The sequence below is a fragment of the Barbatula barbatula genome (assembly GCF_947034865.1).
Source record: "Barbatula barbatula genome assembly, chromosome: 16".
Taxonomy (NCBI): domain Eukaryota; kingdom Metazoa; phylum Chordata; class Actinopteri; order Cypriniformes; family Nemacheilidae; genus Barbatula; species Barbatula barbatula.
The window spans coordinates 17,631,530-17,753,425 of NC_136779.1; the positions used below are offsets into that span (position 1 = coordinate 17,631,530).

Here is a 121,896-nt window from a genome sequence, read left to right on the forward strand (position 1 = left end):
AGGTGTGAATGTGACCTTTTTTACAATGTTATCTATTTGGTCAATGTAAATTTCACTATTCATGTATTTATGATGTATTATGTATGCTAACTTAACATCAGCCTGTCCAACAATCTACCTTACCTTAGCCAGCACATTTAAATTTTACTATGGTTGCTGGTGCCTCTTTGTTAACGTTCCGAACAATAGAATCACAGATAACTAGGGCACTTCTAGGTTTCTCAGTCGGTGCATCACTGAGTGGGGCAAACCTTTTCGATATGTTTTGACCTGTGACTATGCCGTCTCACAGTCACAAAGTTTACCAGCTGCGGGTGATCTTCAACTGGAACTGAGCTGTGCATGCTGTTGCTCGCATTCAAATGGTATGTGGATACTGAACTGGATATGTAATTTGTGTTACAGTAAATTCACAGTTTGTTTTTCTTGATGATGAAGAGAATATCAGTAATATTGTATGGTAGTTTCAATTAGACCCAAAAGTTCTTTAAGCAAATGGGGAAGATACTATTGAGTAGAGAGCTTAAGAATGCATTAAAATTCTGAAGTGATAGATTGATGGGGTAGAGTTAACAAATAAGACAAAAAACAAATATAACAAAAGATTGTTAAAAAGACACAAACTAGTTAAAACACAGGTGTTAATGTCATATTACTGACGGTCAAACCCATCAAATGATCAATGATGATACAGAATTGATTTATATCAAAATTTTTGTCTTAAAAGGAAGACATTTTCTGGCCATCCTGGTGCAGTTGAGGCATCTACCAGCAGGCTAACTGCTAATCAGCGAGACCCTGACCTCTTGGACATTCAGTGAGCTCTAAAATTAAAACTATTTACTTATCATTTCCCAAAATTTTCTGTTTCTCAGAAATGGTTTACTCCACACTTCTCTATAATTCTATAATTCACTTTTTCCATTATAGCAGGGAGCTCAGTGTTGCAAGTGTGCATGAGTCAGTTTAATATGTGTAGGAGGTGAGGAAGTGCAAGAGTAGTTTGATAAAGATAGAGATAAAATGACAGAACTGTGAAATCTTCAATGTGCCCACATTTGAAACGGATGCATTGCATTTAAAGTTGGTGTTTGTGTCTGTGCCGCTGGACAAATAGGTGTCAAAACCAATTTCAGCTCCCCTAACATTCTCATTGACCCAGGTGTGGAACTCAGAAACACGTGAATAGACTTCAGGGAAACCTTCTGTGGCACATAAAAGGTCATATGCGAGGACGTGCGAGTAAACGTGCTTCACCTCTCCCCTCTACTACAACACGGAATCAGGTTGTTGTATCACTTAACTTGCACTTCTTTCATATTAGTGTATTTTATTCATAGCATACATTGTTAATTATCACTGTCGTTGCTAACTTATCCTGATATCTCAATAACCTCTCCTGGTTATTTACTTGAAAATCTTAAACCAAAACACTCAGCGCCGTTAGCATAGCACAAGCGTGCTAGCGGGCTTTCTGTTTACACTGCTAAATATCATCTCGCCTTCTAGCTGTCTTGTGTGCTAACGGTTTCTCTTTAAAGCGTATATGCTAAGAATCACCGAGCAGCCTTGGTAAGTTGGAATTACTCTTCAAACCCGGTGAGTTATGGCTTCTTCTCTTATTATTGTCACTTGCACCTCATGTCATATGTTTAGCTTAGCCTTCTCTGTCAGCGGCGAGGGTTTTACATGCGATAAATGCAGGGAAATAGCTAGGCTGACAGAGAAGATCTCAGAATTAGAGTCTCGCATCCAATCTTTATCTGAGGATAGTAAGAATGTAAGGAGCTTAGAAAACACTTTGGATGCGAGCAATACTAGCGCGCACAGTTCGGTTCCGGTTGAACAACCCCCGCAGCTGGGAAACTTTGTGACTGTGAGACGGTGTAGTCGCAGGTCAAAACATCACTCAAACGTTCCGACTACAGTCTCGAACAGGTTTGCCCCGCTTAGTGACGCACCGACTGAGAAACCTGCTGAAAGTGCCCTAGTTATCGGTGATTCTATTGTTCGGAACGTTAACATAGAGGCACCAGCCACCATAGTCAAATGTTTACCGGGAGCCAGAGCGCCTGACATCAAGTCAAATTTAAATGTGCTGGCTAAGGCTAATCGTAAATTCAGTAAGATTGTTATTCACGTCGGCACAAATGATGTTCGACTCCGTCAATCGGAGATCACTAGAGATAATATTAAAGAGGTGTGTGAGCTCGCAAGCACGATGTCAGAAACTGTAATATTCTCTGGCCCCCTCCCCACTTATCGTGGTGATGAGATACATAGCAGAGTATCATCACTAAATGGCTGGTTGTCTGAGTGGTGCCTGCAGAATGATATTGTTTTTATAAATAACTGGAAGAGTTTTGAGGGCAGACCTGACCTGTTGAAAAGAGATGGTCTCCACCCCTCCTGGGCTGGAGCTTCTCTACTCTCTAGAAATATGGCACATAGTCTTAATGCTAAAACTTGACTCACTGGGGCCCAGGTCAGGGAGCAGACTGAATGGCTTAACCAACGGTCTGCTTGCCGTCTCACGTTGCAGAACACACATAATACACTACATGCGATAATACTTTCTCCCAAACATCATAAAATAGAGACTGTGTCTGTCCCCCGGATTAGTAAACATAAAATAAAGCGTAAACCTCTCAAAGGTAATTTAATTAACGTTAAACTAACTAAACATGAACATAATACAGATAATCAACTGTTACGACTCGGATTGCTAAATATTAGATCTCTCTCTAATAAAGCACTTTTTGTTAACGATATGATAACAGATCATAAAATAGACATGCTCTGTCTAACAGAAACATGGCTAAAGCCAGATGACTATATTGCGTTAAATGAGTCTGTCCCCCAAGATTACTATTATACACACGAGCCTCGCGTAAAAGGCAGAGGGGGAGGTGTTGCTGCACTTTACCGTAACTCTTTTAGCATTTCTCAGAAGTCTAATCCTAAATATAATTCTTTTGAAGTCATGGTACTTGATGCATCAATACCTAATATTAAGGACAAAACATCTTTAAAATTTATTCTGGCTATTGTATATAGGCCTCCAGGGCACCACACAGATTTTATTAAAGATTTTGGTGGGTTCTTATCAGAACTAGTACTGTCTGCAGACAGAGTCCTTGTTGCTGGTGACTTTAACATTCATGTAGATAATGATAACGATGCTTTAGGAATGGCTTTTAAAGACACTCTTAACTCCATGGGCGTTAGTCAACATGTGTCAGGACCTACTCACCTTCGTAATCATACTTTAGATTTAATTTTGTCTTACGGTATAAACGTGGTCGATGTTAAAATCCTTCAGCAGAGCGAAGACATCTCAGATCATTATCTGGTATCATGCTTGCTTCAATACCCAATGGTGGCAAATCAAACTCCAAGTTACAAATATTGTAGAACAATAACTTCGACTACAAAAGGTGCGTTTCTTGATAATTTGTCTGAATTGTCTCAAATCTCTAGCATGAGTAATAACGTTGAAGATCTTGACTTTACTATTGAAAATATTAATGCCACCTTCTCGGAAACGCTAGACATAGTTGCTCCCTTGCGCTTAAAAAAGATTAAAAATGACAGACCGACACCGTGGAAAAATGAACACACTCAGGCTCTAAAGAAAGCGGCACGAAAAATGGAGCGCAACTTTAAAAAGACTAAATTAGAGGTATTTCGTACTGCCTGGAAGGATAGTACAAAAAAATACAGGAAAGCCCTAAAAACGTCTCGATCCGCCTACATTTCATCACTAATAGAAGAAAACCAGCATAACCCTAGGTTTTTATTTGATACAGTGGCTAAATTAACCAAAAATAAATCATCAGCGACTTCTGATGCTGTATACCAGCATAGCAGTGATGATTTTATGAACTATTTCACAAATAAAATCCAAGATATTCGAGAGAAAATTATAACTATGCAACCAGATGCGAAACCCGCTGAACAAACGACTTACTACAGCACCCCTAAGGAGAAATTACGTTTATTTTCTACTATAGATCACGATGAACTATCGAAAATCATTAGATCATCTAAATCGACTACATGCATGCTAGACCCTATACCTACAAATCTTCTGAAAGAGATGCTCCCAGAAATTATAGATCCTCTACTTAGCATTATTAACTCATCTCTGACATTAGGACATGTGCCTAAAGCATATAAGGTGGCTGTTATAAGGCCCCTTGTCAAAAAACCCCATCTGGACCCTGGAGAACTAGTTAACTATAGACCTATTTCGAATCTACCTTTCTTATCTAAAGTTCTGGAAAAAGTAGTCTCAACTCAAATATGTTCCTTCCTCCAAAGGAATGAGATTAATGAAGATTTCCAGTCTGGATTTAGAGCACATTACAGTACAGAGACTGCTCTGATTAGAGTTACAAATGATCTGTTTATGGCGTCCGACCGAGGTTGTATCTCCTTATTGGTGCTGCTAGATCTTAGTGCTGCATTCGACACCATTGACCACAGCATGCTCCTACATAGACTTGAAAATTATGTCGGTATTAAGGAAATAGCTTTGAAATGGCTTAGATCTTATTTATGCGACCGTTTCCAATATGTAAAAATAAACAATGAGGTATCACGCAAATCGCAAGTCCAGTACGGTGTACCACAGGGCTCAGTACTAGGGCCTATGCTCTTCGCATTATACATGTGTAATAAAGTTCGTAAGAAGGAAGGAAGGAGGCGGGAACCGGCGAACATTCGAATAATAAAACTTTAATTAAACATAAACAAACAATAAACACGGAAGTGGCCGACAGCCACCTCACGGTAGACTGCCGGCCATAAAACCTACATAAACTAAACACATTTCCGGGCCCGGTCCTCTCTCGTCAACAGTCCTGCCGAACATCCATTTAAGCTCCCAATCTCCTCCGTGATAAGATGCGGGACCGGTGCGCGCACAGCTGATTGCACTTATCACTCACGCCACCGGCCCCGCGTCACGGCTCTCGTCCCGCCTTCCTCACCACATACCCCCATCACCCCTTACAGGCCGGGGGGCACCCCCGAGACTGTACCTACTCCCCCCCCGGGGAGCCAGTCTCGGAGTCGGCAGCGCCTGGGGGTATGCACCGGCGAGACGAAAGAACGGAGACGGGAGCCCCCGGAGCGACAGGGACGAGAGAGGGGAGAGAGGAAAAGAAAAAAAAATTGTCCGGTTCCCTGACACGCTGTCGCTCGGTCCTCAGCCCAGCCGAGAGGCTCTTCATCGCGGTGCTATGCGGTGGTGCTGGACGTCGGGGGGACGGCCCGATCCTCCTTCGCCTCCTGGCGGTTGGCGATGGCCCTCAGCGTGAGGGCAGCCAGCAGCGGGTCCCCCGTTTCCTGTTCCTCACCCTCATAGTTGTTGGACACAGGATTCCGGCCCACGGCCAACGGCGACGACCCCTCCGCTCCCTCCTTAAGGCCGCCATCCCACCTCGGCCCAGGAGCACGGCAGCGGGCTCTCCGTCCCAGCCGATTTTTCTTGCTCCAGCACCACCGCCTCGGGCAGCGCGCCGGCGGACATCCCTTGTCCGCGCTGCCCGAACTCCTCCGCACCACGATGCCTCTCGGCAGCGAGGGCTCTCTGACAGCATGTCCCTCCTTCCTCCCGGGTTTCGGCACCAATGTAATAATGTTCGTAGAATGGAAGGAAGGAGGCGGGAACCGGCGAACATTCGAATAATAAAACTTTAATTAAACATAAACAAACAATAAACACGGAAGTGGCCGACAGCCACCTCACGGTAGACTGCCGGCCATAAAACCTACATAAACTAAACACATTTCCGGGCCCGGTCCTCTCTCGTCAACAGTCCTGCCGAACATCCATTTAAGCTCCCAATCTCCTCCGTGATAAGATGCGGGACCGGTGCGCGCACAGCTGATTGCACTTATCACTCACGCCACCGGCCCCGCGTCACGGCTCTCGTCCCGCCTTCCTCACCACAACATGTTACCCCTAGGAGATATAATAAAGCGACACGGAGTAAGCTTTCACTGCTATGCTGATGATACGCAACTTTATATTTCCTCGAAGCCTCACGAAACACAGCAATTCCATCGAATAGTGGAATGCATTGTCGATATAAAAAAGTGGATGAGTAGCAATTTTTTATTACTGAACTCGGACAAAACTGAAGTGTTACTTATCGGACCGAAAACCGCCCTACGTAACAACCAAGAATACTGCTTAACTATTGATGGATGTTCCATAAAACCCTCATCTTCAGCTAAGAATCTTGGCTTTATATTCGATAGTACTCTGTCATTTGAGAACCAGGTCGCCAAAACCTGTAAGATTGCGTTTTTCCATCTTAAAAATATATCTAAATTACGTCATATGCTGTCATCATCAGATGCGGAGAAGCTTATACATGCCTTTATGACATCAAGACTAGATTACTGTAATGCACTATTAGGTGGTTGCCCTCCAGGCCTATTACAAAAACTCCAACTGGTCCAAAATGCGGCAGCTCGAGTTCTTACACGTACAAAAAAGTATGAGCATATTAGCCCGGTTCTGTCAACCTTGCACTGGTTACCTATAAAGCATCGCATAAATTTTAAAATCTTGCTTATTACCTATAAAGCCTTGCATGGTTTAGCTCCTCACTACTTGAGAGAACTTCTTACGTATTATAGTCCATCACGTGCACTACGCTCTCAGGCGTCAGGTCAGTTGGTAATACCTAGAATTTCAAAATCAAGTGCAGGCGGCAGATCCTTTTCCTATCTAGCGCCTAAACTTTGGAACAGTCTTCCCTGCAATGTCCGGGAGGCGGACACACTCTGTCAGTTTAAATCTAGACTAAAGACGCATCTTTTTAATCTTGCATACACTAGATTATCATAATATATGTATTTCAAAGATCTAGGCTGCACTAGTTAGATCAACCGGAACCAGGGACACTTCCAATAACAACTGATGCATTTGTTGCATCAAAGAGTGCAGAACAGTACTCTACTCTCAGCCAGTCTTGTCTCATTGTTCCAAGGTTACAAGAGCGGAGCGGGCAGGGCGCAATCCATTCCTAGACCTGACAAATGCTGGACGAAGGAAGTGACGTCCCTACAAAACTTCAGCCACTATTAGATTATTAATGATAATTTTAAATCTAATTTTTTTTTTATTTTCGCCTTGTTGTGCAAGCACTGTTAAGCTTGTGCAGAGGCTGCAGTTTTTGCCAGAGGGGAACTGGAATCCCCTGGTTAGGCCTGGTTTCCCTCCGAGGTTTTTTTTTTCTCCTCCAATGGAGTTTTGGGTTCCTCGCCACCGTTTGCATACTGTTTTGCACTGTTTTGCCTGGCCGGGGGGGCTGCTAGAATTTGATAGTCTTATTTAATTAACTCTGCATATAGTAATTTATTGTGTGTCTGATATTTGACCTGTGTTTTGAATTCCATAACCTTTTATGTTTTACTTATAGTCATTTTTTCTTGTACAGCTGCTTTGTAACAATGAAAATTGTAAAAAGCGCTATATAAATAAAGCTGACTTGACTTGACTTGACTTGACAGGGGACCCCAAAACTCATGATCGCAGCTTGTACCCACAGAGAACCCTGTTTGCATTGCAATGGACCACCAGAATCTCCCTGCCGAGGGAAACAGACAAAGAAGGGGACGTTTTTGAAACCCAAAATGGATCACTCACATCTTGCAGAAGCAACACTTCATTAAAAACTATTTTAACTATACAAAAAAAAATTTGGTTCAGTAACTCTACATACAAACATAAAATGATTAGCTACATAAACACGAAACTACACACAAATGTGAAACATTACTCTCTTGTGTCATTTTCTTGATCAGTGTGCTGTGGAGTACACAGGAGTTTGTCATAGCACTCATAATGAACTCACATACATTTATGCACGTATGTATGGGTCAGTGACAAAAAAGGGTTGGCAATATAAGAAAATCTAGAATCTTTTAAAACTGGTTGTAAAAGCATGCATCAGATATTTCAAAATGTACTTTTTGTATTTATGTTGATTTTGTGTTATAACATATAACAATTGTACAGTTTTTTAATAAACATTAAGACTGGAGGTACCTGAAAATGTTAAATAAATGTGTAACTGGCAAATAATGAGAAATATTATACATTTTATCCACCGGTCATACCGAAAATAGATTTAATAAAATTGATCACAAAATATAAATGTTAACATTAATTGGGACATTTGCTGAAAACACCTTTGTTTTCTAAATAATCTTGGACAAATTATGTAAAAAAGGCTAAAAACCACAATACACTTTTTTCAAATTGCTTAGACACTTAAAATTGATACTTGAGGCCCACTTCGTGAAAAAAACGTCTTGGTTACGGATGTAACGTCTTTGATTTGTATGTAAAGTCTCTGGGTTTCTCTTCCTAAGTACAAAGTCCATTTGTTGATGTCAGTGCAGGTGTAAAAGGAGTTAAAAGAAACAAAGACTGACTTTTTAAACAGCACAACATGTTCAACAGCGTCAAATTATCCAAACAACAATATTACATATAGTATTATAATTCTAAATACTACACTTAAAATAACAATAGGAAACCTAGAAGATTTTAAAGCATTATTTAAAATCACCTTGTTTACACGATGAAAAATAGAATAGTTTTTCTTTTGCGTTTTTGAAAAGTTTCACGTACACACAACAATGTTATCAAAAGAATTAGCGTTTTCACTGATCCACAAAAATGACCAAAACGCTGTATTACGCATGCCATGCCAGTAGTTCTGTAAAGAAAAAATACCAAAATCCCTGACGATTGATTGACGGTTTATTGGAAGGCAGACTTCCGTTGCTAAAGAGACCATACAATACAGAGCACTGCATTTCTCCTCATTCATAACTAAGAGAAGGGTGCGCACATATACAAACAAACAAAGAAGATGGCGAAAGGTTTGGACATTTCAAAGTTTCAACAACGCTATCTACTAGTCCTCCTGGGTCTGATCCAAAAGCGCCGTTCAAAACCCTTCGTCGATGTGAATGAGTGTTACGATTTTGCTGTAGATAAATAATAAGTCTCCGCTGGTGGTTATAGCACTGGTGTAGTAAATCTAGACTTTGCTGGAGAAACTTTAACAAACTATTGCGCAACACAAAAAAAGTCATATGATCTGCCATTGTTGTATTTGCATACTACAGCCAAAACCCAATGCACATGCGCGCGATGTCGTTTTCTCATTCTTGCGTACTTCAGGGTTTACACGGAAATGAGAATGCCCTTGGTTTTCAAAAACTTGCACTTTGAACCCCGTTTTCAAAAGTTTACGTTATCAGTCCCCTAAAACACAATTTCCGTTTAAACGTACAACCAAATCGCATACATTGTTCTGCGCTTTCACTTGGAAACGGTCTTGTGTAAACGGCCCCTTAGTTTAAAGATATAGTTCACCCAAAAATTTTATATTTTATATATATATCATCCTTATGTTCAAACCTGTATAGGAACACAAAATGTTTAAAAGACTGCTGGTAACCAAACATGTGCCCTATTGTATGGATGACTTCTTTTGTACAGGTGCAAAACCACTAACACATTTGTCAAAATAGTTTTTGTGAGTCATTTTCGAATTTCGTTCCCTTAAATTAACTTGAACATTCCCTAAAATTAAAGGGACCCTTACGAAACAATGCAGTGGGCAGCTGTCATCACCCATTGGCTGTGGATCAGAGTTCCACCACAGATTGGTCTACCATTCAAATGTACACTGACCTGCCAGGGCCAGTTGCCTGGTAGGGCAATAGTGCCACCCACAATACGTGTGTTCAGATGAGCCATTCCACAATCTGTAGCCAATAAATGATAGATAACAAATTGAAGACCACCCTTCAAACAATAATCACTGTGTATGAGTTTGTTTTGTGATTTTACCATTTAATCTCTCTGCATTTGAGCCTGATGAAAAAAAATTATTTTGTTCTTATTGTAACTTGTGTGCATTTACTTGTCATGTTTTAGTTTAGAAAACCATGTAAGAGGTAGAAGGCGAACCTTTTGCAATTACTGCATGTATTATATGTTATTCTCTTGAATCTGATTTGTTAAGTTTAAAATCATCAAACATAGTGTTTAAACTAATAACACATAAAACAACATAATATTATGTTTTTGGTACTTAAGGAATATATAATCTAAATATTAATTTTATAGATTTCGAAAAGTAGGTAAAATCTTATGCTACTAACCATGCCAACATTCGAAGAACATTTGTAAATTAGTGAACCTTGCATCCAATTTATGCATAAAGATGGAAGGTAAGGGTTGAATCAGTTTAGATACCCTCAGGCTACATGTACCTGGCTGTGAATCACTGCTTTACTTAACATAACATTAGTAACTGCATAATTCAACTCTTTTTAAGTACTCAGCTGATTTAACTGATTCAGAAAAAAGGCTCTATACATTTACCAGTAATTACTGCAAATGCAAATACAGAATGAGAAAAATAACTTTCAGTCACAATACATTTAATTCTATCAACAGGCATATGCACAGTCACAAGCAAACTTACCTGCCATGCAGAGCATCATGACAATAAAGCAGAGCAAGATCATTGTAGCATCCCTTCAACTTGGAAAAAACAGGCTTGGGAGTGTTTTCATACTGGTGTACTTTAATTCAGACGAGTGTGCAATAGCACCAACACTGTGAAAACTTAGGAAATAACAAAGGCAATTACAAAATAATCCCTTAACAAAGCACTTTAGCAAGCTAGCATCACATTTATAACAGCATAGCAGGCAACAGCCATAATGAGAAATGAATCTCGTTACCATTTACATGACAGTATAAATTAATTTAAATGAAATACATTACAATGGACCACATACCTCGCTCCGCATATCAAAGGGTGCTAAAGAGTGGTGATCCAGGGAAAGCTGTTGTCATTTACTTAACTTGGACTTTGGAGAACTAGCTAGCAACTTCATAAATTATTTTCCAATTATTACTGCCAAACAAATCAAGCACAGAGTGGTATAACACTTCAAAGAACACTTTAGTTACAGGTTACTGTAATATTTTCCGATCTCGGACTCTAAACATGCATCGTCTTGTTGTCACGGGGTGAATAAGCAGTGGAGGCAAAAGCAAGTCACAAGGAGTTTATTGCCAACGGCAAAACTCAACATACAAAAAGAGAATAACAAAGGCTCAGTCCATCCAGTAAATATAGTTCACGATTCGGCAGGACCGTAGCATAGGCTTGCACGGGACGACTCGGCAATCGTGGAACTGAAGAGTAGACTGGCGATCCTTGAGCACAACGCGAGCGGTCGGGAACCCGTCACAGGTAGACTTCTCAGCAGAGACGCGGGGGAAGACAGAAACTCAACAGAGAGTCCAAACAAACAAACGATCTGACAAACACAAGACAAAAGATGTGAGTATAAATACTCTAATGGTGATTAGAATCAGCTGGCACTAATTCTCCCGGAGGATCGTCAGCGACATCTCCTACCCATACACAACACACAGTGCACGGAAGAGTCAGTGAATTACCCAACCGTGACAGTACCCCTTCCCCTAAGAGCGCCTCCTCGCGCCCCCAGGAGATCCTACTTGCTGATTGTAATCATCAATAAGGGAGTGATCCAGGATTTCCCCAGCAGGAACCCAACTTCTCTCCTCCGGACCGTAACCTTCCCAGTCCACCAAATACTGAAATCCGCGTCCCCTCCGCCTTGAGTCCAGAATGCGATTTACCGAATATGCTGGTTCCCCATCTACGACTCGCGGCGGTGGGGGAACCGGGGCCGGCGGATTAATGGGGGAAAAAAATACGGGTTTTAATTTGGACACATGGAACACGGGGTGAATTCTCCTGTACGCAGGAGGAAGTTTGATTCGGACTGCCACCGGACTAATGACTTTGGTGACAGGAAATGGGCCAATGAATTTAGGAGCTAACTTATTGGAAACGGAGCGGAAAGGAATGTTCTTCGTAGAAAGCCACACTTTGGAACCAACGACGTACACGGGAGGTCTTGACCGGTGGCGATCGGCCTTCACCTTGGTGCGCGCCCCCACCTGGAGTAGAGTCTCAGGGGCTCTGGTCCACGTGCGGTGACACCTCTGGACGAGGGCGTGTGCAGAGGGGAGCGCGACTTCGGAATCCAGGTTGGGAAGAATTGGTGGCTGGTACCCTAAACTACACTCGAACGGAGATAGGCCCGTAGATGACACAGGTAACGAGTTGTGTGCGTACTCCACCATAGAAAGTTTTTGGCTCCAGGAGGAAGGATTCTTAGAAGCCACGCATCGCAACATTCTCTCCAAATCTTGGTTGGCTCTCTCGGTTGGACCATTGCTCTGGGGGTGGTAACCCGAAGACAGACTGACAGTCGCCCCCAGTAACTTACAAAATTCCTGTCAAAATTTGGACACAAACTGGGGCCCCCCGTCAGAGACCATGTCCTTCGGGAGGCCGTGTAAACGAAAGACGTGATCGATGACAGCCACCGCTGTCTTCTTGGCAGAGGGTGATTTGTGCAAGGGAATAAAATGAGCCGACTTCGAGAACCGGTCCACTACGGTCAAAACAACCGTCTTGCCTTAGGAGGGCGGGAGGGCAGTAAAAATTTCTAGCCCTATGTGGGACCAGGGTCTCGAAGGGACAGACAACGGTTGGAGTAACCCATCTGGGAGTCGATTGGACGTCTTAGCCATGGCGCAAGTCGATCAAGCCAAAACAAATTCTCGAATATCGCGAGCCATTAACAGCCACAAGAATCGTTGCTTAACCAAAAAACTTGTACGGTTGACTCCTGGATGACACGCCACGTTAGAACAATGACCCCATCGAATAACGTCAGACCGTAATCCCTCCAGCACGAACAACCGACTCTGTGGACAGCCAGGCGGAGGCGTTACCCCTTCTAAGGCCGTCTTGACCTTCGATTCGACCTCCCATGTGAGCGTGGAGATAAATAGGGTCTCAGGTAAAATACACTCGGGAGTAGACAGGCGTTCGGAGTGTTTAAAAATACGAGATAAAGAATCAGGTTTGATGTTCTTGGAACCTGGGCGGTACGATAGAGAAAAATCAAAGCGACCGAAAAAAAGTGCCCACCGAGCCTGCCTGGAGTTGAGTCTTTTAGCAGATTGAAAGTATTCCAGGTTCTTGTGGTCAGTCCAGACGATAAAAGGTACCCCCTACCCTTCTAACCAATGTCGCCATTCCTCCAATGCTAACTTGACTGCCAATAACTCTCTGTTACGTTCGGTTGGCGATAAGCGATGAGAGAAAAACGCGCAGGGATGCATCTTGTCGTCTGCGGAAGAGCGTTGGGAGAGCACCGCACCTACCCCCACCTCTGACGCGTAGACCTCCACCACGAACTGACGTGATGGATCAGGGGCTATGAGAATTGGAGCTGAAACAAAGCAGCTCTTCAGTTTGGCGAATACAGCCTCAGCTGTATCGGACCACCTGAACGTCGTTCTGGGGGAGGTCAAGGCGATCAGAGGCGCGGCTAGTTGGCTGAAATTACAAATGAAACGTCGGTAAAAATTGCCAAATCCCAGAAATCTCTGTAGGGCCTTACGATAATCTAGACTTGGCCAATCTACCACAGCATTAACCTTGTCAGGGTCCATACACACTCCTTCAGACGAGACGATGTACCCTAGGAAGGCAACCGACTGTGCATGAAAAGCGCATTTCTCCGCCTTGACAAAAAGTCCATTCTCTAGCAACCTCTGAAGCACTCGCCTGACGTGCTGAACGTGTTCCTGGAGAGACGAAGAGAAAATCAATATGTCATCCAGGTAAACATATATGAACTGGTCTACCATGTCTCTCAGCACGTCATTGACGAGTGCCTGGAAAACCGCTGGGGAGTTGGAAAGACCAAAAGGCATTACCAAATATTCAAAGTGCCCCCTGGGGGTGTTAAAAGCGGTCTTCCATTCATCCCCCTTCCTGATGTGGACCAAATGATAAGCATTACGTAAATCCAATTTTGTGAAGACTGAAGCTCCCTGCAATCTCTCGAAGGCTGAAGACATCAGCGGCAAAGGATAAGTATTCTTTACCGTGATGTTGTTCAGTCCTCGGTAATCAATGCAGGGTCGCAGGGAACCATCCTTCTTCCCCACAAAAAAGAACCCCGCCCCCGCTGGAGAAGAGGATGGACGGATGAACTTGGATGCCAGAGAATCAGAAATGTATTTCTCCATGGCCTCCCTCTCAGGAATAGAAAGAGAGTATAACTTGCCCTTCGGTGGAGACGTACCTGGCAGAAGATCTATAGCACAGTCATAGGGACGGTGTGGAGGAAGAGAAGCGGCTCTGGACTTACTGAACACTTCCTTCAGGTCGAGGTACTCTCCGGGCACGTTTGATAAATTCACCGGCTCCTCCTGCAAGACAGGACTAGACAAAAAAGGACCAGCAGACATTAAACAGGACGCATGACACTTAGTGCTCCAGGCAGATATGGAATTATGACCCCAGTCAACCCTAGGATTATGCAATAGGAGCCAGGGATGTCCGAGAACTATGGGGGTGAGAGGGGAGTCCAGTAAGAAAAAAGAAATTTCTTCGGTGTGATTGCCTGATGTGGTGAGTGTCAATTGGGAGGTGGTGAATGAAATAGTGGGTAGCTGTTCACCATTGAGTGCGTTGACAGAAATCCTGTTGGTGAGTGGTATGGTGGGTATTTGTAATTTGCATGCCAAAGACCAGTCCAAAAAGTTACCCTCCGCTCCAGAGTCGAGGAGTGCATGACACTGATGAGACAGAGTTGCCCAGCGCAATCTCACCGGAAGGAGGGTGGAAGAGGACTTCTGGAGAGAGACCCCGCCCGACAGAATCCTCTTCTTTAATGTCGGGCCCGATCTTTTCCTGGACAGTCATAGATGAAGTGGCCTGTACCTCCACAATAGAGACAGAGTCCCCGGGATCTCCTTCTCTCCCTCTCCTCCCGGGAGAGCCGGGCACTACCCACCTGCATGGGCTCGTGATCGTCGACAGGACTGACTGCGTCTCTGCTGCTGCTCTGAGGGAGTCTAAAAACTCTGGGAATCGGACTGGTACGGGGCCGTTGTTCCAGACGGTGCAGGCGAGCATCGACTCTCAATGCCAGTTCAATAAGTCCGTTTAGACTGGTAGGTAAGTCCAGAGTATATACCTTACGTTGGATGCGGTCAGCCAGCCCATGCAAGAACCTGTCCCACTGCTGAACGAGGTCCAGCGGCACTCTGCGACAAGGGTGCGAAACTCAATGGAATAGTCTGCAACAGAATTCTCACCCTGGTGGAGATCCACGAGTAGTCGTACCGCCTCTCTTCCCGCCACCGCTCTATCGAACACCTTCCTCATCTCCTCTGAGAGTGTCGCGAACGAGGAACAGCACGGGTGTTGATTCTCCCACACTGCCGTCCCCCACAGGGCCGCACGTCCAGACAGCAGCGTGAGTACAAAAGGCACCTTAGCATTCTCTGTAGCAAAAGTCTGTGGCTGGAGAGCAAAAACCATAGAGCACTTAGTTAAAAAGGCTCTACAAAAGTTAGGTTCACCCGAATATGCCTCTGGCGTGGGCAGTCTTGGCTCATGCTGTCGATCAGGTGCGGGAGGAGTGGGTGGAAGCGGCGGCGGGGGTGGCACAGTGGGAATTGCCAGCTGTTGTATCTGCTGGGTGAGCCCGGACACCTGTGTTACCAGTGCCTGAACCGCGCGACGAGATTCTCCTCCTGTCTCTCCATGCGAGCCGAGTTGTGCGCGAAAAAATCTGCGAGCTCGGATGCTCTTGCTCGTTCTGTCACGGGGTGAATAAGCAGTGGAGGCAAAAGCAAGTCACAAGGAGTTTATTGCCAACGGCAAAGCTCAACATACATAAAGAGAATAACAAAGGCTCAGTCCATCCAGTAAATATAGTTCACGATTCGGCAGGACCGTAGCACAGGCTTGCACGGGACGACTCGGCAAAATTGTGGAACTGAAGAGTAGACTGGCGATCCTTGAGCACAACGCGAGCGGTCGGGAACCCGTCACAGGTAGACTTCTCAGCAGCGACGTGGGGGAAGACAGAAACTCAACAGAGAGTCCAAACAAACAAACGATCTGACAAACACAAGACAAAAGAGGTGAGTATAAATACTCTAATGGTGATTAGAATCAGCTGGCGCTAATTCTCCCGGAGGATCGTCAGCGACCACGCCTACCCATACACAACACACAGTGCACGGAAGAGTCAGTGAATAACCCAACCGTGACACTTGTAACATGCCTTCTCGAGTTTTCTTGTGTTTTGTATTGAACGAGTGTGAGCGCGGAGTGATTAGCCCCCCCTACAGATAACATGAAGACAAAATAAAAGTCACATGAAATAAAAGGTATCAAACAGGATAATTATAATAAAACACTGATAGAGGTCATCTACAATCATAGAGAACCTCGTGGCTCAAGTGAGATACACACTGTGTTTTTATTTTCTTTAAATCACCATGGAAACCTTGACATGACGTGGTTGATTGACCTGTCTTTCTGGTTTCACACATACAAACTGAAGCAGGATTGTCTTGCTGTTACGCCCCATGGCTCGAAAAGGATGTAACAAAAACGGGGACACAAGAATGTGCAGAATTTATTAACAAAATGCACCTATACATAAGAAAAACAATGGAGCATGACATTTTCAGGTATCAGTGGTGTAAAGTTAAGTGTAGGCTTGAAGGTGTAATGAATCAAAATGTTAAATGTATAAAGTATCCAAAGTCAAATCAAACAAAACAAGAGAAACCAAGCCCAAAAGGGCCATGCTCCTCGTCAATGGCCATGTTGGCCTTTTTAAAGGCATGACCGGAGTTCAACGGCAGATGTCCTCAATAAACCCATCTGGGAACAATCAGTTACATACACAGTAGCGACAACGCATGGGCCATCACACTTGCCTACATTCACTTTAGAAAGAAAGCTTTTGATATTATGATGCCAGAAATTAATTGTTTTGTTCAGATTCTCCTGTGTCAATGTCGAGTCCAACCACAACCAGTGAAGATCTGCCTTATCCATTTGTGAAGGCTGATGTCCCATACAACCCAGAGCCACAAACAGAGAGAAAGAGAGAGTGCTGCAACAACTCTTCAAAATGATTGAGCTTCAAATGATTCATGTAGACTTCATACCGGGCTAGTCGAATACATTGAGCTAGAGGAAAATAACTGTAATTTTTGATAACTATTAGTCAATAAACGCATTGTTTCACAATATCTATGTAACCCCATTAGTCTAATGACAAATAGTCTAAACATTGCTGTTTGTTAATCATTGTGTATTAGTCTCTAATTCAGAGAGAATTTCTTTCATTTACTCTAATACTGTTACATTTCTGGGCACAATTTTCATTACGCCATCCTACGTAGGCTTGGTAGATATACACATGTGTAAAAAGTGGTATGTACGATAAAGTTTGCTAATAATGTTCGGTGATTGGATGCTTAATGGCTTTAACCTGCTTCCAATGTGAATGTAATGCTATTGGGTAATGAAGGGGTTGTCAAGAGATACTGAGGTGATGAGAGACAAGAAGTTTGTCATGGGTGAACAACATGTGAGATGTAAGCAAAACATGATTTTATTTCTGTTTAAAACTGGGTATATTCATTGGCCTTTGTCAGGCAACAGTCAGTTGTCCCCCTGAAACATTCAGTGGCTCCTGGTGCATATTGCCTCCTTGTTGGCAGTAATGCCGCTCGGGTTGGCGCATATGAGACTGCTTCAGCACCGACGTAAGAGTCGGGTTTCCGTCCGTTTCCTCAGCTGGTGTCCCGTTAGCAGGTGGCAATGTGTGTAGTGGTACGACACACCTCCCTGCTCGGCTGAGGTGCAGTGTGGAACAGGCAGGCATAGGCCCTAAGACTGAGCCCTGTGGTACACCGTACTGGACTTGCGATTTGCGTGACACCTCATTGTTTATTGCTACATATTGAAAACAGTCGGATAAATAAGATCTAAGCCATTTTAAAGCTATTCCCTTAATGCCGACATAATTTTCGAGTCTATGGAGGAGCTTGCTGATGTCAATGGTGTCGAATGCAGCACTAAGATCTATCAGCACCAATAAGGAGGTACAACCTCGGCCAGACGGCAAAAGCAGATAATTTGTAACTCGGCACGGATACCCTAGCGCACAGCTGGCCGCGGGACAAGCGGAAGTACGCCTTCCCCCCAGTGAGCCTCATTGCACAGGTCTGAGCAAGGTCAGGGAAGAGGAGCATCAAGTCTGAGTAGTTGCGCCTTACTGGCCCAACCAGACTTGGTTCTGGGAGCTAATGCTCTTGATGACAACTCCCCCCTGGCCGATTCCTCTGACGTTGCAGGGGAAGGGCACGTTGTGGTATCCGAGACCAGACCTCTGGGACCTCCATGTCTGGCTTCTGGATGGGACAATGAAACCCTGAGTGGTCTGCGCTAGAGACCATTACACAGGCAAGGGCCCAGGCCACGAGGCGGCTGTACGTTTTTAAGTGGCGCCTCTTCTTGTCCTGGTGTTCTTCTCGCGGAGAAGACCCACGGAAATGCTCGATCGGGTACGTGCTGTCCTTCCTACAGGAGAGGCTGGAGAGGAAACTCTCCCCATCCAAACTGAAAGTGTATGTAGCCGCAATTGCCACTCATCACAAACCAGTTGCTGGCAAGCCCCAGATATCCGGGTATAAAACGGGAGCCGGCGTGCTCATTCATTCACCTTTTGTGCTGAGGAGCCTGAGAGCATCTCACAATCGCTGCAGCGGACGGCTAGTGTTGTGGCATGAGGGACATCAGGGAACAGAGGTTACATACGTAACCGAAACGTTCCCTTTCTGTCAGTCTCTCGACGTTGTGTCGAACCGACAGATGGGGTTCCTATTGAAAACGCCACAGCACTAAGCCGCGTCACAATCTCTAGCGAAGCAACGTTGACCGGCCTGGGCGAGCCATACGTGAGCCCTATTGCAAAATTTGTAACCTTCCAGTGGGCAGGCAGGGGCTCCCAGAGCTTTTGGCAAAGATGAGTAGCACCTGCCCTCGGCCACCAACATGGTCTCACCAAATAGGGGAGAACTCATGGGAGGTATGTGCGGAATGCCGCAAGGTGGATGTCCTCCTGGGGGAGGTCATGGGTTGCCACGCGGGGAACCACCTCATGACGACATCTCAGACGGAACCACCCTAGTGGGGGTTATTACGTGTGGGGCACTAGGTCCGGTTAGAGCTATATATAATAACTCAGCTTGATACCCGGCCATAGGCGGCAGGGCTGCTCCGCCAAGCCCGCCACCCTGAGTGCTTATTGATGGATGGACAGACTGCCTATTCTTCACTCTTGGGGAAAGAAGGGAGGCAGCCCATAGCGCACTGATCCACCTAAGAAGGGGAATGGCGCTATGCGCAGGCATACGCCCTACGATCGCTGGTCTCACCTGTTGGCAAGACTCGAGCTGCCGGTTCCCCACGGAGGTTGCAAGCCTCTGCGAGGTATAGCGTAGCCCAACCCGCAACTCTACAGATGTCTGCCAGAGAGGCGCACTGAGCCGATGCCCACGAGGAGGCCACACCCCGAGCGGAGTGTACCGTCACTCAAATGGGCAAGGGCTAGGATCGGCACGCCGTAGTGACGGCGTGTGCGATCCAGCGCGACAACTCTCCTCGGAGACAGCACTTCCGTTGCTGACCTCCATAACAGACAAGAGCTGCTCAGGGCCTTGAAGCCCTCCGTGTGGTTCGAGTAGAGGCGCAATGCGCTTACTGGACACCCCACGTACAGGTTGGGTCTTTCTCCCGGTGTGGGAGCGCTTGCAAGTTCACCACCTAGTTCCCAAAGGGGGGCGGCAGAACTTTGGGCACGTAAGTCGGCCGGGGTCTCAGGATCACGTGAGAGTCACCGGGCCTGAATTTTGGCAATCGGTGGACACGGAATGCTTGCAGGTGCCTCACCCTCTGGATGGACTCGAGCCCCAGCAGGAGAGCCAACCCCCCTCGCAGAACGAGGAAGGGGGCTCTCCGCAGGGCCCGAAAAAAGGGGACCGAAAGGTCCACCTTAAGGCCCCAAGAGGGTACACGGCGCAGACGAGGCCTTAGCCCCTCGCGCCGTAGAGGAACCTAATAATCAGGTCATGCCGCCCCAGAGGCTCACCAGCAACTGGTACGTGATAACCGCGACAGTGGGTACCCACGCTCCAATGTGGAAGGGGAGATTACTCCCCAGCCTCTCCTGCAATAGGACAGCACGTTCCTGAGCGAGCAATTCCGCGGGTCTTCTCCTCGAGAAGAGCACCAGGACGAGAAGGGGCGCCACTTTAAAGGCATCCAGCCTTGTGGGCATGGCCCTTGCCTGAGTGATAGTCTCCACCACTGTGGGGAGTAGATCATCCAGGAACTCCTCGTCCCATCCAGGAGCCAGACCCAAAGGTCCGGCTCGAATCGCCAGGGGATTTGGCCAGGGGGAGTTGTCGTCAGGAGTATTAGCTCCGAGGACCAAGTGTAGTTGGGCCCGTAAGGCGCAACTAGCAGCACTTGATACTCCCTTCCCAGACCTTGCACAGGACCTGCGCAATGAGGCTCACTGGGGGGAAGCATACTTCCGCTTGTCCCGCGGCCAGCTGCTCGTAGGGCCTCCGTGTCGAGGGGGGGCCTCGTCCAGGGAGTGCCCAGCGGTACTGGGTGGTGTTCAGGGAGGCAATAAGCCGGCCCGCAGGGGTGGAGTTGTCACTTCCCACAAGGTGTCAACTGACGAGAGAGCGCTTGGCTGTCTGGTTCAGGACACCCGGTGGGCGTGTGACATGCAGGGGCTTTTCCACCTGCTGTCTCCACCAGGGGTGGAGTCTTCACTTCCCACGAGGTGTCAACTGACGAGAGAGTGCTTGGCTGTCTGGTTCAGGACACCTGGTGGGCGTGTGACATGCAGGGGCTTTGCCACCTGCTGTCTCCACGGGAGGAGGCGTTTGGGCGTGTTGCGATGACTGCAGCGAGCGAATGCCACCCTGAGGTTTAGTACGCTACGCCGGTCGTGCTGTCCGGGCCAGTATGCTGGCTCTGCACGAGAGGCCGGAGCCTCATCAGTGCAAGCAGGACAGCTAGCAACTTGAGGGCAGTGATATGCCAACGCAGACGGGGCCCGTCCAGCGACCCGACACTGCGCGCCCGTTGCACACCGCACCCGCACCCCGTAGGGAGGCGTCTGCCGTTACCGCGACCGGCCTCAAGACCTGCCCGGGGTTAGGATGCGACGGCAGCAGGCGTACTGACGATACGCCTACTGCCAGTCCGCTCTCTCCAGGGAACTCATCTCTGTAGTCAGTGCTGTTGCGGTCCCTTGTGCGTCAACCCGAGGGGGACAGGCCACCCCCGAGGACACCATGCCCAGGAGCCTCTGAAACTGATTTCAGGGGACCGCTGGCTGCTGCCTGAAAGTTCAAGCAGCTCAGCACTGACTGTGTGTGCTCGAGAGCGAGCACGCCGTCATGGAAACAGTGTTGAGTTCTCTACCAGGAAAAGGGGAGCTCTGCGCCAGGGAGAGCTGCACTTTTTCCCGGCTGACCCGTTACTGACATGCCAGCCCCTCGACAATGCCGAGGGAAACTGGACATGAGAGTATGCGGTCAGTTGTCATGAACCACTCCTGGCGCTTCTGCGCCTCCTGAACGGCACCCTTGCAAGGTGCTGCTCAAGGTATGCAGCGACCCCTGGTTTTGGGGATGATGAAGTGCGGCTGTAGAAGCCACTGGACATCTCGGCCGAGGGGACGGTTCGATCCCCTTCGCCAGAGAACATCCTTGCCTCTGCTGAGGTAAGAGGATGCCCGAAGTCCAGCGGAGGTCTGGCGAACTGGATCGAATGCCGAGACGGACCACACTCCCAGCCACCGTGATGGTTTGAAATGCTAACCAAGCACCCAGGGACCTCACAGGGGGGGCTACGATCTGCTTCATCAACCCGCGGGGGTTGGTTCAATGACTAGCAGTGCTGGTCCCACCCGGGGGGAACAGCTCCGCTAAATCACCTGCCAGGCGATGGCGCAGCTCGACGCACCGTCGAAGCGAGAGTGCTGAGGGCTGCTTTATACTCGCCATTGCGTGCCGCCACGATGCAACGTCGAGTTGCCGAACACCATCTTTCAGAGGGTGAGAGCGGCTGCAAGTGGGACCCAGAGAGAGACCTCTCCTTGTGAGAAGGCGGGCACTAGGCCCCCGGAGGGGCCCAGAAGGTCTTGGGACGCGGCAGGGACCGCCCCAGTCCGACCACCCAGCGACCAAGGCTGGGTCGGGCCCGATGGTTCAATCTCTCTAGGTGGTCCTTCTCTCGACGTCTTTTTCCGGGGGGACATCTGCGGGGCACCATAACCGGAGTCGACGCTGGAGAAGGCCGGGGCTGCTGGGGGGCAGACCACATGCGAGACCTCGACAGCCGAAAAGCGGCCGGGTCACAGCAGGCCGGTCTGTTTCTACACTGTCAAAAGACTGCTGGAGCAGTCCTTGACAGCGCCACTAATCAGCCGACCTTGCGAGAGGGGAGTCGGGAAAGTGGCCTTTCTCGACATCGCCCACCTGCACAAGATTGAGTCCGAGGCGTCTTTCTGGGCCACTGATGTGGACATCGTCCGACCCAGCCTGCGGTGCCACCGTGGTCCCCGGAGGGCCAGTCGGCGGCGGCACTACTTGGGTCGGTCTTACCCCGTGGGGCTCTCTTTAGCGCCCTGACCTGCAGGATGGCCATGGCATAAGAGTGGTGGCAGCTTGGCCCACGGCACTGCCAGCCTCAACACCAGAGATGTCGAGACCTTACATGCCCTGGACGGTGAGTCTAGGTCAAGCTCCCCAGGTGGCCGCCGTCTGCGGATACCCGCGACTGCATGCTCCACCCAGGGTGCATTGACATAGTCCCTAGCTGCCTCCCCTCCCCGAGGGAAGAGAGGGCGATAGAGTCAGCTAGACAGAAGCGCGCCGAAGGGGGCGCTCCAGGTCTTACTGAACTCCTTATGCAGCTCGGTAAAACTTGGCAATTGAGCCGGGCACGGCTTGGAGTCGCGCCCGCACCCAATGTGCGAAGTACCCAGCCGCGAGCGCCAGGGCTGCGGTGCACCGCAATCCGACACTCACGGCAGTCCGAGCGAGCATGGCTGACATCTTGACGTCTGCTCTCACCTGTGCTCGACCTCCCGAGGGAGGGAGCTTCAGGGAATTGCCAGAGTCTGATGCCAGCAGGTCGCGATCCGATGTTGCAAAAGACACCTCATCTCCACGGCTCGTGTCCGAGCGCGTGGCTGAGGAATAAGATGGCTTAGGACCATCCTTGGGGAACTGCTAAACAAGCGAGACGGGGCGCGAGCGGTCCGCGAGCCGGTCGGCTGACGGATTAACGCTCACAATAATCCCCACATCACCCTCGCTGCTCGCCGCTGCTGACGGCAGGGCCGTAGCCGCTGTGGTCACAGAACGGGAAGCAAACGAGGTGGTGGCTGGATCTTGACAGAACATAGCCACCGTGACGCAACGTCTGAATAGCCATCCGCCCGCAGTGCGGGCAGGACGAATCCACGAGGCTGCCATAGTGGTCTGACCCCCGAACACCTGCGGCAACCACCGTGTCCGAATTTAACTGTGTCACCGTGTCAAATTTAATTCGCCAATTTCATTGGCCTTTTCAAAATAGTCAGAAGATGATAGGTTCTCAGGGGCGAACCCCATCTGTCGGTTCGACACAACGTCGAGAGACCGACAGAAAGGGAAGGAGGGCTGTCTCCAAACAGAGGTTGGCGCACTGGATCGTGGACGACATTACGACGGCACACCGATCACAGGACTGCCCGTGCCCACTGACAGTGAGGAGACACTCCACTCGGGGTGTGGCCTCCTCATGGGCACTGGCTCAGGGTGCCTCTCTGGCAGATATTTGTAGAGCTGCGGGTTGGGCTACGCCTTCGCGAGGCTCTATAACCTCCGTGTAGAACCGGTGTCAGCCCGAGTCTTGCATGGTGCCAGCACGTGAGACCGATGGCCGGTAGGGTGTACGCCTGCAAAAGCACCTTCCCCCCCTACGGTACTGGACGGCTTCTCGCCATTAGAGATACAAGGGCTCCGTCTGTGGTGGCCGAGGGCAGGTGCCTCTCATCTTTGCCAAAGCTCTGGGACGCCCTGCCAAACCCACAGGATGGTTACAATTTCGCGCTCACGTCTGACACACCTAGGCCAGTCACCGTCGCTTCGCTAAAGATTGTGATGCGGCATACTGCTGTGGCGTTTTCAATAGGAACCCCATCTGTCGGGTCGACAGAACGTCGAGAGACCGACAGAAAGGGAAAGTCTCGGTTACGTATGTAACCTCTGTTCCCTGATGGAGGGAACGAGACGTTGTGTCCCTCATGCCACAACACTTGCCGCCCGCTGCAGCAGTCAAGAGATGCTCTCAGGCTCCTCAGCACCAAAGGTGAATGAATTCAGCACGCCGTCTCCCTTTTATTGTCCGGCATGCAAATTTCATTCGCCAATTTCATTGGCCTTTTCAAAATAGTCAGAAGATGATAGGTTCTCAAGTCAAACCCCATCTCTCGGTTCGACACAACGACTCAGGGAACGGAGGTTACATACGTAACCGAGACGTTTTCATGTGCTGACTCCTTTAAAGCATTTGTTTTATTTTTAGTGCATGATTTTTTAGTTGTCAGGTAATTGCCATTTATTTCATAATGCTACATATTTCTCATAAATTTTAATAAAGTAACTACTTTATGTTCTATAAAGAGACGTCCCTTCTCCATTACTTTTGTATTATTTCTCTCCTGAAGTGAGGTATGACATTCCTGTGCTGCAGGAAGCGCATCAGGATGAGAAGAGACGCCACTGACAGCGACTGTCGCCTAGTGATTGGTGCTCTTGCGTGAGTGACCGTGCTCACGACTGCGGGAGACCGGTGAAACGCGCAGCTGACACTCATTATCTCTCCCGCACAGTATAGACGTATCATCTTCCAGAGGGGGATTGTCGGCAGGCTCTGTGGAGAGAGGAGAGACAGGTGAGTGAAAGGGTTTGAGGAGTGAGACGTGGAATGAATCCCATATTGGGGTGGTAGCTTCACCTTATATGTAAACTCATTCACTTATCATAAGATGGGGAAGGGACCACCGAATCTGAGACTTTTTTGCACGGGGGTGTCTCGGCCGGTTATCTTTGGTAGAGAGCCACACTTGTTGTCTGGGTTGGTAAGTCGTTGTAGGGGCTCTGTGGGCATCGCCGTCCAACTGATGTCTCCTGATGTACTTTCTTTCATATTAGTGTATTTTATTCATAGCATACATTGTTACTTATCACTGTTGTTGCTAAACTTATCCTGATATCTCAATAACCATCTCCTGGTAATTTACTTGAAGATCTTAAACCAAAACACTCAGCGCCGTTAGCATAGCACAATCGTGCTAGCGGGCTTTCTGTTTACACTGCTAAATATCATCTCGCCTTCTAGTTTTCTTGTGTGCTAACGGTTTCTCTCTTAAGCGCATATACTAAGAATCACCGAGCAGCCTTGGTAAATTGGAATTACTCTTCAAACCCGGTGAGTTATGGCTTCTTCTCTTATTATTGTCACTTGCACCTCATGTCAAATGTTTAGCTTAGCCTTCTCTGTCAGCGGCGAGGGCTTTATATGCGATAAAAGCAGGGAAATAGCTAGGCTGACAGAGAAGATCTCAGAATTAGAGTCTCGCATCCAATCTTTATCTGAGGATAGTAAGAATGTAAGAAGCTTAGAAAGCACTTTGGATGCGAGCAATATTAGCGTGCACAGTTCGGTTCCGGTTGAACAACCCCCGCAGCTGGGAAGCTTTGTGACTGTGAGACGGTGTAGTCGCAGGTCAAAACACCACTCAACCGTTCCGACTACAGTCTCGAACAGGTTTGCCCCGCTCAGTGACGCACTGACTGAGAAACCTGCTGAAAGTGCCCTAGTTATCGCTGATTCTATTGTTCGGAATGTTAACACTGAGGCACCAGCCACTATAGTCAAATGTTTACCGGGAGCCAGAGCTCCTGACATCGTCAAATTTAAATGTGCTGGCTAAGGCTAATCGTAAATTTAGTAAGACTGGAGCTTCTCTACTGTCTAGAAATATGGCACATAGTCTTAATGCTAAAACTTGACTCACTGGGGTCCAGGTCAGGGAGCAGACAGAATGGCTTTAACCAACGGTCTGCTTGCAGAACACACTAAATACACAACATGCGATAATACTTTCTCCCAAACATCATAAAATAGAGACTGTGTCTGTCCCCTGGATTAGGAAACATAAAATAATGCTTAAACCTCTCAAAGGTAATTTAATTAACGTTAAACTAACTAAACATGAACATAATACAGATAATCAACTGTTACGACTCGGATTGCTAAATATTAGATCTCTCTCTAATAAAGCACTTTTTGTTAACGATATGATAACAGATCATAAAATAGACATGCTCTGTCTAACAGAAACATGGCTAAAGCCAGATGATTATATTGCTTTAAATGAGTCTGTCCCCCAAGATTATTATTATAAACACGAGCCTCGCCTAAAAGGCAGAGGGGGAGGTGTTGCTGCACTTTACTGTAACTCTTTTAGCATTTCTCAGAAGTCTAATCCTAAATACAATTCTTTTGAAATCATGGTACTTGATGCATCAATACCTAATACTAAGGACTAAACATCTTTAAAATGTATTCTGGCTATTGTATATAGGCCTCCAGGGCACCACACAGATTTTATTAAAGAATTTGGTGGGTTCTTATCAGAACTAGTACTGGCTGCAGACAGAGTCCTTGTTGTTGGTGACTTTAACATTCAGGTAGATAATGATACAGATGCTTTAGGAATGGCTTTTAAAGACACTCTTAACTCCATGGGCGTTAGTCAACGTGTGTCAGGACCTACTCACCTTCGTAATCATAGTTTAGATTTAATATTGTCTTACGGTATAAACGTGGGCTACGTAAAAATCCTTCAGCAGAGCGAAGACATTTCGGATCATTATCTGGTATCATGTTTGCTTCACTACCCAATGGTGGCAAATCAAACTCCAAGTTAGAAATATTGTAGAACAATAACTTCGACTACAAAAGGTGCGTTTCTTGATAATTTGCCTGAATTGTCTCAAATCTCTAGCATGAGTAATAACGTTGAAGATCTTGACTTTACCATTGAAAATATTAATGCCACCTTCTTGGAAATGCTAGACATAGTTGCTCCTCTGCGCTTAAAGAAGATTAAAAATGACAGACCGACACCGTGGAATCAGTGTTGCCAACAAATTTTCAGGGGAAGTGGCTAAAGGCAGATCGATTTGTTGCTAAAAGTTCCTAAATGACGTTGTGACGTCATTGCGCTATGACGTCATTACGTAATCGCAACACAAAACTACGCCATTATATGAAATACGTAGATATTATTGTTTATATTATATATATATATATATATATATATATATATATATATATATGCACGCACGCACGCACGCGCACACACACACACACACAGCATTTGTAAAAGTAAAACAAACAAACAACACGATTTTTTTCTTTTTAAATACAACATTGATATTGAACAGTTAAACACTTTTGAACAATTACAGTTTATGTATGCTAATTTACCATTGAAATTACACATTAACTGAACAATTAAAGCACTGTGGTAGTTGATATACCCAAAAACAACTTTTTTAATTTAATGATCTGTAAGACTGGGGCTTTATTAAAGCTGTTCATTTATTCAAGTAATTTGTTTTACATTTGGGTATAAAGTGTTTTAATTCTACAATATATGCTGTAAAAGGGTAAAAACGTCTCAGTGCAGTCCTTTTCAGGTTAAACGGTGGCTACTGCAGTTGAATTTTCCTATTGGAAGTTGTGATGCCCTTACCAGCTCACCACGCCCTTACCGTTTCATGTGTTTTTTGGATTAGAGTCACTTTCCAAAAGTTGCTAAAAGTTGCCAAATAGATAAACAAAATTGCTAAATTTGTTGCTAGGTGCTTTATGAAAAAAAGTTGCTAGGGTAGTCTGAAAAAATCCTCAATCTAGCAACAAAATTGCTAAATCGGCAACACTACGTGGAATAATGAACACACTCAGGCTCTAAAGAAAGAGGCACGAAAAATGGAGCGCAACTTTAAGAAAACTAAATTAGAGGTATTTCGTACTGCCTGGAAGGATAGTATTAAAAAATACAGGAAAGCCCTAAAAACGTCTAGATCTGCCTACCTTTCATCACTAATAAAAGAAAACCAGCATAACCCTAGGATTTTATTTGATACAGTGGCTAAATTAACCAAAAATAAATCGTCAGCGACTTCTGATTCTGTATACCAGCATAGCAGTGATGATTTTATTAACTATTTACCAATAAAATCCAAGATATTAGAGAAAAAATTATAACTATGCAACCAGAAGTGAATCCTGCTGAACAAACGACTAACTACAGCGCCTCTAAGGAGAAATTATATATAGATCACGATGAACGCTCTAAAATCATTATATCATCTAAATCAACTTCATGCATGTTAGACCCTATACCTAAAAAAAATTAGATCCTCTATCTAATTTTCAAATCTACCTTTCTTATCTAAAGTTCTGGGAAAAGTAGTCTCAACTCAAATATGCTCCTTCCTCCAAAGGAATGAGATTAATGAAGATTTCCAGTCTGGATTTAGAGCACATCACAGTACAGAGACTGCTCTGATCAGAGTTACAAATTATCTGCTTATGGCGTCCGACTGAGGTTGTATCTCCTTATTGGTGCTGCTAGATCTTAGTGCTGCATTCGACACCATTGACCACAGCATGCTCCTACATAGACTTGAAAATGATGTCGGTATTAAGGAAATAGCTTTGAAATGGCTTAGATCTTATTTATGCGACCGTTTTCAATAAGTAGCAATAAACAATGAGGTATCACGCAAATCGCAAGTCCAGTACGGTGTACCACAGGGCTCAGTCTTAGGGCCTATGCTCTTCGCATTATACATGCTACCTCTAGGAGATATAATAAAGCGATACGGAGTAAGCTTTCACTGTTATGCTGATGATATGCAACTCTATATTTCCTCGAAGCCTCATGAAACACAGCAATTCCATCGAATAGTCGATATAAAAAGTGGATGAGTAGCAATTGTTTATTACTGAACTCGGACAAAACTGAAGTGTTACTTATCGGACCGAAAACTGCCCTACGTAATAACCAAGAATACTGCTTAACTATTGATGGATCTTCCATAGAACCCTCATCTTCAGCTAAGAATATTGGCTTTATATTCGATAGTACTCTGTCATTTGAGAACCAGGTCGCCAACACCTGTAAAATTGCGTTTTTCCATCTTAAAAATATATCTAAACTACGTCATATGCTGTCACCATCAGATGCAGAGAAGCTTATACATGCCTTTTTGACATCAAGACTAGATTACTGTAATGCACTATTAGGTGGTTGCCCTGCAGGCCTATTACAAAAACTCCAACTGGTCCAAAATGCGGCAGCTCGAGTTCTTACACGTACAATAAAGTATGAGCATATTAGCCCGATTAGCATATCAGTCGCTATTAAATTATTAATGATAATTTTAAATCTAACTTTTTTTATTTTGCCTTGTTGTGCAAGCACTGTCGAGCTTGTGCAGAGGCAGCAGTTTTTGCCAGAGGGGAACTGGAATCCCCTGGTTAGGCCTGGTTTCCCTCTGAGGTTTTTTTTCTCCTCCAATGGAGTTTTGGGTTCCTCGCCACCGTTTGCATACTGTTTTGCACTGTTTGCCTGGCCGGGGGGGCTGCTAGTTTTTCATAGTCTTATTTAATTAACACTGCATATAGGAATTTATTGTGTGTCTGATATTTGACCTGTGTTTTGACTTCCATAACCTTTTATGTTTTACTTATAGTCAATGTTTTCTTGTACAGCTGCTTTGTAACAATGAAAATCGTAAAAAGCGCTATATAAATAAAGCTGACTTGACTTGACTTGATGGCCCTTTGGAGATGCTGGTGAGCTGAATCCAAGACCTTCTTGCTCCTCAGTGGCCGGTTACATTTACATTTGTAAATGTAAATTTACAAATGCACCAGTAAGTTACAACTTAGCTTAGTTTTGACTTAAACAGGCACTAAGATACAACTTACGCACTACTTAATATTATTGTGTTGTACCATTTGTGTTGTCACTTCCCTTTTAAAATAGAGAAGATTATGTGATGACATTTCATTTTTGATGGCTCTAAAAGAAGCGCCTTAGTTGCCTCCGTGTGTGTATATCTGCCTGTGTTGTGCATGTCAAAATAAAATCATCTTTTTATTTCATTGGCGGTTGGCAGTAAAATGATATCACCCAAATCGCATGTCATTTATTATTGTGTTAATAAGGCTGTATTGTTTTGAATCAGCTTTTGTTTATTGATCTGACTTGAAATATGTTATTCATGATAGGTAGTATTCTATTTAATACATTTGTTCTACCATTGTTATTATGTAAAATAAGTTTAAATCAAGAATGTTTTGAAATTTACAACATTTTAACATAACTTTTTCTCATTAATTTAAAGGCTGCTTTTGAACTGTTGTAGGTTAAAGTCATATTATGAGACTATGCATTACTTTATGGAGAGTTTAAGAACTAATAGCTACTTTCTGCCTTAAGACCAAATGGTGCAACCGAATAACATGCAGATTTAGATAGAAGCTAGAAGTTACTAAGCCTCTAGTGAGGAATTTACGTTCACATTTAAGAAAGAACTTACCAATGGCTGGTGCAACCCTACCCTGGGACTGAGGGAAATTCTGACGGATCTCCCAACCAAGGGAAAAATGAGGGCTAGAAGTACACACGGGAATGGAATGAGGTTGGTAATTGACTGCCAGAGGGAGTTCTGTGCTTACTCACCCCATCCGAGGAAACTGTATCCAGTAGTTCTGGTGGTTGTGGCAGAAGGTACAGATATAACAGGATATCCTGGATCCTTCTCTCAGTTTGGCCGTTGCTCTGTGGGTGATTTCCAGAAGATAGGTTGATCTGCCCCAGAACAATATCCACGGTGGAGTTCTCCAGAACCAGCAAGCAGATGTCCTCGACATGAAGGTGACCAACTTGGAGTTTTAGTGGGCCCAGATGTCCTCGGCCTAGGGGTTTTCCCGTTATGGACTTGATTTTTTAAGAAGTGTTGTTTGGAGTTGGTTGAAGTCTCGTTTAGAGTTGGAGTCTTGCCGTGATTAAGTTCCTCCTGGCTGACTATGCTAGAGTTGAGGAGGGCTTCCACTGAAGTGCAGCAATCAGTGGTAGTAAGTGATACAACAGTGGTAAGTGGATGTACATGAACTGAGGAAGTAATAACAACACTCACCGCGGGACGAGGCGAGTGGGACAATTCCAAACAATATGTCCTGGGGAGCCACAGTAGATGCATAGACCCTGTGTCAGCGGACGATGAGGTTCGAACCCAGGACAAACATGTGTTGTCGACCTCCATGGGCTCCACAGCATGTTCTGGGGTGCTGGACAATTCTGGCTGGCGGGTTGGAGAGAGTTTTTGTCCCTTTTGGCCTTTCATGCGATTCGCCACACAAATGGAGAGTTGGATGAAGCGCTCAAGCCCGTTGGTGTTGTCGTATGCAGCAAGATGCAACTGCAGAGACGGCTCAAGTCCTTGCCTGTAGGTTGTCAACAGGGAGTGCTCATTCCATCTGCTGGCGACAGCGGGGGGAAAGAAACCAGAGATAATAATCTTGGATGGAGGTTCTGCGAAGAGACACAGAAGAACTGATGAAATACGGTTAACAGATATTTAAATGCTTATATTCCTAACGGCAGCATGCACCTGTGCCCACAGGTGTAATTTAAGTTTAACGTAAAAATTTTGAATTCTACACAAATATTGAGGGCTGTGTTGTATTTGTTTACATGCACAAATATTTACAACATCATTGTTATGACAAAACTGATTCCATCAACCTAACGTACATTTGAACTAAGGTAAACTAGATAAAAACACATTCAATATTTTTGATAATTCCGAAATATTTTTGCATATCCGTTTCCATTTAGGCTTTTTATGCGCATTTTCAATATATCTAAATAGTTAGATGAAAAACCCTCAGAGATCGCACACTTCTCCCCATACTAACTAGCCAGATCTAAAATGCCCCCTTATTCCGGCACCTCGGAATTTACAAATTGCACTGATCATTTGTATTTCACAGAATAAAGAGTCATATACATATTTTGAGGAACACGACTGAATAAATTCAGACTCAGACAGAATTTTTCAGACACAAGTGGACCCTTTTTCCTGCCCTGAGAGGCCCTGTGTTGCTTGTTTTGTTCCCCCTTTCCCCCTTTCTCTGACACATGACTGTAAATCTTCTTTTCATAATTTTTTCCTCTTTGCCTTCACTCTCTCTGTAATACTTCTTTTATGCCCATCCTTTGTCAATTCACCCCACAAATCACAATTTAACATTGTACTCATTCCTTTAAAGATAGTTCTAATTCCTTTGACGATTTTTACTGTGACTTTGTAACTCAAAATCTTTCTTAACTAAATGCTAGACAAGCAAACAAATCTTTATAGCCATAAACACATAGCTTATTTATTATGTGCCGATAAACTAACAGAATATAAAACAACACAATGTATAAAAGAAAAAGGAGACGAGAGAACAGACAACAAACATAAAAAAACTTGTCATATCAAGTGATATCTAAATTTATTTAATCTTGTTTTCAGATATCACAGGCACTGAGGAACTGATATCACAGTTTCAGCTGAAAGATATCTTTACAAAGATACCTGGCTGTGGAGTATAAATTCCAGTCATTAACATTTTTATTAAAGCTTTGATCTATTAATAAATTGGATATGTTATTCAATATTTTATTGCGTAGAGTCTTAAATTAAGTTAATGTTTCACCAACACAACAGGAAAATATAAATTGGATGGGGAAAAGTGTAAACAGACTGATTGTCTCTATAAAGTATTTATTTTAAAGATATTACAGATATTTTTGTGGAGATTGCCGTTGCACCCCAATTTGAGTTTGATCACTATACAGCATGCATGTAAAGTAGTCTAGAACATTGGATGGGAGCCAGGTTGAATTTTAAGTGACCACTCTCCTAAATGTCTTCTCTCTCTCTCTCTCTCTCTCTCTCTCTCTCTCCACACATTTGAACTGTCTTTCTTCTTGTAAACATTAAAAATAAGGCAGCCTGTACGTACACCCCCCTTCACATGTTTGCACTCAGCATCTATTCCTCTGCCCGTTTAATCACCGCCTACTGGCCCCTGCCCCTATATAAGTGTGTTTTCAGTATGCAGTACAAAGAGCAAGAAGCTATGAAAGAATGAAATAGTGTAATGATAAGGAATATGTCCTCGGTCCAGGAAATTACCATGAAGTGTAAAGTCCTGTTCTGTTTATGGTGGGTGGGCCTAATAAAGCCAGGTGAGTACTAGTGCACATTATAGCATTACATTTTTTTTATCTCTAAATATAATTTATTAAATTAAGTAAATCTCCACATTTGGGTATACATCTTCACATTCATTCATGCACAATTCATTCATGATTAACAATTTATACAAAATGTGATTTGTAATGGTGAAGTTCTATACAACTCCTTGTACAGGAGCTGTTGTTTTGGTTGTTTTTAATGCACTGTACAAATCCCCAATATTATTTTTTACAATGTGATTATTACTATATGTATTATTAACAGCAGAATTATTATAGTTTGATTTTACTATTATTTAGTTTTAATAATTTTTTTTAAGAAGCTTTTATTTTAAGATTAATTTTTGTTTAAGTTTTAGCAATTTTTGTTTATGTTTTTGGGGGTTCTAAAGTACCTTGATTATCAGCGGAATTAATTAATTATCTCTTATTGAGAGGTTGCTTTAATTAAACGATGATAAAAATATTTTTCTTCATACATTTCTGTGTTATCCAGTAATGGGAAAACACCTTAACCTGGTTCCCTGACAACAGAGAACAAGATATCAAACAATCCTCTGTATCTTCAAATCACTATTTGAGTTATCAAACATGTGTATCTGTATCAGCTCTGGACCTTGACATTTAAAAAATATGTTTATGTTGCTTGTATCTTCCTGTTGTTGCTGTTTGCTTGTGGACATGTTGGAAATTACGTATAGTGTGAAAGAAATGTTGTGTACCATGTGTCTATAGTGCTATAGAACAAATTAATACTGGGCTCCTGTTTTGGAATGCAGTATACCATTTGAGATAGGACATACTATGCTTGATTGGAGATGACTAATAGGACCAGTTCAGTGGAAAAATAGGTCATCAGATTAAATAATGAATCATAGTAAAATGTTGGGAAATACTGTAAAGTGTTAAATGCTGGAGTGACAAAGTTGTTTTAGTTCATTCATTATTAGTTTAAAGCAAAAAGTTAATACATTTACAGAACTTACATCTGATTGGTTGTGTGTGCGTGTGTACATGACCAATTATCTTGCGGTGCGCTCCATTTCTGAGATAAACCTTGAATGTGGATGCGTCTTGCGTGCTTACTGTGAACATTCTCCTATACAGGTATTGAAATGCACTTTTGAACACAAAGCATATATATTATTGTTTCTAAACATGTGTAGTTGGGGCGTGTGAATAAGTTAATGTGTATGTTGTAGCAATGGGGAAACGTAGCCACCGCATTAGCAATGCTATGTGGCTAATGTGCACACTTTGAAGTTGTATAATAAAATTTTACATTACATTTACATTGCCATTTAGCAGACGCTTTTATCCAAAGCGACTTACAAAGAAATCAGGGAGCCATAAGTGATATGCTAGGAGACCAAATCTGCCAAAGGGATATAATACGTGGAATACCTACAAGGTCTCACCAGTGGGGAGAACTCATGGGAGTAATAGTGCAGCGCCCCAACCAGGTCACAGGTCCGCCGACAGGGGAACCAAGAGTGAGAAAGCGTCAGACGGGACTACCCAAGGAGGGGAGTCACTACATGTGGAGCAGGTAACATGCCTGTCTGGCTGGAGGATGGGTGGTCGCACCCAAGACTACAGCGGCGAGACATGCCTGGCGACATGTGCACACTGTAGGAGAATTTTCTCTTTTAGATATATGCTCTTTGAAGATACCTCTGACCAGCTACTGAAATGCCCAGGGGAAGTCGCACAGATGCCAGGACGAGTTCCGCTACTCTCTGTCGTAGTTCCAGTAAGAAGAATCAAAGATCGCTAAGCCTTGCAGGTTTCCGAAGAACAAAAAAGGTCTATCAATGGGCACGCCATCTTCCCTTTATACCCGTATGTACAGGGCGGAGTCTGTCGTGCCGTCCCATTAGCAAAGTTCATTCCATGTTCCACAGGGGGGAGTTCTAAAGGAGAATGGGCGGGAAAGCGATTTACTGCCCTTATGAGAAGGCAATAGACGGCACCGCTCGTTTGCTGAACACAGGGTTCATGATGGGGTGTAGGAGGTTGTGATGGTATGCCGGTGCAGATCCAGTGATAGTCCTGTAGGCAAGCATCAGTGACTTGAATCTGATACAGGCTCAACCGGTAGCCAGTGCAGAGAGATGAAAAGGTGTATCACATGAGCCCTTTTGGGCTGTTGGAAGAGGAGGCGTGCTGCTGCGTTTTGAACCAGCTGGAGTGGTTTGATAGCCTTTACAGGAAGACCAGCTAGGAGAGCAATGCAGTAGTCCAACTTTGAGATTACCAGGGTCTGGACATGGAGTTGTGCCGCATGTTGAGTGAGGGTCTAGCCTTTCTAATGTTGAATAAGGCATATTGGCATGATCGCGATGTCTTTGCAATGTGATCATTGAAGGACAGCTGTTCATCAAATAGGACTCAGAGGTTCCTGGCTGTTTTGGAAGGATTGATTGTGGTATTGCCAAGTTGGATGGTGAGATTGTGTTGCACCGAACAAGTAGTTCTGACTTGGCCGGGTTCAGCTGGAGGTGATACTCTTTCATCCAAGCTGAGATGTCTTCTAGGCAGCCCGTTATGTGAGCTGCTACAGTTTTATCGTCTGGCTGTAATGAGATGTAGATCTGGGTGTCGTCAGCATAACAGTGATGCGAGAAGTGGTGTGCCTGTATGATGGGTCCTAAGGATGTCGTGTAGATGGAAAAAAAACACCAATCCCTGAGGAACCCTAGTGCTCATGTGGAGAGCAGTGGACAGCGAGCCCTTCCAAGACACCCTGAAGGATCTGCTGGAGAGATAGGATTTGAACCAGCAGAGAGGGGAGTCTGAGATTCCTAGAGATGATAGGGTTGCTAGCAGTATCTGGTGATTCACAGTGTCAAATGCTGCAGATAGGTCTAGCAGAATCAGAACAGAGGATTTAGCTAGCCGCCATGCTTCTGTGACCGATTGCAGTGCAGTCTCAGTGGAGTGGTTTGTTTTGCTTGTCATCCAGAAGTTTGTTCTGCGATAGGTAGGAAGACACCTTGTTGAAAACTTTAGACAGTTTTAGACAGAGAGACAGGTATGTAACTGTCGGTAGTAGAGGGGTCCAATGTGGATGTCAGGAACGGTCGTGGTAGAAGAACCCAAATGCAGGCAGCGGAGATGAAGGTGTTAACACAAAGACTTTAATAACAAATAACAAAACAAAAACCCACAAGGGGTAACAAAACAGGACGCCTGCGGATGGGCAGGACTGGACGGCTGCGGCTGAGCAACGAACGAGCACAAGACAATAGACACAAGGGCATTAAATAGGGAGACTAACAAAGGAGATAACAATAGGCAGGTGTGGGTAATGAGACACAGGTGGAAAGCAATACTAGGAACGAGAGGGGCGGGGAGAGTGAAACTTTTGCGGCAGTCCCAAAACCTAGGCAGTGACTATTTATAGTGACGTAGATACGCTGTGGTTAGAGACTCGGACTAGGTCACGTCTTGTTTGCGTGTTCGACTCGCTTTTTTCCAAGCCAATAACTTTGTTATTCATTTACCTTTGGACTTACAACATGGCAGACTGCTTACTTTCAAAAATGGCAACATAAAACACTGCATGAAATGTAATTTTCATGATCTAATGTTACTCTACCTAAACTAATTTACCTCTAATGTCAGGACCGCTTCTGCTTCCGCTGTGGCAGGTGATGAGACGGACCCAGGGAGATCGAGACCACCATCGGGTCCGACCCCAGCCATTCCATCTCTGGCCGGTGGGACTGGAACGGTCCCTGCCCCGTCCCAACACCTGCTGGGCCCCTTCAGGGGCCTCACAAAAAGAGCTTTCTCTCTCTCTGGGTCGTTTTTGCAGTCACCCTCTGAATAACGGTGTTCGGTTAAATTTTCAGTTTTTAGACATAAAATAAGATTTTTTTGTGAATTTGTGCATAATACAAGCAAAAACAAATCTGCCAATGGGGTAAGCAAAAAAATCTTAGCTTACCACATTGGCAGTTCCCTTTCTGTCGGTTCTTTCTGACTTGAACAGGCCAATGAAAATTGGCGAATGAAATTTGCATGCCGGACTCCGCCCCCGGATATCCGGGTATAAAAGGGAGCCGGCGTGCCGCATTCATTCACCTTTTGTTCTTCGGAGCCTTCGCATCTCATGCTGACGACTCTGCAGACAATCTCTACGTGTTGCTGGTCTTACGACGTGGTGCAGCGGACTGTCCCGATTCCTGTGACTTCCCCTGGGCGTCTCGGCAACTGCCAAAGCATCTTTCTAAAGAGCGAGCCCTTTTCAGGGCTTAAGACATTCTACAGCGCGGCATGTCCCGCTGTGCTCGTGGGTGCGGCGCACTCATCGAGGAAGGGGACGGACACGATGTCTGCCTCAGGTGTCTGGGACTCCAGCACGCTGAGGCGGCATTTGTGGATACATCTTGCCCGCACTGCGGGCGGATGGTGATTCAGACATTGCGGTCACGGGTGGCTGCGTTCTTGCGAGAATCATGCACAAATTCACTAAAAACTAGACTTATTTTCTTAGGTAATTTTGCTCATCAAGAAAATGCATCTTAATTTAAGAATTTTTAGATATTTGTACTTGAAACAAGACAAAAATACTTGGCAAGAATGTTTTTTTTTTGCATTAAAGAGGAGAAGAGATACAGACAGAGAAAGCAGCCCCTGAAGAGGAGAAGAGGAGAGATACAAACAGAGAGAGCCCATGAACAGGAGCGATACAGACAAAAAAGCCCCTGAAGAGGAGAGGAGGAGAGATACAGACAGAAAAAGCCCCTGAAGAGGAGAGATACAGACAGAGAGAGCCATTGAAAGAGACAGACAGACAGAAAGAGATAGACAGAGTGAGCCCCTGAAGAGGAGAGGAGGAGAGATACAGACAGAAAACCCCCTGAAGTGTCTTGATGTTTCTGTCTTGATATTGTTGCTGCTGGTCCAGGAAAGCAATGTGGTGTAAATCCTGTATGATGGATAATAATTAAAGGTGTTGTTATTGTCCAGGTTGTGATCACATGCTGTAAACTGTCTGTGTAAATCCTGTATAAGCTAGAGGAGTTTCAACAAGTGGTAACCTATAATTAAAAACCTTGTTTGTGGACACGTGTGGGGGAGGGGGGCCCTACAAGAAATTGTGCCATGGGGCCTCTAAAGACTTAATTTACATTTACATACATTTAGTCATTTAGCAGACGCTTCTATCCAAAGCGACTTACAGATGAGGAAACATTGGAAGCAATTATAACAACATAGGCAACAAAATACATAAGTGCATCAAACTAGTCCATTAAAGCCTAGCACAGTATAAAAAGCTAAGAATAGGGAAATATTTAAAAAATATATTTTTTTAAAGAAGGAAAGGGAAGAGAATTAGGAAAAATCAATCAGCGACGTGTTGACGGAAGAGATGCGTTTTTAGGCGTTTTTTAAAGATGGCAACCGAGTCTGCTGATCTTGTAGCAGCTGGTAGATCATTCCACCAATGTGGAACAGATCCAGAGAAGGTACGGGAGAGTGACTTTTTTCCTTTTTGGGATGGTACCACTAGTCGTTGTTCCTTTGCAGACCGCAGTAATCTGGCAGGAACATAGATCTGCATTAGCGAGTGGAGATACGATGGTGCAGATCCGGTGTTGGTCTTGTAGGCCAGGAGCAAAGCTTTGAACTTTATGCGGGCGGCAACAGGGAGCCAGTGTAACCTGATGAAGAGCGGAGTTACATGCGCTCTCTTCGGTTCATTGAAGACCACTCTTGCCGCCGCATTCTGGATCATCTGGAGAGGTTTGATTGTGCAAGCAGGAAGTCCAGCCAGAAGCGCATTGCAGTAATCCAGTTTGGACAGGACAAGAGCCTGGACTAGGACTTGCGTAGAGTGCTCCGATAGGAAAGGTCTAATTTTCCTAATGTTGTAGAGGATCAATCTACAGGACCGGGTGGTGCTGGCAACATGACTTGTGAGATTAAGCCGATCATCGATTACCACTCCCAGGTTTCTGGCTGTGCTGGACGGTGTAATCGTTGATGAGCCTAGTTGAATGGCAAGGTTGTGGTGAATCTTTGGGTTGGCCGGGATCACAAGCAGTTCCGTTTTTGCAAGGTTTAGCTGCAGGTGATGATCCTTCATCCAAAGCGAGATGTCACTCAGGCATGCCGCGATGCGAGCAGCGACCGTCGGATCGTCCGGTTGAAATGACAAGTAGAGTTGTGTGTCGTCGGCATAGCAGTGATAGGAGAAGCCATGCTTCTGAATGACCGAGCCGAGGGATATCATGTAAATGGAGAAGAGTAGCGGTCCAAGCACTGAGCCCTGTGGCACCCCCGTGTTGAGCTGTTGGGACGCGGAGACCTCATCTCTCCAGGATACTCTGAATGACCTACCCGAGAGGTAGGACTCAAACCATTGCAACGCCATTCCAGAGACACCCATAGCACTGAGAGAAGCCAGAAGGATGTGATGATTGACAGTGTCAAAGGCAGCAGACAGATCCAGTAGGATGAGCACAGATGACATGGATGATGCTTTTGCCAGTCTCAGGGCTTCGATGACTGAGAGCAGTGCAGTCTCTGTGGAATGACCGGTCTTGAAACCAGACTGATTGCTGTCCAGGAGGTTGTTTTGCATGAGAAAGGAGGAGAGCTGATTGAACACAACTCGTTCCAGGGCTTTGGCGATGAAGGGAAGAAGGGAGACAGGCCTGTAGTTTTCTAGCAGTGTAGGGTCCAGGGTGGGTTTCTTTAGGATCGGTGTGATGCGGGCCTCTTTGAACGCCGTGGGAAATGTCCCAGTGGTGAGCGAAGAATTGATGATGTGGGTCAGAGCAGGCACAACCATTGGAGAGATGGCCTGGAGGAGATGGGTGGGGATGGGATCCAGTGGGCAGGTGGTAGGGTGGTTGGAGCCAATGACCTTTGAGACATCAGCTTCAGACAGAGTAGAAAAGGCGGGGAGCACACACGTGTCAGGGATGTGGGCGGGTTCGACAGATGGTGGCGTAGAGAACTGGCTGCTGATGGCAGTAGTTTTCTTTACGAAGAACGATGCAAAATCAGCAGCTGTTAACTCCGATGAAGGTGCGGGAGCAGGCGGAGAGAGGAGAGCAGAGAAGGTTTTGAAGAGCGTTCGAGAGTCCGGAGAGTTGCAGATCCTCGAGTGGTAGTAATCTGTTTTTGCAGAGGTGACATCTACAGAGAAAGAAGAGAGAAGAGATTGGTAGAGAGAGAGGTCTGCAGGGTCTTTTGACTTGCGCCATTTTCTCTCAGCTGACCGGAGGCTGGCGCGATGCTCACGCAGTACATCTGATAACCAGGGAGCCGACGGGGATGGACGGGCTGGTCCAGATGCAAGAGGGCATAGGTTGTCCAAGCAGGATGAAAGCGTGGAACACAGAGTGTCTGTGGCATTGTCTGTATTCAAAAGAGAGAGCTCATCAGAGGGGGGGAGTGCAGAGAAGACAGGAAAAAGCAGAGGAAAAACAGGAGGGAGGGAGAGACCGCAGGTTGCGCTGGAAGGTGACCATCGGTAAGACATCTGCGATATCCGGAGCAGTGAGGTCGATGTCAAGTGTGACGAAGAAGTGATCAGACGTGTGTAGCGGGGTGACCTGAGAGTGATGAGTGGAGCAGTACCTTGTGAAGATCAGATCTAGATGGTTTCCAGACTCGTGGGTTGCTGATGTGGAAACCTGCTCGAGGAGAAATGATGCGGTCAGGTTGACGAAGTCAGCAGCCTGTGGCTTTCCAATGTGGATGTTGAAGTCACCTAGTACCACCAGGGGAGTACCATCCTCAGGGAAGGATGAAAGAAGCACATCCAGCTCCTCCAAGAAATGTCCAAGCTGACCTGGGGGACGATATATAACTACAAAATGACTTTTAACAGGGTGGGTGATAGTAACAGCATGAAACTCGAAGGCGCTGTTAATCCGGGCCTGCCTGGGGGTATGCACCGACGAGACGAGAGAACGGAGACGGGAGCACTCCAAGCGACCGGAATGAGAGAGGGGGCAGAGGATAAAACTAAAAAATTCTAGTCTGGTTCCCCGACATGGTGGCTCTCGGTCCTCAACCACCCAGGGCAAGGCAAGGCAAGTTTATTTATATAGCACATTTCATACACCATGGTAATTCAAAGTGCTTTACATAGAAGAAATTAAAAATATCCATTTGATAAAACAGTGAAGAAATAAGAAAAATAAAATTGAACCAGTTAAGAATATAAAATAAAATACAGTTTAGAATAGAAAATAAAGAAAGAAAGTACAGCACAAACAGTCGGACGGTCAGAGGCACAGTGCACATTAATTAAATGCAAAGTTAGACAGATGTGTTTTGAGTCTGGATTTGAATGGGACTACTGTGTGAGCACACCTGATCTCTTCTGGAAGCTGGTTCCAGCTGCGGCTCGCATAATAGCTAAATGCAGACTCTCCTTGCTTAGAGTGAACACTTGGTATTTCTAGCTGATGCTATCCTAATGACCTGAGTGTTCTTTTGGGTCTGTATTCAATGAGCATATCTGCAATGTATTGAGGTCCTAGGCCATTGAATGATTTATATACCAGTAATAAAACTTTAAAATCTATCCTATATGTAACTGTTAGCCAGTTTAAAGACATGAGGACTGGTGTGATATGATCATATTTTCTGGTCCTGCTCAGAATCCTTCCCGCAGCGTTCTGTATGAGCTGCATCTGTCTTATGGTCTTTTTGGGGAGGCCAGTTAGGAGTCCATTATTGTAATAACTGCCCTGATGAAGGCATGCACAAGTTTCTCTAAGACTTGACTGGAAACAAAGCATCTAATTCTTGCAATATTTTTCAGATGATAGTATGCTGATTTAGTTATTGCTTTGACATGACTACTGAAGCTAAGGTCTGACTCTAGAGGCACACCAAGATTCCTAACTTGAGTTTTTGTTGTTTGACCTTTAGAGCGAAGGTAGCGTTCACCTTCAGAATCTCATCTCTATTTCCAAACGAAATGACTTCAGTGTTGTCTTTGTTTAACTGAAGAAAGTTTTGGCACATCCAACTATTTATTTCATCAATGCATTTGAGCAGGGAGTCAATGAGGCTGTATTAGGCGATAGGGCTAAGTATATCTGTGGTAAGCAATTTGGTTATTTCTCATTATTTGTCTCATTGGGAGCATGTACAGGTTGAATAGGAGAGGTGCAAAAATATAGCCTCGAGGGACTCCTGGATGGGCATGTCATGGATGTCCACTCAGACTTATGGTTACCTATACTCACATAATAACCTCTCGCTTCTAGATATGACCTGAACCATTTTAGGACTATCCCAGAAAGCACCACCCAGTTTTCCAGCCTGTCTATAAGTATGTTGTGATCGACCGTGACAAATGCAGCACTGAGGTCGAGTAGGACCAGCACTGATAATTTGCCTGAATCAGTACTTAAGCGAATGTCGTTTACTATCTTAATGAGCGCTGCCTCTGTGCTGTGATGCGGGCGGAACCCAGATTGAAAATTGTCAAAGTATCCGTTTGATCTTGTCATGAAACTGAAGGAGAAGAAACCAACTGCAGGCAGACACGGCGATGACGGGGTTAACAAAGATTTATTAATAACTAAACACAAAACAAAAACCCACAAGGGGGTAAAACTGGGCAAGGTAAACAATGGTTACAAACAGGACACGAACTAACTAAACTAGGAACATAAACACTAAGGACAAGACTAGACTGACTCCTCTAAATACAATAAACAAGAACTAGATACTTAACACAGACTTGAAACAGCATACACGCAGAGAGTACCAAATACAATGAACGAGCACAAGACAATAGACAAAAGGGCATTAAATAGGGAGACTAACAAAGGAGATAACAATGGGCAGGTGTGGGTAATGAAACACAGGAGGAAAGCAATACTAGGAACGAGAGGGGCGGGGCCAATGACGAGACTGGAGAGAACACATATCATGTCCTGATTGACAATAATATGTTTCTCTCCACATAAAACACGTAGGTCTGTCATGATTCTGCCCCTAGACCAGTGTCACCCGGTGACAGGGCCGAGGGTTATTTACCACACTCCGGAGGAGCAGACACCAGAGAACACCAAGAGGCGGACAACAAGGATGAGTTTAAAAGGTAAGTTTCTTTATTAATCTAAAAAGGGATAAAAGCAGGGGTGGGGATGCTCGTGGCTGTAGCGTGGACGCAATGAAGAAGCAGGGGCTGGTAGGTACTTCTCCGTCCTTCAGGTAAGGATATTCCTCTCTTGGTGGGCCTGTGGCTGTAGCGTTGATGAAGTGAGGAAGGGGGGGTGCCGGTAGGTACTTTTCCGTTCTCCAGGTGAGTATACTCCTCTCTAAGCAGGCTCGTGGGACCGATCGGGACTTTCCTCGTCGTCAGACTCGTGGAATTACTCGTGGGGCAGGCAGCTTCTGGACTTGGATTCGTCAACGTGCTCACAAAGCCACCATCCAACTCGTCACAGTAGCTCCCTCTTTACTCCCTGTAAGGGACGGACAATTCGATAGTGAGGCAGGCAGTAGTAGGTGAGACAAAAACCGGGTACTTTACCAGCCTCCACTCTCGTTCTGGATATACTGGAAAGGCATCATCGGAAGAATTGGCAAGGCTGGGTTTTCGCTGAGGCGGGATACAGTGCTCGTGATTCGTGGCAACAACGGAGCATTGAGTTCTCCTTCCTCCTCTACGCCATGCACACGATCGTTAGGGTCCCGGAAACAACTACGGGGACAGTTCAATTCAAATACATCTTCAAGGTTATAGACCAGTTTCATCCATCAGAGACTCAGAGAAAACAGTTGTTCGATCTCACCACACTCGTGCATAAATCACTCTGGTAAATCCTCACACGTGTTGGTTTCACTCTATCAGACACTGCAAACTCACTCTCTCTTTACAGCGATTAATCAACTCGTTTCTCTCCTCTTCATAGGGTGAATGATCCAAAGGTTAGTAGTTCCAAACGATAAACCCGTACTCGATGGTCTCCCCAGCTGGTACAGTTTCTGTTCCTCACTCACCACTCACTGCCACTACGATGATCCTCGAGTATTCCTACAGCGCTTCACAACTGCACGAACACTCTCTTCCCCCTTCCTCTTCTCTCCCTACCATGCTTTCAGCCTCTCTCTTTATACTGAAGCACATGCTTCAATGAAGCGCTAATCATTAGCTTCAGCTGGCGCTCGTTATGGTGTCGCACCGGCATTTCTTCCCCCTAACAACGAGTCGCAGTCTCTCTTCGGTTCCTGGTTCGTTCACCCGGTGACATCCTCCCCCACCGGATCCGTTCTAGTCCCGAGAACGGGGTCTAGACTCCTATTCTCTATACCTGATAGGAGGTACTCCTCGGGTCTCCCGCTGGGAGCGTCGAGCTGGAGCAGCGGGTTCTTCCTCCCTGAGTTCAGGAGTAGGGGCTCTAGGGAACATAGCCCAACCCACCCAAGGTGGTGCAGGGGCCACAGGCGCCGGCGGCTCCTCAGTCTCTTGCCGCGGATAGTTAGGGCAGGGGCGAAGCAAGTTTCGGTGCAGGATTCTCACAGGGCCGGCCTTCCCCTCTGGCCGGATGGTATAGACGGGCTGGTCAGGTCTCTGTCGTTGCTCTACCACATATGGCACGGTTTCCCACCGGTCGCTGAGCTTCCCCTTCCCCTGGCGCCGGTTATCTCGCACCAGCACCCGTTCTCCGGGTAACAAGGGGGCCTCTCTGGCAGTACGGTCATACAGACGCTTGTTCTTCTGGGCGGCCACGTCGAGATGTTTGGACACTTTCTCATACGCAGAGTGGAGTTGGCGGTGGTGTCGGTGTACCCATTCGGTGGTGGTGGCGGGGGCCTCGACCACTGCTGCTCCAAGGAGCAGATCCATGGGTAAACGCACATGTCTCCCAAACATCAGGTAAGCAGGGGCATAACCCGTAGTGCTGTGGACGCTGTTGTTATAGGCCTGCACCAGTGCCGGGAGGCTATCCGTCCAATAACCCTGGTGGTCCGCATCCAGAGCCCCCAGTAAACTCAGAAGCGTCTGATTGAAACGTTCGCATCCCCCGTTTCCCTGTGGGTGGTATGGAGTGGGTCTTCCTGCATCCGTACAGTTGGCATAGTTCTTGGATGACACGGGACTCGAAGTTCGGCCCTTGGTCTGAGTGGAGTGTTTCGGGACATCCAAAGGGCTGGAAGACATGTCTCCACAGAGCGTTGGCAGTGGTGGTGGCGGTCTGATCTAAGGTCGGTATGGCCCAGGCATACTTGGTGAACAAATCCGTAACGACCAAGATGTTCTGATAACGATCTGTTGGACGACTCAAGGTCAAAAAATCCATAGCCACCATATGCAATGGGGCTCTGGGCCTCACCGGAACCATGGGGGCCCTCACGTTTCGTCGGGACTTAAACAACACACAGCGGGGGCATCCTTGTACGTGCCTCCCCACTGATTCTTCCATCCCGCTCCAGAAAAAGTGCCGGCGCAGCAGTGATACCGTCCGTTCTTGACCCTGATGTCCTAGCCGATCGTGGTAGGCCTGGAGCAATGGCTGAATTTGGGCTTCAGGCACCACCACCTGGTATACCATCTCGTGGGTCCTCGAGTCCAAGACAGACCTACAGATCACTCCTTCCTGCAACGTCAGTCGCTTCCAGTGCCCCAGAAGCTTCTTTAATCCCACGGGCTGTCCCCGTCGTTCATCCATCCCCGGGAGTTTGTTCCGCTCCAGGTAGGTCCGCAGGGTAGCCAACCCTTCATCCTGTTCCTGCCTCTCCTTCCATCGGTGGGGGTCCCATCCCCAACTTGCCGGTACTCCCTCCGATCGTGTTCCAGGTACCTCCACTATCCCTACCATCAGCCCTTCCTCTGATTCTGGTTCTGGGGTTCCTCCTTCCCCCGACGGTGGTAATCGTGACAGAACATCAGCATTTATATGTTCACGGCCTGGCCGATACTGCAGCCGATAGTTGAAATTGGCGAGCTGAGCCACCCACCTCTGCTCCACCGCCCCTAGCTTTGCGGTTTGGAGGTGGACCAATGGGCTGTTGTCGGTCACCACCAACACTTCGGCTCCCCACAAGTAGTCCTTAAACTTCTCACACAAAGCCCACTTCAGGGCCAGCAGCTCGATTTTAAAAGAGCTGTAGTTGGCGTCGTTCCGCTCTGCTGGGTGAAGACTCCGACTGGCGTAGGCGATGACCCTTTCTGTTCCGTCCTGTCGCTGGGCCAGTACGGCTCCCAGTCCGCTGTTGCTAGCGTCGGTGTACAGTACAAAGGGTCGGGTGAAATCAGCGTAAGCCAGAATGGGGGCCTGCAGCAACTCCTGTTTTAGCCTCTGAAAGGCGGTCTCACACTCTGGGCTCCAAGTAATCGTGGGGGAACTCCGGCTCCGTGAAGAACTGGATCCGACCAGCAGCTGATTCAGGGGCTTCGCAATTTTTGAAAAGTCTTTTATGAAGCGTCTGTAGTAGCCGACAAATCCCAGAAAAGACCGCACCTGCCTGACGGTCTTTGGTGGAACCCAGCCCTGTACTGCGGACACCTTCTCCGGGTCAACAGCCACTCCTGCAGCGCTCACTCGATGCCCCAAGAACTGGACCTCCCTCTTAAGGAGCTGGCATTTCCCTGGCTGGAGCTTCAGTCCATACCGTTCCATAGCTCGGAAGACTTGCTCCAGATGTAACAGGTGAGAGTCAAAGTCGGGGGAATAGACGATCACGTCATCTAAGTATACCAGGGTGGAATCCATCAGCTGTTCCCCCAGACATCGCTGCATCAGCCTCTGGAAGGTCGCAGGGGCGTTGCAGAGTCCGAAGGGCATGCGATCCCACTCAAACAGGCCAAAAGGGGTGGTGAAGGCGGTCTTCTCTCGGTCTTGCTCCTCCACCTGTACCTGCCAGTAGCCACTCGCCAAGTCAAGGGTGGAATACCAGGCGGCATTGGTCAGTCCTGTAAGGGAATCCTCGATCCGGGGCAGGGGGAAAGCATCCTTCTTGGTGACCAAGTTCAGTTTGCGATAATCCACGCAAAATCTCCAAGAGCCCGTTTTCTTTCGTACCAGGACAATTGGGGCGGCCCATGGACTGCTGCTCTCCCGAATAACTCCACGTCCCAGCATCCCCTTTAGTAAGGCACGAACCTCGGAGTATAAAGTCGGGGGTACCGGACGGTACCGCTCTCGACTGGGTGGAGCGTCTCCGGTAGGTATAACGTGTTTGACGATGTCGGTGCACCCATAGTCCTCATCGTGGGTGGAGAAGACGTGTTGCCACTTGGCCAACAAGCTCTGAAGTTGGTGGGTCTGCTCTTCTTGTAGGCCCTCCCCCTGCAGGGACTCACTCCGCAAATGGGTCGGCATGCTGTGGGTAGCGGGTCCATGACCAGATTCCTCCCTTGCCAAACCGACCTCAACCACCGTTGCGCTTACTTGGCAGAAGCGAACCTCCTGCTCCTCCCTCACCTGATGGGAACTCACTGGCGTGATACGGGTCAACCGTTGGTGACGATAGAGTTGGACAGGGTAAGTGTTCGTGTTTCTCACTTTAACTGCAATTCGGCCCCGACGGGCTACCGTTAACCCCCGAGCAACTTCGACGGCCTGACATTCCCAGTGGGGCTCGACAAGGACACACTCCTCAGGACCATCGGCCCGCTCAGGAAGACGGACCCAGACCACAGCCTCGCTCCGGGCAGGAATGGAGACAGCGTATCGACATGCCACTCGGCCAACGTCTTCCCAATCCTGTTGGGAGCTGGCGACCTGTACTCGTCGACAGTCGGTGATGACACGTTCCCACTCTCGCTTCTCGGCTACAGAAGTGGAACGAAGGGGACCCACGCGAAACAGCTCTTCCCAACAGTCCATGATTACGTTCATCCCCAACAAGGCTCGATGTTCCCCCAGACAGGAGTCCCGCACAATCACCACTCCCTTCTGTGGGATCGTGGTGCCCTGGATCTCAAAGTCGGTCACCTGATATCCGATATAGGGGATGTTCAGGCCATTTGCTCCTCGCAGGGTGAGCCAGGGGACTTCAGCTTCAAGTAAGTGATGGGCATCGAACAGATCTTTAGACAGACTCTCGGCAAACATGGTGACCTGGGATCCTGTGTCTACCAGGCACCGAAAAGTAACTCCATTGACTTTAATCTCCACGAGGGGGCAACGTCCCACCAGGCCGTCTCGTGGAGCTGAGCTTAAAAAGGGGTCCATACGGGGGTTTCCGACCACTTGACCCACAGTGGCCGGTCGTCCTAAAAACCCCCCTGTGAGTTACGTCGGGGGCCGCATTGGCGGCTGTAGTGTCCTGGCTCTCCGCAGTTGTTACAGATCGGGCGCCCTTGCCCATCCCACTGGAACCTGGAACTGGATGGTCGGCTGGTACGTCTCCCCGGATCCCTCCCCCCGTCAGAATACGACCGGTCTCGGAGCAAAGGCGGGGGCTCTGGCCGTCCACGACGGATCTCTCCCAGAAGAGTCTTCGAGAACTCAGCCATTTCTTCTCGAACATCCTTCATCAACTCTGCACGTAAGGCCTGTTTCCAATCCGTCGATTCAGGCAGTACTGGGGCACTAGTACCACTTGCAGCCATACACACCGGCGACTCCACGGTCTGGTGGTGATCCTGTTCCAGGGCTAGGGCCTCTTTACGTAGATCTTCGAAAGTCAGTGCTGCGTCCCGTCGAAGCTGCAATCTCAGACTCTGTCGCACTGGACCTTCTCGTAACCCCAACAGGAACTGGTCTCTTAATAATGTCTCTTCATCTCCTAGACCATGGTGCTCCCGACTCTTCAACCTGGCGAACTGTTCTCGTAGTCGCAGAGCGAATGCTCGCAGGGTCTGCCCAGGTCCCTGCTTACAGTTAAAGAACTGAGCCCGCAACACTGCCACGGGAGTGGAATCGCCATACTGTCTGGACAAGAACTCAAAGATCGCTTGTGTAGTGGCTCGGACGGCTTCAGGTGCTGCTCGAACTTCTCTCTTTGCCTCCCCCTCGAGCGAACTCAGCACAAACTGTATCCTCTGGGTTTCTCTGAGCCCTTGCAGTCCGGCCAGGTACTCGACTTGCGCTCTCCAGTCTGTCAAGCTCAACTCTGAGCCGGGCCCACCGTACTTCTGAGCCCACGGGGCTCCCATAAATATAGATGCCATCGGCTGCCGGGCGGCTGGCAAATCCTCATCCGCCATCCTGGGTCCTCTGGCCGCTCAACCCCGAGTGGTAATCCTGCCGACTACGCCAAAAGTTATGTCACCCGGTGACAGGGCCGAGGGTTATTTACCACACTCCGGAGGAGCAGACACCAGAGAACACCAAGAGGCGGACAACAAGGATGAGTTTAAAAGGTAAATTTCTTTATTAATCTAAAAAGGGATAAAAGCAGGGGTGGGGATGCTCGTGGCTGTAGCGTGGACGCAATGAAGAAGCAGGGGCTGGTAGGTACTTCTCCGTCCTTCAGGTAAGGATATTCCTCTCTTGGTGGGCCTGTGGCTGTAGCGTTGATGAAGTGAGGAAGGGGGGGTGCCGGTAGGTACTTTTCCGTTCTCCAGGTGAGTATACTCCTCTCTAAGCAGGCTCGTGGGACCGATCGGGACTTTCCTCGTCGTCAGACTCGTGGAATTACTCGTGGGGCAGGCAGCTTCTGGACTTGGATTCGTCAACGTGCTCACAAAGCCACCATCCAACTCGTCACAGTAGCTCCCTCTTTACTCCCTGTAAGGGACGGACAATTCGATAGTGAGGCAGGCAATAGTAGGTGAGACAAAAACCGGGTACTTTACCAGCCTCCACTCTCGTTCTGGATATACTGGAACGGCATCATCGGAAGAATTGGCAAGGCTGGGTTTTCGCTGAGGCGGGATACAGTGCTCGTGATTCGTGGCAACAACGGAGCATTGAGTTCTCCTTCCTCCTCTACGCCATGCACACGATCGTTAGGGTCCTGGAAACAACTACGGGGACAGTTCAATTCAAATACATCTTCAAGGTTATAGACCAGTTTCATCCATCAGAGACTCAGAGAAAACAGTTGTTCGATCTCACCACACTCGTGCATAAATCACTCTGGTAAATCCTCACACGTGTTGGTTTCACTCTATCAGACACTGCAAACTCACTCTCTCTTTACAGCGATTAATCAACTCGTTTCTCTCCTCTTCATAGGGTGAATGATCCAAAGGTTAGTAGTTCCAAACGATAAACCCGTACTCGATGGTCTCCCCAGCTGGTACAGTTTCTGTTCCTCACTCACCACTCACTGCCACTACGATGATCCTCGAGTATTCCTACAGCGCTTCACAACTGCACGAACACTCTCTTCCCCCTTCCTCTTCTCTCCCTACCATGCTTTCAGCCTCTCTCTTTATACTGAAGCACATGCTTCAATGAAGCGCTAATCATTAGCTTCAGCTGGCGCTCGTTATGGTGTCGCACCGGCATTTCTTCCCCCTAACAACGAGTCGCAGTCTCTCTTCGGTTCCTGGTTCGTTCACCCGGTGACACCAGAAAACCAAGACAAGGTTAGGCAGAATCATGACAGATCTTAAGAATTAGTTGAGCTGGTTGAAGACAACCTTTTCAAGGATCTTACCTATTAAGGGAAGATTTGAGATCGGTCTATAATTGTTTAATATGGTCTTATCCAGATTGCTCTTTTTCAGGAGGGGTTTGACAACAGCAGTTTTCAGGGAGTTTGGGAAACTTCCAGAGAGAAGCGAGGCATTTACCACATCTAGGAGATCTGCTTCTAAACAGCTTAACACACTTTTGAAAAAAGATGTGGGAAGTGCGTCAAGGGCGCAGGTTGATTTTTTAAGTTGTTGAACGGTTTCTTCCAAATTGTTGCCCTCAATTTCTTCAAAATCAGACATTGTAACTACTTTCTCAGGTTGTGGTGTGATCTGTCTGACCCCAGCGCAACTCAAGGTTGTGCTGATCACCTTTCTAATGTTATTGATTTTTTCAGAGAAGAAAGAAGCAAACTCACTGCACTTGTTGTCTGAGAGCATTTCACTGGGAATCTGGCTTGGGGGGTTTGTCAGTCTGTCTACAGTAGCGAAAAGAGTCCTGGTGTTGTTTAAGTTGCTGTTTATAATATTTGAGAAGAAAGTCTGTCTAGCTTTGCCTAGTTCCATATTGAAAGCATGGATGGTGTCTTTGTGGATGTTATAATGGACTACAAGTTTTGTCTTCCGCCACAAGCGCTCCCCATTTCTGCATTGTCTTTTCGTATTTTGCACTGCTGTTGAGTTTCTCCAAGGTGCTTTTTGTCTACCACTCTTCCTGACTTTCACAGGAGCAATATCATCAATTACACTTTTAACCTTCGAGTTAAAAGAATCAAGGAGAGAATCAACAGAGTCAGCAGATATGCTTGGTGTTAAAGATATGTCCTTCATAAATAGTACACTAGTGTTCTCATTAAAGCATCTCTTCTTGACAGACCCAGATCTAACTTCAAAGGCAGGGGAGATCAATGTATCAAAGAAAATACAGAAATGATCAGATAGTGCTACATCCTTAATAACAATAGATTAAATGTTTAGACCCTTACTGAGAAGTAAATCTAGAGTGTGTCCACGATTGTGTATGGGTCCTTGTACATGCTGAGTTTGTAAAGCAGAATTGATTTATTTTGCCATATTGTTTTCTGCATTATCTATGTGAATGTTAAAATCTCCGGCAATAGCAAAACAGTCAAACTCTGAGGAAATTGTTGATAACAGTTCTGTAAAGTCCTCAGCAAAGGATGAAGAGTATTTTGAAGGCCTGTAAATAGTGATTAGTAAAATGCAAGGAGCACCTTTTACAGTTTTTTACGATTGCTAAACGACAGTGAGCACAACTGGAGTCACATGTGCAAAACTCTACAGTCTGCGCTACCAACAGTCACCTGAGCTTAACTGTTCACATCACCTGCAATACTCATTCAAAGCAACACAACTCTTAACACATGGCTCAAAACAGACTCCGTGCATCCAAACTCAATGCACAACCCTCACTGAGATAACACACACTGTCACTCACAACACACTGAGAGTAAAAACACAAGCATCAAACACCAATACAGAAAATACAAACTTTTCATCTTTACAGTTTCAACTATTTTAGTGACTTTATACAAAGTCATATTTCTCCTCTTCCTCTTGTTGGGGCCGGCCTTTGGGTCCTGTTGTAAAAATATATTTTACAGTCACACTTACTGTAATATAAATCTGTGTAAATATTCTATACTGTAATTGCAATACAAAATAAATTCCTGTAATGTTTTCATTTACTGTAAGGATGTAAATCTCAGCTGTTTGTATGATGAAAAATTGGCATTACAGATGCCATTGTGGATCTTTGCAGATTGGGTTGCACCCTTCCTTCCTCTCTCTCAATGAGAGACCATGATTCACGACAGGGTCTATAAGTGTAGCCCTTATTTCATCTGAAATAACAGCTCTGTGTCTTCTGTGTCTTCCTCCACGCATCTGCCCTCTCCCTGCCACCCTTCTCCCACCACGAACCCGCCTTCCTCGTTCCATTTCCAAAATTAGTCTTTCTGAGCTCTGTGTGTGTGTGTTCGTGTGTGTGTGTGTGTGTTCGTGTGTGTGCGTGTGTGTGTGTTCGTGTGTGTTCGTGTGTTCGTGTGTTCGTGTGTTCACTAACAAATCTAAAACAAGACACCTGCTTAGCCTTTCAGCTGAAATTGCAACCAGCAGTGTTTGAAAGGCACAAGGCTGAAATCTATTCTGTTTTGAATGTGTGGTCACAGTTTTGACAGCAGTGTGTTAGCATTTGAACAAAGTGCTGTAAATCCACAGTGTTGTGCAGGTTGTGGTTAAAGTCGTGGGATAAGTGTGTATAGTTTTGAAAACTGTGTACAAGCAATGAAAAACGAACTAGAGTTTGGTCCACATGAACTGTTGCTGTGCAGACTGTAGTTAGAGTTTTGCACATGTGACTCCAGTTGTGCCCACTGTCGTTTAGCAATCGTAAAAAACTGTAACACAATACCCAGATATTCAAAAGACTTGTAATTTCCAAATTATATTTGCTTACATTGATAGACATCTTTAAAAAGAGCAGCTACTCCCCCACCTCTCCTAACTGATCTGCAGAAACTCATAAAAGTAAAGTTAGGAGGGGATGCTTCATTGAGGACTGTTGCACAACAGCTGTCTTCTAGCCAGGTTTCATTTAGAAACATTAAGTCGTCGACTAGAAGTGATTTGTTTTTAAGTGAGTGGATGTTTAAAAGTGCTAACTTAACAGTCATGCTTTTTGCCCCCATAGCAATCTTGGTTTGACGTGCAATGGGCACTAGATTACTTATAGTTATTACTTATAATGATGTCTAATTAATGTCATCGATATATGAAAGAGCACAAGCAGCAAGACTTTTTCCAAAAACCTGCAGCACTTGGCCAAGCAAAAGTGCGTACAGTATGTCTGCTGAGACCCTGACGTGGTGCTAAGTACTATTCCACTTCAAAGGAGTGGATTTTTGCATATTGTAGTGTATCTCGGGAAACTATGAATGTATCCACAGTAAGATATGTATAATTAACGGTGATTAACCATACCTATCTTTTACACTTTACCTGATGCAGCAAAATCAATAACTAAATACAGTCATCCAGCGGGTGATCAGCAGATCGTATATTAACTCTAAGAAATATTACCTTCCTGGCCTTGGAAAACAAAACTCCTGTAGAACAGTACCATTTCATAACTCGTAACGAAATCAAGCAGTTTAATAGACGTAAAGAGGTGATCAATAAACACAGAAACAATTCGAGCGTGAAACACAAATGCGAGTTGCAGTATTACATCAGCTATTCACATCTGCATAAACCATCAAGGACAATCTCCTTATTTAAAAAGGGCAAAGCTTAAATGCAGCTTTTTAGAAATAGATCAGATACTTGCATTGGCTTTTTGGTGTGCTGGGACAAGTTTTGGTGCGTGATGAAGAAGGTTAAAGAGTCCTGATGAGTTTAAAGCAAGCGGGTGAGTCCGTTGGATTCTTCCTGAGAACCGGATTGGCTGACGAAGGTAGATCGGACTTAGTCAAAGTAAACTGCCGGAAAAGGCCGTCTCCAGGGGAGAGACAGGTTTTCGAGAGATGAATGAACAAGAGCGAGCCCACTTTCCTCCGTGCACAGATGTTTTAAACATGAGGGCGTCACGCCCCTCTAGGGTGGGCGATCCAATGTAATAAGCTGATTTTGGACATGAAAACATGTTTCCTTGGGCTCAATAGCTCATTTGCATTTATGGTCGCCTGGAAGTTTTGGCGCTCTAATAGTCTTAGACTAAGATAAACTGAGTATGGTATGAGTATGAGTATTGTATACATTACTGTGCTATACACCATCATTAAAGGAAGGAAAAGAGAAAATTTTGTTATAAAACATGACAGCGTTATAAGTACATTGACCTGTAGTTTGTACAAGAATCTAACTATGATCATGGATACGATGAAACACGTATGCCTCTGAGGTTATAGGTGAGGTAGAATAACATGTGAATAAGATTACAATGTGGAGATGCATTTATGTACACTTTAGGCCATTCTTATGAGGCTAGAGGAGAGAAAGAGCCATTCATTGGAAGAATTTTAGGCGCCCCGTTTCTGCAGCTTTCCAGTAGCTCAGTGGTAAGAGCATTTCTTTAACAAGGCAAGGTTGTGGGTTCGATCCCAGGGGATTGCAGATACCTATGTATAGGATAATGCTATGTAAGTCGTTTTGGATAAAAGAATCTGCCAAATGTCTAAAATGTAAATGGCGCCACATGGCCTTTTCTTACCTTAGGACACAGCCCAGTCCTCCCCCCAAGAATCCCTTGGAAGCCCAGGGGAGAGTATTGGAACGTGTCCTGGTCAGTGATGAAAGGGTGATAAGATAGGGTCATTGATGTTTTCGATCCCAAATGGAAAACTTTATTCAGACCCGACTCTACAATATGCACGCTTTGCGATCAAATCTGTCTTCGCAGAGACTTGGAAGTATCCTCTCCGCCATCTTAGGTTTCGTCTGTGTACACATTTTCAGTCATATTTGATTAACGTTGATGGCACCCTATTGTAGTAATGTAGACCAATGCAACACCTCAATGTCTCTGGTTACCTACCATAACCTTGGTTCCCTGAGACAAGGAAACAATTTGTTCGATATTTTGTAAGTTTTTGTGTTAATGCTACTGATGTATCGCTCATTTTGTTGAAATATTTCAACAAAATATGTCAGTGTGATTGAAAGCCAGAGCTTTGCAATATCACTTTTCTTTTTTTAAGGGGACCGAGGTAACTGTTTTTCTGAAAACCCTGGAATTACTATTTCAGACCTTTAATCTGGAATAGCTGACCATCATTTTATTCTATAATGCATATTATTATTTACTTATTTACTCCAATTCTGTTCAATTTGACCCCCTCAAACTCTTGTCTTGTAGGTTTCTCTGCGGATGTTTCTGTGCCCCCGGGTTCCTCAGTTGTCCTCAACTGCTCTCTTACATTGCCGCCTATTGTTGATAATTCCCTCCTGAGCATCACATGGTCCTTCAACGGTTCAGTCATTGCCTCAAAGAATCACACTCAACCAGGCTTTTTCTTGAATACCACTGATTATGTTTTTGGCTCTTTCCCACTGACTGTTTACAATACCACTCCAAATCAGCAGGGGGTGTATGAGTGTAGCATGAGCTACAATGATACAGACTACTCCACAGATGTAATGTTGACAATTTTAGGTAGGTCTCAGGTCATTACATTATTATGCTTATGCCTCAAGGTACTCTAAACTATGTGTCTGTAATATAAATCAAATGTTTCTGAATACTTGAATATTTGGGTTGTTTCCTTGAAAAGAAGGCTACATCCTAAGAATACTTCATAACTCGGCGGCCACATAATTAAGCACCATTAAAGAACATCTCAGTTTGAAGGATTCTTGGAAGGAAGCCTTATTTTTTATACTTAATTCTGCTCTTTTTGAAGGATGCATAAATGTCCTTCAGTCACGAATAATCATTTGCACACATTCCAAATACATCGTAAGAAGAGTCGTTACTGAGCTCCCCAAAAATATTTTCAGAGATTAAGGCATTTATTTGTGTTTTAATGCTAAACATCGTCTCGGTTACGTATGTAACCTCCGTTCCCTGATGGAGGGAACGAGACGTTGTGTCGACAGAATGGGGTTTGACTTGAGAACCTACCTTCTCTGACTGACTTGAACAGGCCAATGAAAATTGGCGAATGAAATTTGCATGCCGGACTCCGCCCCCGGATATCCGGGTATAAAAGGGAGCCGGCGTGCCGCATTCATTCACCTTTTGTGCTGAGGAGCCTGAGGATCTTGCCCCGACTGCTGCAGCGGGCGGCCAGTGTTGTGGCATGAAGGACACAACGTCTCGTTCCCTCCATCAGGGAACGGAGGTTACATACGTAACCGAGACGTTCCCTTTCTGTCGGTCTCTCGACGTTGTGTCGACAGAATGGGGTTCCTCGGAGAACGCCACAGCGCTGTGCCGCGTCACAATTCCTCGCGAAGCGACGCTGACTGGCCTGGGCGTGTCAGACGTGAGCGCTTAGCATGAATTGCAACCTTCCAGCGGAAGGGAAGGAGTCCAGAGCTTTCAAAAAAGATGGGAGCCCCTTCCACCGGCCGTCACGGACGGCGGCCTAGTTCTCTTAACAGCGAGAAGCCGCCCGGCACCGTAAGGCCACTGGGAAGCGTCATTCCCCCCTGAGGGAACGCGCTACGGAGACCACTTCCTACCGCAGGGAGGAGCTTAGTGGAGATTCACACACGGTCTCACCGGATAGGGGAGAGCACGTGGGAGACATGCAGACACGAGATGGTGTCGCGAGCAGGTGAAGTACACCTGGGAGAGGTCATGGGCCATCGATTGAGAGCCATTCATGAGAAGACAACAGACGGAACCGCCCTGTGGGGGGGTTACTACGTGTGGAGCACTAGGCCTTGTCTGAGTCACTGCTAGAGCTCAGAACAGGCCAAGGGAGGCAGGGCTGCTCCGCCGAGCCCGCCGCCGAGGAGTGCTTAGTGATGGATGGAATGCCTACTCTTCGCCCACGTGGGGGGAAGAGGGGAGGCTGGATAGCACCACGTCTCACCTATGGAGGAGTGCTATCGCTGGCGTACGCCCACCGGCTGCCGGACTTACCTGGCGGTGCTTCGTAAGACTCTGGCTGATACCGGTTCCACGCGGAGGCTGTAGAACCTCGCGAAGGTGCCGGGCGTAGCCCAACCCGCAGCTCTACATATGTCTGCCAGAGGGGCGCTCTGAGCCAGTGCCCACGAGGAGGCCACACCCCTGGTGGAGTGTGCCCTCACTGCAAGCGGGCACGGGAGATCCTGTGATCGGTAAGCCATTGATGGCGTCCACGATCCAGTGCGCCAACCTCTGTTTGGAGACAGCCCTCCCTTGTGCTGACCTCCCAAAACAGACAAAAAAGCTGCTCAGAGCTCCAGAGGCTCTGCGTGCGGTCCAGGCAGAGGCACAGCGCGCGCACTGGACACAACACGGAAGGGGTTGGGTCTTCCTCCCCAGAAGGGAGCGCCTGCAGGTTCACCACCTGGTCCCGAAAGGGAGTGGTGGGAACTTTGGGCACGTAGCCAGGCCGGGGTCTCAGGATAACGTGAGATTGACCAGGCCCGAACTCTAGGCAATCCGTGGCCACGAAAAATGCATGTAGGTCCCCTACCCTCTTGGCGAGCGCCACTAGGAGAGCCGTCTTCATCGAAAGATGAGAAAGAGCGGCATCTCCGAGGGGCTCGACGCCAGGACCACATTGAGGTCCCAAGAGGGAATGGAGCGCGGACGGGCTGAATTCAGCCTCCTCGCGCCCCTCAGGAACCTAATGACCAGGTCGTGCTGTCCCAGAGACTTCCCACTAACTGGTCCGTGATGAGCGGCAACAGCGGCTACATACACCTTCAGCGTGGAAGCGGAGAGATTGCTCTCGAGTCTCGACTGCAGGAAGGACCGCACGCTCCCGATCGAGCATATCCGTGGGTCTTCTCCACAAGAAGAACACCAGGACGAGAAGAGGCGCCACTTCAATGCGTATAACCGCCTCGTGGCCGGGGCCCTAGCCTGAACAATGGTATCCACCACCGCTGGGGGTAGACCACTCAGGATCTCCTCGTCCCGTCCAGGAGCCAGACATGGAGGTTCCAGAGGTCTGGTTTCGGATGCCACAACGTGCCCTTCCTCTGAGAACGAAGGTCCTTCGTCAGAGGAATCGTCCAGGGGGGAGTTGTCGTCAGGAGCATTAGCTCCGAGAACCAAGTCCGGTTGGGCCAGTAAGGCGCAACTAGTAGCACTTGATGCTCCTCTTCCCTGACTTTGCACAAGACGTGTGCAATGAGGCTCACTGGGGGGGAAGGCGTACTTCCGCTTGTCCCGTGGCCAGCTGTGCGCCAAGGCATCCGTGCCGAGGGGGCCCTCGGTCAGGGAGTACCAAAGCGGGCCATGGGTGGTGTCCAGGGAGGCAAACAGGTCCACCTGTGCCTGCCCGAACTGCACCCAAATGAGCTGGACTGCGCGGGGGTGGAGCCGCCACTCTCCACGGGGCGTCGACTGACGAGAGAGCGCATCGGCTGTCTGGTTCAGGTCGCCCGGGATGTGAGTGGCTAACAGGGACTTCGTCACCTGCTGGCTCCACAGGAGGAGGCGTCGGGCGAGTTGCAATAGCTGCCGTGAACGAATACCACCCTGTCGGTTGATATACGCCACCGCAGTCGTGCTGTCCGACCGGACCAGCACATGCTTGTCCTGCACGAGGGGGCGGAACCTCCTCAGTGCAAGCAGCACCGCCAGCAACTCTAGGCGATTGATCTGCCAGCGCAGGCGGGGGCCCGTCCAGAGACCCGACACTGCGTGCCCGTTGCGCACAGCACCCCAACCCTGCAGGGAGGCGTCGGTCGTCACCACGACGCGCCTCGAAACCTGCCCAAGAGGGACCCCTGTCCGCAAAAAGGTCATTGAAGACCATGGGGTTAGGGTGCGCCGGCAGAAGGGCGTGATCGGGACGCGCCTGCTGCCGGAGTGCCACGCACTCCAAGGAACTCTGCTCTGTAGCCAGAGCTGTAGCGGTCTCATGTGCATCAACCCGAGGGGGACCACCCCCGCCGAGGACGCCATGTGCCCAGGAGCCTCTGAAAATGTTTCAGGGGGACCGCTGGCTGCTGCCTGAAGCTCCTCAGGCAGGTCAGCACCGACTGGGCACGCTCGGAAGAAAGACGTGCCAACATGGAGACAGAGTCGAGTTCCATACCGAGGAAAAGGATGCTCTGCACAGGGGAGAGCTTGCTCTTCTCTCGGTTGACCTGTAACCCCAAATGGTCTAGGTGCCGGAGCACCAGGTCCCTGTGTGCACACAACAGATCTCGCGAGTGCGCCAAGATGAGCCAGTCGTCGAGATAGTTGAGTATGCGCACCCCCTGCTCCCTGAGGGGAGTGAGGGCGGCCTCCACGACCTTCGTAAAGACTCGAGGAGACAGGGACAGACCAAATGGGAGGACGCGGTACTGATATGCCTGTCCCTCGAAAGCGAACCGTAGGAACGGCCGGTGACGAGGGAGGATGGACACATGGAAGTACGCGTCCTTCAGGTCGATCGCCATGAACCAATCCTGACGCCTGACGGACGTCAGAATGCGCTTCTGCGTTAGCATCCTGAACGGCAGCTTGTGTAGGTGCTTGTTCAGGGTACGCAGGTCCAAGATGGGGCGCAACCCGCCACTTTTCTTGGGGACAATGAAATACGGGCTGTAAAACCCGGAGTACATCTCGGCCAGAGGGACGAGCTCGACCGCCCCCTTCGCCAGAAGGGTAGCGACCTCGGCCCGAAGCACGGGAGCATCTACTCCCACTGATGTGAAGAGGATGCCCCGAAACTTGGGTGGGCGCTTGGCGAACTGAATCGCATAGCCGAGACGGATCGTTCTCTCTAGCCACCGTGCTGGTCTGGGAAGAGCCAACCAGGCTCCCAGGTACCGAGACAGGGGGACCAGAGGTTCGATCTGAGTCATTGCCCCCGTGGGGGATGGTTCGATGGCTGGCAGTACGGCTCCCTCGACGCGGGGGGGGACCCCGGGGAGGAGAACGGCTCTGCCGAGGTGCCTGTCGGGCGATATGGTGGCATACCGCACCGTCTGACTGAGGGTGCTGGTGGCCACTGAGAGTTATACCCAACCGTGTGTCTCGCCGAAACACAACGTGGGGTTGCCGAGCACCGTCCTGCGGAGGGTGAGAGCGGCTGTGAGAAAGACCCAGGGAGAGAGAAAGCTCTCTTTGTGAGAATGTGGGCACCAGGCCCTGGAAAGGGCCCGGCTGGTGTTGCTGGGACGGGGCAGGCACCGTCCCAGTCCGACCCTCTAGCGATGTAGTTGCCAGGGTCGGGCCCGGTGAACTCGATCTCCCTGGGTTCACCCCGTCAGGAACGCTTCTGCTTCCGCGGATGTCGGTGACGGGATGGTGCTCTCCTTGTCGACGTCCTTCTCCGGGAGGCCGCCTGTGCAGGGGGCGCTGGAGCCGGAGTCTGAGTCGGCGAGGGGCGGGGCTGCTGGGGAGCAGGCGCCGCGCGGGACCTCGACGGACGATAGGCGGCCGGGTCGCGGCGGGGCAGGATACGCCTCCGTCTGCTTCCTTACAGTCGAGAACAGCTGCCCTCGACCGTATCACCAAACAGCCCACCCTGCGCGATGGGAGCGCCGAGAAAGCGAACCTTCTCAGCGTCCCGCATCTGCGCAAGGTTGAACCCAAGGTGTCTCTCCTGGACCACTAGTGCGGACATCGTACGACCAAGGGCTCGCGCCGTCACCTCCGTCGCCCGAAGAGCGAGGTCAGTGGCAGTGCGGACCTGCATAAGCCCCGGGTCGGACTTTCCCTCGTGCAACTCTTTCAACGCCTTGGCGTGAAGAGCCGAGGCAGCTTGACCCGCAGCGTTGTAAGCCCTCGACACCAGCGATGCCGAAAACTTACAAGCCTTGGAAGGGAGCCTTGGTCGATCTCTCCAGGTGGCAGCTGTCTGCGGGCACAGGTGCACCGCGACTGCACGTTCCACCTGAGGGATGTCGACGTAGCCCTTAGCTAACCCGTCGTCGAGGGAAGTCAGGGCGACCGAGCTAGTCTGACGTGCACGCGCCGAGAAGGGGCGTTCCAGGTCCGACTGAGCTCCTCATGCACTTCCGGGAAGAATGGTACCGGCGCCGACCGTGGCTTAGAGTCACGGCCGGTCCCCAGATACCACGTGCCCGGGAAAGCATGGTTGACATCTCGACGTCCGCTTCATCCTGAGCTCGACCCCCCGGAGGGGGAAGCTCTAAGGAATCGTCAGGGTCGGATGCCAAGAGGACGCCCTCCGATGCTGCGAGCGACATCTCATCGTCGTCACGCCCCGTGTCCGAGTACGTGACGGAGGAACAAGGCGGCGTACCGCCTTTTCCGGGACGGTCAGACGAGCGAGGCGGGGCGTGAACGGTCCGCGAGCCGATGGCTGACGGATTGAGGCTCACGGTAATTCCCCGATCACCCTCGGTGCTCGCCGAAGCGGACGGCAGGGCTGATGCCACTGCTGCCGCAGAACGGGAAGCACTCGAGGTGGCGGCTGATTCTCGGAAGAACGCAGCTACCCGTGAGTGCAAAACGTCTGATTTACCATCCGCGCGCAGTGACGCAACGTCTGGATAGCCATCCGCGCGCAGTGACGCAACGTCTGACTAGCCATCCGCGCGCAGTGCGGGCAAGATGTATCCACAAACGCTGCCTCAGCGTGCTGGAGTCCCAGACACACGAGGCAGACATCGTGTCCGTCCCCTTCCTCGATGAGTGCGCCGCACCCACGAGCACAGCGGGACATGCCGCGCTGAAGAAATATTAAGCCCTGAAAAGGGCTCGCTCTTTAGAGAGACGCTTTGGCAGTTGCCGAGACGCCCAGGGGAAGTCACAGGAAAAGGGACAGTCCGCTGCACCACGTCGTAAGACCAGCAACACGTAGATAATATCTGCAGAGTCGTCAGCATCAGGATGCGAAGGCTCCGAAGAACAAAAGGTGAATGAATGCGGCACGCCGGCTCCCTTTTATACCCGGATATCCGGGGGCGGAGTCCGGCATGCAAATTTCATTCGCCAATTTTCATTGGCCTGTTCAAGTCAGTCAGAGAAGGTAGGTTCTCAAGTCAAACCCCATTCTGTCGACACAACGTCGAGAGACCGACAGAAAGGGAACCCATGTTATAAAACTCTGGTTTAAAAAGCATATTTGATTTTACTTTACTATTCTTTAAATCATTGAACAATTGTTTAATAGCTTTTTGTGGCTGTATGTTACATTGTTTTCAACTTCTTTCTTCAAAATTTATATGCCTTGACTGTAGGGCAGTAATTGTTATGACATTGTCATAGACACTTACTAGACCGTCTTATTTTTTTAGTTTAATGTTGAGGAGGACTGACTGGTCGAGGCAGGATGTAACCTCCATAGGATGCAGCCTTTTGCTTGAGAGACACCCCTTGTCTTGAGGACTCTAACAAACGTTTTTTATAATAGTAAAGATGTATCAAATATTCCATGATCAAGCATACTAAAACACATCTTTTTTAATCTTTCTCAGTTTCTCCTATGGTTATCATCAGCTCACTTGATGTGGTTCTAAAAAGAAAAAGTGAGATTGAATGTTGGGCAAAGGGGTTTAGTCCTCCACAAATTATGTTTACGTGGACACGTGGAGGAGAGAAAATCCCAGCACCCTACAAGCTACAGGTGAACCGTACTGTGGATGGCCTTTATGATGCAGTGAGCTTTTTGACCTTCATCCCTGACCTTTCTGACCAAAATACAACCTTTGGCTGTGAGGTACAACATAAAGCACTGGTGAAACCCACCACAAAGAAGTTTAAGCCACGTGTAATTGGTATGTTTACAGAATTGTTTTATATTTGCATACATATTTTAACAACTTACTTAACACTTGAATTAGATGCTTAAATAATACTATCACCTAAATTGCAGATTTATCCAAATATAATTATTTAAAAAGTCCATGTGCTATTGGTCACATAGTGTGAGATGTGAAAGGTTCTCAACTGTACATTTCAATTGAATGCATTATATCACGTTTACTCACCTATATGCTAATCATTGAAATCTGGAAGTATAGAAAGTCAGACTATGGAGAAGTTTAGTGTCCTCTGACAGACTACTATTCCTAATAATGGACCCCTAATTTAAATGTCAAACTTTTCATCTCCTTTCCAGTGCTTCCAAAGGTTACTCTAGCTACTGTCCCCTCGAGTACTCACACCTCTCCCCTCACCCTCTCCTGTGACATCACTGGTTTTTTTCCTCACAACATATCTGTTCTATGGATCCAGAATGGGGAAGTTCTTCCTGAGCATTCCAAGGCTGTACAGAATGAGGATGAAATGTACAAAACACATCGGTACCACACCCTGAGTCTTGAACAAAGGAAAAAAGGAGGAGAAGTGCAGTGTGTGGCCCAGCAGCCCGATGTGTCCGAACCTGCCCATGGAACCATTGACCTATCCACTATGGACCCACACGGTACTATGCAACTATTTAGGGGTTTATTGTGCTTGATAATCCAGTGCACAAACCTTACCCCATTTAAATTAGTTTATTTGATAAAAGGCAAAGTGTATAATTTCTGCTAACAGAAACAAAAATGGAATATCAAAAATTATAGTGAGTGAAAGTTGAGTTGTTTTCTGACATGCTTTAGGCAGTGTAATGGAGTGATTTTCAACCTTTTTTGAGCCGCGGCACATTTTTTAACACAGTACATACAATACAAATAGTTAATAATATAGTTTCTAAATGTATTTATACTCACTTAGTGTGAAACCTGGGCCTGTTTCGATGAACACAAAATGGATATCCTGGCAGGAATGGTAGAAAGACACACACAAAGCTCTTCCTCAACAGCTCTCAGTCTCTCTCTGTTTTTCGTTTTTATCGCAGTCAAGCTTGAGAAGCTCAGCTCACATAGATATGTGGTTGAAAACGGGAGCAATGTCAAAATAGCTTTGTTGGCCAGAATGGGGAACTCCTTGGCAACATCCGTTCATTTTATCAGTGCTTGTAAGCAGGCTTTCATTTCGGCCTTGCATCCGTGTGTTCAGTTCATTCAGATGATGAAATATATCAGCCAGGTATGCCAGCTTTGCACACCACTCATCACTTGCAAGCAGCTTTGAGTAATCGGACCTCTCGTTTGTCAGAAATACTTTAAGTTCCTCTCGCAGCTCATACACACGGGCCAGCACTTTGCCGCGCGACAGCCACCGGACCTCCGTGTGGAGCAATAAGACCTTATGTTCCGCTCCCATTTCCTCACACAAAGACGCAAATAAGCGACATTTCAAAGGTCGCGTCTTCACAAAATTCACTATGCGCACAACATCATCCAACACAGGAGCTAGATCTGCTGGTAAGGTCTTTGCAACGAGGGCCACACGGTGCAAAAAACTGTGCGTAACAATCACATCCGGGTTTCTTTCTTTGACCCTACTTACAAAGCCTTTGATGCGCCCGACCATGGCTTGCAGCTCCATCAGTGCAGATACCTGTGCAGTTTTCCCACGTAAGCCCGCTTTTGTCAAGATATTCCGACGTGACCCGAAATATTTCCTCTCCTGATGATTTTTCTGGCAGTGCCTTGCAAAATAGGAAGTTTTCTCTAATGGTTTCTCCATCCACAAAACGCACGTTGGCCAAGAGCTGACAATGTCCACTAATTTCCGTCGACTCATCAAGTTGCAAGGCAAATCTCTTACTGATGCGCATCTTTTGCAAAACAACAGTTCCGATGTCCGCAGACATGTCATCAATACATCTGGCAATTGTGTTATCTGAGAGAGGCACTTTAGCTATCTCTTTGGCCGCGTCAGGGCCGAGCATCTCATTTACAATGGCTTTACAAGCTGGCAGTATTAATGTTTCTGCCACAGTGTGGGACTTTTTTTATTTAGCTACGAGTTCAGCAACAAGGTAGCTAGCTTTGAGGGCTCTCTCGTTTAACTTTGTGGTTTTTCTAAAAAAAGTTGCCTGTTTCTCATTGTTTGTACGTAAGCGTAAAAAATAGTCCAATTGGCTTGTTTTGAACGGAAGGGTGTTTCGTTTGGAGATGGCGTTTAAGCTTGCTTGGCACCATGGCGCTACTGGATAGCTTCTCACCACACACCAAGCACAGCGGCGTCTGTGCTGTCGCATCCCCGGTAAAAGTACATCCAAATGAAAGATAGCTTTCGCTGTATTGCCTCGAGCTCACCGTCTTGTCTTTTTTCTTTTGATCACTCATACTAGGGCCTTCATCTGTGTCAGAATTTTGTCCAGGGCCCTGTTCGGCATTTGCATTTTCCCTTCTCAAAAACTTCTCCATCACTGTCACTTGCTCGTCTTGCTGAGATCCCAAACTGTCACGTGTCATGCAGCACTAACTCTATTGTCTTTACAGGCATTTATCGGCCTCTGCTGCCACCCACTGAAATAGAAGAGTATTACATTATCTGTTACACTTTATTACAGCACAGACACCCGACAATGGTTAATTAGGTGATATTAGATAATTTCCCGCGGCACACCTGACGATCTCTCACGGCACACTAGTGTGTCGCGGCACACTGGTTGAAAATCACTGGTGTAATGAAATTACATTAAAAATATAAACATAGAAATCACCTGAGCCCTAAGTAAACCTATTTGAAAATAGATTTTATTTAATTTATCTCAAAATATTAATTGTAATGCGTTTTTGCAACATTTATTGGGACATATGCTAGAATTCCCTTGTTGTATACATATACCATCCAAGGCTAAATGTAACTATTAACTGGCTGAGAGACAGTGGTTAACAAAACCAGCAATTCCCCCCAGCTGTCACTGGCTATTTAAATCTTGCCTTAGAGGTTTAATTTTAGCAAAATTTCATCAAAGTATTATTCAAACTGTGATAGGTAGAATCTTTCATAATAACATTTAGCAAAAAATTCACACTTTACCTCTTGTTAAAATTAAAGTGAAAAGTTTGTATTACTTTTAACACAAATCTCTTTCAGTGCAAAATCCTGGACTAAATAAATCCGCAAAGGCTTCAGTGTCACTGATGATCATTTCACTAACACTTGTTTTCTTGCTCTGCTTTGGATTTTCCTGGAAGAGAAGAGATGGTAAGCATGATGATGAAAAGCCTGTTAGCATTCAATAAAATGTATGTGGCACATTTAGTCCTGGAAGTCTATGACTTTGATGGATTTTATTAAATGACCTAAGTGGTACATGCGATTGAGCCTCTCATTCAGAAAGAAAAAGGTCTCGGTTATGACTGTAACCTCTGTTCTCTGATTAAGGGAACAAGACGTTGTGTCAAGACAGAATGGGGTTTGAACTTGAGAACCTATCCTTATCGTTAAAAGCATTGTGGGAGACAACGTCTCGTTGCCTCTACAGTACAGTTTTAAACAAGAAAATTCCCTTTCTGTCAATCTCTCCACATTGTGTTGACATAATGGGGTCCCTATACGAAACGCCACGACAGTGAGCCACATCACGACCTCGAGCGGAGCAACACTGACTGGCTTGGGCGTGTCACAGGTGAGCGCTTCCCCAATATCGTAATCTTCCAGTGAGTGTAATAAGTTATCATATTAAATGTGTCGAAGATGAGAGCCTCTTACCATCGGCCATCACAGGCGGCAAGAGAGCAGCCCGACACCATAAGGGACACTGGGAAGCACGTACACTCCCTCACCTGAGTATCCATATCTCACTAGTGGGGAGAACTCATGGAAACAAGGGTGTGCAGGGCCCCATCCAAGGGGTGTACAAGTAGAGGTGGAGAAGTCCACCAGGGGGAGGTCACAGGTTCACAAACAGGAGACATAGCCTGGCCGTGGTCTCAGGACCATGTGAGAGTGCCTGCAGAGCCCCTTGCCTCTTGATAGAGGCGACCACCAGCAGGAGAGTCGTCTTCATAGTCAGATGAGGTAGAATGGCCTTCCACACCGTGCCCTTCCACTGAGAAAGAAGGACCTTCGTAATGGGAATCGGCCAGGGGGAGTCGTCATCAGAAGCATCAGCTTCCAAGTCTGTTTGGGCCAGTAGGCCACAAATATCAGCACTTGATGCTCCTCTTCCCTGACCTTGCACAGAACCTTCCGCTTGTCCCGCAGACAGCTTCAACACAAGTGCCGAAGAGAACTTACACGCTTTGGAATTGAGCCTTGGTCGACCCCTCCAGGTGGTTGCAGTCTTGCAGGGTGACTTAAATGCAACGCACTGGCACCCTCGACCTGCAGAATATAGACATTTATTCATTTACATTTACATTTATTCATTTGGCAGACGCTTTTATCCAAAGCGACTTACAAGTAGTTTTTTTATACAGTGGCTCATTACTGCAGAGCAATCAGGGGTTAGGTGTCTTGCTCAAGGACACTTCAGTCATGACCTGCTGGCACTGAGATTAGAACTTGCAACCTTCTGATCACAAGCCCAACACTCTAACCATTAGGCCACAGCTGACCCCAGCTGATAGACATATCCCTTAGCCGTTGCCGAAGTCAAGGGAAGTCAGGGTGACACAGCTTGTCAGGCGTGCACATGCTGAGAAGGGGGTGTTCCATGTCTTGGTGAGCTCCTCTTGCATTTCCTTAAAAAATGGTACTGGGGCAGAACATGGCTTGTCACCATACTACCTTGTCCAAATACAGCTATAAAATAATACAGCCAGCCATGACCGCAACGCCTTTACCGACATGTGCTCACAGTGCGTACATGTCAGATCAACGAATGCTGCCTCAGCATGCTGGATGCCCAAGCATGTGACATGGGTATCGTACCTATTGGGGATGAGGGGAAAGTTGCACGCTGAGGTTGACGAATTAGCTGATCTGCGCCATAAGTCACGGGCGACACTAGGGGTGGGCTCAACTCATGGTTCCTAAGAAACGGCAGAAACCACAACAGTGCAAGGCTCAAGTGCGCTTTAAAAAAACAAGTACGCGGCTGGCTCACGTTTTCCACACGAAAAACGAGAAATGTGTGTTTTGACATATGGATGCATGTTTATGGATGTCTATGGGCTAAGCCCCAGATCAGCAGTCACCCTAGAACCGCCCCTGCTTCAATTCCAGCAGGGATCTTCTCTCAAACAGAAACTAGTAAGCTCAGCATGAATGAAATGCCTTGCAGGTTCCGAAGAAAATTAAAGCCAAATAAATGAGCCACTCACTAAGTTCGTTGGCCTTTTGAAATTTAGGATCTGAGATGATAAGTTTCAAGTTCAAACCCTGTCGAGAGACCTAAAACTTTATATTTATATTATTAATTTAATAATTAATTTACTAGGTTGATAAACTAAAACATGTTCTATGTATTGACACTGTATTTTAAATATGTATCAGAGCGTAGAGATGCTTTTTGACCACTTGACTCTAAAGGTTAAGCATATGCAAGAAGAGGTTAAACTACACCCCAAATAGGGTGAAATATGTTTTTTGGTTCACATAGACAAAAATTCAACCACTGTATTTTCATTTTTACAATCACACATTGACCCACTTATTTCTTATTGCCCTTTATCATCTTTTCTCTTCAGAGAAGCTCAAGTCTCTGAATATTTCAGCAATCGTTTTACCACCCAGGGTGGTTGTGGGTAGGAAAGGCAGAGTCACAATCAGTGTAGAAGGCAAGTTGGCAGACAGAGTACAGACGGCTTGGTTCCTAAATGATGTCCCTGTAAAAGACACTTCATACACAGGTATGACACATAAATATTTGTCTGTTTATTGTAGTTTTTGCATGACTAGAGGTAAACTAGTCGAGATCATAATGAGAAAAAAAATACAAATTTCCATATTGCCAGATTTAGCCTCTGGGTAACACCTGATTAATTTAAATGTATATAGAATTTAATATGTTTCTTTATTTTTCAAAACTTAATCTATAAACACACCTATTTTGGTATGCCAATTGTGTGTTGGTCAATCTCAGGTAACTATTTTATTTATTTTGTTACATTTTTATAATGAATGATGGATGATTTATTTTAATAGGACTGGGTTTGTAGCATAGAATTAGCAACTACATGAAATTTAGCTGCATAGTGGGCATGCTAAGGATATTGAGTAAATTCCAATGATTAATGAATTTTGGCGAAAATTTGCGCCGTGTTAACCAATCAGGAGCCTGCTCTAGTACTGATGTGATTATGACATAGCGAGCGGAGGCAGAAATCTGAAACAACAATGGACGACTGCGCCTCTGAAGGATCTGATGGACCCAGACACCGCGCCGAACGAGTCTATGTCTATCTTCAGCCTTCCATAGCACATAATGCGCAGCTACTTTCGCAACAAGACTGGAGCCGCCTGCTAGAAGCCCCTCCCATGACGTGAATTTCACTCGCGAATGAAGCAAATTCCACGCGCGAATGAAGCGAGTAAACTCAAAATGTTCAACCGTCCAACTACAGACGAATAGCACGATTTAGGTGTGAACACTCTATGACATTGTGTCTGCTGCGGCAGGTGTCTCTGTGTGCACTGGAACGTTCTGTCAATTACGTCACGTGAGGTATCGGTCTTTGGTATCGGGGAATTTGTACGAGTACGAGTACATGAGCTTGGTATCAGGCCCGATACCGATACTGGTATCAGTATCGGTGTATCCCTAGATTTTACAATGCTTTCATTTGAGATTGACACTCCCTGTCATAGCTCGATTCAGAGCCGTTGAAAAACAGAGTTGAAACACACTTTGATCTTGCCGCCACATGGTCATGTGGTTCATGGAACTCTCAATAGTTCCAAACTGTCAGTCTGTTTGAATGGGTTTAAGTGGGGGAGACCGTGGAAGCAGCTGTATTTCCAATAGATTTCACTAAATACCAACACAATATATGCACTTTAATAAATGTTGATTACATTTATAATAACAACTTTTTGCGCACATAACTTTATTTTTCATTCGCGTTGCGTTCATTCGCATTTATAATAAGTTCGTCTGAATGGCCAAAAACATCTGTTACCAGCCACAAACAATAGTGGCCTACTGGGAAAACAAGATGTCCAGTCCGCCCTTGATCAGAAAACACCAATGTAAAATTATGTAAAGGCATTCATAAATATGCACTAGTAATTTATCAATAAATAATCAATTATTGCAAGTAAATACAGCACAAAGAATGCTGAAAATAAACAAGATATTTTATTATATAATTGATACAGGAAAAGAGTAGATATTTTGTATTCTTATAATAAGCAGTCATTCAACCACACATACAGACAAGCCATTTCTTTAGGAAAACAATGTTTTGTTCCAAAAACATCCATATATTAAAAAATTAATTTCACAGTGATGTATTTTATCAACTTACCTGCTAATGTGTTTGGGAGTTAGCAGTAATGGGCTTCAATGCAATGATTGGAACTATAGAGCTCTCCATGACATGAGTTACTTTCGCATTCCATTCTTTGTGGACATCTGTGCGGATGCCATCACTCAATGTCTCTGGGTACCATGTCATAAAATATAGTCTCGTTTTTTTTTATATGGATGTCTTCAGAAAAAAGTTGGGGGTATACAGTTTTTAATTATGTTTAAAATTTTACACTTTGAAGTTGCAGAATAGAATGCAATACAATACCATACAATACAATACAATTCAATTCAATTCAATTCAATTCAATTCAATTCAATTCAATTCAATTCAATTCAATTCAATTCAATATATGTAATTTTATTCGGTTTGTGGATGGATAATTTTTCTTTCTGTTGCTGTTATATTCAGTAGAGCATGTGCAAATCAAACCCTTCTGGAGGAGCTTGACATTGGTAACACCAATTTCATTGGTTTAATTTTCAGGGAATGCACATACTTTATATTTAGATGAATGCAAACATAATTTTTTTTTATGTCATCTACAACTGGATCCATTAACTGTTCCAGATGAAATGCATTAAATGCATTTTGTCTGTACTGTTCTCAGAATGTCAAAGGGATGCAGAAAAATAATAATAACAATAAATGCAGATGCAGTAATAACTTAGTTCCAAAAATAGATATGTTGGTGTGCGAGGGGCCTAACTGATGCACGAGCATACAATGCCCAGTTCCGACGTCGGCCGATGTAAAAGTTCCATTGGCACGATGTAGGTCAGAGAGAGTTTGCTTTTTGGGAATATGAGACATTGGCTGAGACATCGGCATTTAATCACAAATAATTCCCCGGCCACTGCTTGGATGACCGCCGCGATAATATAATATATAATGCCAGAAAACTCACCACTTTTCAGCAAAATGTGCAGATTTTTCATACAATATGACATTCTTGTGAATCGTATAGATTCGAAGAGATTTTACCCAGGGGGGTCCTTGGTAATATCTCGGGTGCCATATTTTGAACATTAAATGCATAAATACAGGCCACATCATAGCATCAGGCCTGGCACTTTGTGCATTTGATATTCATCTGAAGTTTCAGTCTCAGAAGCTGTATTTTACAGATGATATTTAAAATGTATTTTAGAGAACGACCAATTTGTTCAACAACACATTTAAATTTTTTCAGGAGCCATGCGGATTACTTTTCTAATTGTTTTGTAATTGATGTTTATTTTATACCATTATGTCTTTAAGTCTTACAACAATCTTGATCTTATGACAGACTTGAAATATGTGTATAGTTGAACAGTTAAATACTGTATTTGTATACAGGAAGATATTGGATGGGTCTTATCTGTAGTAAGTAATTCTAGTGTAGTAAGTAATTCTAGTCACAAGGAACTTGCTAAAATATTCAAAAAGATTTGTTTATGTGTGTTAATGGAAGTAAAATATCAACTGTAGCTCATGATTGTGACCACTAGGACCCACCTACAACCTTTTAAAAGTAAAAGAAATGTGCAAGTGAATTACAGTAATTTGTCTAAAGTAAAGTAAGTACAGTATATTTATAAAGGAAGGTTTTGGAAAATCTCACCCGTGGTAGATTTAGCTTCATTGCCTAGCAACCTACCACAACCACTGGGAAATAAAAAAAACACTAAGGTAAATTATGACCGATTTTTGCAGAATAAAAGTCGAAAATTTAAACTGAACCTGCTACTTCCTGTATGATTGCAGTAGATTGAAGTGATTTTAATAAATGTGTGGTATGATCAATGTTTTAATTGAGTGGATGAAATTGTCCCTTGCAATCTGATACATGTCAGAATCATAGACGGTATTAAACAGGTCAGTACATTCTCAGGTGGCATATTTAAGTAAATGTTTAATGTATGTACACACTGAGTAAATATTATTAAACGTAAGAATGGTAATACTATCTGTGTACGACTATTGCCTTCATAAAACCAAGGCGGGCAGGCTAAACAAATTTTATCGCGCTGAAACAGCAATCGAGATTGAGAATTGGTTTCTTGAGTAAAGGTGGACCAAGGCTTATTTAAATGAGGTGGGGACAGTACCAGTGGTGATGGCGATGTTTATAATGTGTGCAAGTTAAGGCAGTAGAGACGGAGAGATAGCCTGTGGGAGGTGGGAAGAGAACGGGTCAAAGGGACAGGTAGAAGGCCGGGTGAAAAGGAGAATTTTAGAGACATCCGTCTGGGAAAGGGGAGAGAAAGAAGGGATAGCAAGGGGTAAGAGAGATATCAGGGATGCGTTGAGCAGAGAATTGCCTGCTGATCAGTAGCGGTTTTAGGCACGGGGCGAACCGGGCAGTTGCCCGGGGCGGCATTTTTTCATGTCACATGGGGGGCGGCACCAGCAGGAGCAGTAAAAAAAAAACTCTGGGCCGCCTCGAAGCGGATATCTATTATCTATCATTCATTCATTGTGTGGGGAACCGGCAAATTGGCGCCCCTGCACGCTGAGAAGGTGCCGTGTGTGAAGGGGAAAGGTGCACGCAGGGGATAGTTCACCTCTAGGTGTTCAAACCGAACGCGAATAAAGCGTTAAGCGTGAGTGATTTACATGTTGAGTCAATTCAAAGACGCGATGACCTACTTGCGGTGCGATTCGCGCGAATGAGGCGATTGAGCGTTTGAGTGATCCGCGTTGAAAAATCTGAACTTTGGCGAAAATTTGCAGTGCCAATCAGGAGCTTGCTTTAGTTGGGCTGTGATTATTGACATTTACATTTAGTCATTTAGCAGACACTTTTATCCAAAGCGACTTACAAAGAGTTTGAGGAGCAATAAGCGATATGTCATAAAAGAGCAATAGTACATTAGGTGCTTATACAAAGTTTGTTTCAAAAAAAGCTAGACCGCTACCTGTTGAGAGAAGAGAGTTAGTGTACGTGTTTTTATGTTTTTGTCAGGTATTCGCCTAAGAAGTGCGTTATTTGTGTGTGTGTTTAATTTTTATTTATACATTTTCCGGGGGTGGGCGCTCAAAGGTGGTCTCGCCCGGGGTGCAATTCAACGTAGAACCGCCACTGCTGCTGATGGTCTCCACTTTATTAGTAAAGAAGTTGACAATGTCATAAGCAGTCAGCGGAGTATTGGCAGGTGGTTGAGGGAGACAGAGTAGATTGATGAACCAGTTGATGCTGGTTAGATGCAGTTTGCATTTTTGTCTTGAAAGTACTCGGTTTTTGCTGCAGATATATCAGTAGCAAAGGAGTTAAGAAGATGTTGATACTTGGAGAGATCAGCAGGGTCTCTAGACTTGCACCACTTCCTCTTCACGGCCCTTAGCTTGGTCCGATGGTCTCCAGGGAAACGCTCCGTCCCGTACAGGTCTGAGAGAACCGTAACGTGAAACATCACTGTCAAGACAGGATGTTAAGGTTGTACAGAGACTATAGACTTTCCTTAACGTTGAGAGATGAGTAAAGGATTGTGGTGGGAGGGAAGGAAGACACCATGCATTCCAGAGTCCCTACCTTCATCCCCGCTGGCTCCACCAGAATCCATGCAAATCGGACGCATCTAATAGACCTCTGGATGAGGGAGCACTGTCTGTATCATGGCGAACCGGGTTACTTCCGCTCCTCATGTCCTGGACTCCGGGGAAACGCTCCGTCCCGTACAGGGAGAGAACCATAACGTGAAAACATCACCACCTACATTTACATTTATTCATTTGGCTTTTATCCAAAGCGACTTACAAGTAGCTTTTTTTACAGTGGCACATTATTGCAGATGAGGTGCCTTGCTCGAGGGCACTTCAGTCATGACCTGCTGGCACTGAGATTTGAACTGGCAACCTTCTGATCACAAGCCCAACGTTCTAACCACCAGGCCACAGCTGACCACCTCCCTCCCACCCATCCAACTCCTGTCTCCTCATCCCAGTCACCCTTTCCTGGAATGGACACGAGCTATAGCTTCGAGCATTGCTGGACTCTGGAGCAGCTGGGAATTTCATGAATGGTATTTGGGCAAAGGAGAACTCCATAAGGATCGCCTCACTGGATGGGAGTCCCCTAGGACCTGGATATTTTTAACCGTACCACTACCCCCTTGCGTCTTTCAGTTTCCCAACATCAGGAAATTATCAGCTTTCACCTCATCCCCTGTTCCGAGTTCCCCCTTGTACTTGGTTACCCCTGGCTGCACCGTCATAACCCTCACATCGACTGGTCGGTGGGGGCTATCAAGTAGTGGGGCCCTACGTGCCAAGCCACTTGTGTCTTTTCGAGGATGAATCAGGAGTTGGAGAACACCCTCAGATGTATGGTCTCCAACAATTCCTCCATGTGGTCCACTTTTCACATGTCTTTGTTAAGGCCGTTGTCTTTCTCCTCTTGTCCCGGCAGGCAGATCTCCCCCTCTGCCCCGTATCATCAGGGGAAACCGGCTTATACCATCCGCCGGATACTCGACTCCCATCGGGTGCAGCGGTCCTGGCAGTATCTGGTGGATTGGGAGGGTTACGGTGCAGAGGAGCGCTCTTGGGTTCCTGCCAAGGACATTCTGGACCCTGACCTCATTCGTCAGTTCAGGGCCCTCCATCCCGAGAAAGCTGGTGGGAACATCAGCAGCTGTTCCTATAGGGGGGATTCTGTCAGCATTTGACTGGAGTTGTTCCGGATTTTGGACATTAGGGGTCACTATTGCTATCTTTGTCTATCCTTCATTTTAGTCATGATTTTCACCGCCTCATTTGCCCTGTGTGTATTTAAACCCCTAGTTTTCTTTAGTTCTTTGCTCTGTGTTTGAAGGTTAGTACCCTATCTTGGATAGGTTTTTTTAGCATACTTTTGTGGTTATGTTGAGATTTATCTTTTGATACCTTTTCGTTTACCCATTTGAACTATTGGGATTACGTTTTGAGTCTTTTGTTTTCATCCAGTTTTTTCCTGTGGATTTAAATGTGTGGCATTATCTTCATTTTTTGGGGATTATTTTGTCATTGTGGATTAAAAAATGCCAGCTGTTTACGTCTTCAAAACATGCAGCACAATACCAATTTGCCGCACTGATTCCACTTGCAGGCTCACTCTTTTAGATTAAATTAAACTTTATTGTGATTACACATGTACAAGTACAAGTCAACAAAATGTAATTTTGTCTAACCAGAAGTTTGCAGCGGTATTACCTTTGATGGGTTCATACCTTTGATGTTTAAATTCTTCTCATGGTTAATGGTGACCCATTAAAGTATTTCGAAAGCATTAAACATATAACACAAAGTACAAACAAGGGAATATAAAATAGAGTGTATGTAAATAAACAAATAGACTAAAATATAATCAATTAAAGTCTAGCGGCAAGGTTGCATATTGCAACCAACTGCTCACTCCACCCCTCCCTTTCGAAAAACTAAGACGGCTGACAGAACATGGCGAATTATGCAGGGGGACCCGGTGTGTATGTAGAAGAAACGCTTCATTTTGTACTCATGGGAATCGTTGTTCTCTATCTCTCTCTTTCTCTCCTCTCTCCCTCACTTTGTTTTAGGAGAGAAAAAATATGGTCATTTTTGCTCAACAACCTACACTCCTCACAACTCTCATGTGTCTGTAGCATCAGAAAATGGTCCTCTGCTGTCCTCTACTTCCGCAGGATATTACAAGCTACACACTCAGCTGCCACTGCGCTCATCCTCTGGCACAAATAAACAGCTCTTCTCCTCTCTCACCTTTATACCCAATCTGTCCATTCACAAGGGAGCAGTCTTCAAATGCCGGATCACGTATAAGGGCAAAGACAAGACTGTGGCAGAAAGAGTATCTGATAAATTTACTATTCTAGGTCAGATGGTCTCATCAATAATTTCCACTTCATTATATAATAGCTAAAGAAATTATATTTAATTTCAATATAAATTAAACACATTTTATCTGGATTTTTAGCACCACCACAAGTTTCCGAGATCCAGTTCTCAGAACCAAATGGTGACGGAGGTATCACATACTGACAATATACAAATTTAAAAATATATACAAATGCATAATGATAAGGTTGCCACTAACAGACCCTCTGCTCAGGTGTGGTGACAATGACAGCCCAGGCTGCTCGCTTTCATCCAGACATCATCACCTTTCGCTGGTTCTGTCAGGGAGGGGAGCTGTGTCCTGTTTCTGCCCCTACAGCTCTTGCTGCTCCCCGGCCTGATGCTGAAGGTTTCTTTTCGGCAATGAGCCAGTGCAGACTTCCCAAGGCAGAGCTGGAAAGAGGAGAGACCCGGGTGTGGGTCACTGTTCACCACATGGCCTTGAAACGGCCCATCACCCGAGAAACCAGAGGTGAGTGAACTAGCGGTCCTCAACAGATATGCAATGGACTACTGTATCCTAAAAAACAATGCACTTAAAAACTTATTTTTTCAAGCATAACCTAAATGATAAAATTAAAAATTGATACATTTCAAATAATAATATTTGAAAATTAAAATAATATTTCTATTAGGGCTGTCAATTTAACCGGCTAATTCGATTAATTCATTATGATAAAAAATAACTCATTAAAATAATAAACGCATTTAGACCGCCGCTCCATCTATCAGTTTCAAACGATCTCCAAATCCAGCGTTAACATAACATTTATAACTCAAATGCAGCGAACAAACAATGCAGCCGAACATCGTGTACATCGTGCTCTCTCTCTCTCCTGAACACAAGTGAAAGTGACTTGTTTTAATTTAATTTAACATAATTAATCCTCCTCCCGCTCTCCATGGTTTATGCGTGGGCATGCCGCATGCTTTTCTGGTAAATTGTCATCTAAGGGACTAAGAAAAGTTGTTGCATAACGATTTTTCATGTTCGAAAAAAACTTTCCAAAACCTGTATGAACACTGGGGGAGTGTATCGAGCACAGAAATACTGTGTAATAAGTCCAACTCGTTTTATGAAAAGTTGACCATGTTAAGCATGATAAGACAGCACGTTTAACATTGTAAAGAAGTCACGGAGGCTGCCCTCACTCCCCCCGGGAGTAAGGCGTGCATATGCTAACTATCTAGACGACTGACCTATCTTGGCACTCGTGGGATCTGTGGCCTAAGCACAGGAGCCATGTGCCTGGCACCTCGACCGATTGGGCCTACGGGTCAATCAGGGCAAGAGCATGCTCTTCCCTGTCTTGGCACCTCTTTTCCCGGTATGGGACTAGACTCTGTTACCCTACAGCATGCCTCACGACTAGTAAACTAAATAATGAAGCTGTTTTTCCAGCTGAACACTCCATCTTCACAAGCACCAGTGAACCAAACGTTCATATACTGGCACATGGCATTTCGGCAATAATTCACCATTTGTTAAGGACATCTAAGCACAGGAAGTGCATTTTTAAACTGTTTCTCACTGTGTTCATGGGGCTCAGTGTAGAGCACGTTAAATTATTATTAAATATGTTTTATCACAGTTTATGTTGTTGTTTATATGCATTTTCAGGGAGGGGGGCCACCGCTAGGACTCTCGCCTAGGGTCCAAAAGGGCCAGAATTAGATTAATCTCCATGTCATATAATTAAGTAGATAAAAACATTTGAATAGCTTAACAGCCCGAATTCCTCTATAGTATTGTTAAAATGCAGATTTAATCTCAGAATTAAAACTCAGACTTACATTTATTTTTCTTTCCTAGGGTTCATAAAAAAACCCACCATTTCGGAAATTACACCCTCTTCTCTTCCATGCATTATGGAAAGACCCTTGACCCTTGCCTGTGATATAACAGATTTCTACCCTCCTGAAATCTCAGTCAAATGGATGTGTCTAACAGGGTATGTGATTGAGGACGAAGAGGAAAGCAAGGTGGAAATAATGGAAGGAACAGAGCTTTGGGGTCCTTTGCAAATTCTGCCCAGGACATTTCGCGCAAAGGCAATCCTGAAGAATGTGACTAAGACAATAAGGGGATGTGAAATCATGTGCAGAGTATCCCACTGCACACTTCTCAAGCCCATTGAGAGAGTCTGGAAAAATATTGGTAAACTGCCACTCTTTAATCGCAATAGTTAATGTTGAAGAGATTGAAGAAATAAGTATACAATGATTGGTTAGAGAGTTCCTGTACCTTAATGTGACAAGTGATGCCAAGATCAAGGGTTGAAAACTGATCAAATAAGGCATGTTAGGGCAGAAAACAAACAGCACTTACAAATCAATTTCACACTTTTCTTTCTTTCTGTGTTTTGTCTCTAAGTTGTTCCATCCATACCCTCCTCTTTGTCAGTACACTGGGGCAGTGATTGTGTCAGAATATTCTCAATACTACTTGTTGGAGGAAACCCAAAAGCTGAAGTGCTTTGGGCTGCTGGTGGTGCAACTTTCTTCAAACTTTTGTCAAAAGAGACAGAAAAAAATAATAGTGATGGGAAAGTAGAGCTTAAGAGTGTTTGTGCTGTGGTGAAGTCACAGGAAAGTCGCAGAGGAGGACACAAGCACAGTAAGTATGTCATGAAAAGATGAGTATTGGATGGTTTATTGGACAAACAGCCCACACTATAAAAAAATGTTCTGGGGGAAAATACAACCCATTAAAATCAGTTAGATTTTACTTTACTATATTAGTTTGCAAGTTTAATGAATAACAATGGGTGCATTTTATCCACACTCAGTGCTTGAAATGGGAAAAAAAGGTTTCAGTACTCTCTTGTGCACGTCGCCATATGCTAATTATTACCACCCTTGAAAATTTTACATTATTTGGACATTGCTGATAATATATATTTACTAAAAGAACCATTTGCCAAACAACTGATTTAATCATGTTCAATGCAAATTTGACCAAAAAAAATTTCATTTTATTATCTGTGATAATAGTTCTGCAGTCTATTGAAATCTTCTGTTAATTAAATCATATACACTGTCACATTTTATGCCTTATATGCTATAAACTTATATGTTATGTTTTAGGCATGTCAAGTCGAAAACACATTACATTACGTGACAAACCACTTTAGTTTTAAATTAAAAATGTAGTATTTGCAAAATATAAGTAGTTTGCATTTCTGATATCTTACCATTTATAATTTATATATATACTTATATAATTTTCTTTATGTTTGCCTTCTGACATCTTACTACACACACAGTCATAAGCACCTACCTGCAGACTGTCTTTTTCTATTTGATTAGCTGAACGTTGAGTCTTCTTTAGTTTTATTGGCTTAACTGCTGCTTGGCCTCTGTAATTTGATTGGCTGGAATTCTGTAAACCCGCTTGATTGATCAATATGTTGAATTTGGGTAGCCTGCTTCAAAGACATTTTTAAGTAATTAGATACAAGTGAATGAATAAGGTAGAGTTTACCCAATTTCTTTTAGTGTGTCATAGCTCATAAATGTAGACACTTTTTACTCAAAAATATAGGATGTAACAAAGAGAGTGCAAAATTGTTACCTCAATGTTATAGATTAGATTCTAAAGGGTTTTTTACAGTGCAGGCTAAATGTAAACAAAATACTTCTAAGTCCCTGTGAACCGGAAATTTGACGCATTTCAGATTTTAACTATAAGATTATGAGGGCACACAAATTTTAAAAAGAGAATGACCCACATTGATAAACTATTTGCAATAAACGTTGCAATATTTCATGATCAAATATGTATTGTCCATTGTTATTTCACTTGGACTTTAAACTGGTTTTAGTCAAGCTTGTGTCTTTCATGGGAATAGACCAAATATTAAAGGCGCAACATTTTATAATAAAATACAACTGAAATTGCAAATGTGTTGGCTTATTCTACAGAAATCATGCCACCTGTTGTGGACCTTGATGCAGAAAATGAAATGATGAATACATTGATGGGTGAAATGAAATCAATAAAAGAGGATCAACAGCCTGAACAAAAGGAGAGTATACAAAAAAATTATACAGAAGAGGAGATGCAACTGGATTCGGCTTATATTAACAGTGTGAGTCTGACTGGTAAAATACAGGATCTAACTGTGACTGTGGAGATTACCCATCCTGCACTGAGCGTGCCTGTATACCTTACATGGACAGGTAACTGATATGTCCCTTTCACAGCAGTGTTATGTTGTACAATATGATATGTTTGTGTGACGACAGTATCGTCCATCATATGAACAGCTTTTCCTATTTTACATCAACACTTACTTTGTTCAAAGGTGTACTAAATCTGTGTAATGTAATTTACAGTTTTTATTCATTTGCTCCTATCCAAATAATCATACTGGTCTAGGAAAGGGTTTCATTCATATATGTGATTGGTCCTTCCTCTATATAATCTCTCAACTTTATTTTTGCAATTTTCTGATTTTGCAGAGCCTGTTGAAGACACAACCTAATATATTATCAATCTTGTGTCCATTTCCTCAGACCTGACCCACATCTTTATATATACACAGAGTTTATACCTGTGGCGACTCTACAAAACTTCAGTCGCTATTAGATTATTAATGATAATTTTAAATCTAACTTTTTTTATTTTGCCTTGTTGTGCAAGCACTGTCGAGCTTGTGCAGAGGCAGCAGTTTTTGCCAGAGGAGAACTGGAATCCCCTGGTTAGGCACTGTTTGCCTGGCCGGGGGGGCTGCTAGAATTTTATAGTCTTATTTAATTAACACTGCATATAGGAATTTGTGTGTCTGATATTTGACTTCCATAACCTTTTATGTTTTACTTATAGTCAATGTTTTCTTGTACAGCTGCTTTGTAACAATGAAAATTGTAAAAAGCGCTATATAAATAAAGCTGACTTGACTATACTGTACATACAGTTGGTCTACAAAGTCTACACACCCCGGTTAAAATGTGCACGTTTTATTCATGTTAAAAAATTAACTTATATATTAAAGTGAACAATAAGAGTCATTTAGGGGTAAAGATGAAAAGTTACAAATGTACAATAACAAGTTTGCACACCCTTTTATAAAGGGGATTGTGGCAGTGTTAGAAACCAACCAACCACATTCAGACTTAAATATGATTTATACACCCCCCTGTTATTTTCAGAAAAAAAGGCAGACAAAAAAACTTTGGCAGGAAGCGAATTTATTTCCTGAAACTTCAGCAACTACAACGGAACAGAACACAGCATTTCAGAGCATGTGCATGACTTTACGACAACAGTTAACTTTACAACAATAGGCAACAAGAATAACATACTGTACAACCAAACAACCGATCAATTAAAGTCACTGATTAACGCCATAAAAACATATGACTGTTCCTAGAGGATTTTTCAAATCAATTCGGTAACATCCAATTAAAAAAAATTGATTCAAAATATAAATTGGGGCAATTTCATGCTTCGGGGCTGCTTTTCTTCAGCTGGAACTGAGATTTTGATCAGGGTCGATGGAATAATAAATAGCTCCAAATACCTGCCAATTTCGGCCCAAACCCTTAAGGCTTCTGTCAAAACACTTAAATTTATACTTCACCTGAAACTGCTGTGATCAATTTACTCACCTTCGAGTTGTTTCAAATCTGTAAACATTTTGGTTCTGATGAACACAGAGAAAGATATTTGGAAGAATGCTCATAACCAGGTAGAATTGACTACCATAGTAGGAAGAATACAATGGTAGTCAAAAGTGCAGCAGAACTGTTTGCTGTCCTACATTCTTCAAAATGTATTATTTTCTTCAACACAAGTCTTTCCTATGATAGAGTCAATGGGGGGCAAAATCTGTCTGGTTAAAAAGTATTTCTCTGTGTTCTTCAGAATAAAGACATTTATACAGATTTGGAAAAACTCGAAGGTGAGTAAATTATGACAAAAATAAAAATGTATGGGTGAAGTATCACTTAAAGATTAAGAATCGACTTCACTGCACCAGCATCAACTCAACACTGAGCAAAGAACTCAAAATGACAGGGGTATTAAAAAGGCAGCTAAACAAGGTTCAGGTGAAACCAACAAATCAATAATGAGAACATGTGACAAAAAGATACAATGAGGAAAGTAAAGGAACAACAGTCACATAATTCATGACAGGAGAGGGCCCAGTCCGTGTGTTTTAGTTCTTTTATTATTATGTACATTGTCTTTTTGTTAAATATATCTTATTGCACATGAATCTGCTGCCTCACCTACCTTTTGTTACAGTTAGAATGCTTTTTGAACTTAGGCCCTACCCCACAAAGGCTGCACGCTGTGATATTTAGAGGCACTTCAAATAAGTATTAGTTTAGGGGTGTGTACACTACCCCTAATAATGCAACCTGCTTATTGTAAATGTTTTACTTTTGATTCAAAATGATTTCCCCCTTATTGTTGTTCACTTCTATATATCGGTTTCAATTTCACATTTAAGGTGGTACAGGTTCTGACAAGATTAATCTTGATTTCATTTCTTACACGACAAAAACCTGCAATTTTAGCAAGGGTGTGTAGACCTTTTAGATCAATTTTATATACCTAATTTGTTTTATTTAATAACATTTTCTTACTAATTAGTACACAGAAACTAACAAGCACTTTTTAAGTTGTATTTGTCTGTCATCAATGTAATTTAAAATGTGTGTCTGTGAGAAAAATAATGAAATTAACTTTAGCATTATGAATATTTTCATGTACTATGAGTTAAATGTCAAACCTTAACAAAAACAATGCATTAAGCTTGCTTAATCGAAGCAAGCTTAATGCAAGTATTGCGTCAACGTTTCAACTAAATGTCCGTTTCACACGTTAAGCAGTACAGACAGACCAGTGGTCCTTGTGGTTCTAGTTTGGAGTGATAGGATCGTGACAGTCCCGTTTCTTGTGTTTGGAAGCACATGGCAATTGTTTGATTCTTTGTGGCATGTGCTCTCCGGTCCTGCGTCTTAGCCCGCCCCCTTATTTCCATATTCATTCAGGCCCTTCACCTGTTTCCCTTGTTAAACCTTTTGTCTACATCCCCTTCTTGTCCTGTTGCACCTGGTCTGTCTTTAAGTTAAGTTTTACTCAAGTTTTATTTTGTAAAAGTATCTTGAGTTATGTTTTGTCCTCCATGTCAAATAAAATGTTTCTTTGTTGAGAGCTGTGTGCATTTGGGTTCTGTTTCATGCATATCATAAGAGTTTTATGCTAATATTGTGTATGTCTGGGAGAAAAATGATCACACATCAATCACTCGTTCCTATGGCGAGTAAATCCTTTAGTGATTTGTATCATATCCTTCAAAGCAAGATGGCTTTCTATTTATAACTTGTACTACGCGGATCTAAAAGAGTTTGAAACAGGCTGATAAAACAAATCAAAGTAATAGTCTGCATACAATAAGCTTTTTGATGAAGCTTTGGAAAATATTTTGATTTATTTAAAATGATGTAATGCAAAATTGCATTGTTTTACTGTAGTACCCATGCAGCACGGTGCTGTGAGATTGGACAATGGGCATGTGCTGCCATCGTTCTTCCACACGCTGCTCCTGCTCTGCCTATGAGCTGCTTACGCGTACGGTGTGAAACGGGCATAAGAATTGTTTAAATTGGCCCATTACTTTCAACAATGTCACAGCTTAACTGCTTTTCTTTGGACAATTGTATGTGTTCATATGAAATAAAAAAAGGAACAATTTGAAGTGGTTTGCCAACCGCCAATTAAAATGTGAGAGACATGTGAGATACTGTGTTCCACGCTTTCATCCTGCTTGGACAACCTATGCCCTCTTGCATCTGGACCAGACCGTGCATCCCCGTTGGCTCCCTGGTTATCGGATGTACTGTGTGAGCATCGCGCCAGCCTTCGGTCAGCTGAGAGAAAATGGCGCAAGTCAAAAGACCCTGCAGACCTCTCTTTCTACCAATCTCTTCTCTCTTCTTTCTCTGTAGATGTCACCTCTGCAAAAACAGATTACTAACACTCGAGGATCTGCAACTCTCCGGACTCTCGAACGCTCTTCAAAACCTTCTCTGCTCTCCTCTGTCCGCCTGCTCCCGCACCTTCATCGGAGTTAACAGCTGCTGATTTTGCATCGTTCTTCGTAAAGACAACTACTGCCACCAGCAGCCAGTTCTCTACGCCACCACCTGTCGAACCCACCCACATCCCTGACATGTGTGTGCTCCCCACCTTTTCTCCTCTGTCTGAAGCTGATGTCTCCAAGGCCATTGGCTCCAACCACCCTACCACCTGCCCACTGGATCCCATCCCCACCCATCTCCTACAGGCCATCTCTCCAACGGTTGTGCCTGCTCTGACCCACATCATCAACTCTTCGCTCACCACTGGGATATTTCCCACAGTGTTCAAAGAGGCCCGCATCACACCGCTTCTAAAGAAACCCACCCTGGACCCTACGCTGCTAGAAAACTACAGGCCTGTCTCCCTTCTTCCCTTCATCGCCAAACCCCTGGAGCGAGTTGTGTTCAACCAGCTCTCCTCCTTTCTCATGCAAAACAACCTCCTAGACAGCAATCAGTCTGGGTTCAAGATCGGTCATTCCACAGAGACTGCACTGCTCTCAGTCATCGAAGCCCTGAGACTGGCAAAAGCATCATCCATGTCATCTGTGCTCATCCTACTGGATCTGTCTGCTGCCTTTGACACTGTCAATCATCACATCCTCCTGGCTTCTCTCAGTGCTATGGATGTCTCTGGAATGGCGTTGCAATGGTTTGAGTCCTACCTCTTGGGTAGGTCATTCAGAGTATCCTGGAGAGATGAGGTCTCTGCGTCCCAACAGCTGGTGCCACAGGGCTCAGTGCTTGGACCGCTACCCTTCTCCATTTACATGACATCCCTCGGCTCGGTCATTCAGAAGCATGGCTTCTCCTATCACTGCTATGCCGACGACACACAACTCTACTTGTCATTTCAACCGGACGATCCGACGGTCGCTGCTCGCATCGCGGCATGCCTGAGTGACATCTCGCTTTGGATGAAGGATCATCACCTGCAGCTAAACCTTGCAAAATCCTAGTCCAGGCTCTTGTCCTGTCCAAACTGGATTATTGCAATGCGCTTCTGGCTGGACTTCCTGCTTGCATAATCAAACCTCTCCAGATGATCCAGTATGCGGCGGCAAGAGAGGTCTTCAATGAACCGAAGAGAGCGCATGGAACTCCGCTCTTCATCAGGTTACACTGGCTCCCTGTTGCCACCCGCATAAAGTTCAAAGCTATGCTCCTGGCCTACAAGACCAACACCGGATCTGCACCATCGTATCTCCACTCGCTAATGCAGATCTATGTTCCTGCCAGATCACTGCGGTCTGCAAAGGGACAACGACTAGTGGTACCATCCCAAAAAGGAAAAAAGTCACTCTCCCGTACCTTCTCTGGATCTGTTCCACATTGGTGGAATGATCTACCAGCTGCTACAAGATCAGCAGACTCGGTTGCCATCTTTAAAAAACGCCTAAAAACGCATCTCTTCCGTCAACACGTCGCTGATTGATTTTTCCTAATTATCTTCCCTTTCATTCTTTATAATAAAAAAATAAAAAAACGTACTAACCTCACTATTCTTAGCTTTTTATACTGTGCTAGGCTTTAATGGACTAGTTTGATGCACTTATGTATTTTGTGGCCTATGTTGTTATAATTGCTTCCAATGTTTCCTCATCTGTAAGTTGCTTTGGATAAAAGCGTCTGCTAAATGACTAAATGTAAATGTAAATGTAGATAAGCATAATCCCCGGTTGATTTATGCCCCCACAGATGTATTATACGTCCGGACAAATACATGCTTGCCTTGAATCAGCAGTAAGAACCTCTTCAGGACAAGATGCACTGTCAGCAGCTCCAGGCCGTTGGTATGCCAACGCAGGTGAGGCCTTGTCCAGAGTCCCAACACGGCACGCTTGTTGCAAACGGTGCCCCAGCCTGTGTTGGAGGCATCAGAACAACTGAGGATGTCATATGCCCCAGGAGCCACTGAAAGGATTTCACCTAAGAGCAATCAGACAGGCTAGCACTGACTGTGCTCTTTCAGGCCTTAACCCCCGAAGGGGAACCCAACGAGGTGAGATAAAATAACTGTTGTTGCCTGATGTCCGGCAGTGTGTCTCCTTCCCCGAGCAGCTCGCGTCAGGGCCTCTTCAAGCCCTTAGGACGGTTCTTACATTTACATTTAGTCATTTAGCAGACCCTTTATCCAAAGTGATTTACAAAGAGTTCGAGGAGCAATAAGCGATAGGTCATAAAAGAGCAATAGGAGTTTAGGAGTGTAGTAGGGTGTGAAAGTATGCCGGTGCAGATCCAGTGATAGTCCTGTAGGCAAACATCAGTGACTTGAATCTGATACGGGCTTCAACCAGTAACCAGTGGAGAGAGATGAAAAGGGGTGTCACATGAGCCCTTTTGGGCTGTTGGAAGATGAGGCGTGCTGCTGCGTTTTGAACCAGCTGGAGTGGTTTGATATCCTTTGCAGAGGAGACCAGCAAGGAGGCATTGCAGTAGTCCAACTTTGAGATTACCAGGGCCTGGACAAGGAGTTGTGCCGCATGCTCAGTGAGGTAGTGTCTAACCTTTCGAATGTTGAATAAGGCGTACCGACAGGATCGCGTTTTCTTTGCAATGGGATCATTGAAGGACAGCTGTTCATCAAATATGACTCAGAGGTTCCTGGCTGATTCGGAGGGAGTGATTGTGATTCGGAGGACGGAGTGATTGTGAATAGGATATATATATATATATATATATATATTCATTCTCTAAGCACGACATACTGTATACATTATTAAAATAAATAATTAAAGACAAGTTATTGTTATTCAAAACTCTTATCACATTAATCGATCAATCTGCAACATTTATAATTCTAAGTGACAACAACATACACAAATCCATATAATAAATGTCACAATCAACAGCTGAAATATTGTTTAGTAGAAGGAATAACTTGATATGATGTTTCCCTGCCATTCATTCTGATTAGCATGAACATTGTCAGTCCTGTAAAGGACTGCATGTTCATCTATTACATCCACAATATGTTTGAAATTAATAATTAAAATACTGAAGCGTCTGAAAAACAACAGAGCTACACTTTTGTTTCCTCGGAACTCAAAACAATGAATAACACAGCCCCATCAGGCTAAACTACAGTAACTCTATCTGCCCGTCGTCTTTCCAGGGCTTTCAAAACTACGGTCAGATCTCTATTACTAGGTGTAGAAAAACAAAACAGCACATCATCATGAATGACAGATTTCTGTGTGATACAACATCATCATTATCTTTTCCTAAAGTACGCAGTCATTGTTGTGGAGTGCTTTCATTTTGCTGGAGGCAACGTAAACAATAAGTTAACAGTGTGAAGTTAACAAGGGGTGAACGCAGACAAAACTTTTTACAGTGGATGGGACAGGGCCTTGAATCGCTCCCGCATCATATTATGTAAGCTGCATTTATAATAATCAATGGCAAAGATGCAGATGTCATGTTAATGTACACACCTTGTACTCAGCTTATGACGTACACCCCACTTTGTGCTGCTGTCACTGTGAACTGAAGAATTTGCTAAATAATGCAGTTATTACCACCATGTTCATAATAAGGTGGTGGTTAGAGAGTTGGGCTTGTGATCAGAAAGTTGCTGGTTCAAATCCCAGTGTCAGCAGGTCATGACTGAAGTGCCTTTGAGCAAGGCACCTTACCCCTGATTGCTCTGCAGTAATGTGCAACTGTAAAAAAGTAATTTGTAAGTCGCTTTGGATAAAAGCGTCTGCCAAATTAATAAATGTAAATGTCATAATATCTTAGGGGGGCTTTAGCTTCCCTACAAAGGGCCTTACACCACTGCTAAACAGAGTAATAAACTGTATGTGATATTTATTTGTATGTCATATAAAAATTAAACAAGCAATAATGAGATTTATTTAATTGTATCAATAAATCTGATATGATTTTAATTAATATGAAACGGGATAAGGTATTCTTACATAAAAGCAAACGTACTAGGGTTCGGTCCAGGCAATCGAACTAAATGTGAAACCTTAGCGGACAGTTCACAGGTGAGCACCCAGGTTGGGATGACAGCGTTCACATGACCCAAACGAACCGAACTCTGACGTTAGAACCCGGGTGCGCACCCTGCTAAGTGCTAATATGAAAACGCCAACTCGCCGTCAGTGTGCTGTTGCCGTTTTCAACCTCCTTGTGTGAGCTAGCGTTCTCATCCCTGAAAAAAAACAAAGGCATCGACTGTCAGAGGAGCACGATCTACGAGTCGCACTATCCTCAATCTATACGCTCGTATCAAGAGGCCGTGGGCACATTAAAAATAACAGTGACACTGTTACATGCACAAGTATTTTAGTTTCCTTTTTAGGTTGTAAGGTCAGGATTGAATAAAGCAAATACGAACCTAAGAGAAATGCAATGTGAGTTGTGTATTATTATTGTAAGAATTACATATCAATCTTTATTCTAATGTGTTTTGTTCCAACTATTCCCAGATACATCTAATGGTATAACAGTATATAAGATTTATTTACATGTGTCATCAAGTTGTAAATGACAGATGGTTCACCTCATATAATGTATGTTTGTAATGCATTTCTAATAAATTCATTCAGCTGTTTATACTTAATTTGTTGGTTGGCAATCTGGATTTAATTTTATATATGTATGGACGCATGTACATTTAGTTAAATCAGGGTTGGGGTGCCGTTGGAAAGAAAATCCCTAAGGGGTGCCTTGCTTTCAAAAGGTTTGGGAACCACTTGACATAGAAGAATGAGTTTTGACCCAATGCCAGTCACGGTGTTATTCAGAAATGTTAAAAGCATATCGTTTAGCAAACTCTTGACATTTTAAATATTAGACAATTTAGATTCATTAAAATGTATATTTGTAAAATGATGGAACATTTCAGCTAGACAGAGAAGCTTCTGGATTGACTGACTGCCTAGAGACAAAAGGTTTGTTTGAGATGCACCTTGCCTCACCTGAAAAGAAGACGAGTAGGTGCCTGCAGTATAGGGGAAGAGTGAAAACAACGAAGGCAAGACGGGCACTTCCCAAATCGCTGTGAAACTGTGAAAAAGGAGGTCAAACATTTTTTATTAATATTAATAACTTATTACAAATGTATTTTTTAAATCACCCTGTTTATAGTAGCCTATGTAAGAATTATTTGTGACAGTATTCCTAAAAAGCTGGAATGTTCTTATTCGATATTATAAATTATATTTCTTGTTTTTAATTTATCAATATGGATGTATTGAAAATTGTGCATTTTTTCTTTCTTGTTGTCTTCTTTGTTGTATGATCTTTTTTTAATGTAAGCTGTATCGATACCATCTTGTTTTGTAATGTTTTTGATGATGCTTTAATAAAAATGTAAAAAGCGCTTTTTATCGCAGATGAATTCGATGCAATTGAATTACCCCTGCTTTTACATGAAGGTGGTAATGATAACAAGGTTTGTTTCTTCCACATATAAGCTGTGTCGTCAGCAAGTGGTTTCCCATCTTGCGTTTCATCAGAAAAAAGCAACTGCGCTCGCCTGCGGTTTCGGCCAGGGACCCGTTTCAGAAAGCAGGGTAAGTGCAAACTCAGTGTTAGTTAACCCCAGAAAACGGGATACTCTGGGTTTTCAGTTTCAGAACGTGAGGTATATCAAACCCGTGACCGCGGGGTAAGTCAAGCCTGTTTCAGAAATCAAGGTATCTTATACTTAGAGTGAGTAACCATAGTAACCTACTCTGTGAACCTAACCTGGTCAGGAGCAGGTTTTATTCCACTAACCCGAGGTTTGTTACAATCTCCGCCCCTTTTAGAAGCGCGAGTGCTGTTGAAATTGCCTTCGCCGTTTGTTTTTTCAATCGTTTTCCTTAATCGCGCACAAATTTATAACACAGACATTAAATGTCCGTTTATTCAGTACCCGTAGACGAGGAAGCTGCATTCATTCAGAGAGAGTTACATTTACGTCGGTAGAGAATATATGGTGAAGCCACGTTTGGATGTTTTATCATATCCGGAGGATTCTTTATTTGAGCGAGACCGTTTTTCTTTACAGTCCATTAAATATATTCACAATCTGCTTCATCCTTACATCACAAACCTCACTCGTCGTGGCCGCGCTCTTACATCTGAGCAGATTCTCTGTATGGCTTTACGTTTCTTTACTAATGGAAGCTTTCTTTATAACACCGGGGATGCAGAACACGTTAGCAAGGCAACTGTATGCAGAGTAAGAAAAGTGTGCATCGCCCTCAAGCACTTTATATACATGTGTGTTAAGTTTCCTGTGAGAACCATCAAAGAGGAGTTTCATAAGATTGCAGGTGAATGGTGAACGTCTTTCTGAATAAGCTGATCAAATAAATGTGCTCTTGCTGCCAACTCTAATAATTCAAATACCCTTTAGGATTTCCCAATGTGATTGGGTGCACATTTAAAAGGTCCCACTCGCCCCGTTCTGGCTTCGAACTGCCGTCGTTCAGAACGAGGGACGGGCGCTCTAACCACGAGCCTAACGACCGCAGTCCTTGTTACGTCTGTCGCTAGAGCATCTGTCGCTAAAGCATCTCTAGCTGGCATCCATTAGACATAGCTGGAGCAGGGGCAAGAATGGCCAGTTTTTTGTCTTCTACAGCCACAGTGCTCGGTTCTCATATACTCAAAACTTTCAAGGCCAGTTTATTAAATATATCAAACATTTCCCAGTCAGGCATCCTACTAGCAAGAGCATTTAAACTCACCGGACTGAAGGATGTTTTTATATTTTATTCTCAGCTGCTGCCTTGTTCTTTTTATTGCAGAAGGATTGCACCTACATGACAAAAAATCGTAGGTATATATGTTTATATATACATATATATATATATATATATATATATAGTGCCTCCAATTCGACTGGCGAGAAATAAACGGAGCGCTTTTTGTCACGTGGCGTTGCCATGGTGAATCATGTTATCTTCGCTCAATTGATGATGGCTTTATAAAGCCGCGGTGAACACGAGTAACCTAGAGTGAACTTACTCAGAGTGGATTGAACTGATTGAAACCAGCTGTTCTGAAACAGAAAACTCAGAGTAGCGGTTATCTGAGTAAATCAACTCAGAGTTCATATTTTAACTCAGTGTTGCTTGAACCTCCTTATTGAAACGGGTCCCAGGTCACTTCGCCGCCGCGATAGTTATTTGGCACACGTCAGCATGACATCAGCGCAAGGCGGACGTCTCGGACGCATTTTTAACCGACAGGTGATCGATTCAGAGCAGAATTTGGCCATCTCGCGCATTATCACAGAATATGATTTAATTATCGCCACCTACTGGCGTATATATGTAATATATGAGGAAATGGTCACGAACGAGTCTGAACGAATCATTTTGGTGAACGAATGGAAAAAGAACGAATCGCTCAAATGAATCAAAATCCCCAACATATGGCTTCCTTGTATACCGTGATATCTGGGGCAGAGCCTGCTATGCAAATTTCATTCGCCAATTTCTCATTGGCCTTTCTTAAAAGAACAGAGGCGATTGGGTTTCCAATAACAAACACCTAATGTCATCACTCGACTATAACGTTGATGTGACTGACAGAACGGGAACTTATTTTCTCACCACAAACCAACTCTATGCGAGCTCTTTTGCTCTTGCGTTGGCTTGGGTTTTGACACTTAACACCATGCGCCTTCCTTGTTAAAAAACCGGACATATGAACTACAGGAACTAAAGAAACACCAGCACCATCATTCAGAAGCATATCATTTGCATTGAAACAGCTCTTTTCATTGCGTGGTTGGAAACGCTGATAGTGTTTCAATGGTCTTAGTTGAGGAGTTCTTATGAAAACCAGTTTCTTGAACATCAGCTATGGATGCTTCTGAAGAATCCGTGAACAGCATTGGGCGCACTATTTGGACAGTTTGGGTGAGTAAATGATGCCAGTGATGGTATGTTATTCTATACACTAGAGTGTTATAGTATTAGAATAACATTAGGCTACATTGAGATGTGTGTTTATGACAAATTTGTTTACATCTGTCTCAGATAAAACCAGTGAGCCATTTTCTAATGTAATACATTTTATCTCTTTTAATTTGTGTCACATAAACATAAACATCTTCTAGTGTATTCAGATTAAATTTATACTGTTTATTCTGTCTTCTCTGAATTATTTTGCTTATGTAGGGATATCTGACAGGGGCTGTGGCAAGATATCTTAGACCGGAAGTTACAAATGAAGGAAACCAAAATGTTTATTCTGCAACAGATGATACTGTCCTCAGAAGTACAACAAAGCAGGTTGATACACAGGTAAAGGAAATTGCTGAGAACGAGCAGGGGGAAAAGATTTATAATCAAAATGAAAAATGTAAAGGAGCGTTCAAATGTTTATTGCCAGAGGACAGAGTGTTAAACGAAGACAACAATACACTTAATTTTGACACCACAATTCAAAAAAGTTACAGTGCTGCAATCTGGTGCCCTGACACCGATCACAAGCAAGAGGATGAAATTATAATCCCAGATGTACAGGAGACCATTGAAAATGAACAAAAGCAAACAAAAAGTGACACACATATGGAAAAGGAAGCATCCGAAGAGATTTTGGCTAAATATGAAAGCAACAAGAATAGAGGGATAAAAACCGAACAAAATCTAACAGAAACTGAGGACATAGAACAGAAGGATGGTCACAATGAAGATGCAAAAGAAGAAAGTGATCATTACAATGAGAATGATGGTGAAACATGTGTTATGAAGACAGAAGATTTAGATGGCACAGAATTAACCGTCCAATCTGTACTTTATGGACGAGATCTTCTTCAGAAAGAACTGATAAACAAGATGGACTATATAGAGACAGAAGACACCAGAACAGAATATGCCAATGAGATAATGGTTCAATATGTAACTAAGAAAGAAATAGTTTGCAAGGATCTGGAAAGAGCTGAAAATGATGATGATGATGATGATGATGATGATGATGATGATGATGAAGAATCTGAATCACTAGAGAATTATGAAGATTTGCTTGCCATACTGGTCTGTTCAACAGAGGATGATACACACCTTACAAAACCATTTGAGATTGAAAAACTCGGAGTAAAGGAGACATGTTTAGAAAACCTTAAAAATGAGGACATACAGACACCAGAAAGGCAAGAGGGTATCTTTTCTAAAAATGTGGTTGAGATGCCAGAAACTATAGGTACAAATGAGCAGGATAAACAAGGGCGTGAACAAAACAAGTTGCTAGACAATTGTGAATTGGCAGACATTTTCAGTAAGAAGGAAGCACATGAAAAAAGACTGGAGACGGTAGAAACACTGCCAAGGCTTTCAAAACAAACATTTGAAGAAAATTTGGTATTCAATGTATTAGACCCGAAAACAACAACAGAAGTAAATGAAGGTGTAGACGAAAATTTTAATGCATCAGAGGACACCGTGCAGTCAGATTCATTGGAATTCATTACAACATCTAGTGCATCATTAAATGATATGTTAGTGGAGGCAACTGAGATTGAACAAGATCTTAAAACTCCAATTTCATCCATAGAATTAGGCACTAAACAAATTCAGACACTGAAGGAAATGGCCAAGTTCACTCTCAAAGAATGTACTGAATTAAGAACTAAGCTGCTTGTTGAAACAATGAAAAGAGAGATTGACTCGGAAGAGAAAGCAGAAGACTTTATGACAGCCAACCAAGCAGACAATGAGATTGTTGAGCTGAACATAGAAAATGAATGCACAACAGTGGACACCATCAGTGAATCACTGAAAAAAGGAAAGGACTCTGCAGATGCGATGAATGAAAAAGAACTTAATGCAGAGGATACACCAGATGTCACAGACGCAAAAACTGAATTTATAATGGATTTGGATTTGCAAGATAAATCAGAGAGACACACAGAGAAACTGGAAAACATGAAAGCAGAGGTCAAATTGTTAGGTGAAGCAGAGACATTGACCACTGTAGAGAGTTTAGAAGACATTATGAATCAAATCTTAAAAGAAACAATAGAGATAGAAAATAAATCCAAACAAGAAATAGAACCTTCATCAGAAAGACAGTGTTATGTTGAATTTCTAAGGCCAACTTGTGCCCTACTGTTGGAGGATGAAAGTGAGTTGTTAGGTGACACAGTGGAGAGTTTGGTAGAAATGGCGGAAGCAGGGATTTATGAAGTTGTAAATAAGCATAAGGATCAGCACAATATTCGCTCTCCAGAGGGTGAACCAACTGATGCTGATAGAAGTTTTAAGCTGTTAGAAAAGAACACAGTTGGAGAAACACTGTTCCGTAGCAATGACGGCATGAGTGAAATCAACCGACCTGGGCTGAAAAGAAGATTTGATGACATGAGCAAAGATCTTTCAAAGGTGAAGGATCAGAAGTTTCCACTGGTAGAATGGTCAACTACAACTGATTTAAATGTACAGGTAATCGAAATATTTAATTGATTGAATTAACATGTGATCTTAAATATTCCTGAAATTACTTTATCATTTATTCTCAGCAATCATCGCTGAACTTTAGTGTTCAGAAATCTAGAATTGCTGTGAAGAATCCCTTAGTTCGGCCACCAAAAGACCCCAGAAAGCTTCTTAACAAGACCTCAATGGAACCATCACTCCCAAAGCCTCCACCATGTGGCCTGTTGAAGGGAAGTCATGGAGTAGCAGTTTCTGTACAAAGTAAAGGAGTCATCGGCTTTAAACTCCCTGGTAGGTTTTAAAGAGCACACCATCCCACCTTAGGGTTGTAACAGTTTAAAACACTGGTGTGCTTGAACTTCATTTTAATCACAGTGTCAAAGATTATAGTATGGAGTTTTTCCCCTTTATTTTATGTTCAATAAGGGATGGTCGCTGAGCTGCCCACACTGAGGAAAACAGAGTTTGGAAGAAAAGTAAGAGAGGAAGAAAAGGCAGAGAGCACACGTCAAAAGGAGGTATAGACACAAACTATTAGTACAGCTTGAAACCTGGCATTGTTCATGCATAATCTAAACAAGTCTACTTTTTATACAAGTCATGTCATTTATATACTGTAGATATATACAGTGTTGTTTTTATACTCAGCTAAAATCAGTTGCAGAAACAGAGAATTTTGTCAAACAAGAGCAAGCGTCACTTAAGCCCAAATGGACACCCCCAAAGCATCCTGGGTAGGATTAATAATATGGCACTCCATTATTCCCCTAATTTCTAAATTATTATGGCAATACAGTACACACTTTTTCAGAGTTATTGTATTGATATTTTAACATCTGTTTAAATGCACTACAATACACACTGGCACTTTTTACTGTATATGTTTTGTTGTACATTTTATGTTTGTTTATATCATTTCTTTTATGCAGGATGGGGAGTCCCTTGATGATGGCAGAACTCAAAAGCAAACTCAAAATGCCTCTAAAGGAGTAAAGCAATGATACATTCATTATATCATTATATATTTTTGAAGGCAGAAAAGTTTTGTATTTGTCCATTTTTCTTACTTTGTAAACTGATAAAAAGGATGTAAGTCTTGAGCCTGTGTTAAGTTACACCACTTAAATTACACAACGTTGTATTCAACTTCCACAATTCAAATGTTTATGCTTATTTAAAGAAAGTGTGATATTAAGCTGCATTTTTTTCAGTAAAGTTTGAAGCTGTGACTTTCCATTACACGCACTGTTAATAAAGATATGAGCATTTTCCATTGCAACACTTGTTCCTTTTCTGGGGTCAGCTGTGGCCTAGTGGTTAGAGTGTTGGGCTTGTGATCAACAGCAGGTCATGACTGAAGTGCCCTTGAGCAAGGCACCTTAGCCCTGATTGCTCTGCAGTAATGTGCCACTGTAAAAAACTTGTAAGTCGCTTTGGATAAAAGCGTCTGTCAAATGAATAAATGTAAATGTAATAACAACTGTGCTAGCTCATCGTTTATGACCATACTAGAGGTAACACCATCAGGCTGTTATGTCTGCCCGCCGCTAGAGGGAAGCAGAGATCTGCTAGTCTGAACTCCGCTAGAGCAGTGATTCTCAACCAGTGGGCTGGGGCCCTTTGGTTGCCTCGGAGCGTCATCTGGTGGGCCGTATAGGCAGTGGTAGACTACCGCCCAAATTTGAATTTATTTTTAAATTGACTTATTTTCTTGTTTTGTAATGATTTAATAATTATTATGAAGTCGAGTCAAGATGCAATATCTAAAAGTCAATTTCCATCAAACACTTCACAACGTCAGATTGAATGTCCAATCACGTCGCAACGTCAGATTAAACTAACACGTTACGACATTCAAATAAAAATTATGTTACTGTAAATTGGCCCGTTTTCTGAAATGAAAATGGAATTGTTAAGGACTTCAAGGGTTTATATGTGACTTTTTTATTTAATATTTAACTTTAATCGTTTAAGTTTTCATTATTTTCTGATGTTTATATAAATGTTTTAAATATGCTGTAGTGTGTCATTTCACTGATGAATTTGCTTTATTTGGACGGATGTTTCATCCTCATTTATTTCAGATATCATATTTTAATTTCAAGTATATTTCAAGTATTTAAATAGGGTCCATTATTTTATAATTCATATATATTTCCCAAACCACCGCACACCGCGCTGGTAAGAAACTGCCACCTACATTACATACATAAGCGGTCTACGTTACATACATTAAATTTGGTTTTATAAGGGCAGGTACTAATCCGAAGACACTTCAATATGTCAATGTGCCTTATTCAACCTTCGAAAGGTTAGACCCTACCTCACTGAGCATGCGGCACAAATCCTTGTTCAGGCCCTGGTAATCTCAAGGTTTAACTACTGCAATGCTCTGCTTGCTGGTCTTTCTGCAAAGGCTATCAAACCACTTCAGCTGGTTCAGAACGCAGCACACCTCATCTTCCAACAGCCCAAAAGGGCTCATGTGTCACCCGTTTTCATCTCTCTCCACTGGCTACCGGTTGAAGCCCGTATCAGATTCAAGTCACTGATGTTTGTCTACAGGACTATCACTGGATCTGCACCGGCATACTTTCACACCCTACTACACTCCTACACCCCATCAAGAATCCTGCGTTCAGCAAGGGCAGTAAATCGCTTTCCCGCTCATTCTCCTTCACATTACCTTCCTGGTGGAACATTCTTTCTAACTCCGTCCGGTCAACCGAATCAATCACAACCTTCAAAAAACTACTTAAAACCCATCTCTTCTGTGATTACTTGACGGACAAAAGAAAACAAAGTACACTAACCCTCTTCTCTCAACTTGTAGGTGTTTACTTTTGTTGAAACTATAACTTTGTATTAGCACCTAATGTACTATTGCTCTTTTATGACATATCGCATATTGCTCCCCGAACTTTTTGCAATTCGCTTTGAATAAAAACGTCTGCTAAATGGAGAAGAACCAAAGCGCAGGCAGCAGTAGTGGACACACGAAAACTTTAATATCGAACACCCACGAGGGGTTGAAAACAGGAACGTAACTGGAAACAAACTGGAAACAAAAAACTACCCACGATGGGGCATAGACAAGAAGCAGTAATTAACCTAAAACTCCATTAAATGACAGGGACCACGAGTAACAGGGGACCACGACAAAAACCAAGGTAATTCAATATATCCATGTAGCCAGGGTGACACAAGCAACAAGAGATAATACAAAACGAACTCGCACAGGGGCATTAAATAGGGGGAAACTAACAAGGTATAATTACACAAAGCAGTGTGGGGAATGAAACACTAATGGAAGCTAACAAGGAAACGAGAGTGTAAAGATCTCATCTTTTGCTTGTTCCCTCCACTCCTGCAGATGGCGCCAACGTCCCTAACCTCGTCCATTACTCTGCTCGTTAATCCTCATACCCTTCACCTGTGTCTAGCCCTTTATAAGTCTGTTTGTTCCCTGCCTTTGTGTTCAGTCTTGAGCCTATGTTTTCTGTGCTTCAGTGCGCTGTGATCAAGATTTCAAGTTTGTTACTTTATACCTTTTTGACCCTAGTGTCTGTTTTGTTTCACTGTTTTATGGAAGCTCGGCTTTCCTTGTTTATTTGTACTTTGTATTTTTTCTACAATTAAAGATTCTATTTTTGGAAAGAAACACAGGCATCCTGGCTCATTGCTCTTCTGCTTTTGGGTTCAACTGTTGGGGAGTTAGCTTAGTGGTAAACACCTTGCACTTGAGCACTGCAGACCCGGGTTCGATCCCCGCCTAAGGCAGCCACGTTACAGCAAGACTGAACCATGGAGTCTTCACCACTCTCAAAGGTCGATCGAATTCTGTCAGCCCTTTCGGAGCAAGCCGCAACAGTTCAGAGGCATGATCAGGCTCTGTCAGAGATCCTTCACCTTCTGAGTCACCAGTCTCAAACCCAGTCCCGAGACCCACCTCCTGATCTCCCACTCAGGTCTATGGTTGCTTTACCATCAGAGCCCAGACTACCTGCCCCTGAATGATTTGATGGCAGTCCTGAGAGATGCAGAGGTTTCATTACTCAGTGTACACTGGCCTTCCAGCTCCAGCCTAGCAGCTTTCCCACCGAAAGTAGTAGAGTGGCGTACATCATTACCCTTCTCACTGGCAAGGCATTGGACTGGGCCTCAGCCTTGTGGGATCAGCGATCTCCACTCACAGCCAACAGTCAAGACTTCATTTCTGAGATGAAGAGAGTTTTCCATCATCCAGCTAGTAGGGGAGATGTGGATCACCGCTTACTCAATCTCTCTCAAGGTACCCGGTGTGCAGCAGAGTTTGCTATTGAGTTTCGCACTCTCGCCACAGAGAGTGGATGGGATCAAAGAGCCCTGAGAGCTATGTCACCCGGTGACCGGGCCGAGGGTTATTTACCACACTCCGGAGGAGCAGACACCAGAGAACACCAAGAGGCGGACAACAAGGATGAGTTTAAAAGGTAAGTTTCTTTATTAATCTAAAAAGGGATAAAAGCAGGGGTGGGGATGCTCGTGACTGTAGCGTGGACGCAATGAAGAAGTGGGGGCTGGTAGATGCTTCTCCGTCCTTCAGGTAAGGATATTCCTCTCTTGGTGGGCCTGTGGCTGTAGCGTGGACGCAATGAAGAAGCGGGGGCTGGTAGGTACTTCTCCGTCCTTCAGGTAAGGATATTCCTCTCTTGGTGGGCCTGTGGCTGTAGCGTTGATGAAGTGAGGAAGGGGGGGTGCCGGTAGGTACTTTTCCGTTCTCCAGGTGAGTGTACTCCTCTCTAAGCAGGCTCGTGGGATTACTCGTGGGGCAGGCAGCTTCTGGACTTGGATTCGTCAACGTGCTCACAAAGCCACCATCCAACTCGTCACAGTAGCTCCCTCTTTACTCCCTGTAAGGGACGGACAATTCGATAGTGAGGCAGGCAGTAGTAGGTGAGACAAAATCCGGGTACTTTACCAGCCTCCACTCTCGTTCTGGATATACTGGAAAGGCATCATCGGAAGAATTGGCAAGGCTGGGCTTTCGCTGAGGCGGGATACAGTGCTCGTGATTTGTGGCAACAACGGAGCATTGAGTTCTCCTTCCTCCTCTACGCCATGCACACGATCGTTAGGGACCTGGAAACAACACACTTGTGCATAAATCACTCTGGTAAATCCTCACACGTGTTGGTTTCACTCCATCAGACACTGCAAACTCACTCTCTCTTTACAGCGATTAATCAACTCGTTTCTCTCCTCTTCATAGGGCGAATGATCCAAAGGTTAGTAGTTCCAAACGATAAAACCCGTGCTCGATGGTCTCCCCAGCTGGTACAGTTTCTGTTCCTCACTCACCACTCACTGCCACTACGATGATCCTCGAGTATTCCTACAGCGCTTCACAACTGCACGAACACTCTCTTCCCCCTTCCTCTTCTCCTCCTACCATGCTTTCAGCCTCTCTCTTTATACTGAAGCACATGCTTCAATGAAGCGCTAATCATTAGCTTCAGCTGGCGCTCGTTATGGTGTCGCACCGGCATTTCTTCCCCCTAACAACGAGTCGCAGTCTCTCTTCGGTTCCTGGTTCGTTCACCTGGTGACAGCTACCTTTCACCATGCCTTGTCTCCTGAGCTCAAGGATGAGTTAGCATACCGAGACCCTGTGCCTGATCTCGAATCCTTCATTGACGTGGCCATCCGGGTAGACCATCGTCTCAGGGAACGTCAACAGGAGCGACAACTGGAGAACAGATTGCTTGAGTCTGCTAGCCCTATTAAACTACGTTCGTCTCCTAGTGACCCAGAGGAACCCATGCAGTTGGGTGGGACCAGGATATCTCAAGCTGAACGTAACAGACGGATGAGAGAGAGATGCTGTCTCTATTGTGGCAAGCCAGGCCACTTTCGCTTTGCATGCCCTGAGTTGTCGGGAAAAGCCCACTCTCGTCCAGGAGGAGGGGGTCCAGGGCGAGAATAGGAATCACCCCCTGCTCGGCGACCTCTGGTTTGACCATCCATGCCACCATCACCCAGGGCATTCAACATCATCAAGTTAGTGCCTTTGTAGACTCTGGGGCCGCTGGGAGTTTTATGGACTTTGAGATGGCCGAGAGACTTTCTATTCAGCCTGTGATGCTTCAGAAACCCCTTAACATTACAGCAGTTGATGGCAGTCCTCTGGGTTCAGGACAGGTTAATCATTGTACCCCATCTCTCCAGCTAAAGGTGGGGCAACACCAGGAACAGATACAGTTCTTTTTGATTCATTCTCCTAAGCTTCCTCTAATCCTTGGCTTCCCTTGGCTGACTGCTCACAACCCACATGTTGACTGGGCCCGAGGGATTGTTAGATCCTGGGGAACTAACTGCCGTGTTTCAGACATCGCCTTCTGCTGTTCCCCCAATCCCCTAGAATCATTCCCAGAACCTTCATCAGATATCTCCATGTGGAGATCTGCCTCTGTTCCCGAGATACTGTCCACTGAAGTCATGGCTGTTCCCAAGATGGAGTCAGCTAAGACCAAGCCTGTAGCTCGTTATCCCGAGTTCCCCCGGAGTATGCAGACCTTTATGAGGTTTTCAGTAAGGACAGAGCTGCCTCACTGCCCCCTCATAGACCTTATGATTGCCCTATTGAACTGGTTCCTGGTACCTGCCCACCTCGTGGAAGGCTCTACTCTCTCTCTGGTCCTGAAAGATTAGCCATGGACAAGTACCTAAAAGAAGCTCTGGACAGCGGATTCGTCCGTCCTTCTACCTCACCTGCAGGAGCGGGTTTTTTCTTTGTTGAAAAGAAGGATGGCAGCCTCCAACCCTGCATTGACTACAGAGGCTTAAACTGTTTTACCGTCAAGAACCGGTACCCTCTTCCCCTCATGACCACGGCTTTTGAGATCTTGCAGGGTGCCACCATATTTACGAAGCTGGACCTTCGTAATGCATACCATCTAGTTAGAATCCGTGAGGGAGACGAGTGGAAGACTGCATTCAACACTCCAACGGGCCACTACGAATACCAGGTAATGCCATTCGGCCTGGTTAATGCTCCAGCAGTCTTCCAGGCCTTTATTAATGATGTTCTCAGAGAGATGCTGAATATTTCTGTATTTGTTTATCTGGATGACATACTCATATTCTCCCGCAACTACCAGGAACATATTCAGCATGTTCGGCAGGTTCTGGTCCAGCTGCTAAAACACAAACTCTTTGTGAAGCTGGAGAAGAGTGAGTTTCATGTTCCAGCAGTCTCATTTCTAGGCTTCCATGTGTCCAAGGGCAGCCTTCATATGGATCCTGGCAAGATCCAGGCAGTCTTGGATTGGCCCCATCCAACTTCGGTGAAGCAGGTACAGCGCTTTTTGGGCTTTTCCAATTTTTATAGGAGGTTCATTAGAGACTTTAGTTCTGTTGCAGAGCCTCTCTCCGCACTGACTAAGAAATCAGCCAAACCATTTGTGTGGACCAGCAGAGCTAATCAAGCCTTCAATAGATTGAAGCGACTCTTCACATCTGCCCCAATCCTAACTCTCCCTGATCCAGAGATACCCTTTGTATTGGAGGTGGATGCCTCAGATGTGGGGGTAGGAGCTGTTCTATCACAGAGGAGTAGGAGTGATAATAAGCTTCACCCATGTGCTTTTTTCTCTCGTCGGCTTACCCCAACTCAGAGAAATTATGATATTGGAAACAGGGAACTGCTGGCCATTAAGATGGCATTGATGCACTCTCGAGACAGTTTGAGCCACAAGAGGGGGAGTCCGTTCCAGAACCCATTCTCCCCACTTCCAGGGTGGTGGCCCCCATCCAGTGGGATATTGAGACGGCTGTCAAGAGGGCCCAACTGCAGCAGCCAGGACCAGGTCATGGCCCTCCTGGGCGTCTCTTTGTCCCTAACTGTCTGCGTTCTGAGGTTTTGCAGTGGGCTCATGCTTCCCTCCCCTCTGGACACCCGGGAACTACCAGAACATGCAAGCTTGTCCAGAGGAAGTTCTGGTGGCCTAAACTGCACAAAGACGTCCGGGCCTTCGTCACTGCCTGCTCAGTTTGTGCCCAGAATAAGGAGCCTAGAACCCACCCTCAAGGCTTGCTGTGCCCACTTCCGATTCTAAGACGCCCTTGTTCTCACATTTCTCTGGACTTTATCACAGGTTTACCACACTCTCAAGGAAATACGGTAATTCTGGTGGTGGTGGATAGATTTTCAAAGACTTGCCATCTCTTACCTCTGCCCAAGCTCCCCACAGCAAACCAAACCGCAGAACTGTTGATGAGGCATGTGTTCAGGATCCACGGCTTCCCGCAGGATATGGTTTCCGACCGGGGTCCACAGTTCACTTCCCGGTTCTGGAAGGCATTCGGACGGCTTATCGGATCTTCCATCAGCCTGTCTTCCGGCTTCCACCCCCAGTCCAACGGCCAGACAGAGAGAGTAAATCAAGACATTGAAAGGACATTAAGATGCCTGGTTTCCGACAATCAATCCACATGGAGCTCTCGATTAATCTGGGCTGAATTCGCTCATAACACCCTTTACCATTCCTCCCTAGACATGTCTCCTTTTGAATGTCAGTATGGTTTCCCTCCCCCTCTGTTTCCCGGACAGGAGCCAGAGGTTGACGTCCCTGCTGCTACTCAGCTGGTCCGCCGGTGCCGACGTTCCTGGCAAAGAGCACGTGTTGCTTTATTGAGGGCCAGTCGACAACAACAGAGGCAGGCTAATCGACACCGGAAGGTGGGACCCTCGCTTCACTTAGGGCAAAGAGTGTGGCTGTCAACCCGAGATCTTCCTCTGCGGGTGGAATCCCGCAAGCTGGCCCCACGATACATCGGTCCATTCAAGATCCTCAGGAAGATTAATCCAGTTTCATATCGACTCCACCTCCCCAGGTCCATGAAGGTTCACCCCACTTTTCATGTTTCCCGTCTAAGACCTGTTGTTTGCTCTACTCTGTCCCCAGCTAGGAAGCGTGCCCCAGCACCCCGCATCATTGATGGGCAGCCAGCTTACACAGTCCGTAGACTGCTTGATTCTCGCCAGGTCCGTGGGAGAACTCAATATCTGGTGGACTGGGAGGGCTATGGCCAGGAGGAGCGGAGCTGGGTTCCTGCTCGAGACATCCTGGATCCGACTCTCATCTCAGAATTCCACCGAGCCCGAGGGAACTGCCAGAAGAACGTCAGGAGCCGTTCCTAGGAGAGGGGCTCCTGTAAAGATCTCATCTTTTGCTTGTTCCCTCCACTCCTGCAGATGGCGCCAACGTCCCTAACCTCGTCCATTACTCTGCTCGTTAATCCTCATACCCTTCACCTGTGTCTAGCCCTTTATAAGTCTGTTTGTTCCCTGCCTTTGTGTTCAGTCTTGAGCCTATGTTTTCTGTGCTTCAGTGCGCTGTGATCAAGATTTCAAGTTTGTTACTTTATACCTTTTTGACCCTAGTGTCTGTTTTGTTTCACTGTTTTATGGAAGCTCGGCTTTCCTTGTTTATTTGTACTTTGTATTTTTTCTACAATTAAAGATTCTATTTTTGGAAAGAAACACAGGCATCCTGGCTCATTGCTCTTCTGCTTTTGGGTTCAACTGTTGGGGAGTTAGCTTAGTGGTAAACACCTTGCACTTGAGCACTGCAGACCCGGTTTCGATCCCCGCCTAAGGCAGCCACGTTACAGAGAGGGGCGGGGCCAGAGATGAGACCGGCGAGAACACATATTATGTCATGACTGACAATAAAATGTTTCTCTCCACACAAAACACGTGGCTCTGTCATGATTCTGCCCGCTCTGGTAACCTTGGACTGTGTCCTGCCCACTCTAGTAACCTTTGAACAATGAGACAAGACTGGCTGAGAGTAGAGTACTGCTCTGCACTCTTTGTAGCAACAAATGCATCAGTTGTTACTGGAAGTGTTCCTGGTTCCGGTTGATCTAACTAGTGCAGCCTAAACCTTCGTAATATATATATATTATGATAGTGTAGTGTATGCAAGATTAAAACGATGCGTCTTTAGTCTATAAACTGACAGAGTGTGTCTGCCTCCCGGACAGTGCGGGGAAGGCTGTTCCAAAGTTTAGGCGCTAGATAAGAAAATGATCTGCCGCCTGCACTTGATTTTGAAATTCTAGGTATTACCAACTGACCGGACGCCTGAGAGCGTAGTGCACGTTAAGGACTGTAATACGAGAGAAGTTCACTCAAGTAGTGAGGAGCTAAACCATGCAGGGCTTTATAGGCAATAAGCAAGATTTTAAAATTAATGCAATGCATAATAGGGAACCAGTGCAAGGTTGACAAAACCAGGCTAATATGCTTATACATTTTTGTACGTGTAAGAACTCGAGCTGCCGCATTTTGGACCAGTTTTTGTAATAGGCCTGCAGGGCAACCACCTAAAAGTGCATTACAGTAATCTAGTCTTGATATCATAAAGGCATGAATTAACTTCTCTGCATCTGATGGTGACAGCATATGACGTAGTTTAGATATATTTTTAAGATGGAAAAACCCAATTTTACAGTTGTTGGTGACCTGGTTCTCAAATGACAGAGTACTATCGAATAAAACGCCAAGATTCTTTGCTGAAGATGAGGGTTTTATGAAACATCCATCAATAGTTAAGCAGTATTTTTGGTTGTTACGTGTGGCGGTTTTCGGTCCAATAAGTAACACTTCAGTTCTGTCTGAGTTCAGTAATAAGAAATTGTTACTCACCCACTTTTTTATATCGACTATGCATTACACTATTTGATGGAATAGCTGTGTTTCATGAGGCTTCAAGGAAATATAAAGTTGCGTATCATCAGCATAACAGGGAAAGCTAACTCTGTGTTGCTTTATTATATCTCCTAGAGGTAGCATGTATAATGCGAAGAGCATAGTCCCTAAGACTGACCCCTGTGGTACACCGTACTGGACTTGCGATTTGCGTGACACCTCATTGTTTATTGCTACGTTATTGATAAATAAGATCTAAGCTATTTCAAAGCTAATCCCTTAATGCCAACACAATTTTCAAGTTTATGTAGGAGTGTGCTGTGGTCAATGGTGTAGAATGTTGTACAGTCAACAATTTGAAGAAGTAATTGTGATTACATGGGGATTTGGATAGATATAAAACTGACATATGCAATTCATATTCAGAAAATAGTTGACAAATGTAAAAAAGTATTTTTATATATATATTCATATATTAAGATGTTTAGTTGGTGTGGATTGGGGTGCTAGGCATCTCAACTTGAAGAGTAGGCTAAATATTGTGCATTAATTAGGTCAACTATGTATTATGGATTTATAGCATAGGTCTACGGGTCTTCGTCTTAAACGGTTACAGAAGGTAGAAAGGATTCAGTCAGCGGCTTTTCGATAGAGCTGCATGTTCAATCATTAAAAGATCGTGATTTCGATTCAAACACCAAATGAAAATCAATGATTCTGCTGCGTCTATGAGACAAGCCCGTTTACAAGCTCTCAGTCTGCTCAAATTAATCTCTCACCAAATAACAAACCAACATAAAGTAAATACGGCCTTACAACAAAACTGCTCATATGATTGTCTTTCAGCATTGTGTTACTTTGTTCTGATTATGCTTCACGTCTTAACTGGACAGGTTTGAAACAAAACTATAACTATTGCAGTTTGTAGTGCGGACAAATCCACTTATATGTCACTATGGTAAACGTTTATGGCATTCATTTGTATCCTTCTTTAAAGACTTCAAGCAATCTGTAGATGTCGGGCAAATGTATCAATCTTTCTAAAGACCTTTAATTGCAGGTGTCACCTGCATTATGAATATGTTTTACTTTATAAATATTGAAGTCACTTCAATGCATTAACACTTTTTATAAAGTTTAACTTTTACATTTGAAGTAAAACAAGAAAAACTAACCACTATAATTTAACTATGGTAATTGTAAACAAATCCTTAATAAATTACTTTTTATTTGTCATTCAGAGTCGTAAGAGAATCGTGAACTCTATTTAAAACAAAAGAATCGTGATTCTCAATTTATCCAGAATCGTGCAGCTCTACTTTACGAATACGCTGGGGGTGCGATCAGATCTTTTACTGCAAAGTAGAAATGGGTGAAATGCCTCTTGACATTAGAAGAAATTAATGTTGACTTGTTGGGATTCAATAAAGGGTCACTATGTAAATCATCCCATTAAAAAAGTATCGGCTAAATGTTGGGTGAGTCTGCCAAGTTTGGTAGTTTTGGAGAAGCTGCTCAATCACGTGAAATTATAAGCATAATAGAAATGTGCCCCTCTGTAGAAGTGTTGGCTGCTCCTGTTGCCAGAAGAAGATCCTGGCTTGTAAGAAATGGTTAATGATATAAATAGAGTAATAGCAAAGTGTGAAGTGGAAATTTAAAAAATGTGATAAAAGTTTTCACTGATGGATCCAAAGATCCTGAAACTGACCGAGCTTCTGCTGTATGTATTCCACGTTTTAAAATTTAATTTGTTAAAAGAGTTTCTGATCATGTTGTCATGTGGATGGAGGATGCTGAACCAAAGAATGTGGTCATGTGCTGCTCAGACTCTTTAGCATTATCACATTCAGAATCTTATTAGTGGGAGATCATCCGGACAAGACATCTTATATTAAATCCTTTTATGTATGTTAAGAGTGGGTACCAGTTCTTGTGGGTACCAGCACATGTGGGGTGGAAGGAAATGAGGAAGCGGATCAGTTAACAAAGCATGCTCTGAAATCATCTCATCGAAATTGGAAATGGCAAGATCTTTGAGTAGAGGAAGACATCTATATCACATTCAGAATCAAGTGGGAGATGAAAGAGGGAATATTGGTAGTAGATGAGAAGATACAATTATCACTTGACTCCATATATTCCCTTTGTAGAATCACCAAACATGAATCTGGGAACAGTAGTTTTTGCAGATCATCAGAAGCAGTAGAACTTGTTCTGCTTATGAAAATGATAGGATGTGACTGTTGGAAGAGTTCAGATATGGAAATAGAAAGCCTTACACTTAAAACATTATTAAATAATGGATCGAAAACACCGCTCTCTAATGAGATTCTTAAGAAATATACATTTGTTTAATATAATTTAGAAGATGCTGGGGTCTAATTATGTTAATTTGTTCCTAATTATTGTATTATTTTGTTTCTCTTAAACTTTCTGTTTAACTATCAACGTTTCACAGTCCAGCCCAGTAGGTGGCGGGAATTTTCCAAATGTTTGTTTGACAACCGCCATTAAACTCTAAAACGAGAAGAAGAAGACGAAGGAGGTGCTTGACGCCGGTAGAGGGAGGTGGGAGAAAAAGACAGATGAACCGTGTAGAGGACCCGAAAAGCCAACTGACGCCGATGTTTCGATTTACTTTAGTCTTCGCAGGTCTTTCTGAAGTTATCCAAGGTAGATGTCGCTTATATTTTTCGTTAACTTTCTTGTGGTTTGAGCGGTAAAAGACTCCATTAGCCGTTAAATATAGAGATAAGCTCGATGTTTCAGGCCTTTAGCTGCTCGGGCTAACGTTAGTTAGCTCGCTAATTCCGGATCGACTCGCCTGTGTGTGGAATTTGTGGTCGAGTTTGACATTAAGAATGTTAATATCTTAACGATGCATGATTGTCGGTGGTTTATGTGTTGTTATTTTCCTTTCCCCATTTAATAATTATGTTTTTAGACAACTTGTCACAGTCAAATTCTGATAACGTTTAACGTTTAGAATGTGGACGAATGAGCTGAGCTAAATGGTTTGCCTGTAGATTTAAAGCAATTAAGTTGCATGTGATCGAATCTTTCTAAATAAGTTGTTGTACCTAAGGTCTTTTATATTAAGGTTACGTTTTTATACCTATTAGAAATATTCAGAAATATACACTAGAGTGAACTGTCACCCCAACATGAAGTCCACTTGTGTTCTTTATTTTAGTATGTTTGTCTTTGTTCGAGTGTCAAGTGTTAAATGCTGCGTAGTCTCATAATTATTTATATTTTTCATTTATCCAAAAAATTGGAAATTTGTATTTTGAACAATCTATTTATCTTTTAAAGACTGTCATGGCTTTAAAATAACGTTGCTTTTTGTAAAGAACCCGTTTCATGGCTACTCGGCCTCTTGGCACTGGTTGAATGTGACGTTACTTATGACTAATGTTGACTTTTGCGTCAGTTGAAGCCACTCTTGTACTTGTACTAAACTGTGCCCTTAATGACATAATCATGTTTTTTTACTTATATAATTTATGTGGTATGATGTATTGCTATATATTAACTGTGCTTATGTCAGTTGTTGCTGTCTTTTTTCACATCAAACAGGTTGCTGACCCCAGATTCGTCCAGAGTTTCTCTTCATATGCCATACTGTGTTTGAAGGAGTTATATTTGTTGGTGAACCTTTTTCTGCAATCTGCCATGGGTGACATGAGTGATCTTGACAGACAGATCGAACAGTTACGGAGATGTGAACTCATCAAGGAGAACGAGGTGAAAGCCCTGTGTGCCAAGGCCAGGTATAAATTGCATAATCTTTGTGATATGAAAGATATTAGCCTCTTTTATATATTTGATCATGAGTTTATACTACACTGTGTCTGTGTGTGTTTCAGAGAGATTCTTGTAGAAGAGAGCAACGTACAGAGAGTGGACTCTCCTGTAACAGTAAGTATATATAAAACTAGAGCAGTGTGAGCGCAAATTTTTCGAAACATTGTAAAACCTGTTTTATATTTTGGGTAAGCTATAAGTTTGATCATGTCTGTGTGTAAACTTTCTTTTCACTCTTAAGGTGTGTGGTGACATCCATGGGCAGTTTTACGATTTAAAGGAGTTGTTTAGAGTAAGTATGAATTCTCATACTTAAAAAATGTGATCTTTACATTTTTCCCCACAGCATCCAAAGCGATTTGCATTACACTGCTTGCACAACTTGCTTGGAGCAACATTTGTAATGTGGCATCGATCCATATCAATCAAAAAGTTTTATTGATTCCCATTTATTATTCCCATGGCAATTTCTGACCCATGTTATCAGATCAGTGGGCCAAATTGACTTTAAAGTGATAGTTCACCCAAAAATGAAAATCCTGTCATCCTTCACTCTGCCTCATGTCATTTCATACAAGGGATGTGCGCACATTCTTGAATTCTTCATAAGAATAAAACTGCGTCACTACAAGGTTACGTTACCGCTGAAGAATTTGTCACGTCTTATTTAACGCTTCACTTCTTTAATAATTTTATAGTATACCAAAAATACAACTAATATTTTGTATGTGTTCCTAAATCTTTGTTCACTAAGATCGCAAGCTCGTTTAAATATTTTAAGTTTACACATCGGATGCCCGTATTGCGTTTTATGCTCTGTTCATATCCCCATATTAAATGTTTCAAAACTGGTGAGCCGCAGTATTCATTAACATTAGGTCTAAAAATACCAACGTAATATTAAAGGATTAACAATAATTAAGTTATTACCATAACCTATTTGGAGAGGTTGTTCTTACTTAATTCATATGCGTTCGTTAAAAATACATGAAGTAATGCTAATTTCAACAACTTGAAACATGAAAATGTACAGAAGTTCAAATAGGGTTGTCGCCTTCAAGTTATAGCCTGTAAATAAATTTGCACGGATGCATTTTTTGGTTGTTTTAAAATGCTCTGTGACTCCCTACCTTAGTTGAAATAAACAGGCCTACCTTATTTATTGATGCAAAGCTAAATAAGACAGATACTGACCGTGAACGACAAAAAAAACAATATTTATATGTGTTTATATTATTAATATCTTTCTCAGATGACGGTCACGTAATAACCATGGAAACAAGCACTATGGCTCCATCTTTTTTGCAGGTTATTTTTTAGGATCTTAACCGTCGGCATTGGAGGTATCAAGCCCGTTTACTTTATTTTCTATCAACATTAAAGCCAGATATTATTGTCAGATCTGGGTTAACAGTTTTTGGAAACTATTGACTCCCAAAAATTACTTGAGAATTTTTAAAGATGTTTTGAAGAATGTAGGAGAGCAAACGGTTCTGGGGCACTTTTGACTACCATTGTAATTTTCGGGTTCAAGAACTGTTTGCTTACAAGCATTCATCCAAATATCTTTCTCTGTGTTCAACCAAACAAATACATTTATACAGGTTTGGAAAAAGAAGAGTAATATATGACGAAATGTTCATTTTTGGGTGACTCTCTTTACAAAATATGCTTGTTGTTTTACTGGAATATATCGATCGCTGAAAATGGTCAATATATAAGTAATTAGTAATCTGGGAACAGGTAATACAGTGATTAATGGTTTATTATAAAACAATATTTAATCATTCGTTTTGCTTTAGGTAGGAGGAGATGTTCCAGAAACAAACTACCTCTTCATGGGAGATTTTGTGGACCGAGGCTTTTACAGTGTGGAGACATTTCTCTTACTACTTGCTCTTAAGGTACTGAAATCCATACTTTAAAGGCACATTGAGTTCGATTTTTTTAATTGAAATGTTCAAAACCACTAGCACAGTTTTATCCTATTATCCCAAACCAACAGTGTTTGAAGCCAAACAGATTACTGAATGAATAAATGGTGCAACACAAAAAGTATCAAATTTTATTATTTAATATCAGTGATGTTTTGGCCACTATCAAGGCCTTCATCAGACATCAAGAACAGCAAAGAACAAACACGCTTTATAAACAGCAACAGGTGTTTGCTACTAGGATAATTATGCTGATTGTAGGAGTGGCTTCCTAATAGAATAAAAAGAAAAGACAAAGCATCAATAAAACATATTTTAGTCAATTTCAATAACGATTCACTTGGACAATAAATAGCATTACATGAATTACAATTGATAACACTCTTTATAGATACATTTGACCAGTTCTGCGATGTTACCACAGTGGTAACACAGGTGATACATTTTTTGCTCTACGAAATGACATCATTGGAGGGTTTTGAAAAGATTTTTGTAAGTCTGGATCTGATTTTAAAATGTAAAATTTCTGTGTAATGTTACAAAAGGCTGGAGCTTGAGGGGAATATGTGGTAATAAACTGGACAGAGGGGTTCATTTTGGCTTTCTATGTGTCACAGATCAATCAAATGTTTTCTATGGACGGGTCTTAGTTTCTCCTCTTCGTTTTTCTATACCACAAATGAACTCACTGACAAGCCGATACATTTAATTCTATGTAACTGACTCACCTTTCTGAGAGGAACTGTCTGAGAGCAGCATCATGTCAGCCTCCCAGGATGATTTAAGTGCCTAAAAAGGGAGCTACTTCAAAGTATGTACGTGGTTTGGTTACAAGAGGACAGACCTCCAACAGAGCACAATATTTTGCAAAATATGCAAGAAAACTGTTACCGCTAACAGTTGGTGATGTGAGGCCCTGAAGAGGACTAAACCGAGCATCGCTGTAGCACTTGCAAGTTGCACTAGTTATAGTCAAAAAGTAGACTGTTATTTGGTAATATATTACCCAAAGTAATAGAGTGAAAATAAGAATTAAAATTTTTCCATCCGTTTCCCCTACATATTTTCACTCCAAACGTTTTCAGTCCAGGACCCACCGACTAGTAATCTGTCTCATACATTTTTAACACTGGGAAAACACACATTCATAAGTTCACAAGTTTAATTGAAATATTAATGTGATAGGGCTGCACAATTATGCCTATCATTATTGTTTATATTATTGCCCAAGATATAGTTATCGTGAATGTTATTGTTGATTAAATTTACATTGAAATAGATTTCTGTTAGAGATATTTACATTTAGTCATTTAGCAGACGCATTTATCCAAAGAGTTCGGGGAGTAATAAGCGATATGTCATAAAAGAGCAATAGTACTAATACTAAGTTACTAATTTCAACAAAAGCTAGTCAAAAGCTTTTATTCTTCTTATTATTATAATTTTTCTGCCTTAAAACGCGTCGCCCAGCCCAAACCGTAAGTCGTAGAAACTCGAGACTTTGTCAATTGGTTGTATCTTTGCGGGTTACTCAGATACAGTGAACCAGCCAAATCGTCAAATGATGAATTCTGTGGAGTGTGAATGTAAATATTCATTGAAAAAAAGTTGAAGTTTCGATTCAGGGTTGCTAGGGGGCATCAAAACACCAAAACCGGAAGTAGCCTATTTCACTAAAATGACCATAACTTGTGAACCGTTTGAACTATCTTCACGGGGCTTAGACCGTATATGTAGACCCTTAGTCCGGGGTCACAATAAAAAAGACTGTGTTTGGCCACTAGGTGGCGCTATAATAGCAAATAACTCGAAAAGGGCTATAACTATGCAACCGTTTGCCCGATCGACTGATTATTTGGTATGGTGTGTCTTTGTGTCATGCACCATGACTGTATAAAAGGACCTTGGCGTTTCTCAAAAAACGTGGCCGCTACCAGCCAATGAATTTTGAGCACTCATTACACAGGGTTAACGGGGGCCGATCGAAACGACACTCGCTGGGCTTGTTCGACTCGTGGTCCTGAAGGTCTGTAAGAAATATGAACTCATTCGGCCACCGGGGGGCGAAGTAACGGTTTTAGAGTGCATAAACAATTGTGTATCACGTGACATTTGACATGTACACAAACTATTTACATCATATGATAGCTCCTCTAATTCTGAACAACTTTGCCTCTGGACACGCTTCTGTCGATCAAACGGTTAGTGAGTTATCGCTGACGATGTCAGAAATCTACTTTCGCGAACTAGGCCTTGGTTTTTCAACCAATCGGAACCAAACCAATGCAGATGACTTCTGTGGAGTGTGAATGTAAATAATTATTGAATAAAAGTTGAAATTTATATTCATACACGGTAAGTGGAACGGATTAACACATCATCATGGGGCTTGAAACATATGTGTAGACCATCACTCTGAGGTCACCTACAAAAGAAGGTGGCGTTTGGACACTAGGTGGCGCTAAAACAGTAAAAATGGCAAAATTGACGCGTATTTCATTTCTTAAACAATTGTGCATCACGTGACATTTGACATTTACACAAACTAATGATATCATACGATAGTCCTCCACATTCTGAACAACTTTGCCTCTTGATCCATTGATGTCAATCAAACGGTTCACGAGTTATCGGTGACAATGTTAATAACTTACTTTTGCTAACTAGTTCTTAGATTTTCAAGCAATTTCAAAATTTCCACCACAGTACAATTCTCTGGACTCTCTAGGTCAATAATGATCAAAACATGTTGAGTTTTTTTTTTGTTGTGTGACCATTACAGGGTCCTTTATTATATAAACGTGCAGAATGTACGTTTAAGGTCGCTACTACTTAATAAATAATCCAACTGACTTTACATTAAGTAGTATAATACATATGAAGAACCCTGAAGGAATGTTTGAGACCGCACACTTATGAGCTTCGCGTGATTCCGTCTCATCTACCCGAGGATTGCTGCTTAATCCTGTCATTTTTCTGTGCGTGCAGGACTTTGATTCGTCGTGGGTGTGTTTGGGAGTGCCCCCTGAGCCTGTTCAATGATGTCACAGTGCCTTGGATGGCTCCGATGACTAAAAACCCGTTATTACTGCTTGCAGTTTTATCTCTTCCCTAAAACTGAATGGGCAGCCTAAACCGTAAGGCCGACAGAGCTGAGACTCGGTCAGATGGTAGTAGTCTTGCTCGCTACTCAGATACTCTGAGTCAGCCATGTCGGACCATAGGGGGCGCTACAGCGATGCTGAGCGCGTTTGCGTTCGTAACCCCTAAACCGTTTGGCGCACATCTAAGTGTTTTATATCATTGTAATCATTGGCTCAACTTAAAAAACCTATATCTCCAATTTCATTTCCGGTATGCAATTTTTTCCGCTAATTTGCATTTTATGCAAAAAAAAAAAGAATTAGTCCCTGGATTTTTGTCCGGTCGGAACCAAACCAACGCTGTAGAACTCTGTGGAGTGTGAATGTGAATAATTATCCAAAGAAAATTGAAATTTCGATTCACCGTTGCTAGGGGGCGCCAAACCGTCTGAACCGGAAGTGGCTTATTTTACTAAAATGGCCATAACTCGTGAACCGTTTGAGCAATCTTCATGGGGCTTGGACCAAATCTGTAGACTCTCAGTCCAGGGTCACAGTAAAAAGGAGTTGGTGTTTGGCCACTAGGTGGCGCTATAATATACATGAACTCGAAAAGGGCTATAACTACCCAACCGTTTGCCCGATCTACTAATTATTTGTTATGGTGTGTCTTTGTGTCATGCACCATGACTTTATATAGGGACATTGTCGTATCTAAAGAAACATGGCGGTCATCGGCCAATGAAGTTTGAGCACTCATTAGACCAGGTTAACGGAGGCCGATCAAAACGACACTCGCTGGGCTTGTTCGACTCGTGGTCCTGAAGGTCTGTAAGAAATATGACCTCATTCGCCACCGGTGTGCGAAATAACCCTTTTAGAGTGCATAAACAATTGTATATCACGTGACTTTTGACAAATACTCAAACTATTGTCATCATATGATAGCTTTGCCTCTGGAACCACTTCTGTCGATCAAATGGTTCGTGAGTTATCGCTGATGATGTCAAAAACCTACTTTCGCGAACTCGTCCTAGGTTTTTCGATTAATCGGAACCAAACCAATTCAGATGACTTCTGTGGAGTGTGAATGTCAATAATTATCGAAAGAAAGTAGAAATTTCCTTTCAAGGTTGCTTAGGGGCACTAAAATAAACAAATGGGCGGGGCCTATTACATTTAAATGGCCATAACTCAATAACTATTAGAGAAATCTTAGATCACTCAGAGGTCACATACATAAGGCCGCGGCGTTTGGACACTAGGTGGCGCTATAAAAATGGCTAAATTGACGTGTTTTTGGTTGCAAAAACAATTGTGTATCACGTGACATTTGACATATACTCAAACTATTTACATCATATGATAGCTCTCCTCATTCTGAAGCGGAGCCTTTTACATTAAATTGGCCATAACTCAAGAACTAGCTCCGAGGTCACCTACTAAAGGCAGCGCCTTTTGGCCAATAGTTCTCTTCATTCTGAACAATCTTGACGCTTTAGACTGCTCGAACCCGGGAATCGCTGCTTGCAGCTATATTTTTCTTTTCAATTGTCTGTCAAGTATTCACAGAAGAGGTGTGTTTTAAGTAGTTTTTTGAAGGTTGTGAGAGATGTGGTTGACTGGTCCGTGTTAGGAAGAATGTTCCACCAGGAAGGAGTTGTGAAGGAGAATGAGCGGGTACGCGATGTAAAAAAAAGCTCTTTAAAGGTACCATCCTAGTTTTTATTGTTTTTTTTGGGTGTTTAACAATGGATGTTCATGTTTCTAGTTGCAAAAATGCTTTATATTTCAGATTAATTAAGTCTATTGTAGGGATGTTCCGAAACCGTTTTTCCATTGCCGAAACAGAGTACTGAACTGGGTGTGTATCTGTATATACTGCTAGCCCTGTATGAATAGATTAGAATTATTTAATGGTGTGCTTCAGATTTATCCTTTGAAAACATGAACAAATGCATACAGTGAGTTTTTTATTATCTGACATACATCTGACAGCCATTAATCTTACTCTGTAAACTGGGGCATTTTAGTTTTATAAAATAACTGCTTAAAACTGAATAATATAAGAGAATAATCTCTGTAAAACTTCAGTCCAGGAACAATTTTGTTAAATGAAATGCATTTGAGTTTTTAAATAAAAAAAAGTGCAACAGCAACTCTTACTCAATCTAGGTAGTCCTTTAAAGACACTATGTGCAGCCAGAGACTTGAGTATTGGAGTACGTACATGAACCTCAACTGAACAAGTTAAGAATCAATCACCTGAAGTTCGGATAATGACACTTTATTTATATTTATCTTCTGACTATATCATATGTATACAGTTGGAAGATAGACAACATGTATAACAATGATATCACTCTTTGCATTGTGAGACCCAAAACTGGAAAGTTGCACGTCACGTCCAAGCGCTCATGCGGCGAGCATCATCGCGTGTTTCACCTTGGCGAGCCTGAAGTTAAACTTTATTAAAACTATTAACAGCAAACAAAGCAATCTGAGCTTTGTTATATGCACGCGCAGATCCCTGCATGAGCACTGCATGTGAGAGAGAAATAACCGGACAGGAGCGGATCAGAAAACTACTGATGGAAAGAAGGTCAAAAAAATATTTGATACTTTTATTTGTTATGGGTGGATTATTTCACTTGTTTTTCAGCATAATGCCCAACTAGCAGAGCGCTGAGTTGACCCTGTAGCTATCGTGTTCTTCGGGGTGATGCATCTTCAAATGCATTAAGTTACTCGTGTTAAAGTTGCTAATACTTGTGCCACCCCTCGAAATTGCAGAATGGCATATGAGACATGTCGCCATTTCACTGACTTGGTTTGTCAATTTTGAAATATTGCCAAACAGCGGACATAGTGCTGCTAGCGTGTTTTTTTCCTTTCTGCCTATGGCGACACAGCAACGCGCATTTCCTGTGCAGTGAAGGAGGAATGGTTTCCGATTTGCAGCACTAAACAAAGCTAGCGGGCAAAGCTAGGTCTTTAAGAAAATCAGAAGGATCGGTACATCGATTTAAGTACTCAAAAAAGGTGTTTTAGAGGTATGCGCTCGCACAAAATATCAGTTTATTACACAGAACTGCTTTCACAGCCGATGTAAAAGTAATGAAAGCTGTTATTCGACCGTTTGTTATCTTAGAATGTGTGTAGCTGAATTCTTATTACCAGCTGTAGGACTGTAGGTCAGTCAAATGTTTACAATCTCGGATAACCCTACACTACACTACACCAGCGGCTCTTCCTCTTGTCTCGTCTCTTAAAGACAATATCTCGCTTGACATTGAACTTTGAGCTTTATAATTTTGAAGATATTATTTATGCTTTAACAGCAACATTAACTAAATTGACACACTAAGTTTGACATCACAAGGAATAGCACCTTCAAATAACAGGATTTGTTTTGTATAATTCCGCCATTGAATATATTATTTACTTAAATTGAAGTAAATGTGCTAGTAAAACGTTTTATTATTATTACAAAATATGACTTCATTATATAATAAGAATTTAAGTAGACCTCAAAACAAGACAAAAAAACTAAAAATTTTACTGGTAAGATGTACATCACCTTATTTTTACCCGTTTTTCCTGTCTGGTTCAAAGTATCTAGTGCAAGTTTTTGATATAGTTTATATAAGTTAATGCTATAGTATACTATGGGTGGGAATCGTATGGTCCATCACGATTCGATTCAGAATCGATTCATAGGGTCACAAATCAATTTAGAATAAATTCTTGTTGTTCTAATTAGCATATTCAGTTGCTTGTGCTTGTGGCACATGCAGTTAAATGTTACATTAATTCCAAAATTTATATTATTTGTTTTGTTTAGTTAACACACATGGTCTCAAATGTTAAATTGAAAAATTCTTAATTCGTCTCAGTCAGTCAACACAGCATGAGACAAGGGATTGCTGTGTGTTTGTTTTCACTGAAACTTGGCTAAACGACATCATCCCGGATTCCGCCATTTAGCTGAATGGTCTTACTTGCTACCGAGCGGACAGAGAATCATCACTGTCTGGAAAGACCCGCCGAGGTGACTTGTGTATACATAAACAATCAATGGTCTGGAAACGAAACTCTGTTGAAGTTTATATTTGTGACGTGTTGGCTGTTCTATCTACCGCGGTAGTTCACGGCCATTGTTATTGTTGTGGTTTACATCCCCCGGGTGCAAATGCTAAGGACGCGCTTCGTGAGCTGTACAGCACCATAAGCGAACTACAAACCTCCAACACAGGCCTGTGATAACGACACAAATCTTCCAGTTGTTACCCAGTGTTACAGTTTCATAAATTCTTAAATTTACTTTCCTTTTTTTGTTCATTGTGAACGAGCTATTAGAAATCATAGGTGTATTCAACAGCATGTAGCGTTGTATGACATCAGAATATAACTAGAGCCATATGAAATCAATTACAATAGTGATTGAGTGTAGTAATTGAGTGCATCTAGCATTCCACCCATCATTCCACGTTCCTTTACAGCATCATCAAGCTTTTTGTTTTGTGCTCTCTAGCTGACGTATTACATAATGTGAATATCTTCAATGGATTCAATAGCCATTTTAAATTTAATTCATTCAATGAAAGTTTTAATGTAGCTATGCTTTGGCTTTTGCAGGTACGTTATCCAGACAGAATTACCCTGATCAGAGGGAATCATGAGTCCAGGCAAATCACACAGGTATACGGGTTTTATGATGAGTGCTTAAGAAAATACGGCTCCGTTACAGTATGGAGGTACTGCACAGAGATCTTTGACTACCTGTCTCTCTCAGCGATCATTGACGGCAAGGTGAGTTTTTGTTTGTTTTGATAGTTGATAGGCCTTTATTAAAAAGGTTTTAGTGTTGCCATTAATAAAAAAAGTGGTCATTTTTATGAACAATGCAGTATGAACTATTCCTTTGATGGTTGAATGAAAAATTTCAACAAAGCACTGAAGTTGATTTTTTTGTACAGATATTTTGTGTACATGGAGGCCTCTCGCCTTCAATACAAACTTTGGACCAGATTAGAACCATTGACCGGAAGCAAGAAGTGCCTCACGATGGGCCTATGTGTGATCTTTTGTGGTCTGATCCTGAAGGTAAAGTTTATTTTATTGACCGTACACAAATAGAAATACTGCAGGCACATTACTAGTGCTTTAATGAAAGACACTCAATGATTTAATAGATCTCTCCCTTAATTCAGACACCACAGGCTGGGGTGTTAGCCCTAGAGGAGCTGGCTATCTTTTTGGCAGTGATGTTGTGGCCCAGTTCAATGCTGCCAATGACATCGATATGATTTGTAGGGCACACCAGCTTGTCATGGAAGGGTACAAATGGCACTTCAATGAGACTGTTCTCACTGTATGGTCTGCTCCAAATTACTGCTACAGGTGGGTTTTGTAACACAGCAGTTAAAGGAAAAGTTAAATTAATCATGGTAATGCCATCCTAGGTGTAAATGATGTTTTTAGCCAGACACAATACAGCTTCTTAACAGGGGTTCTATTAAATGTTGTTACAAAGCTAGGAAGAACCAGTCTTTTACCCCTGTTAAATTAAATGTATGTAAAAAGATTAGTTTCGTTTTTTTTTTACTAAAAGAACATTTTAAATTAAAAGATGATACAATTAATTGCTTTTCAACCTCAAAATTTGTATTTGTTGTTTACTAAACATTGAAAACTAGTGTTTGTGCAAAACAACTGATCAATACAACCAAACAGTTTATTTTATAGATAATGTTTGTAACTTTGTTTTATTCTTATAATAGATGTGGTAATGTGGCTGCAATCTTGGAGCTTGATGAGCACCTGCAGAAAGAATTCATTATATTTGAAGCCGCTCCACAAGAAACAAGAGGCATTCCCTCCAAAAAGCCAGTTGCTGACTATTTCCTTTGAGATTCCTTTGTCATTAGGACGCAAGCTCTCTCAACAGAAAGTGTTACGCTGTGTGAACTTTAATTTTCAGATTTTGTTTTTCTGTTCCTTCCCAGCTGTCTTAATTGTCTTTTTTCTTACTCTGTAATATTCTGTATTTTCTACCTTCCATTACTCTTATCATATTTTATCTTTGCCACCAGGACACATCCTTGACATTATACCCTCTTACACCGCTGTGAAATCTTACTCTCATTGTACGCTGTAGTTATAGTCATTATATATGTGAATACTGTAGCAGTAGAGACGGTGGAACAGAGTACAATGCAGGTTTGAAGGTTTGACTGCTGGAAATACAAGACAGTTAACCTGTTCCTCAGCAGGTTTGAACATGGAGCAATGTTCTTTTTAAATTACTACATTCTCCTCTCACTCTCATTTAAGTTGTTTGTGTGAAAGAATAAGGCAAATGTTTTTCATTGGTTACAATTTAGCAATTTGAGTCCGTTTCACAGCTTTAGCCTTATTTTTTTCTTTTTGAAGGACAGAACAGAGATGCTGCTCATCCCCCAATGTAGTCATATTTATGAACATTAACACTGGAAATCTTTTGAACACAAAACAAATTATAGAAATAGAAAATGTGCTTCTCCCTCTTGACTGTTCTCTCTGTATAACTTACTGTTGCTTTTTATTTTTAATTTGTGAAAATAAAATGTACTTTTATATAAACAAGACGTGACAATTTGCATTTCATTCACACTTGTTAATTGAATGTTGAATTACTGAGAATACTGTATTTTGGAATATTTCGATTGGCCCATTGTGGCACACGCTCAAATATTGTTTTGATTTTACATTATGCAGACAGAGTATGAAAACTGTTTTATTGCAAAATATGTTCTATATGGCTATACTAATTTCATATAACTTTGATCGCTTGGATAAATTCCATGTCTATTTTATTATATTTATGTAGCTTTAGCTATGTAACCACAAGGCTGTTTATAAAGTTAATGCAGCCAAGTGGTGTTGTGCTGCATTCACATGCTCTCGGAAATTCTATAGTTCACACTAACCCAGAGATAATTTATGGATTTAAGGGTGCTCTTTTAATGTTAGAAGATACTCGTAATGTTTTAATGCTACTAAATCATTAGTGGGTTAATATCACTGCAACGTGCTTTTAAGACTAAAATCTTTTTTTAAGATTTTTTGTTTTAAGAAAACTTTAGACTGTTAGAAATATATGTTGCTCAAGCTCTCACAGTTTCTATTATTTAACTGCAAGCAGACACTGTACGCGCAAACCACAAAATAT

At 43.9% G+C, this 121,896-nt stretch overlaps 3 protein-coding genes across 6 annotated transcripts; all 3 read left to right on the forward strand.

Moving 5' to 3' along the window:
* The first annotated feature begins 33,322 nt into the window (after positions 1-33,322).
* Positions 33,323-89,584, forward strand: LOC306905776 (uncharacterized protein). 3 transcript variants are annotated; one of them, XM_079476665.1, is made up of 13 exons: positions 33,323-33,444; positions 55,854-56,150; positions 63,044-63,343; positions 63,688-63,993; positions 66,507-66,617; positions 69,047-69,208; positions 76,363-76,656; positions 76,758-76,808; positions 76,893-77,150; positions 78,492-78,836; positions 79,053-79,295; positions 80,603-80,860; positions 86,471-89,584. In XM_079476665.1, exons 1-13 carry the CDS (start codon positions 33,357-33,359, stop codon positions 86,506-86,508), a joined length of 2,751 nt encoding a protein of 916 aa, XP_079332791.1. In that variant the 5' UTR covers positions 33,323-33,356; the 3' UTR covers positions 86,509-89,584. The 3 variants fall into 3 exon arrangements, with proteins under 3 accessions (XP_079332791.1, XP_079332792.1, XP_079332790.1); XM_079476666.1 differs by lacking the exon at positions 86,471-89,584 and adding an exon at positions 81,143-83,846; XM_079476664.1 differs by lacking the exon at positions 86,471-89,584 and adding an exon at positions 81,197-83,846.
* A 2,699-nt stretch (positions 89,585-92,283) lies between these two features.
* LOC306905291 (uncharacterized protein) lies at positions 92,284-96,438 on the forward strand. 2 transcript variants are annotated; one of them, XM_079475790.1, is made up of 6 exons: positions 92,284-92,643; positions 92,905-95,166; positions 95,244-95,451; positions 95,587-95,678; positions 95,809-95,894; positions 96,090-96,438. In XM_079475790.1, exons 1-6 carry the CDS (start codon positions 92,587-92,589, stop codon positions 96,151-96,153), a joined length of 2,769 nt encoding a protein of 922 aa, XP_079331916.1. In that variant the 5' UTR covers positions 92,284-92,586; the 3' UTR covers positions 96,154-96,438. The 2 variants fall into 2 exon arrangements, with proteins under 2 accessions (XP_079331916.1, XP_079331917.1); XM_079475791.1 differs by having other exon boundaries at positions 92,305-92,643; positions 95,819-95,894; positions 96,090-96,437.
* An 11,938-nt stretch (positions 96,439-108,376) lies between these two features.
* Positions 108,377-121,341, forward strand: ppp4cb (protein phosphatase 4, catalytic subunit b). Its single transcript, XM_079475747.1, has 9 exons — positions 108,377-108,532; positions 109,439-109,632; positions 109,729-109,780; positions 109,908-109,958; positions 111,469-111,570; positions 119,322-119,495; positions 119,663-119,789; positions 119,897-120,086; positions 120,467-121,341. Exons 2-9 carry the CDS (start codon positions 109,535-109,537, stop codon positions 120,594-120,596), a joined length of 924 nt encoding a protein of 307 aa, XP_079331873.1. The 5' UTR covers positions 108,377-108,532; positions 109,439-109,534; the 3' UTR covers positions 120,597-121,341.
* Positions 121,342-121,896: the final 555 nt, after the last annotated feature.

Excerpts from the sequence above, each read along its gene's own strand:
- LOC306905776 (XM_079476664.1), top strand. The coding sequence starts at position 33,357 with ATGATAAGGAATATGTCCTCGGTCCAGGAAATTACCATGAAGTGTAAA. Across the intron at positions 33,445-55,853 it reads GGTGGGCCTAATAAAGCCAG|GTTTCTCTGCGGATGTTTCT; the intron begins GTGAGTACTAGT and ends CTTGTCTTGTAG. Across the intron at positions 77,151-78,491 it reads CATCACCCGAGAAACCAGAG|GGTTCATAAAAAAACCCACC; the intron begins GTGAGTGAACTA and ends TTTCTTTCCTAG.
- LOC306905291 (XM_079475790.1), top strand. The coding sequence starts at position 92,587 with ATGGATGCTTCTGAAGAATCCGTGAACAGCATTGGGCGCACTATTTGG. Across the intron at positions 95,167-95,243 it reads CAACTGATTTAAATGTACAG|CAATCATCGCTGAACTTTAG; the intron begins GTAATCGAAATA and ends ATTTATTCTCAG. Across the intron at positions 95,452-95,586 it reads CATCGGCTTTAAACTCCCTG|GGATGGTCGCTGAGCTGCCC; the intron begins GTAGGTTTTAAA and ends ATGTTCAATAAG.
- ppp4cb (XM_079475747.1), top strand. The coding sequence starts at position 109,535 with ATGGGTGACATGAGTGATCTTGACAGACAGATCGAACAGTTACGGAGA. Across the intron at positions 109,959-111,468 it reads ATTTAAAGGAGTTGTTTAGA|GTAGGAGGAGATGTTCCAGA; the intron begins GTAAGTATGAAT and ends GTTTTGCTTTAG. Across the intron at positions 111,571-119,321 it reads TCTTACTACTTGCTCTTAAG|GTACGTTATCCAGACAGAAT; the intron begins GTACTGAAATCC and ends TGGCTTTTGCAG.